The 144,179-nt window shown below is 40.0% G+C and overlaps 2 protein-coding genes across 9 annotated transcripts in view; one reads left to right on the top strand and one right to left on the bottom strand.

The window, feature by feature from the left end:
• LOC127575172 (protein eyes shut homolog) overlaps window positions 1-16,882 on the top strand; it is a 17,003-nt gene extending 121 nt beyond the window's left edge. The window contains exons 1-3 of the mRNA XM_052024867.1: window positions 1-15; window positions 8,503-8,664; window positions 15,687-16,882. The exon at window positions 1-15 is cut by the window's left edge and continues 121 nt beyond it. Of these exons, the coding sequence (XP_051880827.1) occupies window positions 1-15; window positions 8,503-8,664; window positions 15,687-16,882 (1,373 nt within the window). The remainder of the gene's footprint in view (window positions 16-8,502; window positions 8,665-15,686) is intronic.
• Window positions 16,883-25,345: 8,463 nt separating this feature from the next.
• phf3 (PHD finger protein 3) lies at window positions 25,346-125,015 on the bottom strand. Of its 8 annotated transcripts, none has more exons than XM_052024518.1 (17): window positions 124,780-125,015; window positions 115,802-115,955; window positions 110,914-111,177; window positions 106,333-106,491; window positions 100,669-102,973; window positions 96,981-97,350; window positions 81,727-81,922; window positions 67,906-68,053; window positions 66,406-66,562; window positions 61,188-61,304; window positions 60,194-60,322; window positions 58,474-58,618; window positions 56,731-56,932; window positions 53,729-53,876; window positions 52,246-52,335; window positions 31,157-31,352; window positions 25,346-28,641 (listed from the first exon to the last, which is right to left on the bottom strand). In XM_052024518.1, exons 3-17 carry the CDS (start codon window positions 111,155-111,157, stop codon window positions 26,156-26,158), a joined length of 7,092 nt encoding a protein of 2,363 aa, XP_051880478.1. In that variant the 5' UTR covers window positions 111,158-111,177; window positions 115,802-115,955; window positions 124,780-125,015; the 3' UTR covers window positions 25,346-26,155. The 8 variants fall into 8 exon arrangements, with proteins under 8 accessions (XP_051880478.1, XP_051880479.1, XP_051880480.1 ...); XM_052024519.1 differs by having other exon boundaries at window positions 115,817-115,955; XM_052024520.1 differs by having other exon boundaries at window positions 97,107-97,350; window positions 124,780-125,014.
• Window positions 125,016-144,179: the final 19,164 nt, after the last annotated feature.

Raw genomic sequence — 144,179 nt, 5'->3', positions numbered from 1 at the left:
TCCACTGCAAGAAAGGTATGTCTGCAGGACACACACCAAACCTCTCATGCTTATCTCTTGTCACTGTCGAAAGCCGCATGTGGATTGTATGAGCTACAAGGAGAAGCTGGACGAACTTGGATTGTGTTCTCGGGAGCCTCGGAGGCTTGAGGGAAAACCTGATAGAAGTTTATAAAAGAGGCATAGATGGTCTTTCCCAGTGTAAGTGTGTCAAGTATTAGGGGGCATAGGTTTAAGGTGAGGGGGAAAGTTTAAAGGGGGTGTGCGGGGCAAGTTTTCTTACACAGGGAGTGGTGGGTGCGTGGAACACGCTGGCAGAGTGGGTGATGGAAGGAGATATGATAGAGGCATTTCGACACAGGAACATGAAGGGAATGGAGAGATATGGATCACGGGCAAGCAGATGGGATTCGTTTCATTTGGCATTGTGGTCAGCACAGGAATTGTGGGCCGAAGGTCCTGCTTCTGTACCGTACTGTTCTATGTTCAAGTGTCCTCCATTACTGTCAACAAGATGCACGTAGGTGCCTTGTTATTAAAACTAATGTGAGAGAATGAGGCTATGCAAGATGTTTAGTGGGATTGTGTTGGGTAGGAACAGGTGGGATATAGGGTGGAGCTGGGCGAGGCAGGCAGGCTTGTGGGTACAGCCAAAGGCAAAAGGAAAACAGCAAGATGTTGAAGTAACAAAGGATGCTCACAGCTTCCACATGGTGAGGGCAAGGGAAGGCAATGTACCTCCATGTGGCTCTGGGTAGGTAGCACCCTTGTCCCAGTCAGAGAACCCCACATTCCTATGGACTCCTACACAGTCTGGCAAGGACACCAGACCAATGGGGGAGTCTGGAACAAGGAGACATGGTTTCATTCAAAACCAAGGTATATAGAAATTTCTTCTCGCAGAGAGTAGTGTAAAAATTGCCTTGTAAAAATTGTGTGTAATTTACGTTTTTCTTGTGAATGTTATGTCTCTGATGCTATGTGCCTGTGATGCTGCTGCAAGTAAGTTTTTCACTTCACCTGTGCATACATGTACCTGTGCATATGACAATAAACTTGACTTTGACTTTGATTTCTGGAATTCTCTACCCCTGAGAGTTGTGGGGACGAGCTCAATGGAAGTATTTAAAGTGGAGAGTGATGAATTTTTGAATGATTGAGTCATTAAGGGATGTGGCACAGAGGTAGAGATGAAGCCTAGGGTAGATCAGCCACGATCATACTGAATGGTGGGCAGGTTTGAAGGGCCAAGTGGCCTACTCCTGCTATTTTCTTGTGTTATTGTGTTCTAAGGGAGTGCTATCCTGTCAGAAACAGCGCTTTTTGATTTTAATGTTGAACTGCCTTTCCTCTCAGATGGATAGAAAGGACCCGAAGAAACAATTGAAAGGGTGTCATTGCTGGTATCCTGAGCAATATTTATCTTTAAGCAACATGATTTAAACAGATTATTTGACCTCATCAGGTTGCTGTTTGTGGGGGAGCTTGCCGTGTATATATTAGTTGCTGTGTTTCCAATGCCACATCAGCGATGTTAAAGCAATGGAGGATTCTCCACCAGAGGTTGACCACCCCAGGGAAAAAGCATGAGTGGCAAAAACAAATGGTCAATAACAGCATTTCTCTCAGGTTTCAACCCCAGTGCAACAAGAAACAAAGCAAATCTCACAGAAGCTCAGAGTCACAGAGTGTAAAATGGCTGCAACCACATTTTTAACATCATTTTTTGTTTCATTTGTTTATTGACGATCAATTTATTACAGCAGCCAAAATTTAAGGAGCAAATTTTAATCCTACCAGCTGACATTTAAGATGATGAGAAATAAAAAGGCTAGGGATTGTAGAAATGGAGTGGAAATAAGTCAACCCTGAGAGACTGCGTGAGAAGAAGCTGATGCAGGACTGTGGTGAAAAACCCTCTGTTTTCCCACTTCTGATCGCTCCTTATTGTTTGGCATGTCTTCTCAGTCAAGCCCGGACAGAGTCCTGGTTGAGAACTCCTCCCCTCCCTGCAGACGCTGCTCATTCACAGCTCTCGCCTGTCGACAGCCAGTCTGGTATCTGGATTAAACAGAAAAGTTCAGATCACAGTTTTATTCAAGCTTGGTGGGGGGAATTCTTCAGCTTTCCTGGAAGTTGTTAAGAAGGAATGTATGAAAAGATAAGATTTTTATTTATGAGTCACATGTACATCGAAACACCAGTCAAATGCGCCTTTTTGCGTTACTGAGAATGTGCTGGGGAGCAGCCTGCAAGTGTCGCCACTCTTCCGGCGCCATCATAGCATGCCCACAGCTCCTAACCCGTATGCCTTTGGAATGTGGGAGCACCCGGAGGAAACCCACGCAGACACAGGTAGAATGTACAAACTCCTTACAGACAGCAGTGGGAATCGAACCCGGGTCGCTGGCGCTGTACTGTCAACATCTTTGACCAGGAAACGGGATGCTTTATTAAAACAACAAATTCATACAACACATTTTGGGTGAGGCCAAACTCAATCTAGAGAAACAGCACCTCATATTCCTCCTGGGCAGTCTACAACCTGACGGCATGGACACTGATTTCTCTGGTTTCAGATAGCCTGCTCCCCCATTGTTTCTTCCTGCCTCCTTCTGATCTACCTGGGTCCTCCCACACACATTACCCCCCCACCCCCCCCCCAATGTCCTATCACACAGTTACTTCTCCCTCCCCTCCGACTCCATCTCCCAATCAACCCCTCCTCACCTGGATCCACCTATCGCACGCCAGCTGCAGCCCCGCCCCTCCCCCTCACCTCTTTATACTGGCTGTCTTCCCTCTACTCTTTCAGTCTGGATGAAGGGTCCCGATGCAAAATGTCGACTGCTCATTTCCCTCCACAGGTGCTGCCTGAGTTCTGCCAGCAGCTCGTTTTTTTTTTGCTCCAGATTCCAGCATCTGCAGTTTCTTGTGTGAACAAATAGATACCACTTGTCCTTATTTGTAATGCCCTACAAGGTCCACATCTGCCTCCCATTTAGTATTGGTTTATCTCATTCAGCTGCTGCCATCAAATCCTTGCATGCTCTGCAACAGGAGGCCATTCGGGCCATTGTGTGAATTCTATGTTGTAAATGGAGATAGGTTGCTGGTAGATGGTACCAATCAGTGACTATCACTCTGGGCTGTGGCTGAGTACTCCAGCTGCTGTTTGGGGCTGGCAGCTGTGCTGGTACTCTCAGCTCTGAGGCAGAAAGTAATGTCTGCAGATTCCCCTCCAGAGACTTGAACACAGTCCCAGCTGAGGCCACAAGGCAGAGATACTCAGTTTTGGAAGCCTTGTCTGCTTTCCCAGGTGAATGGAGCAGTAGCCACAGCAGTATTTTGGAGAGGAACAGGAGAACTATTTGTCATGCCCTGGTCCTACAGACAGTGCCATTATTTGCTCATTATCAAGTTGCTGCATATGGGAGCTTGTGCTGTTCAAATTAGCTGTTATGTTTACCCCAACAGTGACTATACTTCAACAGTACTGCATTAGCTGTAATGGAGTTTGGCATGTCTTGAAGCTGTGAAAGGCAAGATAGAAACAGACCCATTATAACGTACACGCACTCAGATCAGAAGCATTGTGTAGACGTGTTAAATATAGCACATTGTCTGCTCATCCATCAGGGTCAATGGCTTAATGAGGTTTATTTAATGCTATTCCTGCATCTAGTTCTGGGAAGCAGGTGAAGAAAGCAAGCCACTGACTAATTGGTTGTGTCAGCATGCCTCTGGATTACTAACATTCATGCTGGCACCAGAAAATAAAACAAAGTGAGAATTCTGTGGCTGAATTGAACCCACACAGAAGGGCCATTGTGTGGATGTTAATTGACAGGAGTGGCCAGCCTACTTGGTTGCAGTCTGCCTGTGGGGCTCTGACAAGGTAACAGATTCTAGCCGTGTCTCCAAGAAAATCAGCCTGCAGTGAATCAACAGCCTCAAATGACACTGTGCAGCCTTCAGCCTCCGGAATAAACTATTCAAAGGGGATCGTTTATTGATCATTTATCAGAATCCACAATTGAGAAAAATAAATACGTTATGGCTGCCGCAGTCTCAGGAATTTCCCAGATTGAAACACATAATTTGCTGAGGTGTCTCCCCAGGGTGGATGTGAAGGGAAAGTTTCCTCATGTGGGAAAACCTAGAGTTAGAGGTGGAGACACAAGGGACTGCAGATGCTGGAATCTGGAGCAGCACACAATTTGCTGGAGGAACTCAGCGGGTCAGGCAGCATCTGTGCGGGGAAAGGAATTGTCAACACTTCGGGTCGAAACCCTGCATCAGGACAAAGAAGTCTCCTTCTCTGTTGTAAAGTTCTCTAATTTTATGACTGAATCAAGACCTGTCTCTGAATTTTACTCCTGTTTTACCAGAGTTAACTTAGAATATCTTAAGGATTTCAGCCCCATTGTGTATTATTTACAGTTCCAACAAGTCAAATTATGATTTCAGTTTCATATCAGAATTGCTTGCCAATTTGTTGTGATATAAACTGTTGTGAAGTTACCTGAAATCAGAGCAGTTTTTCTTTCAACCCAAAACGTTGACAACTCCTTTCCCCTCCACAGATGCTGCTTGACCGGCTGAGTTCCTCCAGCAGCTTGTGTGTTGCTCAAGTGTTAGAGGTTACTGTTTAAGTACAAAGCTTGGCCATTTCAGACACAAATAAGGCCATTTTTTTTGCTCAGAAGGTCATGAGTCATCGGAACTCTTCTGGTGGAAGGAGAGTCTGAATATTTTTAAGACGCAAGGAGGTGGACTCTTGACAAGCAATTGGGTGAAAGGTGATCTTGTTAAACAGCGGAGCAAGTATGATAGTCTGCATGGTTTACTCCTGCTCCTAATTCATACGTTTACATATTTACAACCACTAAAATTGCAAACACTTCATTATAACACAGGGAATATGATAGCCAATTTGCACTCAGCAAGCTCCCACAACACAATATCAGTGACCAGTTCATCAGTTCTGGTGATGTTGGTAAACTGTAAATAGAGTTAACTGTAAATAGAGCCTCCTGTAGATACTACCGATGGTGGGGAGGGATGTGCCCCTGATGTACTGGGCTGAGTCCACTACTCTCTGCAGCTTCTTACGTTCCCGCGCATTCGATTTGCTGTACCATACCATGATGCAACCAGTCTGGATACTTTCAACAGTCCAACAATCTGTAGAAGTTTGTTGGAGTGTTTGCTGACAAGCCAAATCTCCTTAACCTCTGAAGAAGTAAAGACTTTCTTTCAAAGTAGCCTTTCTGAGTGCTGAAGATTTGGTCTGCTGAAAGTGGGGAGGTAGACGACAGGGTCCCAAAAGGCCACATGCTGGGAAGGGGTAAGTTTCTTGCTTGTTGGAACTGCAGAGGCAAATAAAGAATGTTCCATCCTACTTGTACCGTACAGCCAATGTGAGGAGCTGAGTCACTCACAGCTGAGTGACCACAAGGTTACGTGGAGTAGTACAGCATGGAAACAGGCCTTTCAGCCCACCATGTTCATTCTGACCATCATGCCTATCTATACTAATCCCACTTGCCTGCTTAATTCCATATCCCTCTGTACCTTGCTCAATCAAATACCTGCCTCTTAAATGTTGTTACCGTTCCTGCCTCCCCCACATCTGATGGCAGCTCACTCCAGACACCAACTACTCTTTGTGTGAAAAATTTACCCCTCAGATCCCCTTTAAACCTCCCCCCTTTCCCCTTAAACCTGTGCCCCCTAGTTTTAGATACCCATACCCTGGGAAACAGACACTGGCGATCAACCTTATCTACGCCTCTCAGAATTTTATATATTTCTATCATGGCACTTCTCAGTCTCATTCACTCCAGGGAAAACAGACCCAGCCAATCCAATCTCTCCTAAAAGCTCCAGGCAACATCCTTGTGAACCTTTTCTGCACCCTAGAGTGTGGTGACCAGAACTGCACACAATACTCCAACTGCGGCCTAAATAACATTTTTACAACTGTTTCATGATATTCCCAACTCTTATACTCAATGCCTCAGCTGATGAAGGCAAGCACCTTCCTCACCACCTCACCATCCTGTCTACCTGTGTTGCCACTTTCAGGGAACTATGTTGTGGTGGAATGCAGTTCCTGTGCCACCAGTGCCCCACGACTGCCCAGTAACATAGTGACCATCCTTGAGAAGGCCTTGGTTCAGGCCCTTTTATTCCAAGGAGCAAAGCCTCCATCTCAGCCAGATCACCCTGGAAATTCCCTGGAACCGCACATTAGTCTCTAGGACAGTGCTGAGAGCAAACCTATAAAGAATATTCATTGGGACAATCTAAAGAATTGTGTTTATTTCCTTTGCTAATTTTCATTCAGTAGCTGTAAGCGTTTGGAAGTGAGGAAATGTTGGACTGGCAGCCAAGAGTCATCCAATAGTAAGTAACCTGATAGACAGGGTGTGGGGTAGGAGGGACTGAGAAACACAGGAAGGCTGCAAAATTTAACAGGAGGACTAAGGGAATACTTGGAGTCACAGGGAGATACTGCACAGAAACAGGCTTTTGGCCCACTGAGTCCGCACTATCGAGCATCCATTTACACTAATCCTACTCTAATCCCACTTTATTCTCCCCATATCCTGTCAATGGTCTTGTTTCCCAGCCAGTGATCTGAGTGGAGTTGGGTAGGATGGGCTGAGGCAAAAGGCAGTACACAGGGGCACCTAGCGACCATAAAGAGTTGGGTGCTATTGGCTGGGGTAGAGGTGGTCACTGAGCTCAGGTGAGAGGAGGAGTTGGGGAGGTTAGGGGAACCGTAGATCACGAAGCAGGCGGGTGGAGGAATTAGACTGGGATAAAGGGGGGGAACGGAGAGTGGAGAGGAGACCATGGGTTGAGGTGGGATTGCAGCAGAAGCAGATTATGATGAGGTGGGTCAGGGTAGAGAACTTGTGAGGAGAGAGGACCATGGTAGAATAGATCACTGGATTGGAGGGGATAATATTACAGGAAGGGAGAGATTGGACCGTGGAGAGGAGAGGAAGGTAGAGGCCCATTGTTAGGATTGCAGCAAGTTTATTGGTCCAGCAAAGACTGTTCCTCCTTGTATACTACTGGTGCTGTAAAGTCATTTGAAAATCCAAAACCTGCAAACGTCAGAAATCTGCAATAAAACCAGAAAATACTGGAAACACTCATGATGAGCATGTAAATGAGAATAGGTTCTGTGGATACAAGAGGGGGGATTGGAACTTATGGGAATGCCCAGAGCTAGCATCAACTTCATAGGTCGAATGGCTAACACGAGGGGGCATAATTTTAAGGCGATTGGAGGAAGGTATAAGGGGGATGTCAGGGGTAAGTTTTTTTACACAGAGAGTGGTGGGTGCGTGGAAAGCACTGCCAGCAGAGGTTGTGGGGACAGATACAGTACATTGGGGACCTTTAAGAGATTCTTAGATAGTCACATGAATGATAGATAAATGGAGGGCTATGTGGGAGGGAAGGGTTAGATAGATGTTAGAGCAGGATAAAATGTCAGCACAACATTGTGGGCTGAAGGGCCTGTACTGTGCTGTAATGTTCTATGTTCTATGAAGTATGGAAATCCGAGCCTCTGTGCTAGATTGAAATATTCTAAGTAACTTCAAGTTACCCCCTGACTCCTCAGATAGTAAAGAGATAGTAGCATGTATAGAGTACCCAATACCCAGTGACATCCCAAAGTACTTCTCAGCTAATCAAAGTCAAAGTCAAGTTTATTGTCCTATACGCAAGTACATGGATGCACAGGTGCAATGAAAAACTTACTTGCAGCAGCATCACAGGCAGATAGCATCATATAAGCAGCATTCACAAGAAAAACATAAATTATACACAATTTTTACAGAAAAAAAGACAATTGGAGCAAAACAAAAACAAAGTCCATTTTACTGCAAAGTGATCAGAGTGGTCATAGTGTTGCTAAACTGTTGTGGTGATGACTTAGTTTCCAACAGTACAGTGCTCTGTCAGTCATGTATGGGATTTTACACCTAGATTTTAGTGTCCTGGTTCTGAAGTGGGATTTTAACCCATAATCTTCCAGCTCAGATGGGAGCATTCTACCCATTGAACCATAGCTGATAATGTCCCATTGGTGTTACTGATTCTGTGATTCTTTCCCCTACATTTAGAATAATGTTGACCTAGGATACTCCTGTGTTACTCCATTATTTTGCATCATTTTGTGGTACCTTTGAACAGCATCTTTCTCCAGGTAAATGTGGTAAATGTGGGCTCGCTCTTAACTTTTAAGAGTAAATTGGATAGATGCATGGACGAGAAAGGTCTGGAGGGGTATGGTCTGGGGGCAGGTAAATGGGACTAGCGGAATAATGTTTCGGCACAAGCTAGAAGGGCCGAATGGCCTGTTTTCTGTGCTGTAGTTTTCTATGGTTCTATGGTAACTGCAGTGTTCTGTGAATGAATCGGGTGTTGTTTCTGCAGCAGATCTTTGATTCCTTTATCAACGCTTATCTTTTCCAGCTCTGACCATCAGCGACCCCTCCTTCACAAGTAATGAGTCCTCCTGGATGGCGTTCTCTCCCTTTAACATCCGCCACAAGGCCCACATTAGGATGCAGTTCCTTCCTCGGTCACCAGATGGCATCCTGTTCTACACTGCACAGCATCTCAGCACTCAGTCGGGTAAGAGCCAGACTAGAAATCGTCTGCTAATCACAAACATGTGCTGATAAAACTGCAAGCTAATGTGATTCAAAAAACTGCAACTCCCTCTGCTTGTTCATCTTGCTTTCACACAGATTATCTCTGAATTTCTAAGTGCATGAAAACACCTTTCAGCTAATTGCGGGATGTTTCTGAGTCATACAGCACAGAAACAGTTCCTTCAGCCCACCAAGTACATGCTGACTATCAACTACCTTTCCATATTATTCCGATTGTTTATCTTCATGCTGTAACTTCTAAATCAAAAATAGGAGCACAAGGAGCTCTAATGTCAAGAGGCAGTACACTCTTAAGGGCAAGACCCTTAATAGTGTTGAAAGGCAGAGAGACCTTGGGGTGCAAGTCCATGACTCATTGGCTACACAGGTAGACAGGGTGGTTAAGAAGGCTTATTGGAATGCTTGCATTCATTAATCGAGGTATTGAGTATAGAAGTTATGATGCATCTCCATAGAACTCTGGTTAGGCTGCATTTAGAGTATTGCGTGCAATTCTGGTCACCTCACTATATGAAGGATGTTGAGGCTTTAGAGAGGATGCAGAGGAGGTTTACTAGGATGCTGTCTGGATTAGAGAGCATGTGCTATCAGGAGACACTGGACAAACTTGGGCTCTTTTCTCTGGAGTGGCGGAGGCTGAGGGGTGATCTGTTGGAAGTGTATAAAATTATGAGGGGCATAGATAGGGTGGACAAGCAATATCTTTTTCCCATTATTGAGCGATCCAATACCAGAGGGCATGCATTTAAGGTGAGAGGGGGTAGGTTCAGAACAGACGTGAGGAGTACGTTTTTTACTCAGAGAGTGGTGGATGCCTGGAATGCGTTTCCTGATAGGATGGTGGAGGCAAATTCATTGGGGGATTTTAAGAGGGGCTTGAATGGGCACATGGATGAGAGGAAAATGGAGGGATATGGGCATTCTGTAGGCAGCAGGGATTAGCTATGTCGGCATAACATTGTGGGCCGAAGGGCCTGTTCTGTGCTGTACTGTTCTATGTTCTATGTAAGAGTAGGAGAAGTCCCCTCGAGCCTGTTGTGTCAATAGGATCACAGCTGATTGGTCTTTTAATTCCATCCATCCACTTTGATCCTCCTGACCTCCAAAATCCACCCACCTCACAGCTGAGATTTTCACTGACAACAGACCCAGCAGCTTTTTCTGGGAAAGGGTGAGGTGTGAGCCCCACAACAGTTTTTGTGACATAAATGTTTTCCAGCATTGGTCTTGGACAGGTGAGATCTAATTTGCACCATAAAGCGGGGATAGTTTCCAATTACTCTAGAAACTCTTTAATCATCAATGACATCACTACTTGTTCTTCATATTTAAGGGAATGTGTGTGAAACCCAGCATTATTCAACCTTGGTGGTGCTGGTATCAGTCAGGTGAATCTGCTGTATTCTCCAGTTTGTTCCACTTGAGGTGTGTCGCCCAGACCTTGATGTTTATATCAGGCCAGGATCCTCACAGTTGTGTATTCCCGATATTTTGCAGTTGTTATACTTCATCCAGTCTGCAATTAAATCAAAACTAACAGAAGAATTCAAAAGTTAGCTGGATGTAGAACAGGACCAAGCATCAACAAAGTCCAGTTAAACAGAGAATGACAGCAAACAGAACTGGTGAATGATATTGAAGCAACTCCAACTGAGAAAAGCAGGGTTAGTTCTCCAGCAGAATGCAGTGAGTGGAGGAGAGTCACGTGAAAATTGTGTCTGCAAAATCAATCCTGGAAACGTTGGCCAATGTGATGGGTGTTTGAAGGGGTGTTCTCCATTCATACTGTCTGTCTGCCTCTGTCTGTCTATCTCTCTCTCTCTCTCTCTCACACACACACACACACACACACACACACACACACACACACACACACACACACACACACACACACACACACACACACACACATATATATATATATGCGCTCCCTCTCACTCTCTTTCCCTGTCTTGAACTCTCTCTCTTTCTGTCTCCCTCTCTATCAGGCATACTCGTTAGTCTGTCTTAGTGGGCTTGAAGCTATTTGATGATGGCCGTGCCTGTTAAAATTTGAACGGTATTTCATGTTCTTGTTGTTCATTCCTTTTGGCTAATTCTCCCATTATCCACACTACACTCGCAATTTAAACCCAGCCTTTGAACCTTGAGCACCATGCTTATACTTTGAGAAGAAATACATTTTCAAAGACACCTGAGACTGGATATTCCTCCTCCCTGTACAAACAAGCACAAGGATATTTCCATTTATACCACAACTTTTGATCACAAATGGTGCCTCACCGGAGCATTATAAAACAAAGTTTGTCAGCAAGCCTCATATGGAAGTGTCAGGACAGAAAATAAAATGATTTAAGGAGTGTCTTAAAGGAGAAAAGAAAGGCAGCAAGACGAAAAAGTTTGGGCGGTAAATTGCAGAGTTTAAGACACAAGCTGTAATGAAGGGCACTGAGCATTGAGGAGACAACAGGCCAGAACTGAGCCCAGAGATCTCAAAGAGATGGAGGAGGTTACAGTAATAACATCCACACATAAAGAATATTCTAAGCATCACACTGAATTTTGAAAAGAGCCCAGCTTTTAATTTAGGGGATTGATTATCAAGATAAGGTTTAAAGAACTACACATCAAAGGTGAACTCTGTACAAGCTTGGCCTTGGAAGCAGCACTTTCCTTATTACACCTTTTTTCTGAACGCAATGAGGCATTTCTCTACAAACATGAAGTTGCCAAGAGAAGGAGTACTACAGTGCAAACCTTTATTAGTTAAAGTCCACAAAGAGCTTGCAGTTTTCTAAGAGTAAAGGTGATTGCACAGAGTCCCAAAGTTGTAAAAACAAGCCTCCTGCAGCTTACTGTGCTGACAACTAAATCTACAGATTGCACTGTGCTCTGGGGAATATTCTGCATGTCAATATTATGGTTTAAAAATAATGTGGCCCTTTCAACATTGAGTTGTTTACTGAGCATGAAATGAACTACTAATTATATCTGAAAGGTGGTGTATCAGAAGCCTTAAATGTCAGGAGTTATAAATGTCTTTCATTTTGAACCTGCATATCCCTGGTTGTGTTTGCTGCATTGGGAGAATTTAAGATGGACGAGGTGCTCAGAGAATAAACGCTATTTCATTGGTCCTCTGTCTGCCTGGGCATTGCACTGTTGTCATCAGTGATTGTTCTTTAAACCTTTCAGAATGTAAAGAGTTTCTCCTGAACAAGTACTATGAATCAAAGCAGCTGGGGAACAAAATAGGAAGACTTTGGTTTGAACAGGCAGGTTTCCAAAGGAGCCATGCTCCTGCCCCGTGGTCTGTGCATACCACTGAACACAGCCAGGTGCTGCCCTAATTCAAACTCAGCAAGGCTGCTTTTGTCGCTGCAAACTTATTCCTTCTGGGGATTGGGGTCTAAATTTGGACCGTTATCCCAGGGACTGATTGAGCAACAGCCAGACCCAGTCGTCCTCACGGAATCATACCTCCCAGACAGCATGCTGGATTCCATCGTCACAATCCCTGGCTATGTCCTGTCCTGTCAGCAGGATGGGCAGGAGAGATTTGCCCGGGGAGTCCGCAACATTGACTCCAGACCCCATGAAGTCCCAGGCGTGAGGCCAAAAACCTCCTCCTGATTACCACCTACCATCCTCCCTCAGCTGTGCCCCTTCATCTTGAACAACACTGGAAGAAGCAGTGAAAGTAGCAAGGGCACAGGATTCACTCTGGGTGGGGACTTCAGCGTTCATCACCAAGAGGGGCTTGGTAGCACCAGCATAGATCAATCTTGCTGAGTCCTGAAGGACAGAACTGCCGGACTGGGTCAGCAGAGAATGAGTGAACTAACATTAAGGATAAGATAAGATAAGATAAGATAAGATAAGATAAGATAAGATAAGATAAGATAAGATAAGATAAGATAAGATAAGATAAGATGTAGGCCCAAGGGCCTGTATTGTACTGTACTGTTCTATGTTCTATGTTTCATAAGATAAGATTTCTTTATTAGTCACTTGTACATCAAAACACACAGTGAAATGCATCTTTTGCATAGAATGTTCTGGGGGCAGCCCACAAGTGTCGCCACACTTCCGGCACCAACATAGCACGCCCACAACTTCCTAACCCGTAGGTCTTTGGAATGTGGGAGGAAACCGGAGAACCCGGAGGAAACCCACGCAGACGTGGGGAGAACATACAAACTCCTTACAGACAGTGGCCGGAATTGAACCCAGGTCACAGGCACTGTAATAGCGTTACGCTAACCGCTAACCTATTTGACCTTGCCTTCACCATTCTACTGTGGGAGACACATCAGTCATGACAGCATCAATAGGTGACCATCCTTTGTCTCCTTGAGGAGATAAAGCCCTTCACACCAAAGGCACTACATTGTGCTAAATGAAACTTTCTCACAACAGATCTGGCAGCTCAAATCTGGCAGCCATGAGACACTGGACCATCAGCAGCAGTGGAAATATACAGCTCCACAGTCTGTAACTTCATGGCCAGCACGTTCCTCTCTCTGACATTACAATCAAGTCAGGGGATCTACGTTGGTTCAGTAGGGAATGCAGCACCAGGTATGCCTAAAATGATGGGGCATCAGCTGAGTGAGACTGCAACACAGGACTAGGTGTGTGCTAAACAGCAAAGACGGCATGCAGGGGACAGAGTTAACCCATCCCGTACCGGCAGATCGGTAACATCTGATCCCGAAAGGTGGTCAGCAATCAACCTCTAACTTGAGGAGGAGGTTCCAAGAACATCCCCACCCTCAGTGCTGGCAGAGCCCCAGGAGAGAGAGTCTAACTACCTCTCCTCGACATTCAATGGCATTACCATCTCCAAGTTCCCACCATCAATATCCTGGGGGGGGGTCACCACTGGCCAGAATCTCAACCGGACAAATCACATAAATACAGTGGCTACAAGAGCAGGTCAGAGGCCGCGTATCCTGCAATGAGTGACACCCCAAGCACGGGCAGGCACAGTAGTGTAGCGGTTAGAGTAACGCTATTACAGTGCCAGAGACCTGGGTTCAATTCCGGCCACTGTCTGTAAGGAGGTTGTACGTTCTCCCCGTGTCTGTGTGGGTTTCCTCCAGGTGCTCCGGTTTTCCCCCACATTCCAAAAGACATACGGATTAGGAGCTGTGGGCGTGCTACATTGGTGCTGGAAGCGTGGTGACACTTGCGGGCTTCCCCCAGAACATTATGCAAAAGATGTATTTCACTCTGTGTTTCGATGTACATGTGACTAATATAGATATCTTGTATGTTATAAAAAAAGTCCTTCCCATCATTTACAAGGCATAAGTCGGCAGTGTGAAGGAATGCTCTCCACTTGCCTAGTACAGCTCCAACAACACTCAAAAAGCTTGGCACTATCCAGGACAATGCAACCCACTTGACTGGCTCCCTATCCATCACCCTAAACATTGGGTCCCTCCACCAACAGTGCAGACTGCTCCAATAGCACCTCCCAGACCTGCTCATGACCCATCTGACCTCACCCCATAGTTTCTTTTTACAACATAAATCTTGGTCTTTGAAAGAGTCAGTGGACAACCTGCAGCCATGGGCTTTGGGAGCAAGAGGGTTCCGAGCTTCTACTAGCCTTTGTGTGATGAACAGCTCCCTGATTAATTCTCCTCAGTGCCGGGCTCCAACTTTGTGTCCCTTTTTACCTTCTCCTCCAGAGGAAATACTTCATTCACCCAATATATCATGTCAACATTTTCAACACACCTTTCAGATTACACCTTGTCCTACCAAACTCCTGAGATTACAAGTCAAATTTATTCTCAACACTTAACAAGGGTTTGTTATTGTGCCCACCCTAAAGACAACATGTCCACCTTGAGGTCTGGTCTCCGGAAGACAAGTTTTTCACTGTACCTTGGTACAAGTGACAATAATAAACCAATGCCAATGCCAACTATTCTAGCTCCATGAATCTGCGGCAGCAATTCCTTGGCCTTGCATTGTGCGACGGTGCTGAAGGATTGCGATTGTTTTTGCATTGGGACCTATAGACACAGGTCATTGGCCATAATGTGGTTAAATGGAAACTTGGAGAACCTCTGTTGTGGCTAATACAAGCAAAGGTAGAAGATCAGGACGAGAAGAGTCCAGCCTCTCAACATCCTGTAACAGAAGCAATGGAACAAGACACAGAGTGTTGGGGTGAGGGGTAAGACAACTAGAGGAAGCGGGAACCAGAACTAGTTGCTTTTAAAGTAAGTTAAATGAGACCATCCCTTGACCTTTCGATACAGTAGCTCTACCCTGAAGGCAGTTTACTGAGTAAGGAAGGTACCATGACATTGGTCTGGTGAACAACGATTGATCCAGAGTTTGACACAGTGGTTGATGGTGTCTGTGCTGATGTGCATTGCTGGGACTAACATCAGCATTCCCACTGATCTCACTCCACTCTGCGGGTTGTTTCTGTGAGAAAGAAACATCTTGCTCCACGAACTGAGCACATTCCAAACTGCCTCACAGCCAATGAACTTTACTTTTGAAGTGTTGTAATGTGGGATGGTTCGCCTGTCTTGTGATTTTCCTTTTCACAGATCACAGCTCCCAAAATGTGCACAGCCTTGAATAGCACTGTGACAACAATAAGATCAGTGATGTTACTTGAGCAATGTAAGATGTGAGGCCAAGGAGACCCCTTCTACTGTTGGAAGAATGGCAATGGGATATGTAATATCCATCTAAGAGGGAAGATAGGGTCTCAATTTAGTGTCCAATCAAAAAGAGAGCATTTTCAATCGATGCAGCATCCTTGCAAAACTACAGTGGTTGATGGGCTCAAGTCTCTGAAATGGGACTTAAGTACAAGTTAAGATTTACATTATAGCACTTCCTCAGTACTGTGGACTATTACAATAAAGTTGGTAATATAAAGCATACACTTCATCTTTACAAAGTAACTCACTCATTTGTCATTGTAAACTCTTTGTGTACTCACAGGAGACTTCTTGAGCATTGGACTGATGCATGGATTTGTGCAGCTTCGTTACAATTTAGGGGATGCTACAATTGTCTTGCACACAGCCAAAGCAGTGGACACAACTGGAAAAACCTGGCACTTAGTAGAAGCTGGCCGGACTGGAAACCAAGGATACCTGGCACTGGACAGCATCAGTGTGATCAGACCCTCCAGTGTTGGCATGACTGCGTTGGACACCAAAACTCTTTTCTTTGTGGGTGGAGTACCCAACTTGAACGAGATCAATCCAATGGCAGTAGAGCATGAACCCGTGGGCTTTGACGGTTGTGTCAGGGAAGTTGTGGTGAATGATTTTGAACTCAAATTGACTGAGAAGGGGGCCAAAGATGGAAGCAACGTTGGTGATTGCGACGGAACAGCTTGTGGTTACAAAATATGTGAAAACGAGGGAAACTGCAGTTTGGACTCAGCAGGTAATTTCTTCTGTACCTGCCCATCTTTGTGGGTTGGCACCAATTGTGAGATATCTGTGATCTGCCTCAATAATCGGTGCAAACACGGGTCTCTCTGTATTCCTAACCTCTCCTCTACAACGTACAGCTGTGCTTGTGCCTTAGGATGGGAAGGGGTCCATTGTGAGAACAAAACTGTGCTCACCACTGCAAAGTTTTCTGGCAACTCTTACGCCAAATACAGTGACCCGTTGTACCTGAAGAGAGATCTCCGCTTTACCTCCATCTCTCTCAACTTCACCACTAGTCAGAAGGAAGGTCTGATTTTATGGATGGGGAAAGCGGAGAATGAAGACAACGATTATCTTACCGTTGGCATCTCCAATGGATACCTCAAGATCGGGGTAAACCTGGGGGAAAGAATTATTCTGCCATTTGTCTTCAGAAACACCTCAGTCTGTTGTGACAACTGGCACTCTGTGTCTATTCATCAAAACCAGACTACCATCACTGTGAAGCACAACAACAAGAGGATACTTTACGAAGACTTGGATCCACGGAGAAGATATGTTGCTTTGAATTATGGGGGAGTTTGCTACTTTGGTGGTTTTGAGCTCTCCAGGAAAGTGAAGACCGTCACGGCTGGACTCTTTACCCAAGGATTAGTGGGCCGAATTAAAGATGTTTTTATATTTAAGGACCCAAGACAGGTCCTATTTTCTCATAACATGGAAGGATACAATATTTTAAATGGAGATGAATAGTGATTTGCAGTGATAGCATTGTGAGGTATTAAATTCAACAAGCTTGTAATTTACAACTAAACAAATCCTTAAAGTATGAAACTCTGATATTATAAGTAGGATAATATTTTAATATAGCTCAATTTTAAATAACTAGTTGATTTTCCCTATGCTGAGATACCATGCTGTTTTGTTTAAATTGTTTAATGTAATGTGCTGGCTAATTAGACATATTAAGTGCAGAAAACAAGTTTAAATTAGCAGTTTCAATTATCTTTTACAATATTGTTTAAAAAGTTAATTTTGCCTGTCAAAGGGTCTGCTTTAAGCTGTGTGAATCTTTTGTTTAAAATTAGCTTTACTTTAGTCATTTGAGTTATGTTCCCAATGTACTTCTTTAATTGTATTTGTGGTATTGATGAACAGATTATAAGTGAGAATAGAATGATAAACATGTGTATTCAGTATTTATTTTGAAAGGCTGGAACCTGGACTATTTCACAAAGAGGCTACTCTGATTTAAGTCTCAAACTGATTTAAGGACTGTCCCTTCACCAATAACGGCACATGCTGTGTATGGTAACACCTCAGCTCCCGAACAATTACTTACCATAAAATGCACAGATGAGTCAACTTCTCTTCACTGTGAAAATAACACCAATAGGTTGAACAGATTTTTGGAAGGAAATCAGCTTTAAATAGAATAAGGATAGTTTGGCACAGAGCCATTGATATCAGCAGGGAACTGTGATTCATCCAGTGATGACGTATGTTATCAGAAACAGGTGGCCTTATTTAATCAAGCCATCGTTTCACAGGACCTATTTTCTTGTTATTGATGTTAGAAAGTTATTCAAGATAAATAAATCATAAGGCATGGAAATAGGCCTTTTGGCCCACAGAGACAGTGCCATCAAACACCTATTTACATTAGTCCCACACCGAGCCCATTTTATTCTCCCCACATTCCAATCAGTCCCTCTAGATTCTACCATGCACCTACACACTGGTAGCCAATCAACTTACCAACCCACACATTTTTAAGATGTGGGAGGAAACCGGAGCAGCCAGAGGAAACCGGAGCAGCCAGAGGGAGAACATATAAATTCCACACAGACAGGAGCAGAGATCAGGATTGAACCTGACTCATTGGAGTTGTGAGGCAATTGCAAGTCCTCAAGTCCCAATATATATTCAGTACTAACTGGTTGAATGAAAATGTTCCCCATAAATCTTTGTCAGTGGAATTACCTAGAATTTACAGCACATAAAGAGGCATTCCCATTCCCATCACAATATGTTTCGCTTGAATTCACCAATTAATCTATTAGTGAGTGTCTTATATTGAAACCTTCAAGTTCTAGTCTCAAGGACACAAGTAGAGACATCATTTCTATGCCCATCCTTTCAAAGACCAGTGTCAGGTCATTCATGCCTTTCATTTTCAAGAAAACAAGAAAATAGGAGCAGGAGTGGTCACCTGAAGCCTGCTCTGCCATTCAACATCATCATGGCTGAGCTGCCCAGGCCTCAGCTCCCCTTCTGTGCCAGGTACAAAGTGCTCAGTTCCCTGATCTTTCCAAAATATATCCACCCTTTCTTGAAATACCTCCAATGATCCAGCCTCGAGAGGTAGAGAAATTCAGAGAAGGAAAGAACCCCAGCCTGTTCAATCATTTCTGATATCATAATATCATGGTTCCCTTTCTATTTCTTCAATTTGAAGTTCTGCAGTTACTATTCTTTTGTAATCTGCAATGTCCTGTAATATTAACAATCCATTAATTTGTATTTGACCTGTTCCTCTTATTTAAAGTAAAAATCAAGTTTATTGTCAGATGCACAAGTACATGTGTGCACAGGTGCAATGAAAAACTTACTTGCAGCAGCATCACAGGCACATAGCATCATATAAGCAGCATTCACAAGAAAAATATAAATTATACACAATTTTTACAAGAGAACACAATTAGAACCAAAAAAAGTTCATTTTAGTGCAAAGTGGTCAAAGTGAGCATAGTGTTGCTAAACTGTAGTGATTAAGGGTCTTGGCAGTTGGTTTAAGAACCGAATGGTTGAAGGGAAGCAGCTGTTCTTGAACCTGGTGGTGTGAGACTTCAGGCTTCTGTACCTCCTGTCCAATGGTAGTTGCAAAAAGGTGGCATGGCCCGGATGGTGGAGATTTTTGATAATAGATGTTGCCTCTTGAGGCAGCGCCTCTTGTAGATACTGCTGATGGTGGAGAGGGATGTACCCGTGATGCGTTGGGCAGAGTCCACTACTCTCTGCAGCTTCTTACATTCCTGCACATTCGAATATTCAAGCAGTGCAGTGGAATCGACAACATCCACATGCACAGTCAAATGGAACTTGGTTGAACTTTTCCTTCAATTCTTAGTACCTGTAATAATGCTTTATTCCCCTGGCACTGCATACTCTGAGCTGTGCCTGTTTGGCACATTACTTTCTCTGTAGATTACATACTGAAGATCTGTCATGGGGCAGGCAATCTGACACTAAGGCACCAACTGAGCAAGCTGACACAAGCAAGTTATATTTTATCCATTATTATGATCATTAAATCACAAACAACAGATGGCAACAGATGAGAAATAGCTGAGAATGGAAGGTTATTTGCACACCAAAACTAACATTTTCTGCCCTAGTACTTACAGAATTGCAAATAATTCAAATTTCATTCTAAGAAATATTATAGAAGCAAGAGACTATTGGGTATAAGGGAAAGCCGCTGAGACCACAAATTAAACATTATTGATGTGTTTGATAAATGATTTTATACAAAGAACATCAGTCACAAAACAAATCGTTGAACAAATTGTATGAAGAAATTTGCATCCAACTCGAAGTCATTGCTCATTTTGATTAACAGCTCAAAATGACACAAGGTGTGGATTGAGGTGTGAGGCAGATGAAAGGATATGTTTGCAAGATTCACTGTGAACTCTTGATAATATCTTTTAAGTTATTAGTTCAAATATCTTCAATATGACAATTACTATCTGCTGTGTATAGAATTATAGAGGCTGGTAGCTATAATTGTAGTCATTTTTACATTAGCTACACTTGAGCTACTAGACAACTATACATGTTTGCTGCTTCCAAACGGTTAGAAATAATGCTTCATGCTATTGACTGGAATTGGAATTGGTTTATTATTGTCACTTGTACTGAGGTACAGTAAAAAAAACCTGACTTGCATACCGTTGATACAGATCAATTCATTACACAGTGCATTAAGGTAGTACAAGGTAAAATACAGAATGCAGAATAAAGTATCACAGCTACAGAGAACGTGCAGTGCAGGTAGGTAGACAATAAGGTGCAAGGTCATAACAAGGTAGATTGTGAGGTCAAGAGTCCATCTTATCATACAAGGAGATCATTCAAAGGTCTTATCACAGTGGGATAGAAGCTGTCCCCGAGCCTAGTGGTACATGCTTTCAGGCTTTTGTATCTTCTGCCTGATAGGAAAGGGGAGAAGAGTGAATGTCCAGGGTGCGTGGGGTCTTTGATTATGCTGGCTGCTTTACCAAGGCAGCGAGAAATATAGACAGAGTCCATTCAATGATTTGCTGGGCTGTGTCCACAACTCTCTGCAGTTTCTTGCGGTCCTGGGCAGAGCAGTTGCCATACCAAGCCATGATGCATCCGGATAGGATGCTTTCTATAGTGCATCGATAAAAAATGGTGGGTGTCAAAGGGGACATGCCAAATGTCTTTGATGTAGACAGGCGCACGTGTACCGCCCCCCTTCCTGAAGTCAATGACCAGCACTTTTGTTTTGCTGACATTGTGGGAAATGTTGTTGTCATGAAACCATGTCACTAAGCTCTCTACCTCCTTCCTGTACTCCAACTCATTGTTGTTTGAGAAATGGTCCACTACGGTGGTATCATCTGCAAACTTGTAGAGAGTTAGAGCAGAATCTGGCCACACAGTCGTTCATCTATAGGGAGTAGAGTAGGGGGCTGAGGACGCAGTCTTGTGGGGCACCAGTGTTGAGGATGATTGAGGTGGAGGTGTTGCTGCCTCTCCTTACTGATTGCAGTCTGTTGGTCAGGAAGCCAAGGGTCCCGTTGCAAATGGAGGTGTTGAGTCCCAGACCTCAGGGCTTGGAGATGAGTTTGCTTGGAATTGTAGTATTGAAAGCGGAGCTGTAGTCAATAAACCATAATCTAACGCAGGTGTCTCTGCTGTCCAGATGCTCCAGAGATGAGTGTAGGGCCAGGGAAATGGCATCCATAGACCTGTTTCAGCGGTAGGCGAATTGCAGTGGGTTGAGGTTGTCTGGGAGGCTGGAGTTAATGTGTGTCATGACCAGCCTCTCGAAGCACTTCATGATGGTGGATGTCAGAGCCACCAGGTGGTAGTTCGTAAAGCACGTTACTTTGTTTTCCTTAGGTACTGTGATCATAGTGGCCTCCTTAAAGCAGGTGGGAACCTCAGATTGAAGCAGGGAGAGGTTAAAAAATGTCTGCAAATACCCCTGCCAGCTGATCTGCACAGGATCTAAGAACATGGCCGGGGACACCATCCGGGCCAGATGCTTTCCACAGGTTCACTCTCTGGAAGACTGATCTTATGTCCTCAATCGGTTCAGATGCATTGGAGGCTATCAGGATGGGTTGTGACAATCCAATCCCCCTCTGTTCAAAAAGTACATAGAATGCGTTCTCATCGGGAAGGGATGTGCTGTTGTTGCCGATGCTGCCTGACTTCGTTTTGTAGCCTGTTACAGCATGTAAGACCTGCCACAACTTGGTGTTACCATCCATTCAGAGACATCTCGTTTTATGTTCTTGTACCTGGCTCATCTGGCTGTATTTGAGCATTCTGACTGGTTGCATCACCGCCTAGTATGTGCAAGATCGAAAGAGACCGCAGAAGGTTGTAGACTCAGCCAGCCCCATCACGGGCACAACCCTCCCCGCCATCAAAGGCACCTTCAAGAGGCGGTGCCTCAAGAAGGCGGCATCCATCATTAAGGACCCTCACCATCTGGGACATGCCCTCTTCACGTTACTACCATCAAGGAGGAGGTACAGGAGCCTGAAGACCCACACTCAACCTTTTAGGAACAGTTTATTCCCCTCTGCCATCAGATTTTTGAACGGTCCATGAACACTACTTTGTTATTCCTCCTTTTGCACTATTTGTTTTTGTAATTTATGGTAATGTTTATGTCTTGTGCTGTACTGCTGCCGCTAAACAAATTTCATGACATAAAAAGTGATAATAAACCCTATTGTGATTTCAAGATGCTTTTCAAATAAAGATATTTGATAGAAAAAAAGTGTTCAATATAGACTCCTTATCTTCTTTCAGCATTAGGAATTGAAGGAACTGGACATGGGTAATTTCCCGCTTTCATTTGCAGATATCTCCAGGTGAGTGAAATTCTTGTAAGTGAGGCTGTAAGAATCTTAACCTTCTTCTATAAGCCATTCTTCTGCAAAGACTGCACTGAGAAAGAAATCTATCAACATTCTTGGGAGCATCAAGAAAGAAAATCAATACATTAAAACTTTGGTATAATCAGCCCACGGCCCTTTCTCTTGGGGAGTGATCAACATTCTTCCTGTTCTGCAACCCCCATCCTACCAAATTCCCACGAGGGGACTGAAGAGTGAATAGTCCTGTCATCATGTAGGGCCATGCATCGATGGATCAAACCAATTTGTCTCGGCAAGTTCCCGCAAGGGAAACCGTGCAAGCAAAGTACAACTTGGCACTGGTAGCAATTTGGAATTGCTTCATTCCACGACTTGCTTTGCAAAAACAGTATCCCTTACCAGTGACTCACATCGATTAGCACAAAGTTGCTGTGTACATCTGGTAGATGCAAACTAAATTGATTTGCCACACAGGTAAATCTGGTAATTATAAGTACCCTTTTATCAACATGTGTTAACTACACACAAATAACCTCCTTGATGTTGAAAATTAATGTAGGCTCCCAGTATTAATTTTAAAAATCCCAGAGATGTCCTGCTGTGACATTATCAGCTTACACTCTCAGCAAAAAAAAAGATCTAAAACAAGCAAGGGCACATCTAACAAATACATAATGCAGTGAAATGCCCACCTCGAGCTAAATCTGAGCCATTGAAAAATGCTTTGGCTTGGAGTTTTCTGCAGGAAGAGGCAACAGTTAAAGGAACATGGTCATCTCAAAATATTGTCACTTAGCCAACTTTTTTTTAAGTACGTGCAACGTATTCACATAAACAAATTATTTATGTAGATACACTTTAAAGAAGTTTTATTAAGTTTTGCAAGACCCAATACTAACTACAGATAAATAATTTCCAGTGGCTATGCTGGGAACTGAAGCTCCTGAAAAGAATTCATCCAACTGTGTTCATTTTTACCTATTCGCAATTAAATTGTGAAACATATCTTTCATTATGAATAAAACACCATCTAACATAGCTGAATGCAAATTACCCAAATATTTCATCCACATAAGCTACAGATTTAGAATTTCTTTGGTTACCATCTTAAATTTGAAATAATTTTAACTTAGTATTTTGTTTGCAGTTCCAGAGGTGAATGGCACAACAGAAGAGTTGATAAACTGCTGAAAAAATGTATGCGAGCATGTCCAGGTATGAAGCTGGCATTTGCTTTGCAATTGTCAGAAAGGCCTCAAGCTTTGCAATCAGTTCTGCGATTTAATAAACAGAGCAAACTACAGACTTTGAAACAATACATGGAAAAGCTAGATGGTGTTTGGTTCAGGATAGGTTCAGCATCAGTACCTTGATATAGAAAGGGCAAGAAGTTGTGAGTGAACAGAAATTCATGGCCAGATTGTGCTTGACCCAGCCTACCACCTGGACTCCTCCTGGGAAGTGGTCCTTTCCCCACCTGCAGAGGGCTCACATTCCACACCAGAAAGGGATCCCAAGAGGCAGCTTGCCAGCTCACAGATTGGTATTGGTTTATTATTGTCACTTATACCAAGGTACAGTGAAAAGCTTGTCTTACAAACCGATCTTACAGGTCAATTCATTACAGTGCAGTTACATCAAGTTAGTACAGATGTCCTAAGGGCTTTGATTAGTTTGTAAATGCTGTTGATAGTCATATAAAAACCATTCACATGAATACTCAAAATGCCTTTAAAAATACTAATGTAATTAAAAATGAGCCGGTGACACCATTCAAATAATTAGGGTTGCATTTGTTATTCCCTGACCTTTGCTGCTGGGCTCGATGGTTGCTGCTCAAGATGCTGGGTGCACTGGCTTCTGATCTTCAAGCTTGGCTTTCTGCCATCCACTAAAGGCTGATGCACTGCAGAAACACCACTGTCAACTAGCTTGATGCAATCCATAATTTAGAACAGAACTTTTAAGTACTAACAGGTGAACTGAGGAAGGCCATAAACAAATGCGCCAATGGTAGAGAAATTGTGAAGAGAGAAACAGTTAACCTTTCAGGTGGATGATCTTTCGCCAGAACTGAAATGTGATTATTGGCAGAGAAAACCAGTAAATGACCATTAAAATATTTACACAGGAGTTCATAATAAATTTCTACAAACTATTCCATGAGGAGAACCATGCAGTATTTTGGGCACCGGAAACAACATTGAAGGCCCGTAAAAAGTGCATGGGATTGAGTGACCAGGATGAGAGATGGGAAAGAGCAGCAGATAGAGATTTTAGATACTGGGGCTAGTTCCACTGAAGCAGAGAAGGATTTATTGAACAGGGAAGTTGAGATAAACTTCTTTAGAGGGCAGTTCGGGCATGGCATCCATTGCCATATATGTGGTGTGGTTCAGGCAGGAAGCACTCTTCAGAGGGTTAATGGGGAAAAGGTTTCTGATTGAAATTGTTGGCAAAATAACTTTAATTATAAACTCATGCCTTTGTTTACAAAATTCAGCAGCTTGTAGCTTGAAAGAGATACACCAAGTTCTGTAATATAAAACGTGGTCATCAACCTCCAAATGTCAAGTCAGTGCTACAAGTTGTAATGAAATACCAAATTAAACTTTACATAAGGTAGTTAGGGCTGCTATGTAATGGTGAAAGAATGTTGTTAATGGATGATTTATGCCAGCAATAAAATTTCACTTTTGATTGAATGACAAGTTAACAGTTATTTTTATCAAACATTGTAAGAAGTTTTATTTATTGGAGACCCTTGTATTTTTAGAATCCAGAAGAACGAGAAGTTCAAAGGATTAAAATGGATAGCCTCTCTACTACTCATAACCAAATCCTTCCCTTATTTGTTTCTCTTTACAATGTTATCCTCACCAATGCAAGAAAAGGAATGTTTTTACTTGTTCAGTGTTCAGTCTTTCCACTAAGATATAAAATAATGTTTCTTGATGTCATCCAACATTGCGCTTCCACCAAAAGCCAACAGGGATATCCCCTTCATACTGTTCAGTGTAGAAAATAAATCATACTTAAGGAATATGCTACATAAACAACAAAACACGGCTACGTGGAGAAAATTCATTTTATAATCATTTACAATGAAAACATCATTTAAAATATTTACACTGAGATTCTTCAGTAAAAAGATTGATGAATAAAACAGAAAAGGTAGTATACAAGCAATAGTCTACAATGTTGAAGCAACAAAGATAATAGCCAGGTAAAAGCAACAATGTGACAATTTTACAAAATATAGATGGATGTATAGTTTTATTCTCAATGCACTTTTTTTATCTAAAATTTTAATACAACACTTACATTGTAGTGATTGCCTGTTTAAGCATCAAAACAGTGCAATAGTTAACAGCCAACTCTTGCAAATGAAATTAATACATTGAAATAGAAGTACAACATAAAACTTCAGAAATGTACAACCACAACTGGTTTGAATAAGAACATGATACCTTTGTATAATTATTCATAAGTGTGCGCCACTGCAAATTGCCTACAAAGCGTACATTATTTCAGGAAAGAACCTGGACAACAGCAAAAGCTGTGGATTTCAACCTTTTCAAATTTGACATGTATAGTAGCTCATGCTAGAACTATCAGTTTGGCTAATAATCAGAAGTAATAAAATTACTTATAAAGTTATACTACCAGCTTCTTGTATTGTTAATTAGTATTTAAGAGCAGCAAGACATGGTTGTAGATACTGTATGTTATATAAGGAAACACACAAGTGAATCATGTCATCATAACATTGCAACATGAAGTGGCATCCTAGTTGACAAGTACAGGTAAACCAATTGTTACTTCTTCAAATTATCAGGACAAAGTTCACAAATTAGCATTTTTTGGTTCTGTACAGTTGTTAATTAGCAGTAGCCTCTGGGGAACTCTTTCTCTTCTTGCTTTTGCTTCTGTCACTGTGGTCCCTTTTATCATGGTCTTTATCTCTGTGGTGTTTATCCCGTTCCAGATCTTTTTCTCTTTCCTGAACCTTCTCTCTGTGCTTGTCCTTACTCCTTCCTTTTCCCCTCTCTTTATCGCTATCGTGATCTTCATTTTCTGATCTACTCTTTTCTTTATCTTTGCTTCGTTCCCTTCTCGAGTCCATGCCATCGTGGCTCCTTTCACGTTCCCGATGTCGGTCCCGATCTTTATCTCTATGCCTGTCCTCATGACTTCGTCTCTTCTCCCTGTCTCTCCCTTTATCACGGTCTCTGTCTTTATATTTGTCCCTGTCTCGTTCAGACCCTCGATCCCAGTATTTGTCCCTCTCTCTTTCTTTGTGCCGATCTTTTCTTCGATGATAATCACTATAAAACCTATGTCTATGATGACTGCCATGTTCCTTGCTAAGATTATGCTCTGATCTTTGGCTGTATCTATCCCAAAGATCACCATGATGCCTTTCTTGTCTGTGGTCTTCTTTGATAGATTGAAAACCTGGTGCTCCTGAACCTGGTACATATCTGCTAACATCAATTGGGCGGTCAGAGGAGAAAGGTGGCATCGGTTGCCCATGTGCAAGATGCAGAAGTCCCAAGTGGTGCTGCGGCGGACAAGGAATTGGTGGTAGCCAAGGCATCATGTGGTTTGAGCCCAAGGCATGTCCTGCACCAAGATCTGGAGCATGAAACCTCAGATGAGGATCAGCTTGAAGGCTAAATGGTGGCGGAGGAAGTGGTGGGGCCCGAACTGGCATGAATGAAGGCGGAAAATTGGCAGCAGGTAAAGTTCGCTGAAATGGAAAACCAGAAGGGTGACCTTGAACTTGAGTAAAGTTATGTAGTTGTGATATTGGTGGAGGGAAGATGTTTCCACTTGGTACTGGGCTACCTGAAGGGCCACTACTTGGTAATGGGGTGGACACTGCTGACACCTGAGTTTGGTTGTGTGCAGGTACCGCACTTGAAGAGAATTCAAAATGCGTACTTGTACGTGGCCCATGGAAAGAGGGTAACGGGACATTTTCCCTTCGGATTGACTGCACGGTCTCAATAGTGTGCGTTTCTACCATTTCTGTATCAGAAGGTGTTTGCCCTTTGTGTAAAGAACTTGTAGACTCTGTTTCTGATACTGGATTTGAAATATTCTGAAAAACTGATGGAGAAGTCTCTGTAGTAGAAGGTGTTGGTTCCTGCAATTGTTTACTGGACTGTTCACTTTGAGAATCAATAGTCTCTTCGGGAATCTGCCTTGTGGCTGTTTCTCCTTGGTCATCTTCTAAGGATTTCTTAGCAATTTCCTCTGGATTCTTTATGTTTAAGCTCTCATCCTCACACTTATCTTTCCTGTTTTCCAAACACCGCTCCTCTGCATTATCCTCCAGAGGCTTGTTTATTGCAGAAACACTTTGTTGCTTTCGAACAGCTGCTTGTCTTGGGTCTCTGCTTATATTGACAACCTGCAAGATGTTTGCAAGAGCTTCATGTGTAGGAGCTACCTCTTCTGCATCTGTACTGGGCTCAGGTAGAGGTAATTCAACCTTGGGGCTCACAGGTTGAGTTGCAGAACCACCAGACGTTTCATTTTTCTCTTTTGAGCTTTCCATTTTCACCTTTTTTACTTTGTAGTGATGCCGAAGTTTCTCATGCTCTTCTTTTTGATTTGGCTGTGATTTTAGAGCTGCAAGACTGGAAAGAAACACTTCAGTTGAAACATCTGGTGGCTTGTCTTTAAGTGTGAGAGTTGTAAGGAATCCAGTTGCCTTTGAAATTTCAGCAGCTTTGTTATCCTCTATGACATCTGTGTTCTCATTTTCCTCTGGAAGATCATGCAAGATATTTTTAGCACTCTCTTGATCGTCAGTGGTTTCTTCAGGCTGTGACGTACTTGAATCATTTTTAGTCACCGCAGTATCTCCCGAGTCAGGTCCAGTACTAGATACAGGCTTTGGTTCAGCTTCTTTATCTGCATCTCCCAAAAGACTCTGAAGAATGTCGTCCAGCGGTCGGTTTGATAATTCAAGGGAGGTGGATTGGTTTTCCCAACCAACTAAAACTCCAGGAAGAAATCTCAGTGGCTTTGTGGACATGATAGGAATTGGCTCAGCTGGCGATGAAGGTGGCGTTTTCAAAATCTGAGGTTCAACAGGTGACGACTGTTTGGGTTTGCTTCTAAATTTAGGCAAGACAGAAGTGAAGGAATTAAAGAATTGATCTTCTTCTTCTTCTTCTTCATCTTCACCTTCATCTTCCACATACTCTGTTTTGCTTTTCTTTTCTTGAGGCAAACTACTAGGCAGCTTCTCTGATTCAGAGACTTCTTCAGAAGGCGAAGCACTAAATGATCTCTTCATCCTTTGTCGAATGATCAATCCAAGGAGAAGATTCTTGCGAACTATTTCCAAACCTGTAAAATGATAAAAAAAAGCTTGTCATTATAGTTTAACGCTGCAATTATGTATATAATCCAAACACACCAATGCAACTAATACTTTAACTGTACATGACACACGCAAACGAAATGACTTAAAATAAAATGATGCAATACTTAAATTCAACCCTGAGCATTTTGAAATGTGCCATACAGTTAAAAAAAAATTACTACAATGAAAGTCACACACAGCCATGGCATGGCATTACAAATAATATATTTTTAAAGAAACCTCTGATGCTATACACTTGCACTTTATCTATAAAACTTTTGAACCTTGATATATGTCCAATTCTTTTGAACTTTGATATATATGGCACCAATCCAAAATTATATTTATAACTTTAACCATTCATTGCAGTAACTGGATTTTAATTTAAAAATGCAATTAAGAAACACCTTAATCATAGACAAACAGTACAATTTGTTTCAATGCTATAATCAGAGCTATAGTAAACACATTTACAGAGTCTTATTGCCAAGTACAGCATGTTTCAGCCAGCTAGCAGTGACAGGTTTTGATTGTTTTTCAGATGATGGATATCACAATTGGTACAAGGAAGATACTGCGGTGATTATGTTACTGAAGAGTAATCCAGGGGACAGGACAATTAATCCAGTGCAGACTGACTTCCTTTCTGTGGGTTTTTGAAGTATTTTTAATCAATGTTGCACATTCAGAAGTGAGTACAGACATCTCCAGATTAAGTGGCAAAATAATAAGCCAACCAGGCATGGCTTTTGTGTGTTATCTCTGAATATAAATCAGGCTCTATGATGATCTATTTGGCATTACCAAGTTCAAACTGTAGAAAATTGTTCAACCATAAAAATAATTTAAACATTTTCAACTGTTCAACTGCCAGAGGTGCAAATAGATCATAATAGTTTCTCTTGGCGAACAGCAACAGTAAGGCACACCATTCAAGATATAGAAATATAAAGACAAAGAAATAATTATCTGAAACCTGTACTTTTTTTTAGAACCATAGAAAAATACAGCACAATACAGGCCCTTCAGCCCACCATGTTGTGCCGACCTTTAAACCATGCCTAAGACTATCTAACCCCTTCCTCCCACATATCCCCCTATTTTAAATTCCTCCATATGCTTATCTACCAATCTCTTGAATTTGACCAACGTATCTGCCTCCACCACTACCCCAGGCAGAGCATTCCATGCCCCAACCACTCTCTAGGTGAAAAACCTTCCTCTGATATCTCCCTTGAACTTCCCAACCATTACTTTAAAGCCATGTCTTCTTGTATTAAGCATTGGTGCCCTGGGAAAGAGGCGCTGGCTGTCTACTCTATCTATTCCTCTTAATATTTTGTATACCTCTATCAAGTCTCCTCTCATCCTCCTTCTCTCCAAAGAGTAAAGCCCTAGTTCCCTTAGCCTCTTCTCATAATCCATACTCTCCAATCCAAGCAGCATCCTGGTAAATCTCCTCTGCACCCTTTCCAATGCTTCCACATCCTTCCTATAATGAGGCGACTAGAACTGGACACAGTACTCCAAGTGTGGTCTAACCAGAGCTTTGTACAGCTGCATCATTACCTCATGGCTCTTAAACTCGATCCCCCAACTTATGAAAGCCAACATCCCATAAGCTTTCTTAACTACCCTATCTACCTGTGAGGCAACTTTCAGTGATCTGTGGATATGAACTCCCAGATCCCTCTGCTCCTCCACACTACCCAGTATCCTGCTATTAACCTTGTACTCCGCCTTGGAGTTTGTCCTTCCAAAGTGTACCATCTCACATTTCTCCAGATTGAACTCCATCTGCCACTTCTCAGCCTAACTCTGCATCCTATCAATATCCATCTGCAAGCTCTGACAGCCCTCCACACTATCCACAACACCACCGACCTTTGTGTCGTCTGCAAACTTGCTAACCCACCCTTCCACCCCGTCATCCAAGTCATTAATAAATATCATGAAAAGTAGAGGTCCCAGAACCAATCCTTGTGGGACACCACTAGTCACAGCCCTCCAACCCGAATGCACTCCCTCCACCACAACCCTCTGCTTTCTACAGGCAAGCCAATTCTGAATCCACATGGCCAAGCTTCCCTGGATCCCTTCCCCTCTGACCTTCTGAAGAAGCCTACCATGTGGAACCTTGTCAAACGCCTTACTAAAATCCATGTAGACCACATCTACTGCACTACCCTCATCAATCTTCCTGGTCACCTCCTCAAAGAACCCTATCAGGCTTGTGAGACATGTTCTTGCCTTCACAAAGCCATGCTGGCTGTCCCTAATCAGTCCAAGATTCTCTAAATGCTCAAAGATCCTATCTCTTAGAAACTTTTCCAACAGCTTGCCCACCACAGACATAAGGCTCACTGGTCTGTAATTCCCTGGACTATCCCTACTACCTTTTTTTGAATAAGGGTATCCAATAGTCAAGAATTATCAAATTTTATTTAATGTTCTACAACACAATCAAAAAGAAAACCACTACTGGTTATAGAAACTCACCTGGCCCATCAAATGGTAAAAGCCGATAAGGAATTTTTTCCAAGGCACCCAGTGGAATAAGATACATGTCCTTAACTTGCTTCACATTGTTGGCTACTACTCCATATCGTTGCCTGCTGTTGAAGTATGCATACAATGAAGTGTACATTATCTGATCTTCCTCAGTCACTGGACAGAAACGTATGACACAGATCTCCTGTTAAAGCAAACACCATGAATAGTAAATAAAAATTTAATTAGTCTGTAAACTGACCTGCTAGATGGGACAATAAACTTTGGTTAATTCTTTAGAAAGAGAACCTGTATTTTGTTCAACAGACAATCTGCTGGAGGAACTCAGCAGGTCGAGCAGGATCTGTGGGGGGAAAGGATTGGTCGACACTTTGCGTCAAAACCCTGTATCAGGACCCTGCAATTTGTTTGTGATTTTAGTACAGTGAAAACAAGCAAAATATAAAAATTATTCATATTGCAAATGGCTACTTAGTGCAGCATTTGTATAACGCTGATGCAAATACAGCAATCAAAATAATATTCAGTTAATTATCCCTATAAATAAGGAAAATTCTTTGTGCACACTTGCCATGATTTAAATTGCTGTTATTATCTTGACAATGCTAAATAAGGAAATAAGCAAGATGTTGATTGTGTATGTAAATATTTGTATACCTATCCAAAGTTTGCCACTGTAAACTGAGTTGCTATTCACCAGCACATTAAGCATAAATTATACTGCATTACTGACATGTAAGTACAATTTAATGTCTCTAAATTTGCATTGACTCATTGCAAACAAGCTACTGATAGCAGCACTTTGAAAGAATGGAAAATTTTCATGATTGTATGATTCTCTTTGCACAACATATGTGTGGAGTTAGCATACAATCAACACAGAATTGTTTTTCAATAATCTCATACTGGCGTTTATTTCACATTCAAGAAGCACTTACTCTTATGAAAGCATGCTAATCTGTCTATTAGCAGTGTGTCTGGTCATATTACTTTTTCATAGATGTGAATTGCACTGACTTCTACAGTTCAATGTTCTTCAATAAGGCTACCAAGCAATTTTTAATAATTTACTAATAATTGAAAAATATTGATCTGACTTTTAATTGTGGTTGAAATAGAATACATGTATCTTTAATCCCCTCCCCTCCCCCTCATCCATTTCCCTCACCATCCCATGACCCTCCCCCTCCTACTCTGCAGGCCTCTCTGCCTCCCTCCCTTCTCCTTCTGTCCTTCCCTGCCGAATCCTTACCCCCCTCCACCTTTCCCTCCCCCTACTCTCTCTCCCTCCTCCACCATCTTGTCTCTTTCACTCCCATCCTTCATGACTCCCCCAAATTCATCAGCGTTTGTCTCTCCAACTCTTTATCTCCCTCACTCTGTCTCTCTGCCCTCCCCTCTCAATGACAACAGTTGTCACAGTTGTAACCTACAACCCTGGACCAGAGTGACGGTGACAATAAGATGTTCACTTCACTCCTGCCATCGAGGCAGGAAGAAGAAAGGAGGTGCCTTGGGTGGTCAAGGTAACTGCAGTCTGAGTCTGACAACAAAGCAGGGGAGGAGCCAGGATCTGACAGCTGGGAGGCTGTGGTCCAACAACACAGTGAAGTGGGGGTGGAATCTGAGGACTGAAATGATTTGCAAAGCCATTACTATGGAACGTATTTCAAATTCTGGTTTCCTGTTAATATGCATGATTAATGTGTTAAAAAAAAACACTGTTAATTTTCCATTGTGTCAATGCCAATTAATTAATAGCCCCATGCATTACAGATCAAAAATCTGTTACAAGTTATTATCAGATTGAGACTACTGAATTGTTCATTGAAACAATTCTATTGCAGAGATACTGGATGGGTAAACTGGGGTAGTTGTGGGAGAAAGAGGGGAAGGGTTTCACTGTTTCTGTGTGTAATGTTACTGCTGCCAGCCAGCCAATTATACCTTTGCAATAAGGTTCCAAGACAAACAATTGAGTAGAGGAATATACCCTGCCCAAAAACTCAATAATAATTTTCTGTATTGCCGGAGGGGGTGAGAGTGAGTAGCAAACCATGAGTGAGTGAGAGAGACACACGCAGTAAAACACACATTCATGGATGTGAAATGGGCTATATACCTTTTAAGATGTTTCAAAGTGTCCTACACCCAATGTTTGGAGTGTGATCACCACAGCAATATAGGAAACCCAGCATTCAGTTATACACAGCAAATCCCAACAAACAGCAATGTGATAATGATCTAGATAATCTCATGTGCAGGATGATCAAATGGCATGAAAGGGTTTCTCTTTGTAGTTCCAACAATGCCAGAGGAAAGTGTTTTTAGCATACATGCCACAGATTTCATGATACTCCTTCTGCTTGTCCGAACTCCATGCTAATGTATCAATAGCACTACATTTATTTTTAAAATAATTGAAATCAAGTCGCATACAAAGTTGAGAGGTGGTTTATTTAGCCAGGTAGCTTTGGGTTACTCTACCAGTAGATGGCTGAGGTAAGACTAATGACCAGGTCAGTAAAAACATTCCTGTTGACAAATCAGAGGTACTTTTTGTTACAAAGGTGTTACAAAGGCAGCACACAGGTTATAATTGAAGGCTGAATAGAGTATGGCCATTTCCAGCCAGAATTCAAATGAGTGGATAATTTAATTATCCATGGTGGATGCTGTATGACAGTGGGGTTGATTTTACACACATTTGCAGTATGTAACTATTACCTTCTCACTGCATCTTGCTGGAGAAATTGCTCTCTTTGGGAGAAGTGACCACATTTGCAGGAGGGTAAATAACTATAGATCCTCCTCTCAGCCTCCACCCAACATCAATGCCTCTTACATTGTTCCAACAAATCTCAATGTAAACTTAAGGAAAAGCATTTCATCTTTGGATGAAAAACACGATGATGCTGGAGGAACTCAGCAGGCCAGGCCAGGCCAGGCAAAATCCGTGGAGAAAAGCAGGTGGTCAATGTTTTGGGTCAGGACCCTTCTTCAGGACCGAACATAAGAAAAGGGGAATCCCAATATAAAGGAGGGAAAAGCAGAGCAGTGATAGGTGGACAAAAGGGGGGAGGCGGGGTGGGCACAGGGTGGTGATAGGTAGATGCAGGTAAGAGACAGTGATAGGCAGGTGCGGGGCAGGAGGGGAGAGGAGACCCACTGGGGGATGGGTCAAAGGTAAGGAGAGAACAAAAAAAGGGGCAGATAGAAAAAAGAGATAGGCTAGGAAAGGGAAGAAAAGAAGAGGCATGGTTGGGGAGGGTGGGGGGATTACTTAAAGTGGGAGAATTCAATGTTCATGCCGTTAGACAGGAAATGAAGTGCTGTTCCTCCAGTCTGCGCTTGGAATTCTCCTGCCAGTGGAGGAGGCCGAGGACTGACATATCAGTGATAGCGTGGGAGGGGGAGTTGAAGTGACTGGCAACGGGGAGATGCAGATCGCGGTTACAGACAGAGCGCAGGTGTTCTACGAAATGGTCACCTAGTCTGCGTTTGGTCTCACCAATGTAGAGGAGGCCACACTTGGAGCACCAAATGCAGTAGATGATATTAAGGGAGGTGCAGGTGAATCTCTGTCTCACCTGAAGGGACTGTTTGGGTCCCTGGATGGAGGTGGTGTAGGGGCGGGTGTTGCACCTATGGCAGGGGCAGTGGAAAATGCCCGGGGTGGGACGGAAAATGAGGTGCTGTTCCTCCAGGTTGCGCTTGGAATTCTCCTGGCAGTGGAGGAGGCCGAGGACTGACGTATCTGTGATAGTGTGGGAGGGGGAGTTGAAGTGACTGGCAACAGGGAGATGCAGATCGCAGTTACGGACAGATTGCAGGTGTTCTGCGAGATGGAAAGTGAAGTGCTGTTAGGGCAAGAAAATGGTGTTGACGTAGATCTGCCTTGAATGTATTGAATGGCTATGCAGGCCTGAGGGGCTGAATGGCCTACTCTTGCTCCTGTTTCTTATGAATTTATAATCTAACACTGTTGCAAAGAACCTGGCGATAATTTCTAAGGTAGTTTGATTCTTGGTAATAATGAGGATTCCTTATATAACTTAGCAGGGTTTCTATTAATGGATAAAAAATTCACGATCCAATTTCAATGGAAGCTTGCATTCTGAATGAGCAGTTTAAAAGCATAACTATTTACAAACTTTACTATTATCAGCTATTTCATCTGGCTCTTAAAGAGTAAAATAATCTGTTTTGGATCATATGGCATTACTCAAAGAAGAGAAAATAATTAGAGGATGTTGGAAAAAAACTGCTCAAGACTAATGAAATGGGTTTCCAAAGATCTCACATGGACTCAACAAGCCAAATGGTCAAATCCTTCACTATATTATTCTATAATCTGTTTCTGTGGTGCTGATAAATATTGAACCGGGACACTGAGGATAACTTCCCTGCTCTTCTTCAAAACCATATCATGGAACCACTTGCATCTACCTCAGAGAGCAGCCATGCCCACAACTTAACAGTTATCCAAAGAACAGCACTCTCGAAAACGCAGTAGTCCCTCTGCAGTAAACTAGCCACTAGTTTTTTTATGTTCAAGTCTCTGGAAGGGGATTTTAGTCTACAACCTGACCCAGAAATGAGACACTTCTAGCAAGGCCACAGCTGACACCTGACTTATTATTTGTGAAAATTTGCATATGCAATAAAGTAATTCACAGCTGCGTCAAAGATCTAAATTTTACCCGTGGCATCTGATATTAAAAAAGATGAAGGACCTCCAAAGTACGTGAGAAAATCATATTCACCATTACCTTCTAACAAAGGACTTACTGGAGTGGATTTCACTGCACTGGGCTACAATTTTTTGATGCAGTAAGATTAGATGAAAGAGGTTAAGTTAGTCAGGACTGCCTCCCAGGTTGCATATGATGGTTTCAGAAAGCATGTGAAAACTTGTCAAGTATGGAGGTACCAGTGCTGCAAACCCTGATCTCTGCAAATATCAATGCATCTGGGTGCTGCTCCCACAGCATTGAGCATCCTGGAATTTTCTGGGTCAACCCCTGTCCATAAGAATTGGATATGGAAATATTATAAATATGACAAGACTGAAATATTCTGCTTGGTTGCTTAAAACTTAAATCTGCAGTGTCTAAAGAGCAAACAATTTGTTTGTAATAGTGACTTGACTGAGAATGTCTGATCAGTAAGTTTCCAGATGGCACAAAAATTAGTGAAGCCGTGGACAATGAAGAAGATTGTTTAGAGACAAAGCAGGACATTGAACAGCTGGAAAGTTAGGTCTATGATTCTATGAATTACATACATGGACAATTTTTAAAGTTTCTGAGTTCACCAGTCAGAAGAGACAATGGGGTGCAACTTGTGGAGTGTTAACCCATTTTTCAAAAACTTTGTAGTTATGGGATCTGAATTTTGATGAACATGGCTTCTAAGGGAAAACAAGAAGTTTGCTGGGCCTATATGATGAGAGGCCTTAAAACAAAATGACCCTTTTCCATTTTCACTTAGTTCCAATCCTTTTACATTCTACACTATGAAGTTTAATGACTTGACCAAAACAGCCAATGCAATTTAATAGCCCATGTTCCTTTCTTTGTTGGACACCACAGGCACCTCACTCTTCGCCCTCCAAAGTTAAGAGTTCACCTTCTGCATTCAGTTTAAAGATATAGGATGGGCTTACAGGGGAGATTATTTTGCTTTGAGAAGTTTAACCTAAGATCTTAAAATGGACCCCAACAACACTTATTTGTGCAAGTTTAAAACATTTCTTCCCTTTAACACGATGATGTCACTGTGCATCAATCACCCATGCAACCTAGGAGACAGTCCTAAGTTAATCTTTCATCTAATCTTACTGCATCAAAAAAATTGTAGCCCAGTGCAGTGAAATCCACTCCAGTAAGTCCTTTGTTGGAAGGTATATGGTGAATATAATTTGTTAATTTTGTTTTTTTTTAAATATATATTTATTAAATATTATTAAATCTATTTTCTAAATGAATACTTCTACTTCCAAATGATGAATTATGAATCATTACCTAACTATTATGTTGCAACCATTAACCTTCATCATCGATATTTATTATCTACACAAAATGACACCATACAATTTCTGAAAACTGCTGAATCTGCCTTCTCCTTCCTCATCAAGCAACAGCTGCATTCAAGTGATTTCAAGGCTGCAACATTTTATGATTGACCCGATGCCTTTAAAATCTTCAAATTTTACTTTAGGATTAATGTGATATGAACTGGCTTGCTGTCACTTCTTTAGTTATTTCCTACGTGATAAATCAGTACTACAAATTTGGGTTTTGCTTCATTCCTTGCACCTTAAATGATTTCCACTAAAATTTAATGTTAATGAAATCTAGAAAATTATAAACATCAGATTATTACAACGTGGAGAGTAATTGTTCTCATTGCCGCCCAACGATTTTAGCAGATACCAAAGTCTACCTAGTGAAAATGGCTTAAAAATTAAGAAAAGATGACATTGTGCTGCTGAAAAAATCTTTCAGCCTCTTCACAATTATTAGAAAAGCCAACATAATTCCTAAAAAAAACTAAAATGTTCACGTGTCACTAGTTTTAGCGAGCCGCTGTGTGACATAATCTGAAATATCCCACAAGTGACAAAATCCTGAACTTATGATGAATCACATTACTCATAATGAAATATATATTCTATTTAGACCACAGCTGATTGTTTAATTTTCACCACAAAGTTGCACCACAGAGGAACATCTTTTCCTCTCTCATGATATCATTAGCACTTAACTGATTTCAATGATGTTACTCTTCTGAGTATTTTAATGAACATAACTGATATTCAAGTCCATTTTTTTCTGGAATACTAGCAAAATCTGTATGGAGAGCATGCGTCATCCAGGAATATAGGTCTTTTTCAGATGTGTAAAACAAGATGTAGGTATTCCTTGGTTTAGGTATATGTTCTTAACATGTGTTTTGATTGATTTTTACAGGATGGGGGCGTCACTGGCACACCATCTCTCATGGTCCTTGAGAAGATGGTGCCGAGCTGCCCCCTTGAACCAACAAAATTCTTCCAGTGAAGATACTCGCAGTGTTGTTAGGATGGGAATTTCAGGAATTAAGATATCTTTATTAGACACGTGTACATCGAAACACACAGTGAAATGCATCTTTGCATAGAGTGTTCTGGGGATAGCCCACAAGTGTCGCCACGCTTCCGGCACCAACATAGCATGCCCACAACTCCTAACCCGTACGTCTTTGGAATGTGGGAGGAACCCGGAGCACCTGGAGGAAACCCACGCAGACACACAGGGAGAACGTACAAACTCCTTACAGACAGTGGCCGGAATTGAACCCGGGTCGCTGTCATTGTAATAGCGTTACACTAACGACTACACTACTGTGTCTGCCCTCATTTAGATGAAGAAATGACAATAAATTTATCTCCAATGAAAACAGTAAATGCTGGAAACACTCAGCAGGTCAGGGAAGTATCTGTGGAAAGAGAAATTGAATTAATGTTTCAGGTCGAAGACCCTTAATCGGTACTGGGAAAGTGAGAAAGCCAGTTATCTTAAGTGGCAGAGAGGGTAGGGAGAGATGGAAAGGACAAAGGGAATACCTTCCACAGGATGAGGCCAGGTGATTCTGCTGTTTATGGAGCCACCTTGCTGACGGTTGATGAGGGCTATTATAGAGAGGGAACAAAAAAGACACGTGTAAAAGCTGTAAAATGCAAGTCAGAGCTGTCGCAGAGACCTGAAACCAAAAGGAGAATGAAGGAAATACCCAGAAGATCAGACGATATCTAAAGTCTGTGGAGAGAGAAAAATGTTTTTAATAATATAATCCATAAACAGCAGAATCACCTTGGCAGCCTCGGCCTCATCCCCTCAGTGATATCCCCTTTGCCTTATCCATCCACACTCTCCGCACCTTATAACTAATTTGTTGTCTCACTTTCCTAGTTTTGATGAACATTCCTTGACCTGCAATGTTTATTCTGTTTCTCTTCCCACTGGTGCTGCCTTGACCTGCTGAGTGTTTCTGGCACTTTTTTGTCTTTGTTTCAGAATCCTTGCTTCTGCATTTGATTTTCATATTTATTTCCGCGTCAGGATGGTGTGCGACACAGAGGGCAACCTGCAGGTGGCTGCCATCTCCTGTTGCCCTTTTCCTTCTTACTGATAAAGGTTGTGGATAATGTTGAAGTAGCCTAGACAAGTAACTTCTGTGCATTCTGTAGATGTTACACTCTGAAGGCATGATGTGCAGTGGCAGAGTACATAAATATTTAAAGTGCTGGGGGAATGAATATTTAAGGTGGTGGATGGGGTACAAATCAAGTGAGATGCTTTGAGCTGGAAGATATTGACCTTCTTAAGTGTTATCTGAGATCTATTCATCCACGCAAGGGTAAAGTAAACATCACATTCCTGACCTGCCTTCTAGATGGTCAAATGGATTTAGAAATTTAGGAGGTGGGCCATTTGCCACAGGATATCCAACCTCTGAACTCCTCTTGTTGCCACAGTATTTGTTGGACTACTTTAGTTAAGTTCCTGGCCAAAGGTGAAATCCCAGGATGTTGATGGCTAGGGACTCAGTGTGAATGTCACCAAGCAACCCACTCCTCAAAGTTGTCCTAGTTTTTCTGCATGCAGGCATAAATTGCTCCATTTTCTGAGGAGTTGCTAATGGATTTGAGCATTGTGCAGTCATCAGCTAGCATCTCCACTTCTGTACTTAAGATGGAAGGAAGGTCGTTGCTGAAGCAGCAGAAGATGGTTGGGCCTGGCACACAGCCCCAAGGAATTTCTGCAGTGATGTTAAAACAGAAAACGCTGGAAACCCTCAGCATCTGCGGAGAGAGAAACAGTTAACCTGTCAAATTCAGGGTCCTTCACAGGAACCCGGGCCTGAGAGGTTAATTGTTTCTCTTTCCATGTATGTTTCCTGACCCACTGACAATATCCAGCGTTTTCTATTTTTATTTCAGATTTCTAGCATCAGCACTTTTTTTCATTTTCATCCTGCAGTGATGTCCTAGGGCTGGGGAATGACTGATCTCCAATAATCACAACCAGCTTCCTTTGAGCGAGTATGGTATCAGTCCCTGGACAGTTTTTTCCTCAATTCCCATTATCTTTAATTTTACCTGGGCTTTTATATGACACTCAATTATGACACTCAATCAAAAACTGTCTTGATGCCATTCTGATGATAGTGAAAAAGGAAATTTAAGAATTATGTTAGTTAGAAATAAGGGATTAAGTAAAACATAGCTGTGTTTTCATTAGTCTGCTGACATGTAGAAGGGTTAGGGAAAATGAGAAGTATTTCTCAATTGATTGGACAAGGGAAGAGTGTAAAATAAATACTTTGCATAACTCGATGAAATATACTTCAAAGCCTGCAGCTGTCGAGTTATTTAAATCTTGTTTCTTTAGTTCAGGAGCAATATGCAAATCTGCAGATACTTGCTTGTATAAAGTGCATTTTTCATACAACTAAAAATAATTAGGAACACATTGAAGGATGTAGGCCATTGAAAACATGCCTCTGTGACCATTCACTTCTATCATGCCTGATCTGCAATACAATATTCAACTACAATACCCTGCTTTGACACCTATCACTTGGTATCGTTTTCAAGAAAAATCTGTTGTTCTGTGCCAAAATGTCAATTGTTCTAGCATACACACCTTGAAGAGAGTTCCATATTTCCACAGTCCTTTTAGTGTGAAAAAGTGCTGTCTGATTTCACTCTTAAATGGCTTAGCTCGCATTGCGCTTCTATGTTTTCCACTAGATTCTCACGCTGAAGGAAATACCGTTTCTAATCAATTTTTAACATTTAAAACGCCTTGATTGGATCAGCCCTCTGCTTCTAAATTCAGTGAATAGATTCTGTCCTGTTAAGTTATTGGTGCTGGACCCACTGCAAAGCCAGCATATCTTTCCCAAGATCTGGTGCCTAGAATTAATGTAGTGTTCCAGATAGGCTCTAACCGAGAGAAGCAATAATCCTCATTTCCCTTTCCATCTGGCTTAGCACGTGGCACTTAACAATCCACAGGTTTTATTCTAAAAATTCTGTTCCCTCACCCAGCAGAACTTCTTGAAAACCCATTGTAAAAGCTCAAACCTAATCCAATCTGGATCACTGGTTTCGCAGGTACCACGACCTCTGACTGGCTGAATCAGATAGCCCTATCATTAACATCAGGACTCCAGATCATTTTTACACATCTGAATATTAAGACCTCATAATCACCACTTGACTAGCTTCGTTTCCACATGGATAACCATTATTGTTTCCACATGGAAACCATTTGCCTCGTAAGTGCCAGTAGTTACCCTCTTCCATTGTCTTAAATGTACCAGTGACCCATGCTCAGCTCCACAGATTATCTCCATGTTTTGCTGTAACTACTTATGGCCACCGCTGTCTCTCTTAGCAATAAGTGCCATAACCATCATATGGAACATTTACTCCAGAAGACATCCTCCCCAGCTAAGACTGCAGTAAGTATCCAATTACCACCAAAACTGTTAAAACTTTGTTAGAAGTGCAACCTTTGTAAAATTCATACACATGTATTCACCCATGCATGTTGTACCTATCCAGACAGGTGCAAATGACATATTAAAGATTTTTTTAAAAAGTGGGTTAAAAAAATCCAGGAGGCTTTGATTTCCACATCTTCAGTTAATTATACTAAATAAATCTATAAATATAAGTATTATGGTGGTTATAGCAGCTTTGAAAAATAAAATGTACTGTATATAATTCATTAGAAACAAAATTAGTATTTTTAAGTTTGCAAAATTCAATAAGGGAAAAGATCCTATCCAAATTCAATGTCTATCTCCACCAACAAATGATACACAAAGCCATCATGCAGTAGTTTTTAATGAAAGAAAATAGGATGGAAGGCACATTCCATCACAAAATCAGGCTGCCCCAATAACCATTCTATTGGCTTTAGCCATGAAGACATATTACACTAGTTAGGGTTCTTGATTTCAACGGATACCATAATTTCCACTGACACTTCTATTGATTATGATCTTGTTGATGGTTTAAACCAGCAACTTCAAAAGTAATATCTTAGTTATTCAATACTCTTATTACATTTTCATTGAACTCCGTGCCAAGTGGCAGGACAGATGTCTCTGCCTGCAATTTCCCATGTGACACATAGTACTCCTTCGCCCAGCTAATGATTAGAAAATCAGAAGACGTATCACATAACCATCGAACATGCATTCCCAGCATTCAAAGAACATGGTGTCCTTGGCTCAAACTTTCAAGCAGGACATCTGTCCATCTCTTCAACGTGAACATGTTGAAGGCTACAGTTTGAAGAGACATTAAAACAGATGGAATTGGAAAGTGTGAGCTCATGATAGTGATAGGGAAAAGAAAGACTTTCTCCTTATTTGGCATCAGCTGCCCAGATTTGCTAATGCAATAATACATAATCGAAGACCCCACCCACCCACCCAGGACATTCTCTCTTCTCTCCTCTTCCATCAGGTAGAAGATACAGGAGCCTGAGGGCATGTACCACCAGGCTCAAGGACAGCTTCTATCCCACTGTGATAAGACTACTGAATGGTTCCCATATACGATGAGATGGACTCTGACCTCACGATCTACCTTGTTGTGACCTTGCACCTTATTGCACTGCACTTTCTCTGTAGCTGTGACACTTTACTCTGTACTGTTTTTGATTTTACCTGTACTACATCAATGCACTCTGTACTAACTCAATGTAACTGCACTGTGTAATGAATTGACCTGTACAATCAGTATGCAAGACAAATTTTTCACTGTACCTGGGTACAAGTGACAATAATAAACCAATACCAATATCATTAAATTCCAATATAGTATACTAATAACTTCACTACATGACAGTGTACATTCCATTGTTTGCAGTTTCAAGTTGCAACCATTCAAAATTGGAAAGCTAGTGCAGATATATTTCAAAATCACACGATGCATTGAAGTATACTAATGGCAACCATCTACATCAACCATAAGATCTACACGTGGGAAAGGTATTATAGTTACTAACAAGATTCCAGAGATACAAGTTCAGATCTCATAAAAGCAGCTGGTAAATTTAAATTGAATTAATTAAATAATCATAAATTTGAATAGGAATTGTCAAAAAAATACCACAGGAAGAAAATCTACTGCCTTACCTGTTTAGCCTATATGTGACTCCAACCACTGAAATGTGGTTGACTCTTTATACCCAGCAAACAAACAGTTGTATCAAACCATTGTATTAAAACACAATAAGAACAAAATCGGGCTGACTGCCCACATTAACTTACCACTGGGATTTGGCCCACCAAAAAACACCCTGAACAATGGTAAAGCAGAGCACAGTAGGGCCTAAGACAGGAGTGAAATATCTGCAACCATTGCCAGCTAGAATTCTTGAGCGGATGATCCATCTCAGCTTCCTCCAGAGGTTCCCACCTTCACAGTGGCCAGTTTTCATCCAATATAATTCATTCCACGTGATATCACAATATGGCTAAGAGCAACAGATCAAGCAAAAAGCTTGCAGAAGTTACAAAATTGGCTTTTATCAAACAAGGTGGAAAATTGCCCAGTAACAACCTGATAATAGGCAGAAAAAAATCTATTCAACTAATTACTGTCCCATCAGTTTACTATTAATCAGCAATGTGATGAAAGGTGTCATCCACTGTGCTATCAAATGGTACTTGCTCACCAATAATCTGCTCACAATTCTCAGTTTGGGTTTCATGAGAAGCTCATTACAGCTTTGGACAAAAACTTTGACCTCTACCACCTGAAAGGAAAAGGGAAGCTGGTGCATGGGTTGACACCATCTGTAGGTTCCCCTTTAAGTTGCACACCATCCTGATTTGGAACTATATCACTGTTCTTTTATCATCATTGGGTCAAAATTCTGGAATTCCCCACTGAACAGCACTTCACTCTATGGACTATAGTGGTTCAAGGCGGTTGCTCACCCAGCTGTTATCAAGGGCAATTAAAGATTGGTAATAAATGGTGGCCTCTCCACCAAAGCTAACATCCACATAAATAAATTATCAAAACTTTGCTCTATTTTTAGCAACAACCACTGAACTGATTAACTATTCCTACAATAAACTCCCAAACATTTATTCTTTTGAATTTACTTCTTAAACATCTTTTTTTAAACAAGAGTACTTATTGTAAACCAATAAATTAAAGGTGAGGTGGGTCATATTTCACCTCATCTTGGTTCCATTATATTTCACCCCTTTTCCCTTCTACAAATGTTTAATACAATTCTCCCATTAGGCAATTAAGTAACTATGAAATTAACAGTACTCTACATTCATGTCAGGTTTATCTGGTGACACAAAAGATTCTGCAGATGCTGGAATCTGGAGCCACACACACAAAATGCTGGAGGAAGTCAGCAGGTCAGGCAGCATCTATGGAGGGAAATAAACGGTCAACCTTTCAGGCCGAGACCCTTCATCAGGACTGGAGAGGAAGAGGGCAGAAGTCAGAATAAGAAGGTTGGGGGGGGAGGAGGAGGAGTGCATGCAGGCAGGAATGAGGGAAGGCAAAGGAGAGAAAAAAAAATCCACATCCCACTCCCATACTGACATGTCTATCCACGGCTTCCTCTACTGCCGCGTTGAGGCCAGGTGTAGTTTGGAGGAGCAACACCTCATATTTCACCTTGGTAGTCTCCAACCTGACAGCCTCAACACTGATTTCTCTAACTTCCGGTAACCTCTCCCCTCTTTCCCCTCCCCTTTTTTCAATCTCTCCTTTGTCTTCCCTTATTCCTGTGGTCCCCTCACCCCTTCTCTTTCCCCTTCACCCACCCTCATGACTTCCCTATCTATTCCCTGCCTCCTTCCCTTTATTCCATGGTCCACTGCCCTCTCCTACTGGATTCCTCCTTCTTCAGCCTCTTATCACCTCTCAGCTTCTTACATCTGCCCCCTCCCCCACCCACTTACCTCCCCCCTCTCAGCTGGACTCACCTATCACCTGCCTGCATGTGCTCCTCCCCCTCCCCCCAACTTTTTATTCTGGCTTCTGACCTCTTCCTTTCCAGTCCTGATGAAGGGTCTCGGCCCAAAACGTCGACTGTTTATTTTTCTCCATAGATGCTGCCTAACCTGCTGAGTTCCTCCAGGTTTACTTGGGGTAGTTTTGAATGAGACCCTTGCTGGCTCTTGGAACCTCTAATGCACAGAGTTTAGAAAAGGGAATCAGAAGAGCTTGCTCTTTGCTGGTACTATTTTCTTCCAACCATTTATATGTCCAGTATTTTCAGAATATTTGCTATTAACTTATTAGCTCAATTGTCCTTAGTTCATTGTCTTTTAGTCATCTACAGAACAGCCCCTTTGATAGATCTGTACAGTTATGTTGTCTCAAGAAGTGACAGCCATTGCCTTCAGACATTGTTAGTAATAAAATTTCTTTCCTGTTGGAAAAGTGCATTTGGTGACCCTCTGATCCGAGTCATAAAGTAATGGATTCAATTTCCACGAGAGATTTGAGCACTGAAATCTAGGCTGATACTCCAGTGCAGTACTGAGGGAGTGTGCCACATGATGAGTTATGATCTTTATGATGAAATATTAAATTGACACTCCATCTACCACCTCACTGCAACATTAAAGAACAGCAGATTTGTACCTACCCAATACTTAAACCTCAATGATTAGCATACTATGCACAAATTGGTTACCCCGTTTCCTAGCACCTTGTTCACTTCAAAGCACTTGGAGACATCCGGAGATTATGGAAGATGTACAATAAACCTAAGTTTGTCTTTCTTTTACACCACTGAGCAACTCTCTAGAACACCGTAAATATTTAATAGAGAATATAGAGTCCATCTTTACTGAAAAAATCCTACATGACATCCTGATCCTGTAGTTAAAGTGAGAAGGATTTCTACCCAATCATCAGTGTTCTTTCCAGCTCTATGAGTTGATTTGTTCCATAAGAATATGTATTAATCTTTCTATTATATAAAAGCAATTACCAGGTTAATTTGCCCTTTCTACAAATGTTGGAGTGTTAAGAAAATTTTAAATTAACTTTTTGGCTGTGCACTAAATAAATTCTTTGGTTCAATAACAGTTATTCCTGTAAGCAGACCCAAAGGGCAGGAATGTACTGAGTTTTGCTGGCAGAACAACCGGTATTTATTTAACTATCACTTAAACATCTGTTATGTCCCAGACTTTTATGAAAGTCGAATTTGGCTGCTTGGCTGTTCACTACAGGCCCTCACTGGATTACAAACACCTGACATATAGACGCACCATCCAAACGAACAAGCTTGCATAAATATTATTAAATTCATATGAGAACCAGTCTTGAAAAAAAACCTATCTACATGTAACCTCCCTGCAGTAATCAGACACCATTGTCTCTTAAGAACACAGGCTGCCAGTTTCACTGCAGGAGGCCACAGTTGCTTTGGAAATTGACAAGTAATCGTTTCTAAGGATAATTGTGCAACGATACTCAATGTATTAAACAATTATCATCCGCTGATACTTCAAGCCCATCAAAACCAGCCATTCAGCGTGGGACATCCTGATTCTGTGCCATTGTAATAAGGCAGGGGAAGACAATAAATAAATGCTCATTTTAACTGGCCCTCATCAACACCACTCATTAGAATACTGTGGAGGTATGGCGACTGTATCGAGTGATTTTGAGTACTCTCCAAGTAATGGACAAAAATATCTATAAAATTGAAACCGTTCATAAACCAGGGACGGCATGTATTGGACACTACATGGAATCCGACAGTGGGATGCAGTCCAACTGGAATTTCCCATCATTACATTGGTGATCACCTCTTGGACCCAGCTCGAGATCAAACCCTCACAGGATCTGTGACCCCGGTAATTTCAGTGGGAATTGTAGATCTACAGGTTATGAGGTAATGTGGAAGTTAAGTTACTTTTCAAAACTATTTAGTTTTAATGTATTTAATTATTTAAAAGATTTTTGTGTGTGTTTTGTAAATATTATTGATTGAAAATCATTGAAATGTTTAAATACAATTTTAAATGGCTACAATTGCAACAAAATCAATAGCAGCTTTCACAGTTGGTTAAGTACCACACCAGCTTTTCCAGATGTCAGGGTCATGGTGCAGGACTTTGTGATGCAGAGCACCACTAAGATAATGCCTCTACATCCACCCCAGGTGAGTGTAAATGGACTTCTGACAACAGTCCCAGGGAGTCGGGCCACTCCAGCTCAATTTCTCTAGTGATCCAATGAATCCCTGTTAGCACCCAGCATCTAGACAGTATGCTGTCTGTGGATTTTAACAAGTTCCCCTGCTCTGTGTACAGCTCTTAAAATTATGAAGATTCGGTAATGTGTATTTTTTCTTTTGACCAAGATGCAGACAACTACAAACTAACAATTTGGTCATTTGACATGACACAATGCAATAAGCTGTACCAATTTCTCTGTCCTCCTTAGTGATGAAAAAAATGGTAAGCTTGCAACGTTAACTTACACAATGACTCGCCTCCTCTAAGGACCTTTGAAGCCAACTGATTAGACTCTTAAAGACGCTGTATGGATCTGTTTTACTGTAAGTAGCTCATAGAGAGGGAGAGAGTAAGTTTGCAAGAGAGACAGCATGAAAAAGAGATGGCTCAATGACTACACATTTGATGTCTGTCACTTGCATTGACTGTGGAATGGCTGAGTGCAAATCAAATTCATCCCTTTGATTGAAATGGCTAAACTCTGAGCACAAAAGCAGCACATGCACCTGCGGTAAGTCCCTCACCAGGGCCTCACTCAAAACTGCCTGAGTTTGTACCCAATCTTTAGAAATGAACACTCAAATCAGACTGGTGAGCAGCCTAGTTTCAAGCCCACCATTACTTTCACAAACGTTTTCTGCCTCCTCACCCATGACTCCAAAGAAACAGAAAGATGACGCAGTCTGCCTTAACAGAATGAGAGCAAATGAAAAGAAACCCCATCAAAACCCATGATGTATGATTAAAAGTACAGACAGCGTAAGGAAAATCTGAATTATTGGTCTCTTTCAATTGAATGGTCAAACTGTACCAAAATACATCCTCAAATGAAAAAACTCCCGTCAAAACACAATGTGTATGATTAAAAGTACAAACAGCATAACAAAAATCTGAATTGTCTCTTTCAATAAAACAAAATCTGTAACAAAATACACCTTCAAAGGCAACTGCACAAGTAGCATCACTTCAAGCTCCCGATAGCCAGCAAAAATGAGACTATGAATTGAGACTATGAAATGAGACTACGAAGGATTTAGGAGGTCGGGGAAGAGTGATTTCCTTGATGACTATAAAAAGATTAATACACTTAAGAGGGAAACCAGGAGGGCAAAGAGAGGGTATGAGATGGATCTAGCAGGTAAGGTTAAGGAAAATCCCAAGAGGTTCTGTAGCTATATTAAGAGTAAAAGACTAGCAAGAGAGAGAGTAGGTCCCCTTCAAGATCTGCAGGACCACTTGTGTCTCCAGTAGCAGGAGATGGGTGGAATTTTTAATGAATATTTCTCCTCGGTGTTTACTGAGAAGAAAATCATGGTTGCTCAAGAGATAAGGGAAACAAGTGGAGATGTTTTGGAGGACATTCATATTACCAGGGAGGAGGTACTTGCAGCTTTACAGTGCATTTTGGTGGATAAATCCCCAGGGCTTGACTGAGTGCATCCTCAGACTTTGTGGGAGGCTGGAGAAGAAATTGCAGAGGTCCTTGCAAAGATATTTGCTTCATCATTAGCTGATAGTGAAGTTCCCGAAGACTGGAAGGTGGCTAATGTCATTCCGTTGCTTAAGAAGGGTAGCAAGGACAAGCCAGGGAACTACATGCAGGTCAGCCTGACATCAGTGGTGGGGAAGTTACTGGAGGGAATTCTGAGGGACAGGATCCAGCAGCAGTTGGATAGATTTGGATAGTCAGCATGGCTTTTTGTGTGGAAAGTCGTGCTTGACAGATCTTTTAGTTTTTTGAAGAGGTAACCAAAAGGGTAGTTGAGGGTTGGGCAGTGGATGTTGTCTACTTGGATTTTAGCAAGGCCTTCGACAAATTGCTGCTTGGTAGACTAGTCTGGAAAGTTAGGTCCCATGGAATCCAGGGAGATCTAGTTAGGTGGATTCAAAATTGGCTCAGAGGAAGGAAGCAGAGGCTGGTGGTTGAAGGTTTTTTCTTGGAATGGAGGCTGGTGACGAGTGGTGTGCCACTATTGGGACCCTTGCTATTCGTTATTTATAGAAATGATTTGAATGGGAATGCACAAAGCTTGATCAGCAAGTTTGAAGATGACACAAAATTAGGAGATGTTGTTGATAGTGAAGCAGGTTATTGTAGATTACAAGGGGATCTTGATCAGTTAGGGAAGTGGTCTGAGGAGTGGCAAATGGATTTCAATACAGATAAGTGTGAGGTGATGCATTTTGGAAAGTCAAACCAGCGTAGGACCTTTACTATGATTGGTAAGGCACTAGGGAGTGTAATGGAACAGAGGGACCTAGGAGTACAAGTGCAAAGTTCGTTGAAAATGGCGAAACAAGTAGACAGGGTGGTGAAAAAGACGTTTAGCATGCTAGCCTTTATCAGTCAGGGCACTGAGTATAGGAGTTGAGACATTATGTTGCAGTTGTTGGTGAGGCCACACTTGGAGTACTGTTTACAGTTTTGGTTGCCCTATTATAGAAAAGACGTGGCTAAACTGGAAAGAGTGCAGAAAAGATTTACGAGGATGTTGCCTGGACTAGAGGGTATGAGTTACAGGGAGAAGTTGGCCAGGCTAGGTCTTTATTCCTTGGAACGTAGAATGAGGGGCGACCTTATAGAAGTGTTTAAAATTATGAGAGGCATAGATAAGGTGGACGGTAGGAGTCTTTTCCCCAGGGTAGGAGAGTACAAAACCAGAGAGCATAAATTTAGGGTGAGAGAGGAAAAATTTAAAAGGGACCTGAGGGGCAACTTTTTCATCCAGAGGGTGGTGAGTATATGGAATGAGCTGCCAGAGGAAGTGGTTGAGGCAGGTAGAATAGTATCATTTAAGAAGCACTTAGATAAGTATATGGAGGGGAGGGGCTTGGAGGGATATGGGCTGAACGCAGGAAATTGGGACTAGCTGGGTTCACTGTGGTCAGCATCGACTGGTTGGGCCGAAGAGCCTGTATCCATGCTGTATTGTTTTATGACTCTATGAATTCTAACTGCTTTTCATTAATTTCCTGGCAATTACCTTCATAAGAAGTCAACAAAAGTTTTAATGATCCGGTCTTTGGGATGTTGTGTCACCTTTTATCAAAATAACAACAGCAAATAGATGCCAAGAACATGCATCAGAAAGAACACCTATAGATTCTGCCATCCTCTCTAAAGTATTCATTTGGTTAATAGTTTCCGCAATTTAATGAAGTAATGAATCCATATTCAAAATATGAGGAACTGTGCTTTGTGCTAAGCATGAATCTTAATAAACCAGTAACTTATAATACTTTGTAATCTACCCAGAGAAATGTATTGTGAACCACAAACTTTGTTAAAAATCCCAGAATCCTATTCAGTCGTTCTAAATAGATTTGTCTGATTAAGCAATGGCAGTTCCTTTGATTATTATGTGTATTTTAACTGGATTCCCATTTTCAAGAAACAACATGATTCTAAAACACTGATGAAAAATCTAAAAATTCCAACTGATAACTTCAGTTCACTGAAATATAAGAAAAAATATTCAAAGGGAAGGAAGAGTGATATTTTGTTTGTGGGGGAAAAAATTGCAGAAAAGAGTCTTACCAAAATGACAATTATTTTCTAATTTAGTGGTCAGTGACTTATGAGCAGTGTTTCCTTAAGATTAGTCATTTAAATTTATCACTCATCTGATAAACTACCATCATAATAAATATTATTATATCCAAGGTGAGCCAGAGATAATTCCTTTCCATACAAAACACTAGAATGTTGCTGGCAGACCACTAAGAACAAAATTAAGACCTTCTGCAATCATTTTTCCCCTTGCACAATTCCAGAAAATAATCTTGATTATTTGATTTTAATTGCATTCAGAATTTTGTTTTGATTCTCCTAATTCAGTTATATGAGACTCCTCATATTGTATAAAGTTTCCAGGAAAACAATGAAATACTGATTAGTATGCAGTTCTCTACCTCTGATGCCCACTGTAGCCATTAGAGGACACAGAAGAGCAGAGTTGCATCGTTGAAGATTTCCTTACCATTACCTATGAAGAGCCATCTAGCTCCCAGTCAACAATGTGTGTGACAGGATTTCATGAGTTAGAATTTGTGGCATTCTCCCTTTTCATAGAGCACTAATGAATTCAGCCAATAAGTTCTACTAATTTCAAATTTATTCTAGAAACCATTTATCTCCTAATCTGTTTAATAATGTACAAACAGAATATACTTACCAAGGATTTTGCCACAGCAGCAGTATGCAATGTGCTTTCAAGAAATTATACAGAAGAGTGACCAATACTCTTAACTCTGCAATTTTATTGCTGGGTTCACAGTATGCTTACACTTTTCTTGCTTCACTTCAATTAGATTCACTGCTACCTTGCAATTTAATGTCACTTCTCAATCATCCTACGCAGATACTGGGTTTGCAAATTGGAAATGGAAATGAAAATTCCAGTGCAAAAAAATTACATAGCTTTTTACAAATTATTGTTCACGTCACTTTACATATAATGAAAGTGAATGCTCAAGAATTCAGGTGTGGAAGTTAGCATGACACATGGAATTTGTCATCTATTAAAATGAATAGATGAAAATTGTACATGTAATACTGACCCCTTGATCAAATTTCAGGCATGAGCTCCTGTCACATTTAGCACTGCAGTAGGAACAATAATTCTGAAAACTGCCTTTCCAATTCATTAGAAACATCAACTATATTAATAATATGAGAATCCATGAATGAGTTATTTCTTATTCCACAACATTAATAATTATGGATAAATGTGTTCTGGATAATTCATGCATTCAAATCCGTTTTCAAAGTGTACCTTAGTTCCTGAAGCTTTTATCTTGTCCACATAGTCCCAAACCATCTGAGGAGGAATCCTCCCTCCTACTTGTATGGTATCTGGCAAATCCTTTAGGGGGAAAATAAATATTGTTCATTGATTGGAGCACATGTAAAAAATCCAGCAATTTTCAAGTTTATTTAGTTTGTCTTTCCAATCATTTCTCTCTTCTGCCATTGCTCCCTCTTGATCCCTAGAACAAGCAGGTGATGACCTCCCAGTTTATAAATAAAAACACTGTAAAATCAAAAAGGCTGCAAATGTAACCTGGTTATTATTTCCTACTTTCACTGGATAAGCCCCTCAGCAGCAACTTTCACTGAAAATGGGGTCGATTTTAAAGCAGCAATGGGGAAAATATGAGACAGAAACTTTCATCCACCTGCTACATTTCTCAATTCTTCTTTCTCTCACTAGGTTCTCCAACCTCATACAATCACGATTGAGAAAAACTTTCCTTTTCCTGGGCTTTTTCCCTAATGACCAGTGAAAAGAAAAGGCTTGACCCTTTGCAAGATCAATGTGATTGAGACTGAGACCAATTGGCCTGGGGAGTAGGAGATGGGGAAATGGCAAGGGTGCCAATTCTCTCTGGCATTTCCTTTCCAGTAAACTGTGCAGATTTAACACTAGTGGCAGTGAGAAATCTATAAATTGTCAACGAAAACACAAAATTTGATTGTTGAAAGATGCACCATTCTACATTCTCAATCTGCTAGTCCAGCTTCCTTCCATTTGCCACACCCCATCCCTCCCCTACATATGTCTTGTCAAAGCAACAATTCAGGCTTTTAATCAGCTACATACTTTGAGCATTGTTTAATAATGAAAATATTTGACAAACTCCAGTTAAGTACTGTTTCCTGAGTTATATTTTGTTGCAATAAAATTACACAGACAGATAAGTATATGCAAATATACTTGAATATGCCACAGACAGATAGATATATGACTATATGAGTTATAGGGAAAGGTTGACTAGGTTAGGACTTTATTCTCTGGACTGCAGGAGAATGAGGGGAGATCTTAGAGAGGTATACAGAATTATAAGGGGTATAGATAGGGTGAATGCATGCAGGCTTTTTCCCCTATGGTTGGGTGAGACTAGAACTAGAGGACATAGGTTTAGGGTGAAAGATGAAATATATAGGGGAATCTGAGAGGAAACTTCTTCACTCAGAGGATGGTGCGAGTGTGGAACAAGCTGCCAGCAGAAGTGGTGGATGTGGGTTCAATTGTAACACTTAAGAGAAGTTTGGATAGGTACATGGATGGGAGGGGTTTGGAGGGATATGGTCTGGGTGCAGGTATATGGGACTAGGCAGAAGATCAGGTTGGCATGGATAGATGGGCCAAAGGGCCTGTTTCTGTGCTGTAGTGCTCCATGACTCTACAATACTTTGAAATGCTGCAAAATAATAACCTCACAGCTATTTAAAAAGACATAAAATAGGAACAGCACCTCTGTTAGATGATCAGATGAGCCAGAGACAGGATATGCTTTGGTAACAAACTTAGCCACACTAGGCATATTGATAAATCCCTTCCAGAGAGAATCCAGTCGAGCTAGAAACCTTGACTCATCTTCTGTAATATCATACACATCTGACCTGAATTTAACACAAAATAAATGAAACACAAATCTAAATGACAAATTGAAACACTCACCTTCAAAAAATATCAATTTACAATTCCTCATTCAATATCATGATTTGCTTTTGAGAATAAATTGTATTTAAGTACTCTCTTCAATGTATAAGAATTACCAAGAAACTTTAAAGAAAAAAATAAACATGAAAGGGCACTGAGCCATGATGAAGAGTATGACAAGTACACGGGGAAAAATGAAAGCCCGGTGAAGAGATGGATTTTGAGCTTTGAAACCAAAGGTTTACAGCACAGACAGTCATTCAGGCTATCACGTCCAGTCTAGCTTTTTGTTAAAGAAATCCTTAGCGAATTACACTGACCTTTCTCTCCCATTTAATCTTTGTTTTACTCTGTTTATCCACTTATTCTTTTAAAGGTGAAATACTGAAATAGTATTTGCCTCAATTATTTTACAGAGAATTCCACCCACTTACTGCTCTGTACAGGTCAGTTTCTGACAACTTCCTTTCTCGCTCTAAGCAATAATGACAAATGTATTAGTTGCTGACTCACTATTCATAAGGACATAGTTTTGAGCAATTAGGAGTTGGGCAGAGGTGAGACTCGTGAAATAAGTGATTTGAAAAAGGTGGGAATTAGATGGAAGGGAATGTGCAAAATTTCATGGAATAAGGGAAAGGAAATGTTAGGCCTGGGAATGGCCAAGAACAGGTGGAAAGAGCACTATTAACATCACAAGCAGCAGTCTTATGACTTAATACAATGGGTCAGGTATTATTGTACCATGGCATCTAACAGCATCTCTCAAAAGTCAGACTTGTCCCTGCACCCTTCAGTTCGGAACATTTTTTATACACTATGCACTGAAACTGAGAGACAATAACATCGTGGCAGGTGAAACAGGACATTTGGGGCAACCAGTGGAGTATATCACCTTAAAACTGATATATAAGGATTTTGTTTAAATAGTGGAAAGACTGAGAAGGAAGGCAAATTCACAGATGTCATGAACGAGTTGGGCCAAAGGACCTGCTTCTGTGCGGTATAACTCTATGGCTGAATATTTTATCGGAAAAATGAAGAGTGAATTGAGATAGAAAAAGATCATGAGAAGTAAATTACAAAAAAAATTCCATATCTCCCAAAAGCATTGAGACTTCTGCATGTAATTTTGGTTAGTTTTTGGTGTAGATTGTCTTTTGAAGAAACCATACAATTACCAACTTCACAACATTCAACGCTTTAAATTCTGTAAAATGTACTTTCATGAAGCTAACTTTTGCACATTTGAACTTAGCTGTGCATTTGGTCCTCAACAGATGTTGTTGTATAATTAACAAAGAACTAGCCTCATCACTTGTAAAGCAAAACCTTTCACTTAGAAATAAACAACTCCAACTCCAACCTAAGGAGAACTGTTCTTCAGGATATGGTGCTTTAATTCAGAACCCAATCAGAATTTTAGATACTGAGCAGTACAAAAGATATACTAAAAAGGCAGAAACAGCACAGAATAACAGTAGGACTTAAAAGGCATAAAGCACTGGTTGGGTCACACCTGAAGCATTCTGTGTAGTTCTGGTTGCCACACAATAGGAAGGATGTGATGGCATGGACAGGGTGCAGAGGAACTTCACCAAATGTTGTCTGGTTGGGCCATTTCAGCTTATAAGGAGAGAATGGATAGGCTGAGTTAGTTTTCCTTTTAGTGGAGGAGGTTGAGGCATGACCAGATAGAGCAATATGTGAGGGGGATAGGGTAAACAGTAAGAATCTTTTACTCATGGTGGGGTGTCTAAGATCAGTGGACATAAGTTTAAGGTGAGAGATAGAAAGTTTAAAGATCTGAGAAGGAAAATTTTATCACAGTGTGTGGTCAGAATGTGAAATGCGCTCTTTGAGGAGGTGGGATGGGGGATGGGTAGATACTCTGAGGACATTTAAGAAGCATCTTGACAAGCACTTGATTTGCCAAAGCTTAGAAGGCTATGGTCCTAATGCAGGCAAATGGGATTAGTACAGCTGGGTGCAATGGTTGGAGAGGACGTGATGTTTCTGTGCTGTACAACTCTATGACTCCAATCATAAAACCAGTGCAGCACAGAAGGCCTCCATTTAATCCAATTTGCCTGTTGCAGCTTTCCCGATACAGATATCCAATTAATCGCATCACTATGCTCATTCCCCATTCTGTCCCAAACTTTTTTCTCATCATTTTAAATTATGAAGATAAAATGAATCAACGTTTCATTTGCACTTCTAAAGTTGTAATAAAGTTTGCAATGCAGGAGCAACTTCATGATCATCAAGTGGAACTACCCACCAGAACAGCAGGCAGAACTTGTCTGTTCTTCTTCAAAATACTGCCATGGAATCCTTTGCCCCCTAGTTGAGGTTACAAACAGAACCTCAGTTTACCACTCACCAATCACAGTAAGTACTGCACTAATGTGTACTGGTCTAGATTTTTGCATGAAGGGCAATTAAAATTGCTAGCTTCTGACTCAGAGTGCTACCATTAGAATCCCCCAAAGGGCTATGAATGGTAAACCAAAATAAATTTTCAGGATCAAATTAAATATATTTGTTAAGGAAGGGTAACAAGGGCTATGAAGCAAAGGCATATAAATGGATCTGAGGAACATATCAGCACTCACTTCAAAGCAAGAGATAAGAGGCACAAAGGCTGAATAGCTACTCCTACCATCTCCTTGCAACTAGGCAGTGAAGCATTAACTACACACCAAGCAATTGATTGGCTAAAAACAAATGAGTCATCACTTTATTTACATGCATCATCAACTGGCACATACTCTGGAATGACACAATGGAAATGATAAATAAGTTCTCTACCTTGTCACAGAGGAGGTGGATAGCTGTGCTGATTCTGGCGTATCTTCCACTATTGCATCAAAAGACAAGATGCTGGTAGCAGAGGAGAGAGCATCTGCCAAAAAGGCTGATTCGGCATCAACATCTGATTGACGCCTTGTCACACTTGTAGCTACTTTCACTTTCGGCAGAGGCAATTCCTCAACAGGTGGAGCCATTCGACCTGAAAATGAAATCTATTAAAAAAAATTCCATTCCAATGCTTATTTTTTTAATAGAACATAGAACAGTACAGCACAGAACAGGCCCTTCGGCCCACAATGTTGCGCCGACATAGCTAGTCCCTCCATTTTCCTCTCACTCATGTGCCCAGCCAAGCCCCTCTTAAAAGCCCACAATGAACGTGGCTCCACCATCCTATCAGGCAACGCATTCCAGGCATCCACCACTCTCTGAGTAAAAAACTTACCCCTCACGTCTGCTCTGAACCTACCCCCTCTCGCCGTAAATGCATGCTCTCTGGTATTGGATCGCTCAATAATGGGAAAAAGATATTGCTATGCCCTCATAATTTTATACACTTCCAACAGACCAAACCTCAGCCTCCGCCGCTCCAGAGAAAAGAGCCCAAGTTTGTCCAGCCTCTCCTGATAACACATGCCCTCTAATCCAGGCAGCATCCCAGTAAATCTCCTCTGCACCCTCTCTAAAGCCTCAACATCCTTCCTATAGTGAGGTGACCAGAATTGCTACACATGTACCCTCTCACATATCAGTCAAGTTCTGGACAAAATATATAAATATTAAGCATTTCAAAGAAGAATTATTTCTCTTTACACCATCTGATGTAAAATAAACATCAAATTTGTATCTATCTGTCAAGCCCCATAAGAATTAAGTATATTTCATTGAAATCATGTCTCATTCTCTAAACTCTACATGGTCCCAGTCTGATTAATCTCTCCTCAGAGGCCAATTCCATCCAACACCCCCTGGCCCCCCACCACCCCAAACAGACTAAGTTCTAAAGTTTCCAATATTATATCAACTACAGTACATAGCTTACCTTGGATCAGAGCTACAATCTGTCAGACTTGACTTGTCAAGTTACAACACCATCTGACTTAACTGAACCTCAGGTGTCTGCAGTCAAATCTACTACAGTATGTTCTGAAGTTGTACTTCTGCACTGATGCTGCAATACCAGTTTTCAATCATACTGAAACACCCTCATCAGGAAATGAATGGTTAAGTCAGTGATTGTTTATTTTAGCAAATGGTACTGCCTGCCATTAAATGGAAACAGAAACTTGTACAATGCTCCACATATAGCCACATTTGCACAATGGAATTTTAGTCGGGTGATAATTGGGCAGGTTCTATGAAGTGTGGTTAGTGTGTTCCATCTCATTTGGTTTGTTTTAATATTCTAACACATGTCCGTATCATCTGTGAAAGACCGATGAAGGGATAGGTAATCCTGATGTGTTTGAGTGGAGGACAAATGTCAACACAGATCAGTTGGTCAAATTGTTTGTTTTCATGATATAACGTCTTTTTATTACTATGTAAGAACACAGACAGAAGTGGGCCATGAGGTTAAAGACAGTGAGCTTCATTAAATAGGGAAAGACTGCTGCGTATCGGGTTTACTGAGCTTTCGCTATCAAGAACAAGCTAATTTACTCAGGAGTATATCGCAGGCATACAAAATAACAAATCCATTAAAAAAAAAGATATAATACTTCCCTAAATTTCCATTACCTGTACAAATTTTGCAATTTAAGTCAAAAAGATGGTTTTTGTGCTGACAAGTGGTATCTTCTGTGGCATCTATTGGGGTTTCTTCTTCAACCTCTTCTATTTTTTCTACAATGGGCTTTGGGTCCATAGCTTTTGGTTCAGCCTCCTAAGTGTTCATAAGGCAAAAAATTCAAGTTAGTTGACAAGATGCGTCTTATGTTAGTCCTTTCGAGCTCTGCAGCAGGGCTTCAAGACAAACTTCTCAGTTCACTTGGGTGTTGTGTTCAGATAAAATCAGAACCAAAGATACGATTTTCTTTAAATGGCTTTGTAAATGAAAAATGGGCGAAGCTGAATGATGTTTAAGTGCCAAGTTTATCTCGTGTAAACCAGATTCTAGCAATCAAAACACGTTGTTTGCCTACAACAATAAACAAAACTTAGTTCTGAAGTTAGCTTGTCACATTTTATTCATCTAAAACACCTAATAAAACTCCCCTTCACTTTGCAATAAGTAAAATCAAACCACTTGATCTTTGCTTTTAATAGGAAAAATTAATAGTTAATAGGGAAGTAGTTTTTCAAAAAATCAAGTTACCAGTCAGCTTTCATTCCTGTACCAAAATTGAAATAGTGTGCTTTTCTTCTGATTTTAGTTGAAGTACATGAATTCACAATATATTAAAATAAGCTTGGCTAAACTGTAATCCAGCTTCATCCCTATATTTACTGCTTTTTTCCATGTGGGCCTAGTCACCAATGTACCACTGAAAGAGTGCTAATTTGCCCTTTGGGTTGGATTTTAACCAAGAACCCCTCTGCCTCTTTCAGTGGTTGAACTGAATGTTTAAGCTTCTATCTTATCAAGAATGTGCATATACTTTTGATAATTTGGGTGTGCAGCATTTCTACACACACATGGATAAAGACGGCGCCCATAACTCCATGTGAAGGGTGCACACACTAGTAACAGGCACAAATGTCTTCAGCAGTTCCTTGGGATCAAGGATGACTTTCCAGTTTTTTGTGTTCTATGGTGGCTGATCAGACACACCTGGGTACCGCAGATTCTTCCACGTATGGGATGGGAGGTGCCTGGTGGGGCAGGCAGGTAGATAGTTTATGAGGCAATGAGCTCCTTCTGTCACTTACACTTGGCTTCTGTAAGCTGCTAACGCATGCACATTGCTTTCAATACCATCCTGAATGCTCCTTTTCCACTTTGAGTGATCATGTTCCAGAGATTCCAAGGAGTCAATGTAGATATGGCATTTCTTCAAGCAGGCTTTAGGCACATCACTGAATCTCTGCCTGGTAATCTCTTCCCAAGACAGAGCTCAGAATAGCACAATTGTTTAGGGAGTCTAGTGTCAGGCAATTGAATGATAAGCCAACCGAGTGTAACTAGGGCCTCAATACTGGGGAAGCTAGCCTGGAAGAGGGCACTGATGTTCATTTGTACTCCACACAGGGAAGCATTAACCTTCACATATAACATTTACTAACAAAGCTGCAGCAGGAACTGCTGATTTATAAAATCCACGTCTTGGTTCAGATGAGCATGCTTCTTTAACTTCATGTAGTGCTGTAAGCTGTAGAATGAATCAGTGTCATGAAGCCCATCAATACAACGTCTTCACAAATTAAAAATAACTCATTATCGAAGAGAAAGATTGCTAAGTCTGATTCAGGAAAAAATTCTCCAAGTAGTCTATTATATCTTATTTTGTTTATCATTTACCTCTGTAACCACCACTTCAGGTTCTTTCATTGGTGTCTCACTCTCAATCTCAATTTCTCCTTTATGGGTTATTTTTGTAATTGGTCGCCTTTCAACTTCCCTTTGTTCTTTTTCTATCATTTCAATCATCTGTGGATGAAATAAGCATACTTCACATACACTGAGGTGAAAATCCTCAAGAAAGCTTATGAACACATGATCTAATAATCCATACTCCAAAATTATTTACACAGCAATAGGTTACTGTCGTAAAAATTCTAATTCTAACAGTTCTCATTAGAATGTACCTGGGGCATGGGACAGAAAAAAACACGAGCATAACCAACATGCTTTGATAGAGCTTAGGTTTCCTGATTGCAACACTAACAATAACTAGTTAAAGAAATGGGTTATTTTTGGTATTATGATCAGTAAACTAGGTCACTAGGTCAATCTAATCTGTCACACACGCTTTCCCATTTATTGAAGCACTTAAAGAACATTCTGCATGATGCACTAATAAAATAAAGCTAACTACTAAAATATCCAATTCTGTGCTCCAAACAAATTAAAAAGCCTGTCAGTGATTACATTATTAATAGCTCTTGGGATTCAGAGAACCACAGATCTATGAATCTTACTTCAAATTTAGAACTGCAAGTCCAGAATCATTTTACCTCCACTCTGAGAAATACATAATTGCTCATTTGAAGGTAAAATGTGAAAGAAATGTACAATTAAAATCACTTCAGAGATCCTAACTATTGTGCGATTGGATATAAAACAGTAGAGTTATGAATCTGCCAAATCTGCTTTTAACTAAATAGATGCCCCTTCACTTGGCAACTGAACACTGTATGATATCCAACTCAGCAATGAAAAGAAAATAATTTCTGAAAAAGGAATAACAAGTTAACACCTTCACTGAAACAGCAGATAGATCATTAAAGTACCAACAGAAGGCGATTAAGTGTACAAAAGGATAAAAATAAGTAATATTCAAAACAGATCTTACATGTCTATTCTCTCTCTGCCTCCATGCGGCTAATTCCTTGGACGCCAGTTCCTCTGGACTCATACGAATTAAATGATCAGGTAAAATGTCACCTTTTAACACTCGTTTGAACAGCACCTGAAATGTTTCAAAGGTTTTTAAAATAAAAATTCTGATTTATGTTTAATAAAGCTTGGCTTATTTTTCTGTATAACAAACAATAGTTCAGTAAATCATAAATAATTTCAAGATGAAGTTGAATTTTTAATTGTCTTTGGTATCATTTTAAAGTATCAAGACAGGCAGATGAAGTCATGATAAAAAATTTTCCAGTGAGTCGTGTAAGTTTAAAGGGAGCGTGGTAACTGGGGTCCCAGGGAGCAGAATCCAGGGCCTACTGAGTGGGAAGGGAGCATGGGGACCTAGGCCCCAGTGAGTAGGAAGGAAGCCCTTGGTGACTGGGAAAGGAGCATGGGAACCGAGGCCCTGCTGAGTGAGAAGCAAGTATGGGAACCAGGGCCTGGTGAGTGGGGAGTGTAGGAACCGAGGCTCTGGTGAGTGAGAAGCGAGCAAAGGAACCAACCCCTGGCGAGTGGGAAGGAAGCACAGGTACCAGGGCCCTGGAAATTGGAGAGGGAGCACAGGAACTGGGGCCTTGGCGAGTGGGAAGGAAGTGTGGCAAACATTAATTGATGAGATAGATGCCAAACCATTGGAATAAACAATAGAAATATTTCAATCTTCAGAATGTCTTTATTAAAGATCATTTTTTTCAGTTCATTATTCAGGAGGATAGTGTCACTGGCAAGGGTCAAATTTATTGTGCATTCTTAATTGCCCCTGAGAAAGGGATGGTGAACAACCTTCTTAAACCAGCGTAGTCCTTCTGGTGAAAGTGTTCCCACAGGGCTGTTGGACATGGATTAAGATCCACTAACAATTAATGAGGCGAACTAATTTGTCAAATTAAACCAACAGAAGCAACAGTACTACAGTCTGACAAAGTATTGATTATGTACAATGAATGAAAAAAAACATCAGGCAAAGCTACAATAACCTCCAATTTTAATATTCTTTAGTATTTACTGAAAATTGACTGACAATCTAAGAATCCAGGACGGTTACTTAAGTCAATAAGCAAAAGCCTGAAATAAAGGCAGAATGCTGAAAATACTTAGACAACATCTGTGAACAAAGAAATAGAGTTTACATTTCAGATCAACAACCTTTTCTCAGAATTGGAAACTCTGAGAGGTAATGGTCTTAAGATGCAAAGTAAGGTGGATGGGGGGAGGAGAAGAGGAGAAAACAGAAAGGATTGTATGTGATAGGGTGGCAGACAGGAGAAATTTAAACAAACAAGTCATACTACCAGGTAACAAAAGGCTAGATGACGTGAATATACAGAATAGTTAATTGAGATTACTAAAGTAATGCTGGAAATCTGTTATATATGCTGCAACTGTTCATTTTTTTGAAATGAGTAAATTCAGTGTTGAGTCTGCAAAGCTTTAACATTCCTAATCAGGAAATTAGGTACTTTCCTGCCAGATTACATTGAGTTTCTCTTGAGGAGGCCGAGGACAAGAGAGAAGAAAGGATTGAAAGCAGAAATGTTGGAAATGAAAGCAAAGTCAAGGTCGCTCTTTACAATCGTGTTGGGAAATCCACAGTTAAGGAGAAAGAAAGAACTGGTATACAAAGTGGCATCATCAAAACAACATGACAGAAAAGAAGGAACTAGGAAAATTCAATGAAAGCAGGGCAGATGAAGGCTTAGTCACGGTAGCAAGAATTTTAAAACTAGAACACATTTATTTCACCATTGGGGAAAATATGAACAACATTTTTCAATTCCCCTGAAAGCAAAGTCAGAATATTTTTCAGAGTACAGTTAAGTTAGCACTTCCATCTCACTAAATTGTTTATATTTATGCAAAAATAGATAATATCTCAGAAACCTGGGTTCAATCCAAATTTCAAACCTATTGATCTCATAGTCTGAAAACCTTCCATCTCACATTACCAGCTGGACTTTTATTTTAGTCCAAAGCCACATCCTGCAAATAACCAGGTGCCAGGACATGAACAGTAAGAATCAACCATTCAGAGAACACAGTCTTTTGAAAATACCCAACATGCACTCCAAAGTTTAATTATGCCCAGCTTTCTGAATTGTGTGAACCTGCAGTAATCCTGCTCCGCTGAGTGAACAACGCACCCGTGAGATACCTTTATGAGGCCGGTGGCTTCGATTTAACTTTCTATAATCTTTTGCAAAGAGCTTGAAATGAGGGAGTAGATGAGCTTGGATTCAATTAATTAAAATCTCCCTTGACTTCTGACAAGTGAGCAATTCAGAAAGCAGATTCACATCAAGTATGAGATTGATAAAAGCCACTCCAAGTATATTAAACTCAATGTTTGAAAATTTAGTTGCACGCTTTAGGAAAACAGTTACTTGTTCATTCCAACTGGATATTAAACAAAGAAATCTGACAATGAAATAAAATACACTTAACACCCAAACAGATTGGGAAAGAGAGGGTAAAGAAACAGAGGGTAAAGAAACAGAGAAAGTAATGGATTTTATTAAATCAGTGTCTTTCACAACCTCACACATAACAAGGTGCTTTATAGTCCATTCAGTACTTCTGAAGAGTAGTCACTATTGTAATATAGGAGACACAGCAGCTAATGTGCATGTAGCAAGCTCCAACAACAGAAATGTGACAATAAACAAATTAGCAGCTCTACTGACCATGGCTGAGGGATGAAGTGACCAGGACGCACTAAATAACCTTCCCTAACCCTTCAATATAATATTGCTATGGGACCTTTTAAGCCCAGCTGAAAGGAGATGGAGCCTCTGGTTAACTTCTGTTCACAAAGATAGCCCTCTAAAGTGCAACACTTTGCATTGGTTGTTGAATCCACAACTTTCTGCCCCAGTGGGTAAAACACTGTGGCTCAGTGTCTGCTGCAGGTCAGTGTTAACTATCTTGCATACGTGTACTAACACTGAGCTACGACTGCAGTTCATTCTTATGGACAAGACACACACGATCTCTTCTCAGGCACTTCCTTGGGATCGAGGATCACTTGCTTCCTCTCCAATTCTGCAGGTTCGAAGCTGCCTGATAAGGATCCAAGTGAGGCACAAGGTAGTCGATAGGAGAAGTAGGTTTGGGAGATGGTATGCTCAGTCCGCAATTTACATAGAGCTTCCATGTACTCCTGAAATATGGACTCAAAGTCCCAAATGCTTCTTCCCCATTCTGAGCTGTCATAGGCAAGGGATTTCCAAGACTCCTCTTTCCACTGGATAATCCCCTCCTAAGACAAAGCTTGGAATAGAAATGTTGATTGTTTCTCTTCCCATAGATACTACCTGACTCGCTGATTACTTCTAGCATTTTCTGTTTTTGCTTAGAACAGAATGTTTGTTTTGGGAGTCTGGTGTCATACATGCAAATGACATGGCCTGTCCATAGGTGCTGGCTGCCTCAGTGCTGGGAATGATGCAGTTGATAATATTGGTTTGCTTATGTTGCCAGTGGATTTGGAGGACTTTGCGGAGAACGTTAGTAGTACCCCTCCAGTGTTTTGAGGTTCCTGTCTAGATATTCCACTTCTCAGAAACATTCAAAAGGCAAGGATAACTGCTGCCAGCTAGACATTGAACTTTTGTTTGATGATCAAGACCAGGCACATTCTTCTCCTCAGATTATCTAAGGCTATGCTGGCGTACTAAAGGCAGTGGTGAATTTCATCATCAATGTCTGCCTTCACTGACAGATGCCTCCCAAGGTATGGGAAATGCCTGCATTTTCTAGGGTCTTGTTATGGATTTTTATCGTGTTGTACAGCAGGAGCAGATTTGCAGAGGGCCTTTGTCTTGCAGAAATGTAAGGCCCATCCTCCCATATGGTTAGGTGAAGCAGTGGACAACGGCTTAGAGCTCTGCCTCCGAACATGAGAATATAGAACAAAGAACTATGCAGCACAGGAACAGGCCCTTCGGCCAATGATATCTGTGCTGATGCCAAATTAACCTAATCCCTTCTGCCTGCACATGATCCATAGCCCTCTATTCCCTGCATATCCATGCGCCTATCTAAGAGATTCTTAAATGCCACTATTGTATCTGCTTTCACTACCACGCCTGGCAGCACATTCCAGGCACCTACCACTCTATGTGAGCATTCATAAGACCATAAGACATAGGAGCAGAATTAGGCCATTCGGCCCATCGAGTCTGCTCCACCATTCAATCATGGCTGATTTATTTTTCTCTCTCAACCCCATTCTCCTACCTTCTCCCCGTAACCTTTGATGCCCTTACTAATCAAGAACCTATCAACCTCCACTTTAAATATACCCAATGACTTGGCCGGCACAGCCATTTTTGGTAATGAATTCCACAGATTCACCACCCTCTGGCTAAAGAAATTGCTCCTCATCTCTGTTCTAAAAGGACATCCTTCTATTCTGGGGCTGTGCCCTCTGGTCCTGGACTCTCCCACTGCTGGAAACATCCTCTTCACGTCCACTCTATCCAGGCCTTTCAATATTTGGTAGGTTTCAATGACATCCCCCCTCATCCATCTAAACTCCAGCGAGTACAGGCCGAGAACCATCAAACGCTCCTCATATGTTAACCCTTTCATTCTCGGGATCATTCTTGTAAACTTCCTCTGGAACCTCCCCAATGCCAGCATATCCTTCCTTAGATATGGGGCCCAAAACTGCTCACAATACTCCAAATGTGATCTGACCAATGCCTTATAAAGCCTCAGCATTACATCCTTCCTTTTATACTCTAGTCCTCTCGAAATGAATCCAAACATTGCATTTGCCTTCCTTACTACCGACTCAACCTGAAAGTTAACCTTCAGGGAATCCTGCACTAGGACTCCCAAGTCCACTTACACCTCCGATTTCTGAATTCACAAGTGCCTTCTGCATACTGCAGCTCAATAGCTGCAGTTCAATGGGTAGCTTGTTGGAAACGTGGGGGGGTTGGGGGGGCATAGTGCGAGAAAGACTGAGCAAAGCACTGGGGTGATGACTCAGCTTTGCTTGACAATAGAGTCAAGGCAAGACAATTCTCATCCACTCAAACTCCCTAGTAACTTTGGCAATTAGGTTCTATTGCATTATAATCTTTGAAAAAAGTTCATAAATCAGCATTTTCAAAATATAATAATTATTTTTTCAACAACTGTTATTTACGTACTTGATTTTTGGGATCTTTGAGATTAAACATCAAGCTCCTGTATTTGCTTTTGTATTTAGTATCTGTGTCCCCATAAAAAGAAAACAGCTTCCTCTCAATCCTGGCTGCAACCTTGGTTGCTCGTTCCTCTGGAACTTTCAAATCCGAATCCGAGAGCCTGAACAAAAGTGAAATTTGTTCTGTTTAGTTCAGAAATAGTTAAAATTATCAGCTGCAGTATATACCTCATGAGTAAGAGACACAAAACAAAATGAAACAACATGTAAGAGCTTTGTACTTTCCCCCATCTCCTGCAACGTTGTCCCCAAGAAATTCACCAATTTTCTGCCGTAAGCTACTACTAAATTTGCTTCCACCAGCCTTTCAGTCAGTGCATTTCAGATTAGAATAACATGATCAGTTTACGCGGTCTTTGGTTCTTTTGCATTTTATGTTAAATCTGCATCTGCAAGACACAGACACATCTGCTGCTGAAAACAGTTACTATTTATTTTGAACCATCTCAACAAATATCCCCTTAATCTTCTCAACTCTAGGGAGAATACACTTACTTTTACTCAAGTCAAGTTCCACTGAACCCTTGCTAAAGCTTTGCAGCATTATGAAATGTGATGGTCAGAAATGAAAACAATATCTAAGATCTAATCAGCATAACTCCCTTGCTCTTTTAATCAATGTTTTTATTGAAAAGCCAAGGATCCCATAAAACATTAACAATTTCTCCTGTCACCTACCAATGGTGAAATCAAAACAGAAAATATTGCAGATGCTCAGCAGGGCGGGCAGCATCTATGGAAAGAGAAACATATAATGTTTCAGGTCAATAACCCTTCGTTCCAATTTGAAATGTTAAATCTGGCTTTCTATCCACAGATGCTGCCTTAACTGCTGGGTATTTGCTGCTTGTATTTCAGATATCCAGCATCTACCAGTTTTTTGACTTTCATCAATGGTGAGTTCAAGAAATTTTCAAGATATGAAGGGAAACTACTAGATAAATAGAGGCTATTTTTACTGGTCAGGAATTCTAAGTCTGCAACTTTGTCTCCAAAAAATTCACAAATTCAGTCTAAGACTGAAGGACATAGCCTAAAAAACTGGAGCCAGGCCTTTCTGGAGAGAAATGGGGAAGATGGAAAACATTCCTACTCATAACGAACAGTAGATGTTTGGCTTCTGTGGATGGCAATATGACTGGTAGATTTTTGAAAAGCTAAAACAGTCATGTGATATGACACAAAGTGGGTTCTTTTAAGTCATGTTAAATCATATTCAATTACATAGCATTACAGGTGTGGTCTAAATGGCATAATCATGTTACAACATTTTGACCTTAGAAGTCAATTTAGCTTAACAGCCTACTGTCACTAACAAAGTTTAAACAGAAGAGTCCTGCTTCAAGAGATGATATTGCACCAAGAATGCTTTCTCACATTTATTGGTTGATTGGATGTACAAAGACAACTTCAAACTTTTTTAAAGCATAAACAAGATTTTTACCTTTTTGCTAAGATGTCCTTCAGAGATTGGCGAACATTCTGTCTAATTTGTTCAACAGTTGGTTGAGGTGTAGAAGGGCTGGTTGGAAGTGGAGCACTATTTGATCCTTTCTCTCCTTTCTTTTTCACAGATAGTTTATCCTTTAAGTCTGAAATAAAAATAGAAATGTTTTAATCTGCATTTATCATAACGTGGCAGACATTTCCTACAGCTAGAATTCAATATGTTAGACAACAGGAGAGGAGGCCTTGGGTTCATGCGTGCTTTGCTTTCCCCAAACGTGACTGGCACTCTGAAGAATATTCAGACACTTCACACAGGGGAGTGAACAAAACTGCAGAAGAAAATCAAGTCAGCAACATCCTTGTTATATATAAAAACATGAAAATAGCATAAACACTTTAATCTTCAAGTTCTAAAACACTCAATTATTCTGGCATTTTCACCAACTCCACTCCATTCCTACTTTCATCAAAATTTAATATTTTCATCCCATTGGAACTAGGCCTTTGTCCTTCCTTAATGTCTAATTTGTATGAGAAGAAATGAAATTTAGATAGCCAAGTGGTACCTGTATTCAGAAACTGGTGACAACACAGATTGTTAGAAAATTAATCACCTTTTCTGCACATTCCCCAAAATGTAATTTCCATTATTTTAGTAACTTTCTATTTCACCTTTAGTGTTCTACATCCATTTATAAAATACTTCTGGAGTTCCATCCACTGTGCAACAGAATAGTTTCTTTAGAATGGAGAAATGCAAGTCGCTGCACTGGTTTAGTTAAGAAGGGTAAGTAGCAGAAACCAAGGATTTATGGACTAGTTGGCCTAACATCTATTATCAAGGAATTATAAATGTCTACAATTAAAGATAGAGTGACTGAACACCTTGAAAAATATCCCAAGATCAGAGAGCATAAACATACATTTGTAAATTGTAGCTCATTTCTGACAAATGTGATTTGATTTTTTTTAAAGGTGACAAAAGCAGTGGACGAGGTAGTATTGATGCTGTCACAAGAGACTGCAAGTGTTGGAATCTGGAGCAACAAACAGCAGGTTGAGCAGCATCTGTTGGGGGGGGGGGGGGGGTGCGGGAGAAGGAATTGTCAATATTTCCAGTTGAAACCCTGCATCCGGAAGCATTTTGTAAGACTTTCAGAAGTGTTTGATAAAATCTCTCAGAAAAGACTATTAGTGGTAACAATTTGCATAACTGGGAGTCAGAGTTAATAAACAGGTACAAAAATCACAGCATGTGACTAAAGTCACACAAGATTTGTGTGGGTACTGCAATAATTGTGTTTATTGGATGATGGGGTAAAAAGCTTGCAATAGTGGTAATACAACAATCCTGGAGAACTTTCAATAGAGACTGGACAAATCAACTCAGCAAGGATACCCTAGAACAAAAGGCAAAGGAAGCAAGTAGGGGATAAGCTATTTTACATGTTTTGTGCAATGAAGCAGAGATAATTAGCATCTCAAAGGATTTCTTGATTAATCATATAATAGTATGAGTTGAAGTTATTATTGAGTTCAAGATTCTTATTCAACATTCTTAATCTGAAACTCGAGTCAAATTTAAATAAAGCCAATTATATAGCTTTAAAGGAAAAGCTGATTAAGGTGAATTGCAAAAGTAGGCTGGAAAATATGATGGTAGTGAGCAAAGACATATTGAAAATTCTCAATGATGTTACATCCATTGAGGATTAGGAGCCCCCCAAGAGCACATGGTGAAAGAAGTTACGGGCAGGGTTAAATTAAGAGGCTTATGATGTTGCAAAAATGAACAGTAATCTTGAGGACTGGGAATATTTTAATAACAGGAAAACCATCAAAAATTGATAAAAGGGAAAAAGCACAGAGCATGGAAGCAAGCTACCAAAAATGTATAAAAATTCTAAAGCATTTACAAGTATGCAAAATGAGAGTTAAGACGTTTCTCAGAAGCTGAGAGAAGAGAAATTGTGATGGGAAATATAGAAGTGACTAAGATGTTAAATGTATCCATCTTCAGAGCATAGAGCACAAAACACATTCCAGATAGTGCAAGGAACCAAGGGGCTTTTAGAAATGAAGAACATGAAGTAATTATTATCCGTAAGGAAAAAATTACCAGACAAAACAATGAGACAAATATCCTGAATTTGATGGCCTAAATCCTGAGGTTCTAAAAGATGTTGCTGCAAATGCATTGAGTGTGATTTACCAAAATTCTCCAATCTTGAAGTGTCCCTGAGAATTTGATAACAGCAATTATAACACTGTTACTCAAGGAACAAAGAAAAAATCGGAACTACAGATAAAATATTTTGATAAATTTATTAGAATATTTGAGGACATGACTAGCCAAATACAGGGGATGTAGTCCACTTGGATTTCAAAAAGCATTTGTTAAAAGATGCCAAAAAAGTTACACAAAGACTCAGTTAATTCTAATGCACAAGGATGGAGAAAGATTAAATTAACAGACACAAAATAGTTTGGCAGGATATAACTAGTGGGCTACAAGAAGAATCAGTGCATGGGCCACAACTATTTAATCTGTTTCAATCAATTAGATGAAGTGTGTAAATTTGTTGATAATACAAAACTATATGGGAAAGTTAAGGTGAGGGTGACAAAAAGAAGTTGTGAACAGATGAAAAGTTTGAGAGTGGCCAGGAAGGTAACATGTGAAGTGGAATTAAGACAAAAGTGAGGATATTCACTTTGGTAGCAGAACAGAAAAGCAGATTTCTTTTAAGCATTGTTGTTCAGAGAGATTTGGGTGCCCTAGTCCATAACTCACTGAAAGCTGGTATGTAGATAAAACAAGCAACTTGTAAACAAAATGGCATGTTAGCCTTTGATGCATGGGGGTTGGAATAAAAATGTAAAAATCTTAACAACTGTACAGGACATTGAAAAGACTACTCCTGTAGTACTGTGTGGTTTTCAAATCTTTATCCCTGGAAGGATACACCTACCTCAGAGACATTGTAATGTCAGTTAACAAATCTGATCCTTAGAATGAGGTTCCTATTCCAGGGCAGAAGATTGAACAAATGGGCCTACAATCTCTAGACTTTAGAAGATCTCATTGAAACGTAGGATTCTGAGAGGGATTAAGAAAGTAAGTGCTGGGAGTTGGCTTCCAGAACTAGGTAGCATTACTTCAGAATAAACATTTAGATATTTAGGCCTGAAATCAGGAGGAGTTTCTTCACTCAAATGGCTTTTTAATTCTCTACTCCAGAGGATTGGGAATGCTGAGTCATTGAGCCAAGATCAATATTGAAAGAGATCAGCCATTTGTTGAAATCCAGGGAAATCAAGTTATGTGGGGATTAAATAGGAAAGTGGAGTTGAGATGGAGCCGAAATGGAACCAAAATGGAACAGAATCAAGGGCCTACTTCTGCTCCTATTCACATTCTTACATCCACAAATCTAAATTTGCCAATGGCGCAAATATAGGAATTATTCTAATTAGGGTAAAATGAAATATAAAATAAAAAAGTTATTAGTGGACAAAATTCCAATGGAAGCAAATGTGAGGTCATCCACTTTGATCATTATAAGATAGAAAAGTACTTCCTAAATAGCAAAAAGTGGTATACTCTTATCATAAAAATGCCACGGTCAAGTATGGACAGGAATGAAAAAAGGCGAATGGAAAGCTGTTCTTAATATCTTGGGAGACTGGAGTGCAACACAAGGTGATGGTTAAACTACCCTTGCCCTTTGAGCAGCTCTGGGCTCCACACACTGGAAAGACAGCAGTTTAGATTTATCAGAATCCTACTTGGAGTCCCAAGGTTTCAATTATGAGACTACAGAAACTAAGCTTGCATTCCCTGGAACTTAGAACAGTTTTCAAGAAATTAAGGGCAAATGATATGGTAAATGGAAACAAACACTGAATGTCATTAAGGACTTTATAGCATTGGGCTATCTAAGTATTACATCTAGGCTTGTGCATGCAGGATGTGTAGCTGTCTGGGGCATAAATGAACCCAAGAGAACTTAACAGGATATAATATCCCCTTTGTGTTGACCCTGCTGTGGGAGAATCTAGAATTACAGGCCTCTGTTGAAAGATAAGCTGATGCCCATTTAATACACAAATGAGGTGACAATTTTTTTCCTCAGATTCTGGAACTCCCTCAAAGGGCAGCATTTATCTGAATTTTTTTTTATTCCAGAGATGGATAGATTTTTTATGAGAAAGGAGATGAATGGTTGTCATGAATAGATGGAATGCAGAGCTGTAGTGACAATCCTGTTAGCTATTATCTTACTAAATTACAGAGCAGGCTCAGAGGGTTGAGTAGCATTCTCTTGCTCCTAATTCATGCATGCGTACATAATAAATGTTAGGCCAATTATTAATTTTAAATCTGAAATAGGTGGTATCGGTAGAATGGGTGATGTAAAAATAGGCATTAAAAGATACAGGAAATATGTGGGATATAGTGAGCTGGCTCATAAATTAACCACAATCTCACGACATGACTGAACAGGCCTGCATATAAACCTACACCTATTTCAATATTCCTACTTATGGCTACATCCCCCATCAGAATGCAGTACTTTTCCACTGCTTTGTTTCAGCTACCACCCTATTTCACAATTATAGATCTTTACGGTTTCTTTTTTTCCTCTCAGCTGCAAAGAGCAAAGCAAGAATTTAAAAAGTGATTGGTTCTGAAACACTGCCTACAAGAGTGGTGGAAGCAGAGATTATGATTTCAAAAGGAAAACGAATGGGTACTTGAGTAATTTAACTTTGCAGGACTATAGCAATGAAGCAGAGAGTGGGACAGAATGGAATGCTCAGTAGAAATCCAGGATAGCATTGATGGGTAAAACGATCTCCATTATTGCCACAATAACTAATTAAATCATTCTGAAGAGTTTGCACTGTCTGAAAGATTTCTCTTCCCATAGATAAAATTATTGAATCAAAGAACACTGTTAAGAGAGCTTTCAACTTGACTAGCAAAAACCTTTAAGCCCTTCTGGGCAAGGTAGGAGGCAGGGAAGGATAGAGATTGAGAGAGCAAACACATAACGTCAGTTATCCCAGATCGGAGGACCAGTGTCTAAAGAAGTTTGAGCAGGGAAGATGAGAAACTCAAAATTTCAGAGATGTTTGAATGAAGCCCTCATCCTCAGTCAGAGAAAGCTAGTTAGTGGCATGTTGTCGTGATCACCTGTTAAATTGAAAACACGGTCTTCCAAATTGCTCCACACTAAAGAGCATGCCAAGCTTAAAAACCTTCTCCCATTTGATCTTTGTAAGTAAAGGGAGCAACAAGTGGCTACAAAGGTAGAGTAGGTGCAGAGATGAGAAACAAAATCTCAGATTTTGACCTCACACAAGAAGTTGAAATGGTTCTGGGCATTTTATGATTCTTGAATTGTAGATGCACTGGGTCTGAAACAGGTGGAAGGGGTGCAATACCTTTTACAGTTGAGTGGTAGGGGTGGGTAGTATTTGAGGGTAAAGTGATTACAGTAGGAAATAAGAAGTCCATTGCCCAGGATCAATCACCAACCCTGAATGATTCATCATGGGATACCTCAACACCAACAACAGCAAGTCTATTTTACAGATTGTTAAAGCTGTTGTGGAGTAGGTGAAGACTTGAGCTAAAGGCAGAGGTGAGGTGAAGATATGGGAAAATGCCAAGGTGATTGCAGAGGAGATGATGGGAAGTGTCTCTGACTTTGTTGATAGGGTCTAATGGAAAGGCAGAGCAACATTACTCCTCCTTGCGAGGTCAGCCGCCAATTCCACCTTCAAGCCAACCCCAGTCACCTAGATTTCCTTAACTGAATATTGATGCAAATAAATTAAATCAAGGCTTCTGTATTAGTGGATAGGAGATAGCTACCATTTCCATTGTCATTTCTGGTAATTAAAAAATGCAGCTTTGTAAATGTTAGATTTATTTAAGGTTGAAAGGTACCAAAAGTTTGCACAAAGCGATCAAAGTGTTTACATTGTTTGAACTGAGTTTTACAGAGTTTCCACTATTTTTTTTGCAAATTTCTACACGTTCTGAAAGTTAAAACAGACATTTGTTATAATTATAACAGATTTAATTCCTTATAATATTGCTTTACTGTCTAACAATTTCTAACATTTCTATAATAAAATTTTGAACATGGAGAGATCAGTGTCTGTGGACAGAAGGTCTTCCATTTGTCATCTCTGAAGATAGAGGTAGAGCTCCTCAAAAGGCTGCACTCCCGCAGTCCTGCTGACTTATAAGGACGCCTCCTGTGGACATGACACATCCCACTGCCGCAACTGAAAAGGGATTTTCTGGTTGTTTTGATTCCTCTTCTGCAGAGATCCACATCTCGGTCATGGCAAAAACATGATGCAGCACACAACCACAAAGGGAACCTTATAGTCACGTGTTCAATTATTCCAAGTACTCTGGGACAGGAATCAAAAGCAGCACTTTTTGTCCTGCCTTAGCTTCATCACAAACATTACAGTGATATACACTGTTGTCTCTTAAAACAGGAGTTGAATTTATACCTTTATTTGACTGGCCCAGCATCAGTCCCTTGTGGGTAGAACATAAGCCATAAAATTTTGTGGAACTGGTCACCTTCACTGCCATTGTTAAGAGTTCTGCACCACATAGGCCAAAACTTTAAGGTGATCTCAAAATTGGGAGTTGAGGAGGAAGGGAGGGGTATAAAATCTCTGGACAATTCATTATTGATTTGGTCAGACAGTCTTGAAGGTTAACCGCTTGTTAAGGCAGACAGCACAAAGTCAGTTCCTGAATTGTTAATCAAGGCAGTTCTGACTGGGCGATCTGCAAGTGTGGTGAGACTTCCTCCAGTGGTTCTCAACTTTTTGGATATGGGCAATTGGTTCTCTCCCTTAAACAAAAAGTAATGCACAACCATAAAATGAGGTGCCTTCATTTTCTCCAGAAAAGCCTGTACAATTGTGTTATAGAGCACCGAGAGATGGTGGCTTCAATTTTCTCACACTCAGCTGTTTAACACATCAGGTCACAATGAGTGCCTTGTGTGACCAAATATCCAGTCGCAATTTTAAGAAATAATGTCCTCCCTCCATCCCCAACCCTCCCTGTACGAGCTCAGCTGGAGGAAACTGAAATTTGAGGGCTGGTGGTGACCAGTTTTAAAGGATGGAGATCCACTGAGAAGGTTTTGATGGACAAAAAATAATGATTTGGGTATTGTATTTTTACACATTACTCATGCATAAAACACTGCAATCTTTTAAGCCACACAATTTATTTCGGTCCAGAAACAAAAACAGAAATTCTAGAAGACCTCAGCTAATCAATTAAATAGCATCCGTGGTAAGAGAACCCATTGAAAGCTTCCGATCAGGGACCTTTTGTCAGAGCTCTGAAGGGTCACTGACCCAAAACGTTGACTTGTTTCTTTCCACAAATGCTGCTCAACTGGCTGAGTTCTTCCAGCATGTTCTTGTTCCAGATTTCTGCATTTGCAGTTTTATTTTTTATTTGCATTCAGAATGAACAACTTACGTGAACACAAATGTGGAGAAAGCTTCAACCAAATCAGTTTTTCCTGACTTGAGCCAGCTTCATTATCCATGGGAAATTTAATTCTCATTACTTCAGCTTCTATAATAAAGGGAACTTTATCAAGCTTTTAGGCACTGCAATCATAAACAGAATGCCACAAAAGTCAACTGATCTCGTTACGGACGATTTGTCTCTTCCAACACGATGATAAATAAATATTTTGGATCCTTTGTCAGAGGAAGTAAAGGGACAGAATACTAGTGGTATAATGGAACCTAAATAAGAATGGAAGAAATTTGGTGGATTTATAAAAAAATTGTGGAGCAAAAGAAGGATATTAAGCCAACCAAACTGAAGCTGCATTAGCTTTTCTAAAGTTGTCTAGATTAACTAACAACATACACAAAGTGCTGGAGGAACTCAGCAGGTCATGCATCATCTATGGATGGAAATAAATCGTCGACGTTTTGGGTCAAGACCCTTCATCAGGGCCAGACTCATGAACTGGACATTTAAAAATGACATGTCTTTATTAAAAATTACAAAAGTGAGGCCCTTAAGACACAAGGATAGTCGAAACCATGTAATTATAAATTAACACAAGTTATGGGGAAGTTACTAGAACCAAGTTGGGACACCGTGATTAAGCATTGAACAAGAATGAAAGTATGAGCTGATCAAGGAGTCACTAAGGAACTGATCATTTTGTACAAAATGATCAGATCTCATTTAAAGTAGTCCACTTAGATTTGGGCATACCTTGAGAATAATGGTCATGGAAAGGTTACAACAGACATTCACCTTAATAAGATGAAATGGAAAATGCTTAAAATATTCTTCAAGTCAGACAGCATCAGTGAAGAAACAGCATTAACATTTCAGCTTGTTGATCTTTCTTTGAAATCTTTCAGGTCATAGACCTGAAACTTTGACTGTTTCTCGCTCCATAGATGTCACCAAATGCTGGGTATTTCCACCATTTTCTGTTTTTAATTACACACTTCCAGCAGTATTTTGCTTTTCACCCAAATGAAACAGAGTTGAAATGGGATAAAGTGTTTAGAAGGCTGATGTGTGACATAATTGATCTTTGGAATACAGTTATAGATTTGAAGGAATACTTATCAAGCAGCTATTTCATCTAGTTTGGTGACAGGTGAGTGAAGAGGGAGAAAGGGGGCACAATCTTTTGAATTAGAGCTGGACCATTCATGTGTGAAATCAGAAAGCACATTTTCCTGAAAGAAAGAGAGAAATCTGGAATTCTCTTAACCAAAATGCATCAGATGCTCAGTCAATTGAAACTTTCAAGACAGATTGCTTTACCTCAAAAAAAATAAAGTGATACGATTCAATGGCATATGAATGGAACTGAGTTAGTCAAAGATGAGCAGTGGAGAGAAGTTCAGGCTCAAACGACTGAATGGGCTACTCCCATTATGCTGTCAATGCTTGCCTTCATTTATTAGATAACTACAAGATAGTTAAGTCAACTTAAGAAACATTCCATTATGCATTCATTTAATGCACTTACAGTAGACTGCTGTCAGGCCCTTTGATGAAAGGTCGTCAACCAGAAATATTATAGATTTCCCTCGCCATAACTGCTCCTGACCTGCATTTATTTTTAAGCAGTTTGTTCATATTCCTAGATTAGTTATGTCCTTTACTTGTAAATGGATTTGATTAAGAGGTTTCCAATCAAACACAGTCTCCTTCAAATTCATAGCCTTGCAATAGTTGTCAGCTATCCATCAGTAACCTCTCTCATTACACAGGAAGAGATGCTGTGTCACAAAGGCCCTAAAAGCAGCAACTCCTTGATGTCCATTTAAAACCTCTCTCTTCCTCAAAGATCTTAAACCTGCAAGGATATTTTTTTTACATAGTTAGATATGTCCCTATAATATTCCCTGATAAACACTACAAAGAAAGTATCTTTGCTGGCAAGGTAATTATTCTTCCCAAGTTTAATCACCAATGAACAAAGAGTAATAAATACAAGTACACTAAAATTGAAAAGATCTGAAAAGCAAGTCAGGTTAGCTGATGGCAAGTTTATTAAAAGCCTGACTGTTTGAGAGAGTTGAAATACAAAAGGGCAAAGATAAAAGATCAAAAGAATTATACTAAAAATAAAAAAAGTTTGCAATGAAGGGCAAAAACTGCCTACCTAATCTGGGTTTAGAATCTGCAAGAGATTTTGACATCCCACTAACATTGGCATTGCATCAAGCAAACTAATACATTCCAATTTAGAATTCTACTTTTTAAAAGCTTTAAATAAAAACTTTTAACAACAACAATACAAATTTTCATATCAGGATTAACTGACTAGTCGGAAGGAAACTGATACAAATCTTCTGAAGTCTTAAGAAGAATCAAGGACAAAACTGGTCTTTGGGGTTAAGGGCAGGAAGGACCAGCTAATGTATATTAAAACAGTCCCCATTTTAAGGTTGCAGATTTTGCCCTCCACTGTTAGGAAGTTATAATTACAGGGTGAACAATCGACATCAGAACTTTTATAAATACAGAAGAATTTAAAGAAACTGTTGCAAAGATGTGGACAGATAAATTTTTAATTATTTTATGTATAAATGGTGATCATCTTGTCCATTAGAACTGAACTTGTTTCTAATTAATTTTCTAATCAATACATAGAAATAACATAATAACAAAAATAACAGTACTGTCTTCATTTGCTATCTTGTTATGTTCACATTTTTGACTTTTGCAGATCTGAATCTGGAGTTTAGTCCAGAGTTGATGCACCAGATCAAGTTGTCCAGGGTCATACCGTACTTTCTAAGAACATACAAGCTAAGGCATCCTACCTTCTTCCAAATATTCAGTCTGATCTACTGATAAATTGAGACATTAGATTTCAATTTAGCTGAATAGACAGGGGTTATGTAATTTAACTTTAGAATATGCAGAGAGTTCCCTGAGGAAATACTAAAGCTCTCTATACCTAATTAATAAATGCATTACACAATTTTCATCAGCATTTCAAAAGCACATATAAATTTACAAATACTTTTGACAGCTGATGTAATCAGTACCCTATAAAATATACAGTATCTGTTGACATCCATGGGTATGCTTTCCAACAACTACTTTACACATTAAAAGCTATTTTAAAACCAACAGGCATATTTTATATTAAAGCTTCAAGTTATCATTAAACAATCTTTTGACAACCTAGGATAGTAATAGAACAAATCCATAACATAATATATAATGGCAAATCTATTGAGTTTATACAACTCTAGTTTGAAACTAAGATCTGAAATTTAATCTAGCAATATCCAAAGAATAATTACTGCTTTGTACTGCTGAAAATAATTCTCTACAAATTATATCCAAACTCAATTAGACTAGAAATCTTGCATTTAATAATATATTGCAAATCCATGAACATAGAATATTAGCATCACAATTCTTTTTCCTCACACACAAAAGGAACAATACTGCAAAATTGAAAGCATGCAAACTTTACAAAGCTACAATGCATCAAGAAGGAATTATACAATTAAATGGACAACCATATACTTGTGATTACAAACAAACTTTTTCATGGCCTAAATTGCTTGAGTAACCCAAAACAGATTGAGTACTTCTGTAATAACTAAATCCCAAAATTTAGGTGCCAATATTTAAATTAAATATTCAATAGAATAATTACAACTAAGCTGTTGCTCCATGTATTGACAGACCCACCCAGATCCTATGGTCACTCTCTCATCACCTCCTGTTGGAAGTGATGGAACATCCTGTATCCGCCAACACAGATTTTTCTTTGGTTAAAAAGCTCAATGGTGATTGTGCTTAGGGTGAGACTTATGCGCCACATCTCAGCGCTGAGTGGCTATGCCATTCGTCACATTGAATCTGCACTCTGCTGCATAGTGCAAAGCAAAATACCAATGTAATGGAGTTTCCCCAATAAAATGCTAATATTTTGAATGTTCAAGGGATTTTAAAAAAAATACAAACAATTGCATACCTGTATTGGAATGATTTCTTTATTTATGAAGGGTTACCGATTTCTCCATGTGTTCGGAGATAAGGAGGCATAACAAACTTTGTTAAAGTTGAACATTGAATATCTGCTTCACAGCACCATCCATGGATGTAATTGATCATTTCAGGTGAACATGGGCACTTTAATAGTGGACTGAAGCAGAGATTCAACTAAACTTTTACAAAAACTACCTCGTCTTCTATTCTGCACTAATAGCACTGAATAAAAATTATTCACTTTTAAATAAAACCCTCTGCTAACTTTACCATATACCTGAGAGGAGTGGAGGCACACCCATTTTGTAAATCCAGGGTCCGTGAGACCTGATTAAACTGAATTTTAAATGGAACATTTCAAATGGAACATTGGGATCTACAAGTATACAGATAATAAAGCAAAAAAATTCCAAAGGTGATGTGCAAGAAAGAGTGAGATTTCCTTTATTTCAGATTTTCATTATCAATAATATTTGCCTTTGGTTCACTTTTCTAGTACTCTGATAGCTTACACAATTCTAATCAGATCTATTGCCTCCACCTATTCAACTATTATTTTATCACTGACCTCATCTGATTTTAGTCCTCTACCTCCAGAATTTCAAATAGCCCACAACTATAACCGTGAGATAGTCAGGCACAAGGTTTCTTATACAAACATAAGATAGCACACATTTGGCTCTTTCATTCAGAACAAGATCATTTCAGCAGAGGTATGAAGCTGAGCACCTCTCTACATGGAGGAGTGCAAAAAACCATTTGACAAAATGTTCTTTAGATAAAGAGGAGAAAAGTGGATGACATGTAGCCATAGAATAATCTATGGCTTATGTCAAAATACTCAGTATCAAATGTACAGCAAGAAAAATGCAAGAACAAGAGAGCTGTGCAATAACAACACTAAGGACAAACAAATATACATGAAAAGAGAAAGTACCAAAGATCCAAAGCAAACAAAAGAGGTAAACAAAATTATAGAGCAAAATAGTAAAGGTAGGGTGGATGGCTAGAAAGACTGGGAAACAAAACATGAACAGTTGAAGGACAGAGACTCATCATGAATGATGCTGAAAGAGGTAACTTACATTAGTAGGATATAGCACTTTCAACACAGAAACTATTCATAAGCATTTTAACAAAGCATAAAGCTCTACTTATCCCTTTGTCTTGGTTACTGGCCCTGAACCCCAGAAGAATGAAAAGTTTCTCCTACAAGCCCCGTGGTAAAGTAAAAAGGTGAGCACCAGATTTGAGTGACAGAGTGAGACAGCAATGCCAACACCAGTCCAACTATTTTCAGAAATTGTGCACAATTCACCAGAAATATCCTGCAAGAACTGCAAGCTTTAAGAATTGGTAAAAATGCAAGATTAGAGTAAATGTTGGGCCAAAGAATGAAGCTCAACACCAAGGGCCTCTAACTTGCTGCATCAATAGGTTGATGGGAGTTTTGTACTGACCAGAATAAGTTTGCTCCTGCTGGTGGATAATAAGCATGCTGCATCAAGCCAGAGTGGAGGGAAGAAATGGAACTACACTGTATATTTTCAAGATTGGTTCCCATGTCAGTCCAAAGCAGCAAATTAGAGTACTGATTAAAACTTTAGTGCTTGACTACAAATATTCTCACTGACCCTGACACAAGCAGCTTTCTACAGCAGCCCCAAGAACGTTGTTATTTACAGCACAGAAAGAAGCCATTCAGACATTGCATTAACTCTTTAGCACACAGATCCAAAATCAATTCCATGATCATGTTCTCTCCCTGTAGGAGAAGATCTATTGCTTTGCATATTTTGTCAAATTTCTCTCAAGAAGAACGCATGCTGCCTTAGCCACTCAAAAATATTTTTGAATTTGTTTTCGGGAAGCCTGATAGCGTAGCTTATACTTAGAGTTTGGCAGAACAAGTTAAAGGCAAGAGCAAAGCCAAGGCCCATAGTATAGGACAGCATCAAAAACTTAACAAAAGTTAGGGAAATAATAACAAAACAACATAACTTTAAATGTTAAAGGCTGAAGGAGAAAAAAAAAAGAAAAATAGGATTTGTTGAGGACTAGAAAAAAGTTAGAAATGGACACAATTTTAAATGAAAGCGCCAGGGTAGAAAGAGAGTTTACAATGAATTTGGCTCCAAGAATGTTTCTGCTTGTAAACGTCTCAATAGACATGGAAAGTACATTTAAATTACAATATTTACATTCTTGTCTCCACTTATTACATGCACTGATCTGGTCTAAATCATTTTCACGCACCTAGTTTTGGAAGTTTTTCTCCTTGACCAAGCCGGGTGGCTGCAAGGTCTTTAAGCAGTTTGTCTTTCCTGTGTTCAGGTGCTTGTGACATTCCTGTTAATTGTCCTGTAAGGCGTTCATTCACCAAATGTGCTTTTTTTGCATCCTTCACCTCTGAATCCTTAGCGTTAGTAGTACCAGTTTTCATACCAGAGGCCTAGAAATATGATAATAGAATAAATCCAGTATATAGCAACATCAATAAATATTGGCATTTACAAGGCTTTGAAATTTACACTTAGTCAGTTTACATGATCTACCAGCTTCAATTTCTTCCTGCTGTGCCTGGGTCAAAATCATGTTTCATATACAAAACATCCTGCTTTTCATTCTAGTTAGACTAAGTGACAATTCCAATATCTTCATACATACATTTTGCAAAGCACACATATACAATGAACCTTAGTTGTGGGAGGTTGATGCAGTCTATGGCACTGTTAGTGTACAAACTCCATTCAAAGGTTACCAGTAGTTCACCTTTGGCAACATGTGTCATATGACAATTTTAAAGAAAAATATGAGAATGGAAAGATGCAACCTGAATGTTTTGTTTATTAAGCTATGAAGAATGAAGAATTGTGGAGTCTCTGAAGAAGGGACCATGGTGCTCATGACCTTCGTGCTTACTCTAAGACAGAGCATCTGAATGGATAACTTTATTCATATGGTTTAAATTAAACTGATCAATATAAGCTCCATATATTAACCAAGCTATGCTGCACTGGCCCCAACACTAAATGTGTTCAAATTATAGGTCGGACTATTGTTATATTTTGCATTTCTTCTTGAACTGAGCACCTGAGAATTAACAGATTCAGCAAATTGATACAAGTCTGGCATTATTCAGAACAAAAATATAGAAGTTTAGCTTAGAAGAACAATGAAACAGCTCACAGGCATCAAATGAGAGCATGGCAAATTATAGCTTCAAGAGTAGTGCTGTGATTTCACCTCCTGTTACATAAATACATGGAACTGACTTAAGGGAACCTTGATTAATGCAAGTGGACACCAATCCACTTAAGCTACTTAAATTTAAGATAAAGTATCTCTGGTGTTCACACTTCCTTTCTTTCAGCAAGACAAGATTATTCAATAAAAATTACATTCTGACGATATATACAGTGTGTAAAATGTAAATAAATGTTTGTCACAGTTGTTGGTTGAACTACAAAGTCTAGATTGGAAGACATGGGGGTGGATGGGGGGAAAACTGGATGCAGGCATGGATCAGAAAAATATGGGGGAAAAAGGCCATTACTAGGCGACCTTTCTGATTTTTCTATTTCTTTGAGACAAATTAAACTAGATTGGCAGTGAGTGGGATCCCTGAGCAGAAGTGAGGCAGATGGGAGGCTGGAAGCTGATAAAAAAATTCAATGGCAGTGTCAGTAGACAAAACAGGCAGCAGCATGGCAGGGAAGGAGGAAAGACTATTGGATTAAAATGCATTTATTTCAATGCAAGAGGCCTGACAGGTAAGGCGCATGAACTCAGCGCATGGATAACTACATTGGACTGGAACATTATAGCCTTTGCAGAAATATGGTTAAGGGATGGACAGGACTGCCAGCTACATGTACCCTGGAACATGTGCTATAGGCAGGATAGAGGTTGGGGTGGAGGGGGGCGGGTAAGAGGAGGAAGAGCTGCATTTCTGATTAAGGAGAACACCACAATAGTCCAAAATGGAATCACTGAGGGATTGTCCAGTGAGACTTTATGGCTGGAGCTGAGAAATAAGAGAAATAAGAAGGGGATGGTCACCTTGTTGGGATTGTACTATAGGACCCCTAATAGTCAACAGGAATTAGAGAAATAAATATGCAGGGAGAATGTAGAAAGTTGCAAGAATACTAAGGTTGTCATAGGCAGGGAATTTTAACTTTCCTAATATAGACCGGGACTGCCATAGTGCTAAGAGCTTAGGTGGGGTGGAATTTGTTAAGTGCGTTCAGGAAAGTTTCCTCAGGCGACATATAGAAGGCCCTACTAGGGCAAGGGCAAAGCTTGAGCTTCCCTTGGGAAATGGGGTAGGACAGGTGACTGAGGTGTCAGTGGGGGAACACTTCGGGACCAGTGACCAAAGTTCTATTAGATTTAAATTCGTTATGGAAAAGGACAGATCTGATCCACAGGTTAAAGTTCTAAATTGGGACAAGGCAAATTTTGACAGTATTAGACAAAACTTACAAAAGTTGATTAGAGTAGGTTGTTTGTGGGCAAGAGAACCACAGGCAAGTGGGAGGCTTTTAAAAGTGAGATGGAGAGATCAAGATCTGCATGTTCCTGTTATCGAGTGAAGGGCAAGGGAAGTAGGGAATCCTGGATGACGAGGGATATCAAGGCTCTGGTCAAAAAAAAGGAGGCATGGGTCAAGTGACTCCCTACAGTACAGGGGATGCAGGAGTATACAAGGAAGATATCAGAAGGGCAAAAAGGGGGCATGAGATAGCTTTGGCAGACAAGATTAAGAAGAATCCAAAGATTTTATAAATATATTAAGGGAAAGAGTAACTGGAGAGAGAATAGGGCCCCTCAAAGACCAAAGTGAACATCTTTGTCTGCAGCCACAGGAGATGGGCGTGATCCTCAATGAATAGTTCCCCTCTGTTTTTACCGTGGAGGACATGAAGATTTCAAACGCTGAGATAGTTAATGGGGATGTCTTGGGGATAGTCTGCATTACAGCAGAGGAGGTACTGGATGTCCCAAAACATATGAAGGTAGATAAATCTCCAGACCTGATCAGGTGTATCCAAGAACACTGCAGCAAACTAAGGAAGAAATTGTAGGAGCCCTAACTGAAATATATGCATCATTGTTAGTGATGGATGAAATGCCAGAAGACTGGAGGGTGGCTAATGTAGTGCCTTTATTTAAGAAGGGCTATAAAGAAAAACCTGTAAACTATAGAACTTGATGGTGGGCCGAAGGGCCTGTTTTGTGCTGTATGGTTGATCAATTAGGCAAGCCTAACAACTGCAGTAGGTAATTTACTAGAGGGGATTTTAAGAGATAAAATATACAAGCATTTGGACCAGGGTTGATTAGGATTAGTCAGCATGGCTTTGTAAATGGGAGATCATGTCTCATGAATTTGATTGAGTTTTTTCAAGAAGTAACCAATGAGGTCAATAAGGGCAGGGCAGTAGACATAGTCTATATGGACTTCAGCAAGGCCTTTGATAAAAGGTTCTGCATGGTAGGCATGGAAAGTTAGATTGCCTGTGATCCAGGGAGAGCTACCTAATTGGATACACAATTGGCTTGATGGTAGGAAGCAGAGGGTGATCGTGGAAGGTTGTTTTTCGGACTGGAGGCCCATGACTGGTAGTGTTCCCTAGGTCGGTGCTAGGCCCATTGCTATTTGTAATCTATATCAATGATTTGGATGAGAATGTACAAAGCATGGTTAGTAAGTTTACAGATGACACTAAAATAGGTGGTGTCATTGACAGTGAAGATGGTTATCAGGATTTACAGAGGGACCTTGATTATTTGGGTAAGTAGGCAGAGGAATGGCAAATGGAGTTTAATTCCGAATAGTGTGAGGTGTTGCATTTTGGTAGGACTTTCAGAGTGAACGGTAGGGCTCTAGGGAGTGTTGTAGAACAGAAGGACCTAGCAATACAAGTACATGGTTCCCAAAAGTGGCATCACAGGTAGACAGGGTGGTGAAGGCGGCTTTTGGCACACTGGCCTTCATCAGTCAGTGCACTGAATATAGAAACTGGGATGGTATGTTGCAGTTATACAAGACGTTAGCGAGGCTGCATTTGGAATATTGTGTTCTGTTTTGGTCACCCTGCTGTAGGAAAGATGCCATTAAGCTGGAAAGGGTACAAAGGAGATTTATGAGCATGTTGTCAGGACTCGAGGGACTGAGTTATGGAGAGAGGTTAAGCAGTTTGGGACTTTTTTTTATTGGAGCGGAGGAGAATGAGGGGTGATCTTATAGGGGTGTATAAAATTATGACGGGCATAAATAGGGTGAATGTGCAGTCTTTTTCCCAAGCTGGGGAATCAAGAACTAGAGGGCCTAGGTTTAAAGTGAATAGGGCAAGATTTAATAGGAACCCGAGAGGCAACTTTTTCATCTAGAGGGTGGTCAGTACATGGAATGAGTTGCTAGAGGAAGTGGTTGAGGCAAGCACATTTAAGAAGGTTCTTGGACAGGTACATGGATAGGAAACATATGGGCCAAACGCAGCAAATGGGAAGAGTTTGGATGGGAGTCTTGGTCGACATGGACGAGTTAGGCCCAAGGGCCTGCTTCCGTGCTGTATGACTCTATGACGTAAGATAAACAGTCAGAATCTTTTTCCCAGGGCAGAGGAATCTAGAACTAGAGGGCACAGGTTTAAGCTGAGAGGGGAGAAATTTAAAGGAGATCTGAGGGATAAGTTTTTCCACACAGCGAGTCGTGACTCTCTGGAATGAGCTGCCAAAGGAGAGGGTAGAGGCAGATACAATTATTTAAAAAAGGCATTTGGACAAGTACTTAGATAGGAAGGGAGTAGAGTGATATGGGCCTATTGCAGGCAAATGGGATTAATGTAGATAGGCTTCATGGTCACCATGGATGAGCTGAGCTGAAAGGGCCCATTTTGGTGCTGTACATTGCTGTAATTCTATCACTGAGACCCATGTTCTCGGAGTTACTGACAAAACAAGGCAATAGGTTAGTGGATTTTCACAACTTTTCCTTAGGCTCCTTGCTGATTTAGTTCAAAATCAGTTATTTTATGAATTAGTAATAACCGTAGTTCCACACTACTTTTGATTGCCAGCTTTCCTTGCTGTCCGTTTACGGATCCATAAGCTCATTTTGGGCATATGATATTGAATCCAATCTAATTTACTGAGACACACTTCATAAAAGATTTCAGATCAAAATTAAGATTTCAAAATAATGTTACATGCTAAAATGGGAAACCCACACAGGCAACATTTATAAAGGAACATTTATAAATAAATTTACTTCGAAAATTCAAATCAAGAATCAAATCAATATACAGTGATTTCCTATGATACATTTGGAACACTTATAATATGGTCATTAGAACCACAGTTTAGTTTTTAAACTCCTACATGTACTTTAGGATTATGGATGTAGCAAACTTCTGAACTTTGAGGCAGTAGTTGCCTTCTGCTCAATAAATGGCTTCCATAAGTCTGAAACTCTTGGCAGATTTTGTACTTGTTGTGGAACAACAATTATTTTTTCTTCCTCCAGCAGCCACCTCAAAACACATCTAAATGCAATCTACATAAACACAACCAGCATATGTTGAACAACAGGTTATAAAATTAACTAGTTTCAAAAAAATTGACAGCACTGTACAATAAAGAGTAATGCAATGAATGATGTAACAACTGTAAAGGAAGTAAAAACTATACCCACAAAATACATTCTTATATAAGAAAATACACTGAGAAGGCAGCTCATTCCTGCAAACCCAATGTTAGTTTGGATGCATTTCAGAACGTTGCCAACTTGAAATTTACGTCTTGTTTTCAAGAAATCAAAAGCAGATCAAAATCAAGGACAAGTTTCCCATTCTCAATCTGAAAAATTAGCTGTTCCTGTGCACCAAGTTCTGTTCATCTTACATTTTGAAACCAAGAATAAAGTTGTTTGAATATATAAATAAACCTTGAAGAACTTATTGTACAAGTAGTAATTGACACATAGTTCATTATATTTTGCATCATGAATTTCTCAGAATTCATTTGTTAGCTCTGGGAGCATCCCTGCCAGTAAGTTGACAGCACTGATATCTCCACCTGTCAAAGTCCCTCTCTTACCAACCCTTATCAGGAATATTAACATAACTAAAATCCATTATGATGAACAGTGAAAACAGAAGTTGCTGTCAAACATGACATTTTCAGTAAAAGGTGCTCCATCTTCACCTATATTTGCTGCAGCATAATTTTGTACATTATACAATTTAAAGTGTCTAGATTAGGTTTTAGATGACAAATACGTTTTTTAGATTTTCACAAGCTGTATTTCTCTCCACCTTTTTCAGACCCTCTCCCCACCCAGCCCACTCTCCGCACAGACATCTCCTTGAAGAATGAAAGGCGATTCATACTGTCAAAATTTGAACTACAAAATGGACTACAGTAAATTTGAATACTGTTAAAGATATCCCACTAGACAAATGCTAAATAACTGAAGTGCAAGAACAAGATATTAACATTTGTAATGTAGCTCTTCAGAAGCAGCAGTTTCCTTCTCAACTAAGTCCTAGCAGTTAGATTGGTGGTACATTCCCCTAAATCACTAGAAGCCCATGAGGCTTGCCTCAACCCAGAGTTTCCTTTATACGGCATGAGATATTCGAAGGAGAACACAGACACTTTGATGAAAATAGAAAGAGTAGGCTCAGTGCTAGTGCAGCTAAGCAAATTTTAAAATAATTGTCAGTCTAACAAATGCACATGAATACCTCAAATATGTGATATTAGCATTCTTTACATGCTCAAACATACAAATGCTTTTTTTTAAAAAATGGTAAAACCAATAGTTTGAAAGTTCACCTCACTCCCCATAAATCTGAGATATGGAATAAAATTTGCTCTCACATAATTTATGCAAAACAATGTAAATAAACAATTTTTTTTCAACTCTGGTTTCCTGACACATGCACAGACTCACAGTCTAGAGATCGTGATACTGTCTTTTCTTGGAATGCAACCCTCCCGTAACTTGGGCATCACCTATAGTGAAAACTGTAATGGATGTACAAACTGATGCACTAGAGCAAGAAGCATTTTTTTTTAAAGTGCTTCAACTGCATGAACAAGATTGCAAAATGTTAATATAACGACTGAGAAATTTATTCTGCAGTTAAGTTCCCCGTTTATTGCAAATAGAACACTTTAGCCCCTTTACTCTGAACTACATTTTTGCTTTGAAAGATGAACTGGATAAGTTTATTGGCTTTATCACTTTTAGGATAGTGAAGTTGTAGGGAGTTGGACGAGGTGGCGTAAGATGGCAAGGTGTTACTTGAGATGAAATACAGTGATGAGATCAAAAGCCTTTTCAATTTGAAAGTCATGCTTCAATTTACCCACGCTACAGTAAAACTCCAACAATCTACAGGATTGGGACTTGAGTGATGCCAGACTGGCAGATTTTCCAAACTATTGGATCAAAGTCAAAGTCGAGTTTATTGTCATATGCACAAGTACATGTATGCACAGATGCAATGAAAAGCTTACTTGCAGCAGCATCACAGCCACAGCATGTCATTTCTATTGATACCCCTGGACATTTTTTTTTCTTACAATAAAGAGGTTACACATGATTATAATATTTTTCAGTTAAGCAAATTTAAAGCAAGCATGGGAAATGTGCTACCTTTAAACTCTCTGGGGCCACAAGAAACATGGTCCCGATGAAATTAAAGGGAGCACGGGACACAGCAGCCGAAGAGCCAGATGCCAAACCATTTGGATTTCCAAAGGGTGAGATGGAGGATTATCAGTTTTATTGTACAACTTTTTGGTCTGCTTTACAATGTGAGGATATGTATATGTATCCAAGATGAGAGTTAGATAGGCATTTTTAAGTTAACACTTGATGTATGCAAACTTTATTAAAACCTCTTCCCTTTTCATTTCCTCTCTGGGGGATAAAGTTGAAGATAGGCTGTCATTCCAGGCCAGAGCTTAAACAGGTGGAAGAGGGGTATCAGGGATTATGGGAGGAATTACTCACAGAATAGAGTAATACAAGTGTTCAGTATGTTTTGCACAATTACAGATCAATGCAGATCATGTCAGAACCATTTTAAAATTACTCAAGGCTAGCTCTCCAATGGGAACGGAATTTTTTAAGATATGGGGGTTACTTTTTTTAAAAATTGTATGCATAGACATTTAAGCTTATGGAAGTATTTGAAGGTTCATTTAGAAAAGATGAGATGGAGTTGCTTTTCACAATATTATGTGCACATATCAGCTGGGATTATTCTTTTAAACATTGAAACATTTACCAGTATTAGTAATAAATTATGGTTATTACTAATACTGATAAATTATGGTTAAGTGATGGTATAAGGATGACATTCCTGTGATTTATAGTGAAACTCTGTCAATCCGGCACATTCAAGAATTTGGTGGTGCCAAATTGGCAGATTTTATCTGCAGTATTCCTTGTGTCTCCAGAGACTATTAGATGTTATTTCTATTAACATCTCAACGATCCTTTGTTTCTTGTTAAGATATTAGACAGTTCAATAATAAATTTTCAAATAGAAAAGGAGCAAATGAACCAGGGCACCAGTGAGTGGGAATGGAATGTGGAAACCCAGGCCCCAGTGAATGGGAAGGGAGACAAAGCAAACATTATCCAGTGAGCCAGATGCTGAACCTCGGGATTTCTGAATTGTCAGATATCGGACTATCAGAGTTTTACTTTATTCAGGGGCAGGCATGGTAGTGTAGCGGTTAGCATAACACTATTACAGTGCCAACAACCTGGGTTCAATTCCAGCCACTGTCTGTAAGGAGTTTGTACGTTCTCTCCGTGACTGCGTGGGTTTCCTCTGGGTGCTCCGGTTTCCTCCCATATTCCAAAGATGCATAGGTTAGGAGTCATGATCATGCTAGGTTGGCACTGGGAGTGTGGCAACACTTACAGGCTGCCCCCAGAACATTCTACACAGAAGATGCATTTCACTGTGTGTTTCAATGTACATATGACTAATAAAGAAATCTTATCCTATCCCAAAGTGTGTAATAATTTTTGCATTTGCCAATAGTACTAAATTTCTCAATCCCTTCATGGAAACGGCTGCAAAAACATATCACACATCTATTTCCATTCCTGATCCTGCTTAATAACTTGAAGCACCTTTCAAAGTTTCCAGAAACCCCAAAGTGCTACTTCACAGCTTATGAATTCTTAATTACGTTGTTTTTTAGCCAAATAAGACAGCCAATTTGAACACACCAAGACCCCACAAAATGACAAGCTGACATTGAAATAAAACCATGCCAATGATACAAAAGAATCCTTTCCAGTACTTTGAATAATTTCATGGGTTATTTTACACACAACAAATTCAAAAAGGTCTTGGAATAAAATCTTATCCGGAAGATAAAACTCTCAAACAATGCAGCATTCCTTTGTGCTCAATCCTAGCTTCAGTCTTGAATCAACAAATCCATAACTCAGAAAAGTACACTACTATTGAGCCAAGCTAAGTGCTTTACGTGGTTCAGCAAAATTTCAATTTCAAACCGATATGATACGAGAATAGCATTAAAGTTATTGAAGTCAGTGAGCAATTAGCTAGTATCAGAAGCAAAACAATCTGCAAGAGATGCAGGCAACTTTGCATAATTTTTGCAAACTCAGACAGCACATTATGATTTACCTGGTATCCACCAGTTGTCATTTAAACTTTAATGATTGAGTAAAAGCTTACTCCTCAAATCTCTCTGGAGATCAAAGCTTCAAATATGCATTGAAGCCCATCTGCTCAGATCTGCTTTCATTGGATCTCCACAGAAATGCAAGAAGTATGGCATGAAAATGTGTATATCACCACTAGTTTTTCAAAACAAAATATTAGCTTGAATTTCTTCTTTGAAGTTTTAACAACTGTTACGAGAATTTGAGGTGGTTTGCATTGATCAGGTGACCTTGAAAACAAGGTGTTAGAACAAAACTGTCAAACAGTGCACCAAAAAGTAAAGCAAACCATTTGATGCAAATTGTAGTTTCACCTGCAACAGGCTGTGCAAAAATTGAAGTCAGACAAACTAATGATTCCAATTTCATAGGTGATTATTTGGCAAATATCTCCAACTTGTTCACTTATGTGCCACAATCCTGCTCAAAACAGATCAAATTTTTCTCAGAAAAGTATTCTGGGACATTTCCTGCACATTTATTTTTGCAATAAGTACTCGGCTACTTTAGTTATTAAAACGAGGAGGTCCTATGCCTTGAATATATTAAACTTTGAGCATTTATGTCATTAAACAGGCAGAACAGAGAGGTTGGCAAGACTGGATCAATGAGTTTAAAATAATGCACACAGACTCCTATTATTTAGAATTATACTCTAGGACACTGTTCCCTGTAGATGGCCTACTTATTTTAAATTTTATTTACAGCGTGGTAACAGGCCCTTCCGGCCCAACGAGTCTGTGCCGCCCATTTTAAACCCAAATTAACCTACCCGTGCGTCTTTGGAATGTGGGAGGAAACCGGAGCACCCGCAGGAAACCCACGCAGATATTATAATTTGTAAAAGTGCTCCGGTTCACTTGCATATTTGTAACACACTCCAAAAACAACTTGCAAGCCATCCAAACTAAATCATTAATAGATTAGAAGTCCAGACTGTGTCGAGTGTATTCACTAGAATGTGAAAAATCAGCCTCAGGCCCTTGTCTGTGTATTACTTTGCAGTAATTCTGAAGAGCTTTGGGATCCCTTTATGATAAAGGCACTACATACAAGTACTATTACAACAATTATTTCTGCTAGTGGTTGTGGGCAAACATTTCACATCTCAGTATTTTCCCTGAATACTAACAGGAAAGTCAATCTGTTAATAATAAATAGGTTAATGCTGCTTTTAAAAGTAGTGAACCAATAAATCTTTACCGCATTATTATTGTTGAGTCATTGTTAATTTCAAACTTCAGATGTTTATAAAGTCTTTTTTTTATTTTTGAAAGGCTTAGGTAGTGATTTAAGAGAAACAGCCTAATATTTTGGTATTGTCTATTACTAAAACTTGGTTCCAAAACTATCCAAGATACTGAAACAACTATATCCCTTCTTCAGCTTCTTAAAAAATAGTATTGATTTCAACTGGTAATTTTTACCTGCCTTTAACCACAAGATCTGTGAGAAGGATGTATACGATAATTATGCAGTTTTATCAAATCAGCATAGAATTCATTTCCAGTTAGAACTAAAGATTTGGTTCACAGATCAGCATGATTGAACGTGAAGACTGCACATGAAAACAAATCAGAATCCCAACAACTACTATTACATAAAGTGTCTATGACCTTTGCAGGACACATTTTAGGCTTGATAGATGCAATTGCAACAGGCTTTACAGTAACACACAGGAAAAAAAAAACAACTGACCATCCTAGAAAATGATCTAGATCATCCTGGCCTTGGCCTGCTGCCCAAGTATGCAGCCCAAAGTCCTTGCCACCTACATTTAATGGGGCAGATGCAAAAGGCTGAATGAGCTGACCCATTAGGCATCTGGTAAGATGGAACAGGCTCTTTATCATGAGGGAGCCTTGGGTCTCATAAATCTTCACATTCACTTTGAACTGCAACACAGAAATCAAAGGTTTGTTCTACTTGCAATCTAAATTACAGCAGGATCATGCAGCACCTACAATTTCAGTTTAAAATCTTGCCTTTACAAATCATCTTATAAATGGTCAAATCAGAGCTGTGTCAGTTATTTTAAAGCCACTGGGTATGGACATTGAAGGAACCAAAAGGCTTTCCCTCATTTAAAAACAAAAATCCCTTTTCACCAATAAATACAGACACAGGGGAATAAATTTTTAATAATGGCTAAGATGCAATTGGATCAGAGTAGTTTATTGTCAGGGTGCAATGAAACTCCTTGCTCGTGTAAAGCTCACGAGTAAACAGAGTAAGCATGGTAACAAAGACAACAATAAATTCAGTGACGAGCACAAAACAACAGAATGGTGCAAAGAGAGCAGTGTAATCTGAGGGAGTGCAAAAGAATTGCTGAAGTGACAATAATGAAATAACCAAGAGAAATGGAATTGAGAGACAGAGACCATGGCAGCATCACTGGGAAGGGTGATATGAAAGAGGTGATCAGCATTATGATTTGCTGCTTGGTCATACTTGTCAATACTGAATTGTTGTGGCTCTCCCATTTAATCAATCTGGAATAACTCCCCAGTACAATTTCCTTCTATAATTATTTTTCAATCGCAACAGAATGTGCACAAATAGCAGTGTTATATTAAGAGACTTTTGGGACACCTGCAGAGACGTTTGTGCTAGGTTATAAAGCATTTCTCCCATAACATTGCTGATAAGCCAGAGGGCAAACAGCTTTACAACTGAGCTAAGAAACAGAAAACACTTTCAAGCTTTTATCAGACTGAGGTTCTGACCAGCTGTTTGGGATTTGATCATCCTGAATGCTTTAAATTCTCCACTTTGGTACTATACTAAATATTTTAAAATGAGAACTTATTAATGGCTAGCATTTATTTCTTTAGTGGCGATGGTGTAAACTCAAATAGGAATAAACCTACCTTAAATAAAACAAACAACAAAGTTAGCTTATTTTCATTGTGCAGCAGTAAATCTATTCCAGTAGTCTATATGTTCTGGAGGAGGGGATGAGTGAAGGGGGAAGGTGAGAGAAGAAAAAAAGAAAAGGGAGACTATGCGAAGCAGTTGGTGGACAAAGACTGAAGGGCCATGTGGACCTCATTCTAATCAAGTCCATCTGGTAACTTGTGTGCAACAGCCACTCCATGTTAAAATAATTCATGCAAAAGCATCTTCTACTCCTCAGATCTGGAGTGGAAGCAAGTCATCTCAATCCCAGGCGACAGCCAAAGAAGGGAAGACATATTTTAGTTGTACAACTAGCACTTAACCTTTGCTGTGCAATTCCATTTCTAAAATTCCTACGAGACTTGTGGTAATTAAGACTTAAATAGATCAAATAAATGTGACTGAGAAAAACTTCACATAATTAGACTGCTTTAATATTACTATGTACAAAATCCAAGTCAAAGCACAAAATAGGTTTGAATTAAAAATTACTAGACACACCGCTGCCTTCCACATTCATTCAAACATTTCAGAAAAATTAGCACTTTCGATTTCATTTCAGACTTCCGGCATTCACTCCATACTCTCTTCCTCTGATGCTCAGATAATTATTCTGTTTCTCCCATGTATACTTTTAGAAGATCCACCTTTAATTCCCTGGTCTTTATATAATGTCTTTTGTCACATAAATATCTCCCAACTTCCACCCCATCACAGATCTTTGCACTTGACCTCTCCTTTTCCCCCTCCCAGTTCTTTCCATGGTTCTTGAAAGTATCTGTCCCCACTCTTCCCTTCTATATGAAGTTTCTACCGGCAACATAACATACTTTTGGACACAACTGGTAAACCAAGTGAACAATGTGTGATGTTTACCTTGAAAGGTTTAACATGCTACCATATGTTTGGAATGAATGATCAGTTCTGAGCCTGCTCTTCATAAATAAATGCAATAATGCACTATTATACATTAGCAGGGATCATACAGGAGCCCAATAATGCTGGGTCAAGTACATATGTGCCATGTATTGCACACTTGAGCCAAGCTGGGATTCTGGATCATAACACTATTACAGCGCCAGTGACCCAGGTTCAATCCCCGCCACTGTAAGGAGTTTGTACCTCTCCCTGTGTCTGCGTGGGTTTCCTCCGGGTGCTCTGGTTTCCTTCTGCATTCCAAAGACGTACAGGTTAGGAGCTGTGGGCATACTATGTTGGTGCCAGAAGAGTGGCGACACTTGCGGGCTGTCCCCAGCACATTCTCAGTAACAAAAAAGATGCATTTCATTGTGTCTTTTGATGTACATGTGACTAATAAATAAACATCTAATTATCTAATATCAAAAAAACTACAAGTCCTTGGTTATGCTTTAATTTTACCCTCAAGCAAATCTCTATTAGCACTGCTATCTGACCATCAGAGAATAGGTTGACTACTTGCATTTGCTTATCACTCACACAAATTCACCAAACCATTTTTCTCCCACTTCTCCATTCTTTCCCGTACTGGTATTCTCCAAAGAAACACTATCCACACTGAACATTTATTCTGAAAGCTATTGCACATTACAGGGCCACAGCTTGGCAGTTGGGAAAAATACACTTCAGAAATAAAATCCATTCAAGGATCTGTAAACTGAACTGAATTAAGCCATCTTAAAAATAACAAGTTCAAAGCAAAAATAAACAATTTGCTTTGAACAAATTTATTTCAACAGAGCTTAAACCTACAATCCAGCTTCTAATATAATTTTGATCATTTATCTTTTCTACATTCAGTCTCAATTTCAAAATAAGTTTAATTACATTACAGAATAATAGGCAGGCAGTTTATTAGAGCTCACAACAGGAACCTCTTGTCCTGGAGATAAATCACACAAACCATTTCTGGATGGCTACATTCTGAAGATCAATTTAATCACCTCCAAATGATGGATCAATTTATGCACCAAAACTTCACTCAAGATTCAGTAGTAAAAGGTTCCAACAGAAGTCTTCAGTTTTTATTATATCGATGGGAAATGAATTTGGAATCAAGGAAAAGGGTTGTAAATCAAATCCACTCCGGTTGATCACGTAACCAATTGCACTGACAGTCAATACAAATACCAACAGTTTAAATACATATGAAGGCTATTAGTAGTGACTGATGCGTTGATCCACAATCAAAGCCAAAATTTTTTTTTTGCAACTGTGGAGAACATCCAAGTTTAAATAGCAAGGGTCTCAACTTGGCTAACAGAATGGAAATGATGCCTATCAAATCATCTGTACTATATAGGCAATACTGTCCATAGGCCAGATCCCACAAATTAAAGCACCATAAACTGTCTGATGAAGCAAAGAAATGAATCACATCACTGAAAGCTTGTATGTGAACTTTCCCAGAGAAAAAAATACACTGACAAATTTTGTGACCTTCGAAAGAAAACAAATTTACTGTCAAAGATAGAGGCAAGATATTAAAAGGCAGTCAGCTAATATTCAAGATATTTTCAATACTCAATGCAAAATGGAAGACTTCTTAAATTTCTAACGAATTCTTAAAGAATTTTGCATAAAGTTAAACAGTAAAAATTGGAAAGCAAACAAATAATTTTCTATAAAAGAACAGGAATTGTTTTCTGTATTTTTAGCTCAAGTTGGTGACCCAATACAAGATTGAAACAACTGTACATGTAAAACTTTGAAAATGCTGTTGCTCAGCACACTATTGAAATTAGGGGCATATCACTTTATAAACTCTCATTACTAAAGAAACTAGAACAGCAAATCTACATTGTTAAACCAATCTCTTTGGTTCCAATGATAAATGCAACACTGCACCAATTCCAATGAATTTGAACAAATGACAAATAGAAAACACACACCTTACCTTTCTTAACATTTTGACTGTATGTTTCTTCTCATTTGGCAATTGTTCAATCTTTTCAATTAATTCCATATTTGATTTTACATCAGAAGCATCAGTTGTAGTATTTAGATCTTCTGAATAGCTCACCTTTTCACTTTTTAAATGGTTTGGACGTTCATGGATTAATTCCGACTTTGCCTTTTCCATGTCATTATGTACAATATGTTTGTTATGGCTGTGATTGATTGATGGAGCTTTGTCTTCCACAGCACAACATTTCAAACAAATATATTCTTTGTCCTCTTTCTCCAGTTGCTGGGCTTGGCCAAGCGTCAGTCCAACACAGTCTCCATGAAACCAGTCATCGCATCTTCCACACCCTACCATGAACCTGAAAGCAAACAAAATCCAAGTTTACTGTATTTAATGAAAGATGGCTCAGAAGATTCCTCAAAAATGTTAATGATTTCATAATGTGAGACGTTTCATCTACTATAAAGAATGCTCTTTTAAAAACACTTGAAATTTACTTTTCAGTAATGCCTCATTCCTCTGGTTATCCATCCTTAGATAGACCGATTACAGATTCTGGGATTTATATTTCAACATGATCAACATCAGGACATTGTAAAAAAAAAATTTACATACACTGAAGTACTTATGAAGTAGAGTCAACATTGTAACACAGTAACTAAGGCACCTAGTTTGTACAAACCAAGGCTCCACAAAGAGACGTGACTGGAAGACAAGGAAATCTGTTTTAGAGTTGCTGATTGAGCATAAATGTTACACAGGAAATCCAAGAGAAGAATATTGCCACGGGATACATTACATACACAGTGGGTGAATGATGGAAAATGATTCAGCCATCAAAAGAAGATTTCTGAGTGATGAACACTCTTTCAGGATTGCAACTACATTCTCAGTTGAAGTCTTTGTTCATTAACTGATCCAGAGATCTGAGGCAGAGTGCTACCTATAAGCCAAACATACATCTATTGAAGGACTAAATGGCTCTCACTGCATTTCTCTTTTAAAAATATATCAAAACACACTGGCTGCAACAAAAGCAGGTCATTCACCCCAATGTGCAAGTTTTGCTATAATACCCTTTGCACAATGAAAATAACAACCCATCATTTCAACCACATTTCTCTGCCTGGTCCAATATCCCTTTCTCTTCCTTTCACCATCCAATCTGATGTGAATATTGCCTTTTTTCCCCTTCAACCACAAGCCCTAGACGGGACTCCTATAACTTCAGCTCAAGTAAATTCAAGCTTTTTCTCCATTCAAAGAGTTACATTTAACCTTGTGTCCACGATACCTCACATTAGTGTCATACAGTACAGAAACAGGCCCTTCAGTCCACCATATCTGTGCTGACCCTTGTACCCATCTACACTAATCCCATTTACCCACATGAGACCTTGGTAAAAGAGGTACTGGTTTATCCGCTTCTTACATGTCAGGAGAGTATCTGCCTTCACTGCCTCTTCGGGCAGCATATTCCAGACTCCAGCCACCCTCTGTTTAAAACCCCCAGTTCCCTTCGATACCTCTCACCTTAAATTTCTGCCCTCTTGTCACCCAACCTTGGGAAAGTCATTTTTACTATCCACTCTATCTGTCCCCCTCATAATTTTATGTACCTCTATCAGGTCACTCCTCAGCTCCAGGGAAAACAAGCTCAGCCATTCCAGTCTCTCCTTATAACTAAAATGCTCCAATCCAGGCAACATCCTGGCAAATCTCCTCTGCACCTTCTCGAACGGAATAATATCCTTCCTATGGTTCTAAATCTTAACTACAGAAATAGGCTATCTCCATCAAACTTGCCTACCATTTCATAATCGTAAATTACTGGACAATTTAATTGAAATGCTCAAGTTTTACTTGTTAAAAGATAAATTAGTTTCCCCCCCACCCCCCAAATCAGTATTTAGGTGTTTGCTGAATCTTTTATATTGAAATTTGAAGAAAGTGTTCCAGAATGCAACATATATTATCCAATTCGAATAGCAGTAATTTTTTTTTAATTAAATAAATATTTGTTCACCATCCATTTTTCCAGTTCTGATGAAGGACTGTATGCCTGACATATCAACTTATATGTACTCTGTACAGCCAAATTGAATGTTGGCCTTCATCATAAGAATGATAGAGTACAAGAGTCCTGAAGTCTTGCTGTAGTTATAGTGGTTTAATGAGATTACAGCTGGAGTACTGTGTGCAATTTTGGTCCTATATGAGGACAGCTGTACTTGACATAGTGCTGTGGCAAAGGTTCACAAGATTGATTCTGGTTTGTGGGTAAATTGAGCAGAAAACATTTATACTCTCTGGAGCTTAGAAGAATGAGGGGTAATCGCAAAGAAACAAACAAGATTCCAAAGGAGTTTCACAATACAGAAGCTGTAAAGAAGTTTTCCTTGCTGTACAAGTCTTGAACCAGGAAACAATGTCAGGATAGGGATTAGCCATTTCAAACTGAGTTGAGGAGGAATTTCTTTTCTTATAAGATTCTGAATCTACTGAATTCTCTACCCGAGAGAATAGTGGATGCCAACTTATTATGTGCATTCAAGGCTGAATCTGATAGATTTTTACACCACAAGAATCAAGGATCAAGGTGATCTAGCAGAGGAATGATGTTTTGGCCAAAGATCAAATCACCAAGACCTCATTATGGCAGAGCAGACTTGAGGAGTTGCATCATCTACTATTTCTTGTAGTCTTATGTACCAGTTAATTTGTGATACCCATTTTCAGTTCTATTTATTATCACTCACTACCTGTAGCAAATGTTCCACATTCTAATAATCCTTTGTGCAAAAACATTTTTTTTCTTAATCTTCACCCTTAAGTGTGTATAGCAGTTATCTGGAGATTACAGTTTACTTACCAATGGAAACAACGCTTGTCAAACTTGCCTGTACACAATAAGTTCAATATTAATTTGGTGAGGGGGCAAGACAGAGCTTCAAGTTACTACTAAAGCTGCCTTTGCAAATGGAGCAAGTACAACAGACCAACTATTCACTTCTTTCACACCTGTAATTAAACCTCAATTCCAAATTCATTTTCCAACCTATCAATGCAGATCTGAAGGGTGGGCTAGCAGGAGACAGCACAAAAGGAGGAGGAATAAACACATTACAATTTCAATAGGTTTAAGAACTAAAGCAAGTTTATAACTGCTTGCAATATCAACACAATGCTGGGTTTCTTTTTGGACAGATGCAAGATTAGCAGCCAAATACAATCAAACAGGTGTCAGTTCAGTTATATTGAATGGAAGCACAACTGCAAAGTTATACTTAAACAAAAATAACAAAATTTAATACATCTTAATTTATACCATGCTCAAAGGAGAGAAGAATAAAAGAGTGGGGGTGTGTTATGCATCAAGTTTTTTCTGACTAGAAATTTCAACAGTGACCATGTGCTAACTACTACTACTGCCGAATCCATTCTAGAACTACCCGTTTGTATGAACGCTAAATATTCCATTGCCAGTGATGCAAGGTTGTTACAAGACTTTTCCAAACCTTGTTTAAAGTTTCCAAAATTTAGAAATTGAATTTTAATTGTCAATAGACTAAAGAAATACTTTAAAGGTTGGTGCAATTGTTTTCTCCTTCTAGTTTTTAAACACAGGTCACCCAATCATAGAAAAGATTCACACTTTGGTTACAAAAAAGCTCACCTGCTATTATGGGGTTTTCTACAAAAACCACAGAGTTTTTTGGGGTCCCACAAATCTGAGGTAGCAACAGGGCTGGAATGGTCCACATCACTTTCCTCCTTTTTTACCACAGGCAAATTATCTGGGATAAATAAAGGTGGTTCATCCAATGAAAGGCTTTTGCTGCTCCTCCGCTGTCTTGGAAGAATAGCCTTCTCAATTTTTCTGGCTTTCATTTTATCTCTATCATCTTCAGTAGAATAGTCGACAAGTTTTCCTTTATCTCTTTCTTTTATATTATCTGTCTGTTGGGGAAATATTTTACCTGAAGGGACAGATTTGTGGCCACAGTGTATCCCCTGTTTCACCGATATCTCACTCGGTTTTGAAACAGAATTAGAACCGTGCTTAGATACCTGGACTACTTTCCTTAGCTTATCATTCCCTGAAGGAGACGTTGACACTGTCTTGCACATCTGTGATGTAACTGCTGTCTGCATTTTTGCTACCTGGGAAACAGGAGAGGGTTTACCAAAGTTTCTCTTTTGTGATTGATCATTTTTGAATTTAGCATCCTGTGCAACCTGTGTTTTCAAACTCTTAACTGCCTTATGAAGATGTTGATCATCTTGGTCTATTGCCTTCCGTTTACTTGTTATTGAAGTAGTATGCGACTTAGATTGCTTAAGTGCTTCAGAGGACTGAACATCCAACTTAGTTTTCTTCCTATTTGTGCGCAGGAAGTTTTCAGTCTGGTCTGGTTTTGAATCCACTTGTTCAAGTTTATGCTGAGGCTTCAATGGTGACCTATCCTGTTTTAAAGCCCGACTCTTAGACTCCACAGCACCCTCCTTCCCAGGGAAGATTTCTGCATGGTCTTTATGCCCAGAATGATCCTGGATTACTTCATTAATGGGACCTGACTGCTGCTTAGTTGAATCATCATGCACCCTGTTTGCCAAATGATCGCTGGAACGATCATCACTTTCAGAATCATTGGCACCTTGGGCAACTATTTTTGAGGAAGCAGGTTTTCCTGCTTCTTGTTCAGGTTTGCACTCAAGTATCCCACTGTCAGACTTCTCTGAAAGACAAACTCCAGTTTCAGGTTGAGGTGACTTAATGTTCCCAGGGTCTTCAGGTGCTTTGGAACTGGTTGAAATGTCCTGTTTTACAAGACTGCTAGCATTGCTTGGAATAATTTCTTTACTTGGCTGTGTGTCAAGATCACCTTGTGCATCTACATAATTTACAGATGCAATTAATTCAGAAGATATCTGTAATTCTTCACCAACTGGATTCTGAAAGCTTGCTTCCAGTTTTGGATGAAGGTCATCCATCTTAGCCTGTGCTTCAGTGTTTGGTACAACAGGATCCAACTCAACTGGCTCCTGTGCTTCAGCGTTTGGTACAACAGGATCCAACTCAACTGGCTCATTCTTCTGTTCACTAATAATACTACTTTCCACAATATCCATCTTTTCAATGGGTTCTACAGTCTTCCCTTCTGCTACAATTTCCTTGGACTCCTCTGCATGTATGGTTCCATAAGAGAGATTACTTGCATTGTGAAGATCTCCTATTACAGTCTCAGCAGGCATTCCATCTGAATTTGCAGCAATTAATGATTCAGCAGAGCACTGCAATTCCAGCACAGACTTAACTAGACTATGATCTGTGGATGTAGCTTGCTCATCTTGATGAGCGTCACAGAATACACTATTTTGTGCACCAACATTCTCTGCCATAGATTCTTGACCCTGACCAGTTTCAGTTACTGCCGCTGAATGCTGTAATTCCAACGAAGATTCAACTGGATTTTGGCTAAACGATACAACTTGTGCTTCTAGACAATGGAGATCATTTGCATCCTCTACAACTGTATCTGAAGGGGTTTTTTCTGCCTCTAAAATAATTTGCGGCTCTTCAGAACACTGCAATTCTCCTGCAGGGGCAATTACTTGCTGTTCTATTGATTCTACTGATGTGCATTTGTGACTTCCACAAGTTATTTCCAGTGTACTTTCCAGTATGTTGCTCTTTTCTACTGAACTGAGTTCTGAGCTCCTTGAATCTACAGGATCGGACTGTGCAGCCTCATGAACAGTTTCTGCATTGCTCTGTACATTTTCTGACACATGTTGCTGCTGTGATTTACCCTTTCCTCCAGTTTTTTGTTGACTTTGTTTCTCATGTCTATCTGGCAGTTTTGGTGACCCTGTTCCAATAGAGATAAACTTTACTTGTTCCTTCCTTTTCGTAAGGATTAAATTTGCTGGACTGAGCCTTTTAGCTAAGGTACTGTTGCGCAGACTTCGAACTGGTTCTAATAGAAAGGAAAGAAGAATTAGTCATTTATTGAATACTTAAAGTAGATTTTAGCTTTAAAAACTAGTACAACCGATGTTCCAAAATGTTAGAAAAGTGACCTTCAAAGAATCAAAAATTGTAGAAACTGACAGCATAAAGCCATTCAGCCTCATGCCTGGGCCAGATAAATGGGCACATTATGATCGAAGAGCATTTGACTATTAAACTATCAGCACAGCATGATATTTTTAAGTGAGGTGACATCATATTTTATAAGAATTGATGAATTACCTCAAGAGAACTTAAATATTCTTTTAAATTATCAGTTACCTGAAGTTAACCTGATCCCATCCAAAACAAAAAGAGCAGTGCTTTACATTGCCCGAGTAATTAAATGCAATTTTTGCCACTGAGCTCAAATAATTGCACACTTTCAAATTAATTGATTGCAAATTCTGTACACAGCAATCTGTTTTATAGAATTTAGTGGTTCATAAACACGGCCGTTTCAGAGGAATAACCTCCCCATTTTTCTTCAAAATAGCACCCTGAGATCGTTTGCACCCAAGGAAGCAGAAAGCACTTTGGTCCAACATCTCATTCTCAAGGCAGCGCATCACTCAATACTGCACTTGAAGGAACTAAAATGGGCTTGAACCTGCTAACTTCTGACTCGAGAGGCTGTCTAATTATACACTTAACTTCAGTCACATTAACTTAGATTTCTTTCTTTATTAGTCACATGTACATCAAAACACAGTGAAATGCATCTTTGCATAGAATGTTCTGGGGGCAGCCAAGTGTTGCCACACTTCCGGTGCCAACATAGCATGCCCACTACTTCCTAACCCGTATGTCTTTGGAATGTGGGAGGAAACCGGAGCACCTGGAGGAAACCCACGCAGACACGGGGAGAACGTACAAACTCCTTACAGACAGTGGCCGGAATTGAACCCAGTTCGCTGGCGCTTAATAGTGTTACGCTATAAAGATCATGTTAAGTTCATCTTTATACATTTTTCCACTCATACACAAGTTTTGGAGGATTAGCTACTAAATCAAAATGTAAATGTCAAGGGTAAATGAGCCTTAAGGATCAGGAGAGATTCAAATTTGATAATTACGCTGTTAGCCTGATCTTAGCTAGGACCGTTGTAGGAATAACATAATTATTTCCTGTTCATTTTTGTTAAGAACGTGGAATTGGCCAGGGCTTCTAACCTCGATCATTAAACAGCAAGCCCTTCTGAATTTGGATATTGAAGAATAGGATCATCAAGAATAACCACGGTGAACCTCATGATAAAATATCCTGCTGACATTCAAAATCAATGCAGTTCCTATATGTTAATGGTGTCTGCTTTGATAATGCTGTGGAAAGCAATGGGTCCCATATCCCAATAAGTAATCAGTGACTCAAAATCTGGGGAAGTAAGAAATTTGACAAGACGATAAATGATTGTTTTGAAGAGCTCTATATTGACATTATATACATCAAATAAAAAGAATACTTTTAAATGTTGAAATAGTCATTCTTGTACTCTTTTTCTGGGGGGGGGGGGGCGGGGGTTCAGGTTACATTTAGGAATAAAGTCAGAGTTGTAAACCACAGAAACAGGCCCTTCAACCCACCATGTTAATGCCAACCATCATAACTACCCGTACTAATACCACTTGCCTGCCTTAATTCCACATCCCTCTATGGCTTGCTGGATGCCTCTTAAATGCCGTTATTGTTCCTGCCTCCTCTACCTCCTTTGGCAGCTCATTCCAGATACCAACTACTATTTGTGTGAAAAATTTACCCATTAAATCCCCTTTAAGCTTCCTCCTTCTCACCTTTAACTATATCCTCTAGTTACATGCACCCTCACCATGGGAAATTATCTACCCTACCTATGCCTCTCATAATTTTATACACCTCCATCACATCACCTCTCAGCCTCCTTCGCTTCCAAGAAAACAGACGCAGCCTGACCAACCTCTCCTCATAACTCAAGCCCTCCACTCAAGGCAACATCTTTGTGAATCTTTTCTGCACCCTCTCTAGTTTAATCGCATCTTTCCTGTAGTGTGGCAACCAGAATTGCACACAAAACTCCAAGTGTGATCCAACCAATTTTGTGTGCAACATGATGTCCCAACTCTTGTACTCAACACCTCAGCCAATGAAGGCAAGCATGCCATTTGCCTTCTTCACCATCCTCTCAACCTGTGTTGCCACTTTCAGGGAATTATGTACTTGTACCCAAGGTCTCTCTGTTCAACAATACTCCCCAGGGCCCTGACATTCACTGTGTACATGCTGCCTTGTTTAACTATCCAAAGTGCATCACTTCACGTTTGTCCAATTTAAATTTCATCAGTCATTCCCTTGCCCGCTTTCTCAGTCGACCTCTATCCTGTTATAATCTTAAACAACCTTCTTTACTGTCCATTATACCACCAATTTAAGTGTCATCTGCAAATTTACTAATCATGCCACCTACATTCTCATCCAAATCATTAATATAAATGACAGAGGACCCAGCACCAATCTTTATGGCACACCACTGGTCACAGGCCTCCAATCTAAAAAGCAACCCTCCACTACCACCCTCTGCCTCCTACCACATAGCCAGTTTTGTATCCAACTGGCTAGTTCATGGATCCCATGTGTTCTAACCATCCACTGACTGGATTCCACAGACTAGATTTTTGAAGGTCAATTACGGCAACATTATGCATTTATATAACACTTTTTGCAAAAGGATCTCAAAACATAGATCAGAAGAGAAAGAAGTATGGTGCCTGTGTTAAGGGATGGAAGAAAGAGCAGTTAAAAGATTTCCTTGAGACCTTAAGGGTAGGACTGCAAGATAAGGAGGGAGCTTCAAGAGGAGGTCAAAGTGAATAAGCGTTTTACAAGATAGAAAATATAGGATTCCCTCATGTGTTGCTTGGCAAGTGACAAAATGTAGGGATAAGATCAGAGATGAAGGCAAAGAAAAGCTCCATATTATAGAACTGATGGAAAAAGAGAAGAGATGCAGGGTTAATGCAAAATTTGATGTGGAATAAAACAGGCAAGGAAAAGCAACAACAACTACTGCAAAAATCTACTGCACAAGTTCATCTTCATACATTAAATACAACAGATAAAAATTGCTAGTATTAAAGTGGGAAAAATACATATAGAAGATTACCTCTAAAATCCAATCACTGATGTTATAACTATACTACTATTATGAAAACTATTTTTTCTCAAGTACATTTCAATCTGCAAATTGTAATAGTTATCTACCTCCAAAAGCTACATTTCATCAAAGTAATTACAGGAGCAAAATAAAAACAGGTCACCACTGTGAAGAATAAAATGATTTTATGACATCTTACCTTGAGCCAACAAACGTGGAGACTTTCGAGGTGACTGCACAGTAGTTTTTGGCGATTTACCCTTCGTTTTCTTGTTGGAAAGTTCTGATAAATCCTCTTCCTCCATGGTATCTGAGGCACTTTCCTTCATATCAGCCTCAGTGAGCTCAAGTTCAGCATCTGGAAAAATACAGAAAACCTTTTATTAGTTACTGCTGTACATACACCAAAGATGATCAAGTTATCCACTATACATACTAAAGTTACAATTAAATATACCAATGGACAACTGGCAACAAAATCGAAGCATTCTGTTGATAAAAATTTGCCTTTACATAATACTTTAGGACATATTTTGTTAAGTCCTTAAAATATAGAACACCCAAATACTACACAAAGTGACTCCTCAGCTCATTCAAGACAACGAGCACCAGGGATCCTGAATTGACTTAATTTACTACTATTAGAAGTCACAAACTGAATTGCTATAAAATGCTTAGTTCATCTTAAAAGCCTAACAGCTATTCATCTATTTTTAAAACTTGATATTTTATGTACTGTCTACAAAATATTACAGAAAGAAACAATTGCATCACTGATCAATGGAACCATTATAAACTGTAAACACTTATTAGAAATTGATGGTAACATCAAGCATCCCAGTATTGTAACTTCATGTTCTTCAGTCTGTACTATAGTCAAACTTTTGTGCTCCACCCAATTTAATGGCTTCACAAATTCTCAGTTTTATAAATGAGTTTTCATAAAAATCAAAGTATCGTATCCAAGTGACAGAACATGTAACTTTAAAATGGTGACTGAATTATAACTGGATGCCCTGGTTCAATTATCCCCTGCCCTCCAACCCACTACCTGAACACTACATGTAGGCTCAACTCCCTATGTGCAATGTTACAGTGGATCAACCGCTAATTACTAATTTCAGTGTCCTTGCCATTACTGCACTTCATGGTTTAATAGCTGATCACAGACATTCAGAATGTTAACTCCCCTAATGTGACTGACCACTGGAGGAATTTATATGTGGTACAATCAGATTTCCATTTCTGCCACAATATTAAAACGATTCTGAAGTTCCAGGGGCATCCTTTGTAATTGTGATAACTCATCTATTCTTTGTCCTTCTCTAATCACCATCCTCCACCAGAACCTCTTACCATCATCCAGGTCAAACTGCCCCTGCAGTTTTCGTATCTGATCATGACCAGAGCCTGCAACAGCTTAGCTTCCTCTGCCAGCATCACAAAATTCAGTATTCCCCAAAAATTATCCCTGGTCCCCTCCATTATTTTTCATTTACATGCTGTCTCTACTCAACATAATCCAGTACATCACTTTCCATACATATGCCTTTAAAAGTTTCACCACTTCACTTGACCTTTCCACTTTAGAACCCGACTATTCCACTGTATATGTCTGGTTCAGATTGAGTACCACAAAAATGATAACTCTGGACTTTTGGATTAACCACAGTTTGGTCTGGTTTTAATTTTATAGCTGAAAAGATTTTTCTTTGACTTTCTAAAGGTTGTAAAATTGCTTATTCTCCATACCAGGAGCTGAAATTTCTACCAAACATGTATCACAAAAATCCAAACACACCACAAACTCAGTTGCTTAATTCCAACCTTTCCCTGATAACATTGAGACTGAAACGGTTTTGCTGTTACAGTCATTTGCAGGTTTAATTTCAGACCTAATGAATGTCCAATCTCCAAGACTATTCATCTCTACCTCCATAATGTTGTCAGACTCTGGCTCTGTATCAGCGCAACTATTGTTGAAATTGTCATTATCTATGCCTTCACGTCTATTGACTATTCAACACTCTACTGGCTGGCCTCCATTGCTGAACTCCCTGTAAACCTGAGGGCATATAGAAATATACTGCCCATATCCTAACCGTCACCAAATCCCATTCATCCATCACTTACGCTTGATGACCTACACTTGCCACCAGCTAGACCACAATATTTTTTTTTCATTTTATTTACAGCGTGGTAACAGGCCCTTCCAGCCCAACGGGTCCGCGCCGCCCATTTTAAACCCCCAAATTAACCTACCCGTCCGTCTTTAGAATGTGGGAGGCAACCAGAGCACCCGGAGGAAACCCAGACATGGGAGAACGCACAAACTCCTTTCAGACAGCGACGGGAATAGAACCCTGATCGCTGGTGCTGTAATAGCATCGCGCTAACTGCTACCGTGTAAAGTTCCCATTATTGCTTCAAATCCTTCTATACTCTCACCCAGCCATTACCTTCCTCAGCCTTATAATCCCAAAAGATATGTGCATCTCCCAATTTAATTGTTCCATCAATGGCTGTCATGATTTCAGGTGTTAAGTTCCTAAGCTCTGGAAGTTCTTCCAAAAGCTGAGGCTTTCTATCCTTTAAGATATTCTTAAAATCTACCTCTTCAACTGTCACCTTGCACATCACAGCATCAACTTTTTTGATAATACTATGTTGTGTCCTGGCATGGTCTTGCTAAGGCTTTGCAGACATGAACTTTTTCTCGATTCATGATTTCAGAGTTCTTCAATGTACAAGAAGTTTCCTTCCATATTCTTTATCCATGTAATGAAATGCAAAAATTTGAAAAAACAGACAGTAGAAAATCCACACATTTCCAACTGTAACCTTCATGAATTATGGTCTAACACTTCCCCTTTAATATTCGACAACCTCACAGCTGCAAATCTGTTTTGGTTAATATAATCTAACAAGGAATGAACTATTTGGGTAATAAAAGGTTACACTGCACAGACATGAAGTACAAGATATCCATTTGCCATTGCTAATCATCAGTATGATTTTAAGTCGAGTTTTGCAATACAGCTCAAGAATAGTAACACTTTCGATGTACTTTGTGGCATAATGAATATTGAGATATTATCCGAACAAACCATATACACTTACAATACTTGTCAACGCAAAGATATCATACATTTCTTCTGCCACCATTCACAGCCTGCCTAATGTCAGTACAGTGAAGTCTGCCCATTCAAATGCTACAGTTCAGCATACGTTATAGACCAGGACCAGCCCAGAATAGGTCATGGTATCCACAATGCCTTACAATCTTTCACTGGCTGTTTAAGCCAGTAAATCTATGCCATTCCAATATTTTGTTTTCCTACACCCTTTGCTACATTATCTAAATAGGTCTATGATAGATTTCCTCAGCTGTCAGCAATTCTTGGATTCTCAAGCTCACATTCATCCTTCCCCTAGGATTCCAACATATCAGTCCAAAGCCAAATTGAATACTGCACCACCAAAGCTGAAATCAGCTAATTTAACAATTATTCTAGCAAATTTCTGCTTTGCTAGATTTGGGTTAATTAATGAGCCCGTGGGATAACATCTGTCAAGCTCTAAGGATCAAAACTCCTTCAATTACGCTTGTTCATAAACAGCAATTCTTCACTGATATTCATAAACAACTGGAGAAATACATCTTTACAGTAGTTACAATGAAGTTAATTAGTTGAAAACCTGCAGAAAATATATAAACCTCAATTTAAAACAATAAGCAAAAACCATTTCAAAAAGGAACAAAAATTGTGATAAACGTACTGTTCCATTGCAAATACTGTATGCGGAGGGGGAATATTTCTTTTTCCCCCAAAAAATTCAGCTAATAGTATTTTTTTTCTTAGCAAATCAAATGTTTCCCTTAGCTGTTAATACCGTAATAACCATTTCCATCCGGAATACTAGACTTTAAAATTATAACAAAAACAAGTAACACAAATAATATATTATCGTTGGCTCATTCTTCACAAAATAAGTTGCATATAACAGAAAAAGTGTACAAAAATTCCATTACAAGCTCAGTTGCACATTTCATTCAGTGGTCTTCAAGCAAAAACAGCTCAATGAAAAGTTTCTTGCACTTAAATAATCTGAGTGGATTACGCAATTTCTGACATGACCAATGAACTGCATTAAGAAACTAGTCAACAAACCGTAGACATATCCTCTGAAGAAAGGCCAAATAATTTCGCAGTCAATTCACCCTTGAATTGCCATGCCAACCACCACTCGTGCTACCAGAAATGCTATCAGTCCATTATAAGCAATGCCCATTCAAAATATTTTTTAATATGGCTTAATTAACAATAACTTTGTTACAATTATTTTCCTCCTCCCCACCCATCTCCCTCTCCCACCCATATTAACTACATTAGCGTACGCCACACTAAATTTTAATTGTTCAATTTCAAGTTATGTTACTTATGATATAGTACTAAACCTAAGGTGTACAAAACATTGGAAATAAAATTCCAATGTGCCAAAATGACAATAGTTTGTCATGTTCTCCCAACATACTTATTGACTATGAGTAGTTCTCCACTCTAGCATCCAGCAGTTGCCAGAGTAAAGGCAAAGTTTCACCAACGTGAAATGACTCTTCACAGATCCAGTGGAGACTGGAAGACAGTGTTTCAAGTGGCATTTTGTTACGGAAGGCTTTGTGGGAAGATCTGCCTACCCACTTATTCAAGTACTAAATGGCTACATTAGCCCACATTGTTTTTGTAGGCACAGGAGCCAAAAAGCAAGTCAGACCTACCTGTTGAGCAAGTTAGCTGAAAGTTGCCATCTTCAGTATCTGAAAAGGGCAGGCTGAACTGTGCACTAGCAGATCCTAGCATAGGATCTTTGTCACTCAGCATGTTTCTTAAAGAACCTCCCAGGGTGTCTGGTTCTGTGCCACAATCATCACAAACTTCACTTTCTAAGTTTGACTCTAAAATCAGAATGTCATCCAAGTGGTCGGTGGATATCAAAGGGTTAAATATATCAACAATATCCATGAAGACATCCACTCGGACTCCTGCATAGATAAAAAGCATGACATATTTCAGACATTAATTGTGAAGCATTCCTAGATCCTCTAATAGGGTTCAACATTTTCACTAGTTTACACTCAAATCACAAAACTTCTTTACTGGGAAATGGCAAAAACAAAAAGTAAAAAGAAACAATAACATGGAAGTCAAATAAATCTATCATTGATTTTTAAATTTGCTTAATCATTTTACCTTGTATTGAAAGACTAGCAGATTAAAGAAAAATCAAATACTTTGTGGTCAGCAGTCGTGAATTAAATTTAAACTTTACCAGAAAGAGCTACTCTTGGTGAAATTCCTTGTTTGTCTTTTATCACCCACCGCTTCCCCCTTGATTCAATCTGCACATCCACTCTACCCAAACCAATGTTAATGCAAAGTACTCCCAAACGTAATGCATTCAGCTAGTTCTGGAGTGTTTCACCTAGAGCTGAGTGACTTGTGCAAAAGCAAATCTTTAGCTCTATAACGTGAAATCTGTGGTGATTAGGAAGCTTTTGCACATCATTCAAAAATAGTTCAATTGTGAGATCCCTATTGATGTGCTGGATTTATTGACTCAACTGATCTAAAGAGATGATGATACCAGGTTGTAGTGTAAAAAAAATACTGCAATTTGCTTCAGTCCCTGAATTAGTGAGGTCAAGGAAAAACAAAATGGCTCCTACTCATCACTATCTTCTAACCATAACTATCAGTCTGCTAGAACAGCAGACTTGTTTTCACTCAAATGCCCCCATGTTCAATGGAGTTGATATTTTCCAGTTTTAACCAATAAATACCAAACACAGACAAAGACCTCTGATTTTTTTAATCCCCATGCATAAAACTGTGCTAATAAAATGTTAACCACTGAGAATTTACTTTTATATTATTTTTGTTCCAGACTGCTACATGTAACTTTCGAAATGCTCATAGACAACGACCAACTGGATTTGTTTACATCATACATTGGTCAGGGAAATGACAATAGTGAAAAAGGCAAGAGTAAAAGCAAGGGTAGAAATGGGACAAAAAGATATTTGTAATTATGTGAAAGAAAATGAAGATTTTACCAAAGAAATAATTAAAACAAAGTCTGAACCAGTTTACAATGGTCATTAATGGTTGCAATTTCATCACACTCTGTAGAGACTGAAAGTTAAAGAACTATCAGTGAATTTTTAAATAAGCAAAAATATATCATTTTGCTAAATACTAATATGAAACGAAAAGCTCCCCCTCTGCCAACTGAACCAAGAATAAAAATTTAAAAATTAAATCTGTACACATAATATGTACAAAGTTTGCCATTATTTAAGTGAACTACCGAACATTAAACTGTACCCCAGTAATTCCTTCAAAGCTGAAAATTGGGTGATAACAATAAAAAGATGGGAAATAAAATACAGACAGAATAGATTGAAATACACAGATAAATTTTGCTTCCATTTCTAAAAGATACTGCACTGTTTCATAATGCAAGACATTAAGTTTCGGGTACAAACACAGTAATTTGAATTTTCTGCTAGGAAGATTAAAATTGCCATCCCTCCTCCTTTTCATTGAATAATGCAATGACAAATGAAAAGAAAATAATTACTAAAATAGAAGCTGATATTTTTGCTGAAAAAGGATTATAAAAAGCCTCAAAATATGCTAGTTGTGGAGATGACAAGTATTGGTAAACACCTGAATAACACTTGGCAACCACGGACAAACTTCTACCCCATGGTCAAGTACGAAAAGCAGAAACAGTTTCACCACTTTTGCCTAAAATACATGGTTAAATCTCAGCAACTCCACTGTCATCTCTGTTCTTAGACTTGGGGGGAGGAAAACACATTGGCAACCGCAGTTCCTACTCATCACACAAGAAAACTTTGTAAGTACGCATACAAGCAGGGAGGCTCCTCAGAGAAGAGTCAATACAGCAAAGGATAAATGGAATGGTGCTCCCCACAGCTGAATGACTACTAAATACAGCACCCATATTCATTCCTTAAAAATTGGTTGAGATTTTAAGAAATGAATGTAGATTAGTGCCTACGAGATCATAAGAGTCAATGTCCCTAAGAAATGAGAAAATGGGCAGGTCCAAGTGTCAGAATCAGTTGTAAATCACTCCTACGTTAGTGCCAAAAATAATGAGAGTAAAAGGATTAATATTGCAAAAGCAATAAATTTCAGTCTGCAAATCAATAAATTTCACGACATACGTCAGTGATAATAAACCTGATTCTGATACTTGTGTTTTTAGGAGCTGGGCATTATATGCAGTCATTCTTCAATGCCAACAGTTTTAAATCCAAAGATAGCTTAAAGTTCTTGACACAGATGGAAAGTTTGGTAGTTCATTTGCAGGGTAATCACCTGAATAACATATGGCAACCAATAAGGTTAAATAAGGTAAAATTGGTATCAAAATTAGATTGGAAAGACAGTATGATGAAAAATGGAACAAGGTGGGCAAAAATTTTCCTGTGTCATAAGGCTTGGAAATTGCAGTGAGAAATATCAGTGAGGCTGTGGCACTGTTATAATGAAGGAAGCCAACACCAATTTCTGAAGTACATGTTTAGTTAAATGTAGAAATCCAAAAGCTATTGTCAGCGATAACTAACTCCTCCACAAGGTGTGCTTCTGCAGAAATCAGTATACTGGAGAGAAGTATTTATTAATTATCCTCATTCTTAAAAAGTCCTGAAAACAGTATGCCTTGCTGGATAAGGCCATAGCAAGTTATTTAAATGGCTTATTAATCCACAATTATTGCTGGTCCTAACAAATCAGTTTTCATTCCTTCAAATATTCCAAAATTCCATACCTTAGATTTATGATAATTCAGTTTCTACCTTAATTTCACGTCAAAGTCTTTACTTTCAATTCTAAGATGGGTTAAAAATGTGTTAAAAATTGTTTTTTTTTAAAATGTCCTGGTCATAGAGAATTCCACCATCTGTCTACCTGCTCAGTCAACTTGATGGCAATACTGGACACCAGAGATCCCCTAGAGCTGACACCAAACAGGAACCAACATCAAGTAAGGCAAAATCCACAACATAGAGATCAAAAGAAACTTTGTGGATAGCTTTAAAGTCAGCAGAGAATATTGTACCTAGCCAGTGACAGCAACATTCAAGCCTGTTTTTCTATATCAGATTTTTTTTAAAAAACTAAATCACCTTCACTGCTATAGGGTAAAAACTGCACAACAAATACCAATTTCCTACATTCATTCACTATTTAGCTGCAGATAGCAATCAATCACCCCTTCTAAAATAATGTACCAAGTACTTTGAAGATTTCTCTTATAAAGCTTTACTGTTTTATAAGCTTGTATAAGTATCCTTGTACAGCTTATAAAACAAGAATGGCTGAGCAATAGACTGCAGACTGAAACTGAAGATTGCTTATACAAAACTACAACATGCATGTATCCTTCTGAAATGAAATAGATGCAACTCCCCAAAGGTTCTTCTGTTTTATTCACTCACAAAGGAAAACTAATGAACAGACCTCCTGCATCCTGAACAGGCAGAAAAATAAAGGCACCGTGCCAAAAAGAAAAAAAAATGCTTTATTCTCTGGCTTTATTGGTCATTATTAATCATAAAATGCAGAACAATGTTAACAAAATACTCGCCTTGTTTTTACTGCTGACCAAATGGAAAGTGAAAAAGAAGCACATAGTTCCGGATACTTTTTTGGAAGGATACACCATTTATGTACCAAAACTCATGGAATGAAATGGGCAGTAATATAGAAACCAGTAACTGCCAAATTCCTGATCAAACTGACAAGAAAAACCTACTAGAAAAACTGTGTTCATATGTATGAATATTAAATTTGATATTTGGTCAAGCCAATAGTGGAGGAATTAATATAGCAAATCCATCAATCGAGGCAGATCCTGAAGCTGGAAATCTAAGTACTGTGCTCCAGTGCCAGCAATGCACCACCAACAGGATGCATCTGAAAGGCAAACTACTGATCACTCTGATGTTCACCAAATGGCCCATTTGGTAGAAAATATTAAAAATGAAATTTCATCAATTTATTAATTTGTAAGCAGAGAATGATTGCAATCCTATCTATTATGGATCCACATGAAATATAGTCCCATAATAAGGAATGAAAGGTGGGAATGTAGGTAACCTCAGAGGTAATGATTCCAACTGTTTAAACAAGAACTTCAAAAGATTAAGAGAAGTCTGTTTCCCAAGGGCAATATTGTGGAACATGTCTGAAGATTTATCTACAGATGCAATGCTCAGCGATCATATTCAATCCACATTTAAGAAATAACAAATATTTCTGCACTGACTAAAATGCTTGGAACCTCCAAATGAAAAGCTCTATTCTTCTGAATCAAGTGAGACCTATTGTGTGCGAAGCCAATGAGAGCAATGCAATCCTTAAAGATTGGAATGATGTGGAAGATGAGAATACAATATTTAATGTTAAAGAACGCATTTCCATACAAAACTGGCTACACAGTCCATATATCTAAATTAAAGTTCATTGTGGAGAAATATTTCCCACAGGAACAGACATAAAAGTTACAGTGACCATCAAACCTCAGTTTTACATATAGGTTTAACACTGAGTTAACTTGATAATCCTGACCTCTGTTATCCTGACCTCAATAGCTTTGCCTTGTTGGTTCAACACTGGTTGAATTCAGTTATCCTGACCTCAACAGCTTTGTCTTGTAGATTCAACATTGGCTGAATTCAGTTTTGCGTGCAGGTTCAACATTGGTTGAATTCAGTTATCTTTTCTGAAACAAGAGGAACAGAACAAATATAACTACAATTTTCTCAGAAGATCAGTAAATTAAGAGGGTAGGAATTGATAGGGGAAAATCCATTTTAAAGGTTTAAGAAAAATGAAAACGGCTACACTGTCATTATCAAAAAGTATTGACATGTGCAACAACCCTCGATGGAAATAAAAAGGTATTAAACAAGTTTAATAAAAGACTCCTCGTCTATTTGATTGCAACCAGATATCAAAAAACAAAAATAGTACCAGAATCAGCATCACTTTCCAAACTTCCTTTCCAGAAGCCACAATATAATCTCAGTTGGCATCATAGTTAAGTGGCAGAGAGACAATTTCCCCCCTCACTAAACTAAAGACGTGACAATTTGCAATGCCATTTTCTATGTTCTGTTCTATTTATTTTGTACATCAAACTTCTGTGCACTTTGAGACATCAATCCATTCCAAAGCTACTATCAAACAAATATGAACTTGTGACTCTTGCTATTTTCACCAAAAACTTCAGATACTCACGATTGCTAAATTCAATGGAATGGCCTAACAAGGATACCATAGAAAGCATCCTATCTGGATGCATCACAGCTTGGTATGGCAATTGCTCTGCCCAGGACCACAAGAAACTGCAGAGAGTTGTGGACACAGCCTAGCACGTCACAGAAACCAGCCTACCCTCCTTGAACTGAACGGTTCCCTTATACGAATGAGATGGACTATGACCTCACGATCTACCTTGCTGTGACCTTGCACCTTATTGCACTGCACTTTCTCCATAGCTGAGAGACTTTATTCTGTAATGTTATTGTTTTTACCTGTACTACCTCAATGCACTCTGTACTAACTCAATGTAACTGCACTGTGTAATGAATTGACCTGTACAATTGGTATGCAAGACAAGTTTTTCACTGTACCTCAGTACAAGTGACAATAATAAACCAATACCAAGTGGAGTCTATTCAATAACTTGGAATTAAAACAAAATCAAACTATTCTACAACAGTAGTTTATATTACCGATATGTATATTTTTCAGTTACGTATATTGTTAATAACTCAGAATAAACACTTATTTTACCATTGAAGCAAGCAACACTTATTTAAAAGTCTCCACGATGGTTTATTTCCCACTTGAGCTCTCCTCCTATGAACTTCCAGCTACTCAACATTTTTTCCATATAATACCAACAGAACCATAAGACAAAATGTTTTAATGATTTTCTGATTTCTGCCAAGAATAAAACCTCCTATATGGACCACAAGAATGAAATTGTAGAGCAATTTCAAAAAAATCCAATTTATTAAAAATGACATGAGATTACAACATTGAAAGCAAACTTAATGTACTTGAAACTTTACATAATCATATTTGCTATTAATGATTTTGACTATAGGAATTGCCTTCCTCAAAATTTAGTATGTTTATTGACTGAGAGGAACGAGAGAGGCTAACCATTTAATCAATGCAGCCTTTGCTGATCTCAAATGAGAAATTTTTCAGGATGAGGTTCATTGTGCAATTACCCACAGTGTTTTCTGATAACTTTATGGAGTTGAGCAATACAATGATCAACCTAACAAAATAGATGCATCTCTGGCTTCAGTTCCAAAGAATCCCAAATAAAACATGCTTTCTATTGATCATAAGCCCACAATTTAATGCAATCCAATCAACAAATTGGAGGCCTGACTCAAATAGCCCATACAAGGATGAATAAGTTTATTTGTAGCTGGTCATTCTAATTCCTGTCTAAAAATTACCTTTGTAGTGTCAATACAGATCATTTAATTCATTTTGCAGTGATGGCATTTCCTGTCATTACACCAATTACATTAAAGTATAAAAGGAGGAACGAACAGTGAAATGTTAAAAACACAAAGCTGTTGAACTAAGCTGATAAGCTGATTCCAATTTTTTTTAGCAATGGGTAGGTAGAAAATCTAGCATTATAAATTGCTTTTCACACAGTAAAATACCACAAGCTTTACAAAAGTGTGAAAAAAATTGACAATGAACCATACAAGGAGATATTAGAACAGATGACCAATAAGTTAGTCAAATAGGTGGCTAAAAAGCTCCATAAAAAGAAAGGAATACTGGCAACCACAACATTATTTATCTGGGAGCCACCTTATGTCAGCAAGCATGCAAATAATGGTTGAATGAAGCAGTGCAGCTTAACTGAGAGTTTTAGGTGGCAACATTATGGTAGGATCCTGGAATGTAATTGAATGGATTAATCTGGAGGTAACATAGATGTGTACTTCAGCAGATTGGATGAAGCACGGCAAAAATGGATCACACAATGGAGGCAGAAATAGGCAGTCTTAATGCTGGCACAACAATGTGATGCAAAGCTCCACTTGAGGTTACCATGATATCAAGATTGTAGGCAGTCTGGCTTAGCCCCACATTGTTCCAAGCAAGTGAGATGGAGTCAACACCTTAGAAACAATTTTGTGGCAGGGACTGAATACAATAGCTTGGATTTTTCCCCAATATTTAGCTGGAAGAAATTTCTGCATTTCCAGTACTGGATGTTAGATAAGAATACTGTCAAGAGACACTGATGATTTTCAGTTGGATTCAATTAGCAGAGCAGAGTTGTCACATAGCAAAAAGTTTCCAGACAATGTCACCAACCTGCATCAGGTAGATGAGAAATTGGAAGGGGTTGTTTTTAAAAAAACTCAGTCCTCATTGGTAGTTAGGACATTTGCAATGATCACACTTCCTATCTGTGAACCAGAAAGGAAATCAACTGGTATTGGAGATTTGTCACACTTCAGTACCACTGTTCTGTTCATTCATGTTCAAGTTAGGTTTTTTAAGCCGACAATAATTCCACACACCAACAGATAAAGGATGAATCCTTGGTTACACAAGGAGTAAAAGAGCCATTTCAGACTCCAAAAGGTAAAACTGGAATATTTTTAAAAACGTGACAGGCAACTGCACAGTTGAACACAATAGTAGAGGGTTTTGCATATGGATAACAGGGACCAATCACTTTACTAACTGCAGAAAGGACAAAAAAAGTCGAGAAATGATAATTTGCCTTTGTCAAAGTGACACAGGTTGTCCTTTACAACTTTGATAAGAGCTCTCTTGGAACTATAGCAAGGAATAACCTGATCACAGGAATTTGACAGGAAGTTTGAGGGCACTTGAGAGGCATCAGTACATTCAAGGACTTGAGAGAAAACAGATTGATACGGGACAGTAGTTGCAAGGACAGAAGCTAAACAAGTTATTACAATTCCTTTTAAAATTTGTTAAAGATTAATAGCAGCTTGGTTTATAACTTGATATTCCATCTCAATGTCTCAGTATGCAGGTTTATCAGAAGCTGTTGCAAGAACAAATACAAAATTCCAAAAATGTACTAATAAACCAATGGTTTTCTAAAATGCAGGAATCAAACAGCTGCCTTAAAATCCAATTACTAAGAGATTATATTTAATATAAAGAGTGTATCTTAAATATAAGATTATATCTTACAAGGCTTATGGAGCAGCAGTTCATTCAAAGTGCTCAATTTCACCTGAAACTTGCCCTCAACAAGCAAAAAAAATTCCAGTATTAAAAATTATAAACATATTTACATTTTCAAGCTGATGTAGTCCATTACATGGCAATTTTATAAGCAGCCATCAAGTTATCTGCCACTTCAATGACACACTACAAGATTTTTCAAAGGCAATTTGTTAAAATCTAACAAAAAGCAGGGAATATTTGATTTTTAAAAAGTTTTATTTTGATCATTGTTCATTAGATAAACATACCAAACAAACCGAATACTCCAGAACACCAGTGTGCAAGCACTAAATAAACACTAACAGCAAACATGAAATTCACATGTTCAGCTGGAATTTTCTTTTACCCTAAAAAAAACCATCATTTCGTAAACCATCCTGCAGCTCCAGGCAAGGAAACCATATTCTGAATTGCAAATCATATTGCTAAATGATGTCTGTCACTAAAAATGTAAAACCAGCAGCTCCTGTGCGTCAAGAAATTGCTGCATTTGCACATTAATTAACAATAAAACCTCAGCAGTATATTGGGGAAAGGAAACTGCAAAAAGTACCTCTACAATAACAAGATTTATGTCGTTGAAACCTCACTAAACCTCTCCAATTGCATAAACAGCAAAGTATCTCTCTTACAGAGAATAAATTGGAGATTTTAAAGCATATATTTTCCTTTACTTACACATTTCATATTTCAAACTTTTCTGCTTCTTCTAGGTCTAACTTGACTCTAATTCACCTTAATTCTATGCCATCCATTTACTTCTATCTCAATTTCTAAAATCTTATTTGTTGAGGAAATAGATATTCATCCAGTGACTCGTGAGGACTCCAAATCCCAATTGTTATGCTAGAAGTGCAACAGCAAATTGCAGCTGAAGGCAAGAAAAAAGTTTCAACCAAAAGGAGATGCTGCAAAATACCCCAAAGCAGAAAACACTTGAAATAAAAACAGAAAATTCTGGAAACACTCAACAGGTCAGGCAGCATCTACAGGAAGAGAAAAAGAGTTAATGTTTCAGGCCTCATCTGCTGAAGTATTTCTGGCATTTTCTGTTTTCATTTCAGATTATTTATGTTCAGAATGGTCAACATTTGAACACATTACAAATTAGGCACTATTTACCTTAAAATGCACACTGAAATTTTTTTTTTATTTACAGTGTGGTAACAGGCCCTTCCAGCCCAATGAATCCGCACCGCCCATTTTAAACCCAAACTAACCTACCCGTACGTCTTTGCAATGTGGGATGAAACCAGAGCACCCAGAGGAAACCCACGCAGACACAGGAGAACGTACGAACTCCTTGCAGACAGCGATGGGAATCGAACTCCAATTGCTGGCGCTGTAATAGCGTCGCGCTAACCACTACGCCCTAAAGTCACACAGTTTCTACAGCAAGACTAAACTAAACTTTTCCTTCTCAATAAAAGATCACTTAATATAATAGCAGCAATTATGCAGACTTTGGAATTAAAAATATATCATGCAATAACTTTGACCAATTAGTCAAAACTATCACAGCTTAAAGCAGATTCCAATCATTCATATATTAGGGTCAGACTAGAATGGGAGTAGACCACCTAGGCCTCTCAAAACTATTTAAGCATTCAATGTAGATTAAGGCAGATTTGTTTCTTATCAAAAACCATTAGTTTCCTTAAAAAAATGTTTTAAAATTTCAACTAATACCCTGCTTCAGAAGATTTTTTCTTCTGGATTTATTTGGGAGAGGGCTAGGAGGAGGAGGGATGGAACTACAGTTCTAGACTTCCACTACCTTTTTTCTGCGATGCTTCCTAGCTTCACCTCTAAATATCACAGCTCTAATTTTAAGACTATGCCAACTTGGACTCTAAAAAGGAAATAATTTCTTGATCTGCTTTATCTTTCAATTAGCATAGTCTTAATTAGATCATTTTCATATTCAAGGGAACAAATCTGATCTAGGTAATCTGTCTTCATAATTGAATACTTTAAAATGGGTAATCATTCCAGTGAACCTGCATGACTCTCCAAACAAGTCTTCTATCTCTTCCCTTTATCCACATACTCGCAATCAGCCATCCCCCAACATCAAAACCCTCCTGAGGGGCTGTGCCCTACCTAGGTCCAATATCCAAAATGTCAACCAACTAGAGCTCTATATAACATAACTTCCACCCCTTTTTGTTCCAGCTACCTGAAAATAAAATCTAACGTTAAACTTTTAGATAATTTTTGCATTTGCTCACTGTTAGTAATGCTCAGAAATATGGATTTTTATTTGTCCAGTTATTGTAGATTAACTGCATCATCAACAGGGTCACTAATGACAAGAGAAATAAACCCATCAGATTACAGTCTTATTAAACACAATGAGGTAGAAATTTTTGGTCCAAGATAAAAGATCCTTTGATAATGTGATGCCATTTAAGTTTCTTTCCACATATTAAATTTAATTCATCACCAATTAACATAGTATGGCAAATGATACCAAGTGAAGATTTTATCAAAAGAAAAAGGGGCAACAAGGAACTACATGTCGTGATTCTGGGACAAACCGAATTGTTGTCTACTTTTGTGTGCAACTGTGATATGTTCAGGTCAATTTCAGTAACATGTAGTTTGGATGCTAGGTGAGACGAGGTGCCAAGCTCATATCAAAGCACTGGAAAGAAGGTAAGAACTGAAACACATTAAAAACCATACAACATGGCAAAAGAGCTTTAAAATCTGAATCTACAGTTTTTAAGCAAGCTGTAAATAAATTAATATGCTAAGCCATTCTCATTCATCTTAAGTTGAGCAGATCTCAAATGTATGCTCCCTGACAACCAGAAACAGTTTACTATTACTTCTTTTTCCCAATCACATTAAGAATTTACATTACAGCCTTTGCCCGATCACATTTAGAAGTGCATCTCACTCAGACTTGTGGAAATAAAACCACACACCAGAATTCCTTGCATCAAAGCAAAGAACTGGATTTTGGTAGTGGGTGCAGGGGAAGCATGACAAATACATTCTCATCACAAGTATTTCCGCATATCTGGGGATTACCCACAATGAACCTCTAGTTCGATAAGCTTTAACTCCACATTTATTGCGATTTATGAAACATGCTAAATGTGCATTATGAAAGACTGTCATTTAGAAAAGACAACCATTAGGTTATGCCTGAAATCCACTTGTCACAAGGCTGCAGAAATTGAGCCATGGCAGCTGTGCTGTGCACAATCCAATCTAATAAGACAATCAATTTGATTTCAGCATACAAACAAGCATTGCGGTTTGCCGGACGTTAACAAAATGCAAGGCCATTCACCCCTTATGTGCATTTGATCCATACAAAACAAATTAAAATTAATGCCATGATCCTTTTCCACTGTCCCATGTCATCATATACTTCAAACATTTAACAATTTTTCCTTTAAAGAGATGCAATTGTTTCTGCCTCAACCACACTTGTTAGTTAAAATGTGACATACACCAACTGAATTTCTCTCAACCTCATCTCCTCATTGAAGGTGCAATAAGCTCAATCTTGAACATATCTATGCTATCCAACTCTGCATGCTATACCCATTTGTAGAAATCTATTTGTAGTTGCAAGAAATAATTTTCATGTACGAAAAGGTTGCTGATCTTCTGGCTACTTCTACAGTAAAATGAAAACCCCTGCAGAAACACAATGGGCCTGCACAGCAGAGACCTTAGAGAACAAGTAGTGTTCACTACAGCTCTGCTTCTAAAATCTTCTGAATCACGAAAAAGCTACTTTATGACGTGTCTGGAATTCACAGGCCACAAGCGTAAGGTTATTAAAAAGGAATCAATAATATAATTAATTTTAAGAGAAGGTAACCCATTGGAAAAGGCTAGACATTTCAATAACTAACTCCCGTGTGTACTTACAAATACAAGATCTTTGACTGCAGGACCTTTACAGCTATGAACACTATATTTAACATAGCTACAAAGAATGAAAATACTTCTAATTTCACATCCTTCCAATCATGCACACAATGCCGAAACAACCACATCTTAAAAATGTCTGTTGAAGGGTCTCGGCCCAAAACATTGACTGTTTATTTCCCTCCATAGATGCTGCCTGACCTGCTGAGTTCCTCCAGCACTTTTTGTGCATTGCTCCAGATTCCAGCATCTGCAGAAATGTTTGTCTCCTTGTCTTAAAAATGCCCAAGTTTATGGAACCATAAACCAAGTACCCACTCAAACACCAACTCCCCTCTTCCCCCTCCAGAAAACAAAGTCATTTCCCTCAAATTCATCAACTTAAGCTTTTTAAGGGATAAAATGTAACAATGGAAATTTCAAAGTGTGCAAGCAAGACTGAGTGAATAGAGCCTACATTCATTTGGATACTGTTGGAATCACATTACAATCCGTCAGATCATACAAAATTAGCAAAGAAACCACCCCTTTTAATCTTCTCTCTCTCCCTACAACTTAACCCATTCCAATCACTTCACATTCCTCATCCTTATCAATATCGTCTCTTTCCCGTCTCCTCCCCCCAAAGCCAGCTGTGGCTTGGTTGGTTCAAAGACTGTGGTTCAAATCCCTCACTAAACACATATTTCAGCTTTAACACCGGTGCAACACCTACAGAGCACGATGCTACCAAAGATCCTGCCTTTTGCTCAAAACGTTAAACCCGAGGCCCTTCTACCTTCAGCACAATTCTGTTGTTTTTTTACGACTGAAACTGAGATTTGACTGGAATCCCTGGGCCACAAAAAGCTCATGAGAACCGAAACATTTGACAGTCCTGCAAGGACAACCCATAGGTTAATGAAAGAGTCAAAGGCACAGCCTCAAAGGAGACTAAAACCACCAAAAAAGGACGAACGCTTCCTACATGTATGTATATAGTCAAGTCCATGTACTTGTAGATGGAAGAGTTTTGGCCTTTCGTAGTGTAAACACCACGATCAGTGAGTGAAGAGGTCCCACAGCATGATTTTTAAAGAGTCGGGAAGTTCTCTCCGTTACCCTGGAACAACATTCACCCCGCCCCATAACTTGCACCAGGTTGACCCGCACCACCCACACCCACCGTCAGTGGGATCTTGCTGTGCACGACTGGCCCACCGCCCTTTTCCTCTGCAACAACGGTGCCCGCGGGACAGCAGGTGTACACACAGACGGAGGCTCCCTCCCTCCCTGCCTGCCCGCCCCTCCCTCGGGACCGTGCAACCAGGCCCGAGAGCCCCGGGCCTAGGCGGGCGCAGTGAGCCGAGGCCCGGGCCTGGCGCTGGCTTCATCTCCCGACGGTCGCTGCTCACCTGATCGCAGGCTCCGATTCGGTTTTTTTTCCCTCCCCCTTCCCCACACACACAAGTCCGCGCTCAAGGACCCCCGGCGACCTGTCGCCGAGCACGGAGGCGGAGCGCCGCTCTCTCCTCGCCGCTCTTCTGCCCGAGGCCACCCCGAGCTGACGCCGCCATGTAGAGAGAGAGAGACCCGGGGAGCGAGGGGGAGGGGCGGACCGTCCGGGCCCTGGGCACGTCACGTGGGCGCCCGAGCCCGGGCCGCGCCGTCCGACCAGGGGCTGCAGATGCAAAGTGGTTGGGGAGGGAGAGGGGAGTGGAATTGTTTCTGTGTGAAAATGTGAAGGGCGGGGATTGCAATTTTTTTTATTATCGAAGCATTTGAAGGGAGGGTGTGCAATTTGTTTAGCAGAATCAGATTTATTATCACAGATGACGTGAAATGTATTGAGGGTGTGCAATTGTGTGTGTGACGTGTAAAGGATGGTGTGTGTGTGACATGTAAAGGTGTGCAATTGTGTGTGTCACACGTAAAGGATGGTGTGCAATTGTGTGTGACATGCAAAGGGTGGTGTGCAATTGTGTGTGTCACACGGGATGGTGTGGTGTGGGGGGGGTACGTAAAGGATGGTGTGCAGTTGTGTGTGTAACATGTAAAGGATGGTGTGTGTGTGACATGTAAAGGATGATGTGCAATGGTGTGTGTGTGTGACATGTAAAGAGTCATAGAAAAATTACAGCACAGAAACAGGCCCTTCGGCCCACCTAGGGACAGGCACGGTAGTGTGGCGGTTAGCATAAGGCTATTATGGCGCCAGCGACCAGGGTTCAATTCCGGCCACTGTCTGTAAGGGGTCTGTATGTTCTCCCCGTGTCCGCTTGGGTTTCCTCCGGGTGCTCCGGTTTCCTCCCACATTCCAAAGACATACGGGTTAGGAAGTTGTGGACATGCTATGTTGGCGCCGGAAGAGTGGCGACACTTGCGGGCTGCCCTCAGGACACTCTACGCAAAAGATGCATTTCACTGTGTGTTTCAATGTACATGTGACTAATAAAAATATCTTAGTCTATGCCGGCCTGGTTTTCTGCACACAATACTCTAAATTTGGCCTCACCAACGTCTTATACAACTTCAACATAACATCCCAACTCCTGTACTCAATATCCTGATTTATGAAGGTCAATGTGCCAAAAATTCTGTTTATGACCCTATCCACCTGTGATGCCACTTTCAAGGAATTATGGATCTGTATTCCCAGGTCCCCTTGTTCTACTGCACACCTCAGAGCCCTATCATTCACTGTGTAAGTCTTACCCTGGTTTGTCCTCCCAAAGTGCATCACCTCACACTTGTCTGCATTAAATTCCATCTGTCATTTTTCAGTCTATTTTCCCAGATGGTGCAGATCACTTTGCAAGCTTTGATAGCCTTCCTCGCTGTCCACTACACCCCCAATCTTGGTGTCATTCACAAACTTGCTGATCCAGTTTACCACATTATCATCTAAATCATTAATATAGATGATAAACCATAATATAGATGATAAATATAAAGGACGTGCAACTGCGTATGTGACATGTAAAGGAAGGGCATGCAATTACGTGTGTGTGACGCAAAGGGAGGCAGGTTGTAATTATCATAGTCAGAGTAAATTGCTTTATTATTGTCACATGTACCGAGGTACAGTGAAAAACTTGTCTTGCATACCGTTCGTACAGATCAATTCATTACAACAGTGCATTGAGGTAGTACAAGGTTAATCAGTCCTGATGAAGGGTCTCGGCCCGAAACGTCAACTGTTTATTTCTCTCCATGGATGCTGCCTGACCTGCTGAGTTTTTGTGTATTGCTCCAGATTCCAGCATCTGCAGAATTTTTTGTGACAAGGTAAAACAATAACAGAGTGCAGAATAAAGTGTTACAGTTACAGAGAAAGTGCAGTGCAGGTAGACAATAGGGTGCAAGGACATAACGAGGTAGATTGTGAGGTCAAGAGTCCATTTTATCGTACTAGGAGACCATTCAATAGTCTTATAACAATGGAATAGAGGCTGTCCTTGAGCCTATAGAATCATACAGCACAGAAATAGACCCTTTGGCCCACCAAGTCCGCACTATCAACCACCTATTTACATTAATCTCATTTTTTAATTCTCACATTCTCTCCAACTCCCCTCAGATTCTACCACTCACTTACACATCATGGGGAATTTACAGTGGCTAAATATCCAACCAACAAGCAGTCTTTGGGATGTGGGAGGAAATCGGAGCATCCAGAGGAAACCAGCACAATCACAGGAAGAACGTGCCAACTCCACACAGACAGAACCTGAAGTTAGGATTGAACCTAGGTCATCGGATTATGAAGCACAGCTCTATTTGCTGCACCACTGTGCCACCCTTCTTATAGACTCTTCTGCCCATCTTGTCCATGCCGGCCATCAAATCTGGCTGTACTAATCCTACATCCCAGCACCTGGCCTATCGACTTAAAATGCAATGGAGTTTCAAGTGCTCATCAAATATTTCTCAAATGTTGTGAGTGTTCGTGTCTCTGCCACTCCATCTGGAAGTTTGTTCCAGACTTCAATCACTCTCTTGGTGAAAAAAATCTTCCTTAAATCCCTTCCAAATCTCCTACATTTTACCTTAAACCTAAGCCCTCTGATCCTGGACATCCTTGCCAAGGAGAAATGCTCCTCATCTACCCTATCTCTCCTCCTTATAATTTTGTATACCGCAATCAAGTCATCCCCTCAGCTTTCTCTGCATGAAGGAAAACAAACCCAGCCTCTCCATTCTCTCCTTGTAACTGAACTGCGTCATCCCAGGACCTTTTAGATTCATCTCTCATGCGGGACCTTATTAAAGATCTTACTGAAGTCTACGTTCACTACTTCAACCATTCCATCCTCATTGATGATTATTCACCTTCTTGAAAAATCCTATCAAATTAGGGAGACAGAACCTCCCCTTCACAAAGCTACGCAGCCTATCCCTGATCAAACTTTCACCAGGTACAGGTTAGACTCACTGGCATGTAATTAAATGGATTATCCTTGCTGCTCTTCTTGAATAAAGGTACCACATTTGCTGTCCACCATTTCTCCTGTGACCAGATAAGATTTCAAAACATCTGTCAGAGCCCTTGTGTGCACGAGAAACGTGTGAGGAGAAGGGGTGCAATTGTGGGTGTGGACCATGCAAAGAGATTGGAACTGATTGTAAAGATTTAGTACGGTAAAGGTGCAGGCAGCAGAAGATGGTGGGAAGGCATTGATTTGTTTGTAAAGGGAGGGAGTTTCAATGGAGTGAGTGAAATTGCTAATGGAAGAGTTTTAGTTAAGGATGTACAAGTGATAAAGGGTGGGAATTGTACTTACTTGCAACACATTGAGTAAGGGAGTATTATTTGAGTGTGCAGAGAGTAAAGGGGAAACTCATGGTTAACAGGAAATACAGTAGGTATAAATGAGTCCTTTTTCAGCAAGAAGTAACAATTGATGTGCTTCAGGGATCGGTACTGGGACCTCAACCTTTTACAGTTTATATTGATGACTTGGAGAAAGGCACCAAAGAAATGTTGCTAAATTTACTGATCGCAAAAGTTGGAGGTAAGCTGTGAAGAAGATGTAAGGAGACAATAAAGGGATAGTCAGGCTAAGTGAGTGGGTGAAGATCTGACAAATGGAGTATCATGTGGAAAAATGTGAAATGGTACATCTTGGCAGGAAAATTTAATAAAAATAAGAACATTGTGGAGCTCAAGGTGCAGAGGGATCTGGGTGTCCTCGTGATTAATTTGCAAAAGGGTAGAATACGGCTACAGCAAGTAATTAGTGAAGCAGAATATTATCATTTATTGCTGGATTAATTGAATACTGTTATATAGGGCACTGGTGAAGGCCACATCTGCAGAACTGTTTACAGTATTGGTTGTCTTATTTAAGGAAGGATGTTAGGAAGCAGTTCCGAGAAGGTTTACTAGCCTAATATCAGGAGTTGCCATGTTGCCTTCAAGGAAAAGTTGGGCAGACTTGTATCTGCTGGAGTCCAGAAAAGTGGGAGGGGACTTGATCTTAACGTACAAGATCCTGACGTCTCTCAGCGGGGTGAATGTGGAGAGAATGATTCCTCTTGTGGAAGAATCTTGAATTTGGAGGGATTAGTGTGCAGGATGAAGTGTGGGTTGTGAGTTCTATAAAAACTAGTTGTAATTGGTGTGTTCAACAGGTGATGTCTGAATACAAGTTTTTTAACAGTACAGACTGAGGAGCTGGGAAATTTACAATGAGAAACTGCAGTGCCATCACTGGTGGGAGGGTAAACTGACAGGTAATGGAAAATTTCAATTATAAGTACGGGCATAGAATTTATGAAGATTAAACTCAACTGGAAATGCACACAATTATTAGATACGTGTGCTTTGCTAATGTGTGTAGTCTTCTGATAAGGGTTAAATGGTGTATGGTGAAGCCCGAGGGAAATAAGATCACTCATGTAAATAATTACCAATTACATGGACTTTAGTATGTCTTGAAATCCTTACATTTGCATCTATAAATGGCATTTGCATGTAATTACAGATCTCCCACAAGTAGGGACTTGGTGGGGATTTACTGATGGACTGATGAATGTGTGATTGGTTGGATACCAGCACATGTAAACACTTCCTGGGATATTTGGTAAATTGGTTTATTATTGTCATACATACCGAGGTACAGTGAAAAACGTCTTACATACTGTTCATACAGATCAATTTATCACAACAGTGCATTAAAGTAGTACAAGGTAAAACAGTAACAGAGTGCAGAATAAAATGTTACAGTTATAGAGAAAGTGCAGTGCAGGTAGACAGTTTGCAATGAGATAGTTTGTGAGGTCAAGAGTCCATCTTATCGTACTAGGGGACTGTTCAATAGTCTTATAACAGCGGGATAGAAGCTGTCCTTGAGCCTGGTGGTACGTGCTTTCAGGCTTTTGTATCTTCTACCCAATGGGAGGGGGGGGAGAAGAGAGAATGTCCAGAGTGGGTGGGGTCTTTGATTACATTGGCTGTTTTACCAAGGAAGTGAGAAGTGTAGACAGAGTCCATCGGAAGAGAGGCTATTTCTATGATATGCTGAGCTGTGTCTACAACGCTCTGCGGTTTCTTGTGGTCATGGGCAGAGCAGTTGCCATACCAAGCCTTGATGCACCTGGATAGGATGTTTCTACGGTGCATCGATAAAAATTGGTGAGTGTCAAACTTCTTTAGCCTCCTGAGGAAGTAGAGGTGCTGGTGAGCTTTCCTGGCTGTGACGTCTACATGGTTGCACTAGGACAGGCTATTGGTGATATTCACTCCTAGGAACTTGAAGTTCTCAACCCTCTAGACCTCAGCACTGTTAATGTAAGCAGGAGCATGTGCACCGCCCCATTTCCTGAAGTCAATGGCCAGCTCTTTTGTTTTGCTGATATTGAGGGAAAGCTTGTTGTCATGACACCATGTCATTAGGCTCTCTATCTCCTTCCTGTACTCCGACTCATCATTATTTGAGATACGCCCCACTACGGTGATATCATCTGCAAACTTGTAGATGGAGTTAGAGCAGAATCATAAGTGTATAGGAAGTAGAGTAGGGGCTGAGGATGCAGTCTTGTAGGGCACCAGTGTTGAGAATAATCATGCCGGAGGTGTTGCTGCCTATCCTCACCAATTGTGGTCTGTTTGTCAGAAAGTCAAGGATCCAGTTGCAAAGGGAAGTGTTGAGTCCCAGGTCTCGTAGTTTGGAGATGAGTTTATTTGGAATTATAGTATTGAAGGCAGATCTGTCATTAATAAACAATTGTCCAACATAGGTGTCTTTACTGTCCAGATACTCCAGAGATGAGTGTAGGGCCAGGGAGATGGCATCCACCGTAGACTTGTTTTGGTGATAGGCAAATTGCAGTGGGTCAAGGTTTCCTGGGAGGCTGGCTTTAATGCGCGCCATGAGCGCCTCATGATGGTGGAGGTCAGAGCTACCAGGCAGTAGTCATTAAGCAATGTTACTTTTTTTTCTTAGGTACCAGATGATAGTGGTCTTCTGAAAGTAGGTGGGAACCTGAGATTGAAGCAGAGAGAGGTTAAAAATGTCTGCAAATACTATAGAACCATAGAACCATACAGCACAAAACAGGCCCTTCGGCCCACCGTGTCGTGCCGTCCATCAGACCACCCTCACACTACCTAACCCCTTCCTCCCGCATATCCCTCTATCTCACGTTCCTCCATATGCCTATCCAACAAGCTCTTGAACCTGTTCAATGTATCTGCCTCCACCACCACCCCAGGCAGTGCATTCCATGCACCAACCACTCTCTGGGTGAAAAACCTCCCTCTGACATCTCCCCTGAACCTCCCACCCATAACCTTAAAGCCATGACCTCTCGTCTTGAGCATTGGTGCCCTGGGAAGGAGGCGCTGACTGTCTACTCTATCTATTCCTCTCAATATTTTATATACCTCTATCATGTCTCCTCTCATCCTCCTCCTTTCCAGTGAATAAAGCCCTAGCACCTTAAGCCTCTCCTCATATTCAATACCCTCCAATCCAGGCAGCATCCTGGTAAATCTCCTCTGCACCCTCTCCAATGCCTCCACATCCTTCCTATAATGAGGCGACCAGAACTGAACACAGTACTCTAAATGTGGCCTAACTAGATCTGTGCAGGATCTAAGGACACGGTCAGGGACACCATCTAGGCCAGATGCTTTCCGTGTGTTCACTCTCCAGATGACTGATCTTACAAATGCAACGGTGACTGTTAGAGGAGATTAATGGCGGTGCTATCAAGGTTGAGCAGTTGAGGCAAGAAGTCATGTGATGAGGAATCTAACTAATTGCAAAGCTGTTTTGCGCCCATTTTAAAGCACCAGAACAGTTTGCCTAGTTACAACCACTAAAGCAGTGCAGAGGTCAGGTGCAGGTTTGCAGTAGAAAATTACATCATTGTAGCATTTCTAGCACTGGACTGGATCTAGATCACAAGTGTAGAAAGCCACATTTGCTGCAAGGAACTGCTCTGTGGTAACTTGGACTACTGAGGTTACTTCGATAGCTTAGATAATTTTCAGATTGTTGTGGGTTTCCTGGGAGAGCAGGGAGATGGTTGGGGTCGAGGGTATGGGAATCTCTGCTGCAGGTGAAGGTGACCATTAACAAGGTCCTCATAAAAATAGAATAATTGGTCCATCACATCAATGCTGTCCACAAGCTACATACAATCCAGTCAAGCCTAAATTTCACCAACCCCTTTCCCCAAACTCAATTCGCCTTATTCCAGAGTTAACCACAGAACCACAAGGAATGTATGGCAGCTTTATGTCGTTTGTGTTTTTCCCCATGGATGGAACCTTTCACTGTTAGCAACGCATGCTTTCTGTGCCTGTAATGTCTTCAATTCCTTTCAAGTTCTTCCACAACTTGCCTTGCCTGATTAAAGTGGACTCTACTTCGTCTAAAAGACATTTTGCTTTTCCTCCCACCCTATGCCTGCTTTTTCCCTCTTACTTCCAACTGTATTGAAATGTTTGTTGAATCTTCATTCTACAGTTCTGAAGAAGGGTCCCAATCCAAAGTTTTGTCTGTTCTCTCCACAGATACTGACTGGCTTCAGTGTTCTATCTGCAATCAAAACTTATATAATTTTTTTGTATAAGATTTGCATTTGTATAACACCTTTCATTGCTACATACGAATCTAGTGTAGGCCATTCAGCCCCTCATGTTTGCTCTGCCATTCAATACAATGATGATTTATCCATTATATTAGCTCCACTTCCCTGCACAAATTCTGCATCCCTTAAAACTCAATATCTAAAAATCTATTGATCACTTGAATATGTTCCGCAGTCCTGCTGGGTACAAGAAATTTCTTTCCACTCTGAATGGCTGGCCCCCTTGAGATTGTAACCCCTGATGAAGGCATTCCAGGCAAGGGAAATGTCCGCCCTACACCATTATGTCAAGCCTTGTAAAAATGTTGTTAATTGTAATGAGATCATCTCTCATTCTTGTAAACCCAAGAGACTATAGGTCTCGTCTGCTAATCACACCACAAACCATCCCAGAAATCAACTTAGTGAATCTTTATTACACTCCCTCTATTGTAATATATCCTTCCTTGGATAGGGAGACCAGATCTATGCTCAGTATTCCAGATGCAGTTTCATCAGGGTCCTTTATAATAGACACAAGGTGTCTCTACTCTTGTACTCAAATTCTGCAGATCATCCCAAACTGCTTCACATCCAAAGAAATATTTACAAAGTGTAATCAATGTTGTAAACTACAAAATATAGCCAATTTGTATACAGCACATTCCCATAATCTGCAGTGAAATTTCCACATGTTGTCTAGGGGTTTAACAGATAAGTATTGTTGTAATAGATCAGGGAAGACTCCTATGGTCTTCCCTGAAGTAGTGCTATAGGATCCCTTATTGTCCATATGAAGAGGCAGACTGTGGCTCATTTTAATATCTTACCCAGAAGACACCACTTCTGGCAGTGCAGCATCGAAGGATCAGTGTCTGATTTTGCGCTTAAATCCTTTGCAGGGGACCTGAATGTACAGCCTTCAAGTTCATGGGTGACCATGCTGCAGGATTGTGTTTTGCCTGCCTTGGATTACTGTTTTGTTCACTAGCCACCAGTGGAGAGTCAGGAGGAGAAGGAAGATGGCCGTACCCCAGATGAGTAGAACATGGCTAGGTCTCACACTATTATTACTACAGAGTTTGTCTGTGGTCTCCAAGTGGAAGCTTATCACAAGTGGCTGCTTTCACAAGAGAATTTGACTTTAAAGTCAGCCTGTGATATTGCAGGCTTTGGAACTTGCTCGAAAGGATGGTAAGGAGTCATTACACCATTCTAACTCAACCAGAGGTGCTATTCAAAGAGTCAACACTAGGAGGCAACAGGAGTGCCAGGATGCTAGGTAAGCCTCCTCTTCATCAGTAAACAGGGGGGTCCTCAGAAAAACACTGCTCAAACAATTGCCACATGCCACAAGCAAGCATGCTCCTGCTGCAGTGGAAACCACCAGCGCATCTGTAATTTTTCAGGAATTATGCCACAATTCTGGAAAAAAGGTCACTTACATACAGAATGCAGATTAGATTAGATTAAGTTAGATTAGTTTATTGTCATATACACCAGGGTGCAATGACATTCAAGTTCAAGTTACTTTATTGTCATTCACCCATATGCTATGAAAACACATGGAGGAACAAAATGTCATTTCCCCCAGACTCACACAACAGAGGATATACATAGAACAGAGGACATACATTAAACACAGACAAAAAAAATTGTGCAAGTACAAATAGTGCAAAAAACGGTATATACAGAATACAAAATTAGTGCAGGGTTAGTGCAAAACCGAGTTGGACGAAGAAAATACAGAACTCAGTGTGTTGCACTGAATGCAACATGTGTTTTACTTGAAGATCACAGTGTGAACAGTATACATGGTAATAATAAATACAACAATGAGGGCAAGACAGCAGAATGGTGCAAAGATTATAGTGCACATCAATGGGGAAAACAAAATGCTTGTGTGCAGTATGTGATTGACACTGAAGACACTTAATCAGAGGAAGAGTAGTTTCGGTTATTATCTGTTGGTACAACTCAAGGGAATGGAGAAGGAATTAACTTCCAGAAGGATCTGGCAGGCAAATCAACTGGACACCACAGAATCTGTGTCAATTATGCCTCAAGAAAAGTTGGTGAATGTACCCCTTACAGCCATCACTCACTCCCCTCCTGTCAATTACAAAAGACAGGGTTCCTGTTGTGGGAGAAATGCAAGTTCCTTTGAAGTAGAGAGGCAGTAGTTGGATCCTGCTCCTGGCTGTAGTGAAGGGGAAACAACCCTGCCATACTGGGTGAAACCATCTTGTAAAGATCAAACTGAACTGGGGAAGATCTTCAGTATACAAAACGAAGATGGTGTTCCACAACTTGCACTGTAGAAGTGTTGGATAGATATTGCTTCTATCTTTAAGACGACTATGGGACGACAAAGGATTTCAAATCAAAGATCTATATGGGCACAGAAGCACTCTCATTGTTCTTAAACATCAACTTGTGCCCCATGCCTTGAAAAAGTGGCTCAGAAAGAGCTTTATCAACTGGAGCAACGTGGCATCATACCGAGCATTTAGAGGAGTGTCCAGGTACCTCCCAATGTATGATTAGCAAAGAAAGACAAGATAGTGAGGCTCTGTGGTAACTACAAGGCCACAGTAAACTGCTGTACAAAGGCTGAAACGTATCCATTACCCAATGCAGAGGATTTAATTTGCTCCTTGGCAGACGGAAGTTTCTTCAGTAAATGGGATTCACCTTTCGCGCACCAGCAGCTGTCCACGGATTCAGAGTGGTAAGTTCACCTCACCATTCACACCCACAAAGGGTTGTACAGATATCATCGCCACACCTATGGAGCTTCAATGGCACCAGCACACCATGGATCAGATTTTGCAGGGCTGGACCACGTTGTCTACTTCATGGATGATATCCTGGTTTCAACACTAACAGCAACAGAGAACCTAACAATCCTGGAGAAAGTCATATCCACATGTCAGTGTGAAGGTAGCAAAATGTCAATTCCTGCAAAGATCATTGGAATACCTGGACTATTGGATTGGTATGCAAGGCTGTTCCTGACTCAGAGCAACATGGAAGCTATCATTAACGCACCAGCACCAACCAACCAACATGGCAGAGCTCAAGTCATTCTTGGATTTGTGGAATGATTATGAACGTTTCCTCACCAATCTGTCAACCAGTTACAGTCAATCCATGAAATGTCACAAACAGAGGCCAGATGGAATTGCCTCAACAGTGTGAAGGTGCAGTTCAGCAATGCAAGCACCAACTTTGAATAGCAAACGGTGGGCACACAATGATTCAGAGAAGCCTCTGGGACTTGCCTGTGACACATCCCCATATGGAATCAGTACAGTCACCTTGCATGTATTACCTTCAAGTGCAGAACATACAATTGCTTTCACTTCTAGAACCTTGACACCAAGAGAACAAAATTATGCTCAAATTGGAAAAAAAAAGCACTGGGCATGATCAAGAAGTTTCACTGGTATTTGTACAGTTGAAAATTCAGCTTCTTGACAGACCATAAACTTCTTCTGACTATATCTGGGCCAAAGTCAGCAATATCAGGGCAGAATACAAGGTTAGTGGCAGGAAACTTAGCAATGTGGAGGAAGAGAGGGATCTTGGGGGTCCACATCCATAGATCCCTCAAGGTTTCTGCATAGGTTTGATAGGGTTGTTAAGAAGGCGAATAGTGTGTTGGCCTTCATTAGTCGGAGTATTGAGTTCAAGAGCTGCCAGGTAATGTTGCAGCTCTATAAAACTCTCGTTAGACCACACTTGGAGTATTGTGTTCAGTTCTGTCACATCATTATAGGAAGGATGTGGAAAGCTTTAGAGAGGGTGCAGAGGAGATTTACCAGGATGTTACCTGGATTAGAGAGCATGTTTCATGAGGATAGGTTAAGCGAGCTAGGGCTTTTCTCTTTGGAGAGAAGGATGATGAGAGGTGACTTAATAGAGGTGTACAAGATGATAAGAGGCATAGATCAAGTGGACAGTCAGAGACTTTTTCTCAAGAGCAGGATAAAATGTCGGCACAACATCATGGGCCAAAGGTCCTGTACTGTGCTGTAATGTTCTATGTTATATGTTTTATGTTCTAATATCGACCCTTGCAGGACTGAGAATGCAGCCTGAGCATTGGCTGTTGGCCTACGACGATGAAATCAAGTACAGATGTTCCAAGGCCATACAAATTCCAACGCACTGTCTTGACTGCTTTGTAAACATCACACATGAGGTGATGATCATGGAGCAGAATTTCAAGTATTGTATGCTGGGGACATACCAAGTGATATTACTACAGAAATAAGAAGGGATCCTGTCCTTCGAAAAGTCTTGAACTTAACCTTAATGTGTTGGCCCAAGCTCCTGAGGAATGCAACACTGCATCCCTACTTTTGCTAAAAAGGGCAAGCTATCCATAGATTGGCTGTATTCTATGGGGTTCCAGAATTGAAATACCTCTAAACGTAAGGAAATGGTTATTGGCTGAGTTACATGAGTCACCCCTGGCATTCTGCATGATGGCCCCAACCCAGGATTACCTCTGATGACCAGGGATGAATTAAGGCATGCAGAATTTTGTGTCTGTTGGGTGAACTCCCTGCACCTCTGCATCCTTGGTCCTGCGCCACTGCACCATGGGGCTGCATTCATGTGGACCACGCTGAAGAAGATGAACAGCATTGTCCAGTTGTGACTGACATCCAGTTCAAATGACTGGATGTACTTCACACATGTCTGACCACCTCTGACAGGACTCTGAATCTTCTGAAGCATCTCTTTGCACGTTACGATTACCAAGAGAGATTGTGTCAGATAACGGTCCTCAGCACAAGAATTTGAGTTCTTCCTGAAACAAAATGAGGTCCCCACATTTTATCCCCACCATTTCATCTTGTGACTCATGGTACAACTGTGTGGGCTGTATAAACCTTCATGGAGGTCTGGATGAAACAGGATTCTCAATCTGTTCTTTCTTCCAAAAGTTGTCTCAGTTCTTATTTGCATACCAGAACACAACTCACACGGAAAGCGAGAGGACATCCTCCAAGTTATTTTTAAATCAGGCCTGGTTTGTCCTCTACTGTTTCCAGTCATTAACTGCAGCAATTGAGGGCTCATGATAAGTTGACCAGACCTGACTGAATGTTCCATCCTGAGGAGATGGTGGTTTTATGGGATTTCAGACATCAAAGTGCCTATGGATTTCTGGAGAGGTCAAAAATTGGAAGAGACCTTTGGCCTACAAAGTACAAGTGGAAAGTAGACCTGTTTATGTTCACGTGGACCACCGCTTACCTTCACAAGTTCCAACACTGCCAACGGGTCTTCTTCCAGATCAAGAGAGAGGCATGGAAGACCATGGTCTTGTTCGTGGAACTGCAGCAGAACCTGTTCCACATGCTAACTCTTATCTGGTCTCATCTGCATCTGTCTCTCCTGAGCAAAGATACCCTACATGCCATTGAGTCTTAGCTTCTAAAGTAGATATTTCTAACTGAGCTTCATTATTATGCAGAATAATCCCCCGTATGGTTTTTAGGGTTGAACAGTTGACTGCAGCCCAGAAGTTGTGTCAATTTTCTGTGTTGATGAGTTGTTATAAAATGCACACTCTTGGTAAGGGAAGTTTAATATGAAAAGGAGTTGTGCGATTTGTTGTGCTTTGTCTGCCTCGGGTTGCCCTAGTGCTGGCCTACCAGCAGTTAACCAATCAGGGGAGTCATGAGGAGAAACAAGAAGATGACTGCACCCAAAGGAACAGCACATGTCTTTGTCTCCCTGTCTCTATCATTATTATTATGGAAGCAACGAAGTAGGACATAGGATTTAGCACAATTGTTCCAATTGGCAAAAGAGCCAGAGGGGAATTAATAGTGAATTGGTACAATCAAGAATGTGCTGTCCTGGTGCAAGCCACTTAAATTACAGCTTTATAAACATAGTTGGATCAATAATCAAAGGGTTGAGTTTTCAGGGCTTTAGGGTAAGAACAGATACAATGATAGAAAAATAGGGGGCTACATGGGAGGGAAGGGTTAGATAGATCTTAGAGCAGGATAAAATGTCGGCACAACATTGTGGGCTGAAGGGCCTGTACTGTGCTGTAATGTTCTATGTTCTATGTTCTAATGAGGCAATGCCACTTCTGTGCTGGACTAGTTACTGCCTCCATGAGAATTCTTACATTGGGTAATTAAAGCCAGGCAGATTCCGAGTCACAAAATTGACCGTACACCCAATTACCCAAAATTGCACTTTCACTTTTATGAAGTACCAATAAATTACATGCGATAAGTTTGTGAACATACTCAGTAGCAAGAAGTCAAGAATGAAATTTGTCAATCATGCAGCAAGTCAAAAATAGGGCTCTCAGCAACAGATGCCAACACAAACCAATCAAGTCATCCTGAATAATATATGAACATCCTTTCAACTGCCAACTTGGATTTTTTACTGAGCAATTGATAAACTCCTGGAGTATTATCAATAGAAATCTGACCTTTTGCAAAATAAAATACTTAACATACAAAGTTGTTGCCTCAAGTTCCTGGTATGACTCTCTGCCAGGACTACTATATATCATTGCAGAATTGCCATCTATTAATATGTTCCATGTCATAATGGAACATATTACATATAACATGTTCCATGTAACATTGCAAGTTACAGTTTACAGCTGTCTTGGTGGTTATAATGAATGAATGACCCCTACACTTTTAATTCACAGATGGCAAGGAAGATCTTGCTATTGTGCTCATGATCTCAGGGCATCCCAATGTGCTTCATAGCCAATGAAGTACTTTGACATGTACAAAATGCAGGGGCTACTTTCCACACAGCAAGTTTCCACAAACAGCAGTGAGGGAATGTCCAGAAAATTTGCTTGAGTGATGGTGGATGAGGGATAAATGTTAACCAACTGACACGCTTGGGGATCTCCAATATAATGTCCACCCAAGAGGACAGATGGGGCCTTGGTTTAATATCTAATCCAAAAGACAACAAAATCAGTAGCAGATACGGGACTAAACGTACTATATTTAAATGCACGTAGCATTAGGAATAAAGTAGATGACCTAGTGGCACAACTGCAGGTTAATAAATACGACATTGTGGCAATCACCAAGTCATGGCTTTATGATGGATGTGATTGGGAACTGAATGTCCAGGGTACACAGTGTATAGGAAGGATAGGCGGGTAGGCAGAGGGGGAGGTGTGGCCATGATGGTTAGTAGTGATATAAAATCAATAGAAAGGAAGGACATTGGGTCAGAAGAGGCGGAATCCTTATGGGTGGAGCTAAGAAATAGCAAGGGTAAAAGGACAATAGTAGCAGTTATGTATAGGCCCCCTAATAGCAGTCAGGAAGTGGACGATAAGTTGCAGTTTGAAATAGAAAAGCATGCCAGAGTGACAATGTGAAGATAATTATGGGTGATTTTAACATGAAGGTGGACTGGGAAATCCAGCAAGGCAGTAGAACTCAGGAGAGTGAGTTTGTGGAATGTCTATGGGAAGGCTTTTTGGAGCAACTTGTTGATGAACCCACCAGGAGATCGGTTGTTTTGGATTGGGTGCTGTGTAATGAACCGGAGGTGATTAGGGAACTAAAGGTAAAGGAACCATTGGGAACGAGTGATCACAATATGATTGAGTTCAGTTTCAAATTTGAGAAGAAGCTGACAACTGGTGTATCAATATTTCAGTGGAACAAAGGAAATTACAGTGGTATGAGAGAGGAGTTGGCCCAAATTGATTGGAAGAGTAAGCTGGCTGGAGGGACAGTGGAGCAGAAATGGAAGGAATTTCTACAAGTAATAAGGAAAATGCAGGATAGATATATTCCAAGAAAAAAGGTTTTGAATGGAAAAAAGACACAAATGTGAATAATGAGAGAGGTGAAGGCTAAAATAAAAGCAAAAGGGAGGGCATACAAGGAAGCAAAAATTAGTGGGAAAACAGAAGCCTGGGAAACTTTTAAAAACCTGCAGAAAGAGACTAAGAAGGTCATTAGGAAAGAAAAGATGAATTATGAAAGGAAGTTGGCAGATAACATTCGAAAGGATACTAAGAGTTTTTTTAAATATATAAGGAATAAAAGACAGACACAGGTTGATATAGGACCAATTGATAATGGTGCGGGAGAGATTATAATGGATGATAAAGAGATGGCAGAGGAACTAAATGAGTATTTTGCATCGGTCTTCACTGTGGAGGACATCAGCAATATACCGGTTTAGTCAGGGGTCTCAAGGAATGGAACTGAGTTCAGTTAAGATTACTAGAGAGAAGGTGCTAGGAAAACCAAATGGGCTAAAGACTGATAAGTCTCCCGGACCCGATGAGGCTCATCCCCGGGTTCTGAAGGAGGTGGCTTTAGAGATAGCGGAGGCAGTGGTGATAATTTTCCAGGAAACGATAGACTCCGGCATGGTTCCTGAGGACTGGAGGGTTGCAAATGTAGTTCCGCTGTATAAGAAGGGTGGGAGGCAGCATAAAGAAAATTACAGACCTATTAGTCTGACATCAGTGGTGGGAAAGTTATTGGAATCAATCCTCAAGGATGGGGTTATGGAATACCTAGAGGTGCAAGGCAAGATAGGTCCTAGCCAACATGGTTTTGTGAAGGGAAGATCCTGCCTGACCAACCTATTGGAGTTTTTTGAAGAAATCACAGGTAGGGTGGATATGGGAGAGGCGGTAGATGTTGTGTATTTAGACTTTCAAAAGGCCTTAACAAGGTGCCGCATAAGAGACTGATTAATAAGATGAGAGGTCATGGAATTACGGGTAGGATAACAGAATGGGTGGAGCATTGGCTGGTTGGCAGGAAGCAAAGGGTGGGAATAAAAGGATCTTGTTCTGGTTGGCTACCGGTTACTAGTGGTGTTCCGCAGGGGTCGGTGTTGGGGCCGCTTCTTTTTACCTTGCACATTAACGATTTGGATGATGGAGTAAATGGTTTTGTGGTTAAGTTTGCGGATGACACCAAGATAGGTGGAGGAGTAGGGAGTATTGAGGAGACAGGAAGATTGCAGAGAGACCTAGATAGTTTAGGAGAATGGGCAAGGAAATTGCAGATGAGATTCAATGTTGAGAAATGTGCCGTTGTACACTTTGGAAACAGAAATAAACCAGCAAATTATTATCTAGAAGGAGAGAAAATTCAAAGTACAGAAGTACAAAGGGACTTGGGGGTACTCCTGCAGGATACCTTAAAGGTTAACCACCAGGTCGGATCGGTGGTAAAGAAAGCAAATGCTATGTTGGCATTCATTTCGAGAGGTATAGTGTATAAAAGTAAGGAAGTGTTGATGAGGCTCTACTGGGCACTAGTGAGGCCTCATTTGGAATACTGTGCACAGTTTTGGGCCCCATATCTTAGGAAAGATGTGCTGATGTTGGAGAGGGTTCAGAGGAGATTTACGAGGATGATTCCCCGAATGAAAGGGCTTACGTATGATGAGCGTTTGTTAGCTCTTGGACTGTACTCACTGGAGTACAGAAGAATGAGAGAGGACCTCATAGCGACATTTAAAATATTGATAGGAAAGGACAGAGTAAATGTGGCTAGGCTGTTTCCCTTGGTGGGTGAGTCCAGGACCAGAGGGCACAATCTTAGAATTAGAGGGTACAGTTTCAAAACAGAGATGAGGAAAAATTTCTTTAGCCAGAGGGTGGTGAATTTGTGGAACTCCTTGCCATGTACAGCAGTGGAGGCCAGATCATTGGAGGCGTTTAAGGAAGAGGTAGACATATATCTAAATAGTCGGAGTATCAAGGGATATGGGGATAAGGCCGGAAATTGGGGTTAGAATAGTGTGTTTTTTTTCACCTGCCCCCACCCCCCCAATTTCTCATTTCTTTTGCTTTTTTCCCTTTTCCTTGGAGCAGACTCGATGGGCCGAATGGCCTACTTCTGCTCCCTTATCTTGTGATCTTGTGATCTTCTCCAAAAGTGCTACACTCCCTCAACGTGACACTGAAGTATAAGCCTGGATCGCATGCCTGAGTATCTAGTGTAGAACTGAAGCACACAACCTTTTGACTTGCAGATGAGAGTGACCCACAGCTGATACCAAATCAATTGAAAACGTGCTGTTTACAATCATTGGAATCTTTTGCTATCCTTGGTATTTGATGCAAATTGGTGTTCAACAAAGAAGACATTATATGAAACAGTCAATTTAAATTGAAGCTTTCTGATACAGCTGCAGAACCATACAGCAGAAGATCGTAATTTCATCTATTCTGTTTATTCCTTCACCAACCTCCACCCTCTAATCTTGCCCTTTTCTCAAAATTTTCCATCATCAGTGGACATCCAATTCTGTTTTGGAAGCCACAACCAAAATCTACCTCCAACATCCTTTCAAGCAAAAGAACCGAAAGAAAATAATTCCTACTGAAATACGACAAATACACGGATAGTAAGAGGGTAGCAGGCAAATATGTCTATTAACTATTAATCGATAATTTTCTTTTAATATCACAAATGTGAAAAATTGAACATTGGCCCAGAAATCGAATAACAGTGCCATGTTTTTAATGTACTACACAATCCAGTTTCCATTAAGATAAGATTTCTTTATTAGTCACATGTACATCGAAACACACAGTGAAATGCATCTTTTGCGTAGTGTTCTGGGGGCAGCCAGCAAGTGTCGGCACGCTTCCGGCGCCAACATAGCACGCCCACAACTTCCTAACCTGTACGTCTTTTGGAATGTGGGAGGAAACCGAAGCACCCGGAGGAAACCCACGCAGTCACGGGGAGAACGTACAAACTCCTTACAGACAGCGGCCGGAATTGAACCCAGGTCGCTGGCGCTGTAAAGCGTTATGCTAACCGCTACACTACCATGCCTGCCAAATGTAAATATGGTATATAAATAAAATTCATGGACTTCGTACAAACTGATATTTTTTGTTTACTGGTTCTCCGCATGTCTGACACAATAGTGCATGGTCCTTTCTAGAAATGGGCACTGGTGTTCACTGACCACCCCACCCACCATCTGCAACTTGATCCAATCTGATGACGCTCGTCTGACTGAAGATTGCAACCCCTAACTTGACTACCCCAACACCTCCCACTCATAGTGGCTACTTGATGGCCAGCATGGATTTGGTGGGCTGAAGGGCCTGCTTCTGTGTTATATGACCCTGTGACACCACCTATGGAATTTTCAGCCATACATGCAGAGGTTGGCTGCCATGACACACGTGAAGCCTGTTCCTGCACAAGGAGAAGCTCCCCAGGCAGGTGCTAAAACGGAGCTGGGAACTAGACTTGGATAGGTCCCCTTGAAGTAACTTATTTATCCAGCTCTACTTCAGGCTCCCCAGCCCCTCCAACCATCATGGCCACCAACCTCACCCAACCCCTCAAGCAAGCTCGCGACCATCCACTCACCACATGACCTGCCAGTCGGTGGGAATTACCCATCCTGAGGAGGGGCACCCAATTGAAGATCACTAGCTCGATTACCCCAACTCCCCACCCCCTGCCCCCATCCACAGTCCTCACAGCCTGATCCTCATCCCAACACCAACATTCTGCTTGGCCCTGTCTCACCTCTCCCCGACTCCCAGACCTTGCCACAACAACCTCTTGGACCTGGGTTTATTGGTATTAGTATTGGTTTATTATTGTCACTTGTACCGAGGTACAGTGAAAAACTTGTCTTGCATACCGTTTGTACAGGTCAATTCATTACACAGTGCAGTTACATTGAGTTAGTACAGAGTGCATTG

This window comes from Pristis pectinata, chromosome 10, assembly GCF_009764475.1.
Source record: "Pristis pectinata isolate sPriPec2 chromosome 10, sPriPec2.1.pri, whole genome shotgun sequence".
NCBI lineage: Eukaryota > Metazoa > Chordata > Chondrichthyes > Rhinopristiformes > Pristidae > Pristis > Pristis pectinata.
Note: the sequence above shows the minus strand (reverse complement) of the source record. Positions and strands in the feature narration are given on the sequence as shown.

Bases quoted from the DNA above. Each gene is read 5' to 3' on its own strand.
- phf3 (XM_052024518.1), bottom strand. From the start codon at position 111,157: ATGGATATTGTTGATATATTTAACCCTTTGATATCCACCGACCACTTG. The intron at 66,563-67,905 runs GTAAAAATCTTG...ACTTTTGTTCAG, and splicing joins AAGGACATCTTAGCAAAAAG to GCTCTCGGATTCGGATTTGA. The intron at 52,336-53,728 runs GTGCTGTTCCTA...TTCCCCCTAAAG, and splicing joins CATCTGATCATCTAACAGAG to GATTTGCCAGATACCATACA.